The sequence below is a fragment of the Urocitellus parryii genome, chromosome Y (assembly GCF_045843805.1).
Source record: "Urocitellus parryii isolate mUroPar1 chromosome Y, mUroPar1.hap1, whole genome shotgun sequence".
Classification (NCBI taxonomy): domain Eukaryota; kingdom Metazoa; phylum Chordata; class Mammalia; order Rodentia; family Sciuridae; genus Urocitellus; species Urocitellus parryii.
In genome coordinates, this window is record NC_135548.1 from 30113386 (window position 1) to 30257564 (window position 144179).

The 144179-nt window shown below is 41.4% G+C and overlaps 2 protein-coding genes, 1 long non-coding RNA gene and 1 other non-coding gene across 4 annotated transcripts; 2 read left to right on the forward strand and 2 right to left on the reverse strand.

The window, feature by feature from the left end:
• The first annotated feature begins 12173 nt into the window (after positions 1 to 12173).
• LOC144251035 (uncharacterized) lies at positions 12174 to 105191 on the forward strand. The gene is made up of 5 exons (XM_077794161.1): positions 12174 to 12348; positions 66593 to 66697; positions 70317 to 70423; positions 72169 to 72244; positions 104886 to 105191. Exons 2-5 carry the CDS (start codon positions 66649 to 66651, stop codon positions 105101 to 105103), a joined length of 450 nt encoding a protein of 149 aa, XP_077650287.1. The 5' UTR covers positions 12174 to 12348; positions 66593 to 66648; the 3' UTR covers positions 105104 to 105191.
• On the reverse strand, positions 73586 to 89111 carry LOC144251034 (transport and Golgi organization protein 1 homolog). Its single transcript, XM_077794160.1, has 19 exons — positions 89030 to 89111; positions 88711 to 88788; positions 88514 to 88624; positions 87220 to 87291; positions 86937 to 87041; positions 86170 to 86292; positions 85966 to 86071; positions 84890 to 84945; positions 84711 to 84801; positions 84400 to 84538; positions 80107 to 80208; positions 79172 to 79232; positions 79021 to 79056; positions 78878 to 78945; positions 78658 to 78758; positions 78339 to 78476; positions 77285 to 77361; positions 75559 to 75709; positions 73586 to 74637 (listed from the first exon to the last, which is right to left on the reverse strand). The coding sequence occupies exons 1-19, from the start codon at positions 89090 to 89092 to the stop codon at positions 74318 to 74320; spliced, it is 1998 nt and encodes a 665-aa protein (XP_077650286.1). The 5' UTR covers positions 89093 to 89111; the 3' UTR covers positions 73586 to 74317.
• LOC144251036 (uncharacterized) lies at positions 90929 to 94847 on the reverse strand. Its single transcript, XR_013342612.1, has 3 exons — positions 94762 to 94847; positions 92285 to 92416; positions 90929 to 91055 (listed from the first exon to the last, which is right to left on the reverse strand). It is a non-coding gene; the product is annotated as an uncharacterized LOC144251036 (long non-coding RNA).
• LOC144251202 (U6 spliceosomal RNA) lies at positions 99187 to 99293 on the forward strand. The gene has a single exon (XR_013342636.1). It is a non-coding gene; the product is annotated as a U6 spliceosomal RNA (small nuclear RNA).
• Positions 105192 to 144179: the final 38988 nt, after the last annotated feature.

A 144179-nucleotide genomic window follows, 5' to 3' on the forward strand; every position in this document is an offset into this window, starting at 1 on the left:
TCACTCATCCAACAATCGTGACCCTGCGGCGAAGGCAAGAGAAGCACAGATCACGGCCACCGGCCCACCCTCCCTCACTGGTTCCCTCTCACAACAAACGGAAGTGGGAGATGGGCCGGGCAGCAGTGAGGGTGGTGCAGGGAGACGAACAGGAGAGGGGGACAGGGCAGTGGGTCGTTGGGGCACCCGGAGAAGGCTTCTCTGCATGGCAGCGCAAGCGGCGACCCGGAGGACTGGCAGAAGAGCTCGTGGGTATCTGGGAGCAAGTGCCCAGGCCTGGAGGCGGGAGGAGCTTGCCTGGGTGTCCCCAAAGGGGTGAGGAGGCCAGTGTGGCCAGAGCTCGGTGGGCAGTGGAAGGTCAAGAGTTATGGGTCAGATGCTGTTGGCCTGGGGGTGACAGTGATGAGCCCTGAGGATCCCTAATCTGATTTTAGCTTTCAAAAAAGTATCAGGGCTGAGGCTGTGGCCCAGTGGTAAGGCGCTTGCCTAGCACATGTGGGGCACTGGGTTTGGCCCTCAGCACCACGTAAAATAAATGAATAAAGTCAAGGTATTTTGTTCATCTAAAAAGATGTATCTTTAAAAAACACTGAGGACTGAGGACACGGCTGACTCCCCTCTCCCGCAGGCCAGGACAGGGTGGCGCCAAGGTCAGGATGAGGGTGGTGTCTTTCTTTATTTATAGCCTTCCACCTGGGTCTGGTTACACTGAGGTCTCAGCTAGGGCCCGGGGTTACGAGCCAGGGGTTCAGTGGGTGGTTGTGGCTGTGCTGAAAGGCTGGAGGAGGAGGGAGCCTGGGTGTGCCCTCTGAGTGGCAGACTGAGACCCAGACATGGGGCATGGTGAGGCTGTTAGCCTTGGATGTTTTTAGCTCCATGATGCAGCTTTTGGTTCTAGAAGTTTCTGAGCCCACTTAGAGCCCAGCTCATCTCTGTCAGAAAGGCCTTCAGGCTGGGGATGCAGTTCCGTGGTAGAGGCCCGGGTCCAATCCATAATCCTGCTGGCGTCATAGGTAGGCTCCTGGGGTGCCCTGGGGGTGAGAGGTGGGGGGGATGCTTCACGTGGCCCTCAGGCCGGGAGGGGAGGCTCTCTCCTGGGGACCGCTGTGGCTTTGGCAAGTTGGAAACAGTCACCTAGACCATGTTCATGGTGTTTGGAGGGGGCCTTTGGAAGGTAATCAGGACAGACCAGGACCTGCAGTCCTGTGGTGGCAGGGCGGCTTTGTAAGGAGAGGAAGAGGGACCGAGCTGGCTCACTTGTTCCATCTTGCCCAGGGACCCTGTGTCTGGCAGGGACCTTGCTGATGTGGCTCCCAGACCTTGAACTTTCCAGCGATCAGAGCCCTGAGCTGAATAAACCTTTATTCTTTATGAGCTACTCAGGCTGAGGAATTCAGTGACAGCCGCAGAAAACCCCGTAAGGCAGGGGTGCTGTAAAGGGGCTGCGTGCTGCCGGGCAGGGGGGGGCCGTGTCTTCCTGCTGCTCCTCCCCACCTCTTTGGGGAGCATGAGATAGAAGAGGTATAAAAATTCAAACTGTACTCAAAATAAATGAAAGGGAAAAATATATTTAAGAAGGAGATAACCATAGCAATCACTTTCACTCAAAGGTAATAAAAATAAGTATCACCAACATAAACTCAGAGACGGAGGCTGCGGTCCTCGCCAGCTCTCCCTGCCACGAGAGAACACATTCCGGGGAAGGCAGGACTTTCAAAGTCACTCTTGACATATCCCTCTGATTAAAAACTAGAGGAGGGAAAATATGGGAGGAAGATGGAAGGTTATGGGGAGAAATAACGACCACGACTATGACAAAAATTGAGAATACAAATTATACTCACAGATTTCTCCCCGGCTGACAGACGTCAGCCTGGGATGGATGCCTCTGGTAAGGTGGCTGGTATGAATAATTCACGGGGGCGGGCTCTGGCCTCGGCACGGAGTGTTCTGACGGGGTGGCACCGATGGGATGGCTCCTGAAGCTACCCAGCTGCGTTCAGCCCCTGCAGCCATCTACTGGACCTGCCGTGGTGACGAGCAACCCAGACAGGAACCAGCAGCGGCAGCTGGGCTGTCTGCAGAAGCCACCAGGCCTTCTTGCTGGGACATTAATTTCAGATGGATAAATGGAAATTTTTGTCCTCTTTACTTTTTTTTTTTCTTTCCTCGTTGCTTTCTGATATTTGCCTTCTGCAAGAGGAGAACCAGGAGCTAACGACTGCCAGACAAATGTCCCTAAGTCCTGCTTTTCGGTGTCATGTGATGGCTGCTTATTGCCCAGTGAACACCCGTGGCCGGCCGGGCTCTGTCCCCAGCCCTTTGTCCAGGACACATCTTTCTTTAGCTATGGTGGATGATGTGGCTCTGAGCACTGCTTGTGATTTCTGAACCTCTCCCGTGGGGGACCCTGCAAAACAGAAACAAGACATCATTGTTCGCTTACCAAATTTGCAAAAATCCCCATAATAGAACTAAGGAGGGAAAGCAAACCCTAGGCGCTGGGCTCTGAGAGGTGGGATGGTGGCAGACTCTCACACTGGTGTGTGTGCAAACTGGATGATTTCTTGTGGAAGTGTCTCAGGAACTTCAAGGTGTTCATGTCTTTGGAGCTGAGGGCATTGCTCAGGGGTAGACTGCTTGCCTAGCATGCATGAGGCCCTGGGTGCCATTCCCAGAAAAAAGTTTCTACCTCTTGGTTGTTATGGGTGGAACTGTGTCTCCTTACAATACACTCCAAGCTCGAACACCAGGCTGTGATGTCGGCTTCATGTGCAAACAGGGTCTTTGCAGACACAAGTAAGGTACAAGCCAAGATGATGGAGGGCGCCCCTGGACCCAACATGACCACTGTCTTTATAAGAAGAGGAGAGGCGCTGGGCCCGATAGTGCACTCCTGCGATCCTAGGTGCTCAGGAGGCGGAGGCAAGAGGATCTCAAATTCAAAGCCAGCCTCAGCAATTTAGTGAGGCCCTAAGCAACTCAGTGAGACCCTGTCTCAAAACAAAAATAAAAAGGGCTAGGGATGTGGCTCAGTGGTCAAGTGCCCCTGTGTTCAATCACCCCTGGTACTAAAAAAAAATAAGAGAGAGACACAGAGGGGGAGATGCTCAGGAGAAGCCATGTGACGACGAGGCAGAGGTGGCAGTGATTAGGATGCCTATAACAGCAAGGACCGCCAGAACCAAGGAGTCTAGATTGTCACCTGGAGCTGGAAGTGGCATGGTCCCGCTGACAGGCGGACCTCTGAATTCCCCCTCTACAACTATGAACTTAGAAGTTTGTTATTTTAAGACATTCACTTTGTGGGAATCTGTGGTGTGTGTGTGTGTGTGTGTGTGTGTGTGTGTGTGTGTGGTGCTGGGGATTGAATCCAGGGCTTTGTGCATGTGAGGCAAGCACTGTAACAACTGAGCAATATCCCCAGCCCCAAATTTGTGGGAATTTTATATAGCAGCTAATGAATATGCCCTGTTTGACCATTTAATTTCTAGAAAGAAATCTTGCAAATCTTGCAAATCTTATTTGAATTTCTCCATAGTTAGGCCATATTTCCCAGTATCCCTTGCAGCTAGCTGTGGCCATGTGACTGAGTTCTGGTCAATAGAATTCAGTCAGAAGTGGCATTAGCCACAGACCTGACCAACAGAAGCTCTGTGCTCCCTTCCAGGGGAGCTCCCTCTCGCTGGGTGCAGACTTCCAAGGGAAGAGAGATCCCCAGATGCCTTATTGAACTATGGTGTGGTGAGAAACGACGCTGTGGGTCAGTGTTCCAGCACTCAGCACACCTTGAAAAAACAGGGACATAATCAGAGACAGATCTGCTCTGATATTCATGGGCAAGGATGTTCTCCTAGCCCTTGTCATTCACTCTGATTATGGAAATCATCCAGTTTGCACTCTTCTTTTAGTATTCAGGTTAGCATGACCCTTTAAATCTCTGGGCATGTATGATTGAGCAAATGGTGTGACTCTACATGGTGTACAACCAGAGAAATGAAGAGTTTATGCTCCATTTGTGTACAACGGAATGAAATGCATTCTGCTGTCCTGTATAACTAATTACAACAACAACAACAACAAAAATCTCTGTGCAGCTCTTCTTTCTGGGGTGGCTTTAGGAATTTCTAAGGAAACCTGCAGTCTCCCCAGGTCTGCCCCACGGCTTGCTCCATCCAAAAGGTCACTTCTAGCTGTGGTGGCCCGAAAACGTCATCAGTGTGCCTTGTGCAGTCTGAGCTGTCCAGGCCATGCTGCTGATGTTTGTTCCCTGACCCTGAATCTGCCTCCAACAGTGACTCCTTGGGGTCCCCCTCGCCTGAGATGCTTAGCGATGCTGCGTGCTCATGCTGGGCCCTGTGTGCTGTGCAGAAGTGGTGAACAAGACACACGTGGTCCCTGACTTCCAAGAGCTTCCATCTAGCAGGTGGAAAGGAACATTGACACAAACACGTGTTTAATCAGACCAATGATGCGTGCAATGAGAAAAAAGTGGAGGGTCCCAGGAGAACGGGTAACAGCAGCATAACGAGTGGGTAGTCCAAACCAGGAGATTTTTGAGGATGTAATAAGGTACTTTTGATAGTCACATTAGAGCAGTGGGTGGACACCAGACTGTCTCAAGAAACCAGGACACAGAATCACCGAGAGAGAACCCAACTTCACCTCTGATGGGCCCTCTCTGACCAGCCCCTCTCAGTTGTTGGCACAGCCCTACCAACAGCTCCACATACACTGCACAGCCTGGAAAAGGCGACACAGCACCGCATCTCTCCGTGGCTTGAGTGACTCTTGTCCTTGCGGAAGCAGTCCTCCTGCCTCCTCCAGGGCCAGGTGGGCTGGAAACCAGCTCCCTGCACTGAGTAGCACAAGGACTTGGGTCCCACATAGAGAATCGCCTGGGAATTCCAGGGTGATATGCTGCAGCATGCTTGTGAGTATGGGTGCAACCTGGGCATCTGGAATGTTAAAAGCTCCCCAGGTGATTCTGATATACAGAATCGAGAATCTCTGCCATGAGCCAACCTGTTTTGAATCATGGCTCCACCACATATTAGCTGTATAATCTTGGGCATGTTACTTAATCTGCCAGTGCCTCAGTTTCCTCATCTGTAAAATGGGTACAATAATATGTGTTGTGGAGATATATATATATATATATATATATATATATATATATATATATATATATATAATTTCAAAAAGGTGGTATGGAGGAATTGAACAGCTGCAGTCTGGCTGGGCACAAATCACAAGCCACTGAAGCAGGAACAAACTTTATTTCCGAACTCCCGCGAACACCACGCACGTGCCCTTCTCCCGGGACACACCACTCCAACTGGCAATCCCTCCTCCGGAAATCTCTCCTCTGGCACTTCCCCAACCAATGGGATCTCCCCAGGAATCCCTGCTAGAAGCAGGCCAGGGCGGACAGCAGGGGTCTAATATACAATTGAATACACAGCTTAACATAACCATCATCATCTCAATGGCTTGCTGGCGTCACCTCTCAACCACTCCATTCTGGCAAAAATGCCATGCGTCATCCCGACTGGCTGTGGCCCTCAACATTGAACCAAAGGCCTCACTTATGCTAAGCTAGTGCCCCACCACCAAGCTACATCTCCAGCCTGTGCTGTGAGGATCAAGTTAAAAATTTTACTGTCAAGTTCCTTTCCCAGAGTCTAGGACAAGGAAACGCCAGAGTGAGAATCTGAACCTAGACTGTGTCTCCCAGTATGAGCAGGGGCTGGTGGGATCCCCAGCTGCCAACAGGCAGCCCCTGCCCCATGCTGGACCCTGTTCTGCCCACTGTGAGGGCTTGGGCCTAGCTAGTCCCAGACTGGTCTGACTGGAACCTTCGCCTTGCCCCCACAAGTCGAAGGGTCTCGAGAAAGCTATTTAATCTTCTATGCTTCAGCTTCCTTAATGATAAAGTGGATCTAAAATGGGAGTTTTGTTGTTTCTTGCTGCATGGGGATGGAACCCAGGGCTTGCACAGGCTAGGTAAGCACTCGGCCACCAAGCTGCAGCCAGCCTCTTAAAATGGGAGCTTTTACATGGGATTATAGGAAGGATTAAGTGAGTTAATTCTCACTAAAAGGACTTGGCTTCCCATCCACACTCACCAAGTATTAGGTTTTTAATGTCTCACAGGCTCGTTTCTCTAATCTTTGCATGAACGGCAGAGGCGACGTCTGGGTGAGCCTTGCCTCCTGGGATCTCGTGTTCAGCACAGTTCTTGAGAGTCACTGACCTGTAAACACTACGTAAAATAACAAACGAGGGGTTAAGAGGAGATGGCCATATCATTTGTATTTTCATAACGGCATACTCTTATTGTAGGTAACACTATTACAATAAAACATCATAAAAATTCAGTTTGCATTTCTTTATTAGATAATAAATTCTCTCAATATAGTCTCCATCATAAAATCCTTCTTTCCCCGCTTTTTTCTCTTGTCTGAACCCTGCCTGCAGTGAGCACAGACCCCTGTCTTTGTGATTCTACCTCAAGTGTCCTGGGGGAGGAAGGTTACCGCTGCTCATGGAGTCTACACCTGGGAAGGGCGACGACCTCCATTCTTCCTCCACAGAGTTCCTAAGGGTTGGGGACAGAGGTGTCTGATCCACAAAGTCTTGGGGATGGGACCCTTATAACTTGTCAGGGTACCTGGGCTGGAAGTTAGATTCAGTGAGGACTGGTCTTTGGGCACCTTCTCTTAGAGTTTCTTGCTCTTGTGTCTTGCTCCAATTTCTGAGCTCCCACAGAGGCACTTCACCACCTTCCACAAAAGAGCTCTCAGCGTGGGTGGGAAGGACGAAGCTGGGCCGAGCTGGCCTCTGCTCCCTTGCCTGGTGCACTTCCTTCTTGGCTTGGTCCTATTGTGGCTCTTTGAGGCTGGGACTATGCAACAGCCCTCAATTCATCCAACAAGAGGCACCATGCTGGTGAGGGTGACCACTTTCAAAAAATGGGAATAATGTTATTTCTGCTTGTCCAAACCTACGTGCTCATTGTAAAAATAAAATAGACAGGTACAATGTAGAGTGTGAAAATCACATACATAAACATCACCATATTTTTACCTGTAGGAAAAAGAGAAAGGGAGACAGACTTGCCGGCTCCGGCAGCCTGGGTTTCTGACTGGAGGTGACGCTGGGGCCCATCACCTCCACCCCCCATCTTCTCACTTTGTTGTCAACAAAACATCTGACCTGCCAAGGGGTGGTTTAAATTTTGCTAAAAACAGAGTAATGACACTCAGACAAAAGCAAAGTAGCTTCTGTCTATTTTGGTCTCTTTAACACTAAGCACAGATTTCTCTGGAAGGGGCTGGAGCTGGCTGGTCTCCCTGCACAGAGAGCCATAGCTCAGCGAGCACTGGGCTTCTGACTTTCCTGACCTCCAGTCTTGCTCCTCATTCTTGATGACAAAACACATTCAGTGCCCTTGATTGATCTAGCAGAGAACCTGCAGTATTGGAGGACTGATCTCTCCCAGCCTGCCGGGGCCTCGTCCTGAGAAGAGACCTCCCTGTCCTGGCTGAGCCTGGAGGCTGTGCACATCCAGAACCCCTCGGCCTCTGGGAAAGGCTGTTTACCTGGGCCATTGAGGCCTACTCTTTTCCTGCTGCCACTTGCCCAGATCCTATTGTATGTGACCAACACTCTCCGGTTCTTTTATTTGTTCTTTTATTTGTCTCTTGTCTTTTGTTGCTTCTGGTTGCCAAGCTGCTGGGTTTTGGGGCTGGAAGGGGTCATGGACCTACCTTCATATTGTAAGATGAGGTCCCTGCCCGTATCAGGCAGGTGGAGGGTTATTTTGCTAATCTGGATCAGAGCTGGGCCTGGAAGCCCCTTCTCCCTCCCAAGCCCAGGACCTGTACCTGTTGTCCACTGGTGGGATGGTTTCAGGAGCACTTGGCTTGCGAACATGCTTAGGAGCATGCATGTCTTGGGAAGTGAGTGTAAGAGACTCAAGGAGCAGGTTATCATTAATACCCTCCCCCATTTTCATGGCTTGAATCAGTTCGGGCTTTTTGCTTTTTCTGAGATTCATAACACTTGTTTTCAGGATTAAATTATCTCATTTAGAGGCCTAATGGAAGTGGATGTCCTTGCTTGTGAAGAATTGGAGACATGGAAATTGGACCGCAGGCCCAAGCAGCCAGCTGACAGCATGCACCATGGGGCAGGGATCACCCAGGCGAGAAATGTCAGCACTTAAATCTACAGCCTGTCACTGGTTGTAGAGGCTGGGGTGCTCCTCCAAGGACTTTTCTGGAGTCTAAATAGAAGCATACAAGACACACCGGAAGGGGGTTTCTTGAAAATCATGATGCCATAGGCTAAGCCCCCATTTGTTGAAATGGGGTCCTGTTTGCTGCCGAGGCAACTCCTGGATTCAAGTGATCCTCCACCTCAACCTCCTGAGTGGCGGGGATGACGGGAATGAGCCCAAACACCCAGCTGTCAAGCCCCTTCCTCAACCTTCAGGCTGGGGACTGAGCTCTCACCAGCCCCTTCCTGGGTTTTACCTAAATCACAGTTTGTACCAGAAATACCCTTAGAAATTAACCTTCTTCATGTTCCTCATGCTTTGGGTGGTTTACACTATCATGAGTATTACCTGAATAGAAAATCCAGACCCTGAATTCCTGTCTTCCTGCTCCCCCCTGTGAATGTCTAGTGCGTTCGGGTCCCTGGGTAAGGGTCGCGAAATCACCGGGACACAGGGGATGCAGAGCCAAGGCAGCAATTGCAACTGCATGCTGAGCTTTATTTGCATGTTTCTTTTATAATCTTTTCTAACAAAGCAAGCAATTCTTCAGTAACACTTCGTCCACATAGCCCAAATATCATGCCTCAGCGGGTACACAGAGCTAAATTCAAGTTGTTCCTGTTCTTTTGATAAGTACCCTCCCAAAGTTCTTTGTAGACATTATCTAATCCCCGAATGTACTGTTCCCAGGTCCAGTATGCAGGAAGCTTCTTCCTCTAGGCCAAACCATGCAGAAGCTTGTGTCTTGTGATAAGGGGAAAAGGACCTTTCCTTCTCCTAGCGAGGCATGCCTTCAGCTGACCTAAATCACAGCCACAGCTTCTTGCAAAGTGTCAGGCTGAGGGACCTAAACTCTGCACACTTAAACCCCAACACCCCCCCCATTCAGGGGTTCTGGGGTGAGTCTGGGCATGTTTATTTTTAAACAGTTTTCTGGGTGATCCTGACCATCTGCCATGTTTGGACTCTCACAGGTTCACTTACTACCTTCACCTAAACACCTAATGCAGTAGGTGGCTCTCCCAAAGTCACAGCATTTACAGGCAAGGAAACAGAGGAAATGGCTTTCCAGAGACAGGAAGGAAAAGCACCCTGACTCCGCGCCATTCTGAGGATGGAACCCAGGGTCTTGCATCTGAGATGAATCCCCAGTATATATATATATATATATACACACACATATATATATATAACAATTTTATATGTATATAAAACAATCTTCAGTTTCTTTTTTTTTTTGGTTGTTGTTGTCAATGGATCTTTTATTTATTTATATGTGATATGTGGTGCAGGGCCTCACACATGCCAGGCAAGTGCTCTACAACTGAGCCATGACTCCAGCCCTAAATCCCCAGCTTTTTTAAAAAAACTTTTGAAACAGGGTCTTGCTAAGTTGCTGAGGCTGGCCTTAAAAGTGTGATTCTCTTGCCTCAGCCTCCCGAGTCTCTAGGATTAGAGGCATGCACACCACACCTGGCAGGAATAGAGGAATTGCTTTGCTGTAGCTGTGGCTTCTTGCAAAAGTGGCTGGGGCAGAGCTACCTGCAGCCAAGGTTGAAGGGAGGGCCCTTGCCTGCACTGGTACCTGCTGCAGGGTTACAAGGTAGGGAGGGGCAGGATGAGAAGGCACTGACAGGAGTTATTTTCCTGCTTTTGGTGAGAATAGGGTCTTTCTTTTTTTTTAATATTTTATTTTTTTTAGTTATTGGCGGACACAACATCTTTGTTTGTATGTGGTGCTGAGGATCAAACCCGGGCCGCACGCATGCCAAGCGAGCGCGCTACCGCTGAGCCACATCTCCAGCCCAGAATAGGGTCTTTCTGGGACCCTGCAGCCCAGAAGCCTCTGCTCTGACTGTGCTGCTATTCCCTCTGCCAACAGAAAGCAGGGGAGGGAGGGTGAAGCCCCCTCTGGTGTTTTGATGCATTGCCCTGAGTTCAAATGGTAGAATCTGGCTCTGTGGGATGTATAACTAAATGAATATTTGAAATGGTAATTAATGCAGGAACTTTCATTAACCACTTGTTATAGGCTGGAACTGCAGCATTCACTCTCATGTGGAAAGGGGCACAGTAGGATTTTGACAGGGCCTGTCACATTCTGTGAACCAGAATGTGTCCAAACCAGGGAGACCACCCTGAGAAATGGTACCTGATAGAGACCTGCCTAAGGCTTTAGATGAGCCAGACTCATGGGGGTGCTTGCATGGTAGTCATAGAGCCCATCAGCGTAACACTGGCCTGGCACTCACTATACAGTAAGCACCTTCACCAGTTAATTTTACCCTTAATGATGGGTAAAATTCTGGAGTTTGAGAAACATTTCTGAGCTAGTTAAGGGTCATAGAGTTGGAAAACAATATAGCCAAACCTTCAATCCACCTGGCACCAAAGCCTGCAGAGAGGAGGCTCTATCCAGTGGCTCTATGTGCCTTTCCCTAGGCATCCTGGTTATTCAAGGCAGGACTGCTTGTTGCATGTGGCTTTATATTCCCGGCTGTACTAGCACAGTTCTAGCAAAGCTGACTGAATTGAAACAGAAAAATGAAGTCCCAAGGGACTTGTCTCCATGCACACAAATCTACAGCTTCCATCGTTCACATGCAAAGCTGTATCAAAATAAGAATAAACTGCTCAGAAAATAAAATGGATTAAACAAAAAAAAAATTGCATCCTATACAATTTCTTCACTTGGTTTTCTATGGAAAAATTAAAAAAAATATGATCGATACTGTGGGAAACCGTGTGCCAAAAATAAATTTTTATCATATTATCAATGGTTCTTTCAGAAGCTTTCGTTGCCTTTTCAAAACCTGGAAGAAGCGAGGTGGTCGATTCATTTAATTTAGAAGCGTGTACCTTCATCTGAATAATAAAAACCTTTTTAAAAGAAATAATTCAACGGACATAGTTTCACTCCTACGACTGACTTTCGCAGCCCATATCTGCAGTGAACCAACGAAAGTGGCACCGCTGTAACCAGGGTAACCGGAGGGGAACTCCGGATACTCGCCTGCGTTCTGGGAAGTGCGGCAAGAACGCTCCCAGAGGCTTGGCCCGCCGGCCACGCCGTAGACTGCGGTGCACGCCGGGCCTTGGCAACATGGCGTCCTCCTTGATGTGCTGATGAGAGGAGTTTCACTGTAGCTCCAAGCCAGAGGGCAAAACTCCTCTAGCGCAGCAAGCCCAGGTTGCCCGTTCTCTCCGCAGGTCGGTGTCGCCCGCTTCTAGGGACTCGTCCTCCGGCAGGAGAAAGCCACGGGGCCGAAGGCCAGCGCCAGTCAGGCCGCGGGGACCCGGGGCTGAGGAGCCGGCCGCAGGCGAGCACGATGGGCTGGTCCTGGCTCCTGCCGCAGCAGCTCCGGCGAGTGCGGGACCCGCAGGGCTGAGACTGCTCGCGCGAGACCCGAGGCGCGCCGAACCTGTTCCCCTCGGCCGGAGGCCTCCCCGGTTGGCGCAGTCGGCGAACCCGCACCAAGGGCGGGCTGCCTGCCCGTCCCTGTCCTTGGGTCTGCCGAGGTGTTGGAGGCCGAGAGCGGGGTCGTCGCGAGGCCTGGAGGCCCTCGGCCCTTGACAGCTGGGCTCGCAGCCCCTCCGGGAGCTGAGAGCCTCGGACAGCCGGCGCCGCCTGGGACCCCGGTGTGCGTGTGTCTGTGCGGAGCTCCTTGGGCTGCCCCACTTGCCACCGGCTCTTCCCTCCCCACTTCGACTTCCCACGCAGAGTTAAGAGAAAGGGTCCTGGACTTTTTGCTGAATAAGGATCTCCGCAAACTCTCCATCCATTTCTTTTCCGACCCCTCCTGTTTCTGTATCTTATTTCAGTGATCCTGGTACACACTAGTTTTTAAGGCTGGAGGTTCTCCAGCGCTTGCTGCCAAGGACTCCCCCCCCCCCCCCCCCCCATGGAGTCCGAGATGCTGCAGTCGCCCCTTCTGGGACTCGGGGAGGAAGACGAGGCCGATCTTACAGATTGGAACCTGCCTCTGGCTTTTATGAAAAAGAGGCACTGCGAGAAAATCGAAGGCTCCAAATCCTTAGCTCAGAGTTGGACGATGAAGGATCAGGTAAGTGGATTCTCACGGCACCCCTTGCACTTGGTAGTTTTTCCAGGGAAGAAAGTTCAGACTTAGAATGAGTGTCGCTGAGAAAGTGTCAGTATTATTCCCCCAGCCCCCCCCACTCGTGTTGCAAACCAACCAAAGAGCAAAAACTATTTGATTCCAGTTTTTGGTTGAAAATGGGAAAGGCTATTTTGATTAGCTGTTATTCACTGGATGAAAACGAAATTTTAATTCAGACAATAAAAATTAAGCAAATTAAAAAATACAGCTTTGCAAGTATTACATGTTCTTGGATATACTTATTGCTGTTAATACTTAGAAGAAAGATAACTTGGAAAAAAAATTTTCTCACCCATGTAGTGTTAAGTGGGGTGAAGTGCAGAAGTTTGTTACAGTTATGCCAGGAAACTGGGAGACTACTGGAAAAGGTTTAACTGGTAACAAATTAATGCAAACTTCTTTTAAAGTTGCAGTGAGCTTCATCCTAGTCTTCTAAACTTTACTCCCTATATGTGCTTTCTTGTTGCTATAACTTGGACACATTTTCTCCAGTGGAAATTAGGGAGTCTGGGGTGTGGTGGGTTAGCGTTTGGGTCTAGGTCTTAGGAGTTCTCATGGTGTTGGATTGTGGACAGTGATTACAAGTAGGTGGTAGGTAGGAAAGAAACAGTCAATTTTGTTGAATCTGCCTTTCACCAACCCTTACCTATTCCCTTGTCTCCAAAGCAAAAGAGTGCTAATATATCTCACCTATGTACACTTATAATATGTCTTTTTATGGTTTGTTTTCTTTTAAGTTGCTTTTATTTGTGTGAACATTTCAGTGGTATAAAAGGAAAAGCTAGTCTGACAGTGTGTGACTTGCTCTAGGCTTATGTATATTTTTATAGAGGATTTTTTTTTTTTTAGTATATGATGTTGAAAATTTTCAGGGGCACTTGACCACTGAGCCACAACCCCACCCTTATTTTATATTTTATTTAGAGACAGGGTTTCACCGAGTTGCTTAGCACCTTGCTTTTGCTGAGGCTGGTTTTGAACTCGCAATCCTCCTGCCTTCGCCTCCCGAGATGCTGGGATTACAGGTGTGCGCCACTGAGCCTGGCTCAGTCACTCACTGTTAACCAGTGCTTCATTTGTTGTTTTGGCTTACTTTTGAAAGGTTAGGAAAATTTGTTTCATCCAAAAGCAGTTTAAAGAGTAAAGTTGTCATTGTGAAAGGCTGTATAAGTCTATCTTATGGACATCTTTAGTACTAATTATATAGTTAAAAACATTTGTGGTTGCTATGCATAGATGGAAAGAAATTTATTTTAAAGCAACTCTTTAATTTTTTCCTGTTCTACTCAAAGAGCCTTCTTATGTCATTCTTTTGAAATGTTGTTCCTTTTGCTACATTAAACCTATGCTCAAAACTTTTTTCAAAACTGATTAATGGATATATTTTCGATCTTTTAGTTTAAACATTAATTTATAAATGGTCAACATCCCCTCAGAAGCTCTTATTAAGAAAAATAAGGATTCTGTGAATCTTAGTAACTACCAAGATTGCTATTTAGAAAAGAGCAGGTGAGAAGGTTTGCTGTTTGTGACCTTTGCAATGAAGCAGAAAATCAACAGCTAACATTTTTAGCTACGTGAGAGTTTGGTGTCTTAAAGAGTTCTTGTAGTCTCTTTCCTCAGGTAGACCATGAGAACTTTTCAGCATGCCCTGCTAGGACAAAGGTTGCAAATCCAAATGATACTAAGAGTTTGAAGGAAGGTAGCATGAATGAATGAAACAAGCCAGATTTAAGAATAATAGCACAGATTCAAAGGTAAATGGCTGCAGATGTCTGATGTGGTATATGATCATTTTTTGGAAGGTGGGAACATTGCAGCTCTGGAGCTTATGTGTCATAGCTAAAGGGGCAGCTGGGCCTTGGTTAGCCTTTTTTTTTTTAAATAATGTGAAGTTTTCCAGTTTTGAAATCTTAGCTACTAATTCAGATATTATAAAACAAAAGCAGTTGTACACTACAGGCAGAACAAACCCTATTTGTGGGGCAGTTTTTGTCCAGTGGGTTACCCATGTATGACTTCTGCTCTATCATTGCAATGATTAGCAGCTGGTCTAACTCTGGCCGTTGTGAGCAGCCCGCCTCTTGGCCAACCTGTGCTGGGGCTCCTTCAACTTGATGGAGCAGGGCCTTTGTAAAGCAGCACCTGTGGATCTGCTTGTGCTGTATGAGGAGCTGCAGGTACCACTTCCTGGTGACTGTTCACTGCCCTGTGTGCAAGCTCAGTTTCTGCTTCCTGAGACTGATGTGGATTCTATATAGTTTTTATATATGTGTTAGTGCTTAGATACTGTGTCCTGGTTAGTGTCCTTGTTACAGATTCCTAAATTTATAGCTTCACCAAAGTTGACTAATGACCCCAAGAGACTTTCCTGCCCCTCAGCATCTGCCATCCTTCCAGCTATGGCACATGTTCATTCTCAACTAGGATTGCTTGTCTTTGTTTTTAGTCAGTCTGGTTTTCAGATACTTCTATTATCACATTTTAATTGCTAAGTTACTATTAGTTTGATATTGTCATTGTCAAATTAGTTTGTTGTTTGGTTAATTCTGTGTATAGTGAATGATGCATACATGTATTAACAGTGTTTTGGCTTGTAATTTATAAATAACTAGACGTACATAAATTACAGTTCAAAATGAATCATTTATAAACTCGTGGCTAAACAGGTACATAAATATATGTATCTCCCCCATGTGTGTTTTGCTACAGTAATTTATAGTTATTACAGTTTGTTTACCTACTGGAAAGTGGGCATGGGGATAATTGGTTTCAGATGGATCTTGTGCCTGGAAGATGTGGGATGGAATCAGGGAGGCCTGAAAACTGTTGCTCTGAAATAAACCATTGACACACTCTGCATGTGTGTGGGACTGTTGATAAACATGCCCTTTACATGCATGTTGGGCCGTTCACAAATGTGTGTGCATGTGGGCAGGATCACAGGCCCACGTGTTCTGTCTGCATGTGTCTAGGCTCAGGGGTGCTGCTTTGTGGCCATCCTGTGAGCATAAACCTTGCTTGGAGGAGGCAGAGAGGACACATTCAAGAAACAGCAGATGGGCAGTCCCGAGGTAGACCCTCTTCTGAGTGGTATTGCATCTCCCTGCCTCTCTCCTTCGCCCTGCACCCTCCCCTCAGCTGCTCTGGGAGGCTCTGTCGTATGCCCCTGGGACTGCTCTTTATGTGGTCATTGTTTGTTGCTGAATCAAGGTCCCTTTTCTGTCTTTTTAATTTTTTAAAATTTTTTAAAAATATTTATTTTTTAGTTGTAGTTGGACACAATATCTTTATTTCATTTATTTATATGTGGTGCTGAGGATTGAACCCAGAGCCTCACACATGCTAGGTGAGCGCTCTACCACTGAGCCACAATCCCAGCCCCCTTCTCTGTCTTAACCTATGTGACCTCTCAGCAGCCTTCCACGCAGTTGACCACTCTGTCCCTCGTACAGTTCTTTACTCACTTGGCCTCAGTGTCTCCCTGAAACTCTGGATTCTTCCTCAGTTTCCTTTATTGTTTGACACCTAATTGGCTAGTTCTGATGAGTGGCAGCCTCATCAGGCCCGTGATTTCAATGCCATCTGCATGCCCATGATGCTCTGACTCCATCACCATCTCGGATCCCCTTCATAACATGCCACACTGCTATTCATTCAGTTATTCAAGCTGTAAATCTAGAGTTTATCATTGATGCTTTCTCCTCATCACCCTCCATTTTCATTTGTAGATCCTATCACCTTTACCCCCAAAACATATTCCTTCATTTTGTGTCCTTGCTGTGTTCCCAGCCTAAGCTCCACCATGTCTTGTCTGGATGACTGCAGGTACATTCTGATTCTTGCACTGCACATAGTGGTCTTCTAAAGGTTTAAATCAGATTCTTCCTGGTGTTTTCCTGGCTTCCTAAGAGTTTGAGGCAGAGAGCACACTCTTCTCCTGGCTCACAAAGTCTTCCGGTCTGGCGGCAGACTTTGTGTCTGGCGCCTACTTGCCTTTTCTGTTTCCTGGATAGTGACACCTGAGATGCTCTTCCCTCTGGATCTTTGCACACCTGACTCCTCCTCCCTGGTTGCCCCATCTGAAGCAGCTACCCAGACACTTATGGCCATTTGTGATCACTAAATTTCCCTGACATCCTCCATGCTCCTTACTCTGTTAGTCTACAGTACAGTGCTTGGTGCATAGTAGGGATGCAGCAAAAATATACTGAAGGGTCCAGACATGGTGGCCACCCTGTAATCCCAGTGACTCAGGAGATAGAGGCAAGGGTTGCAAGTTTGAGACCAGCCTGGCAACTTAATAAGTTCCTGACTCAAAATAAAAAAATAAAAAGGGATGTGGCTCAGTGATAGAGCCCTTGCCCTGATGTGCGAGGCCCTGGGTTCAATTTCCAGTACTACCAAAAAATAAAAAAGTACTGATGGAAAAGTGAACAGTGTACAAACGACTTCCACACAGATTACATCTCTTAAGGCTCAACATTATTATAGTTAGTTACTTAGGGATCCTGATCTCTGTTACTGATGAGGAAACTAAGGCTTTGATTTAAATGGCTTGCCTAAAGTCACTAGGTTATATGGCTGGCACTGAGAAGAAGCAGAACTTGAGAAACAAAGCCTAGTTGGAAAAAAGCAAAATACAAAATGGTCAAAATCTCTCTTTTTTTTTTAGTTGTAGATGGACACAATACCTTATTTATTTATTTTTATGTGGTACTGAGGATCTAAACCAGTGCCTCACATATGCGAGGCAAGTGCTCTGCCACTGAGCCACAATCTAACCCCCCAAATGGTTGTAATCTTCAACTAAAAGGCTGAGAGCTTATGGGCTCTCAAACAGGATATATTAGGAGAATAATTTAGGTGGTGATGGTTACCTGCAAGTAAATGGGAGACCAGTGTTAAGCAGACTGGGAATGATGCTGGAGTCCAAGCTTAGCCCAGTATACTTGCAGAGTGTTCCCTGTGCTCCCAGGGCTCCTGTGTCAGGACTGTCTCATGGTAACAGAAGACATTATTGGTCTTTACACCCTGCCCATTCTGGCACTGATGGTGCAAAAGTGACAGTGAATCAGACTGTGGTGTCTTAGCACGACTCCAGGCAGCAGTGCAAACTGTAGCCGTGGTTCCTGTCTTCTTTGCCATGCACTCACAGTGAAGAAAATTCTAGTTTCATGTGAGAATATCATTAATAAAGCAGTGAAAATAATTAGTTTTACTGAATCTCGACTCTGGAGCCCACAACCTTTCAATTCTTGGTATAATGACCTTTCTGCTACATGTGAGCCCAGTGGCTGTCTGGAGGAGGAGCCGAGGCTGCAGGCCAGCTCCTGCTTCCCTGGATACCAGGTGCCCCAAAGGAGTGCTGACAGGCCTGCTCTGGACATCAATGTTGGCAGTTGACAGGCACATGTTCAGATATGAGCAAGTGAACTGTCACTTTAAGAAAAACAACTGGCAATATTTGTTGCCAATGAGAAAATTTGAGCTTTCAAATGACAATTAGAGTTTTGGAAAACTTGTATCTCTTCCTGTGAGCCCCCCAACTCCCTGATACTTAAAGACTCTTATGATGACAACATGGTGATATTAATACATGTAACTTTTAAAATATCTTTATTTTCTTTGTTTTTATTTTATTTTTTATGTGGTGCTGAGGATCGAACCCAGTGCCTCACATGTGAGAGGCAAGCACTCTGCCACTGAGCCACAACCCCAGCCCATGCATGTGATTTTTTGACTGGTGTATAATGAATTATGTCTACATTTGAAAACATCTGCATGATTCAGCAAACCAGTATTTCAAAATGACCAATCCATGAAAATGCAAAATCATTCATAGGCAAGTAATCCATTCAAAGTTAGACCAGTGGATTTTACTATTCACTGATAGGCTTTCACATTGATAGATGTTGCAACAAAAGTCTAAGAAACTCTCACTCAGTGTTGATAAAAATCAAAGGAGAATGCTCTTAGTTGTTTGGACACTCTGATACTCTTGCCCTTTCTAACCATGTGTCTTTCTTTGTGAGGTCAGATTTTCTTCCTATACTTCAACCAAAATAGCATATCATAACAAAATGAATGTGGAAACAAATGTTAGAATTCAGTTGTATTTTCTTTCTTTCTTTTAAAATTTTTTTTTTTTTAGTTATTGACGGACCTTTATTTAATTTATTTATTTATATGTGGTACTGAGAATTGAACCCAGTGCCTCATACATGCAAGGCAAGTGCTCTACCACTGAGCTACAACCCCAGCCACCCCAGCTGTATTTTCTGAAGTTACATAGTAAAAAGATTTGGAAGAATGTAGCAGTGCCACTTATCTCACTAGCACCAAAAAAACCCCCAAAACAAAAAAACATTGGTGATTGAACCTATAGCCTTGTGTGTGCTAGTCAAGTGTTCTACTGCTGAGCCATGTCCCCAGCCCACACTAGCACTTTCTGAAGATATTTTTTGCATAGAAATATTGTTTGATACATAATGAGTTTATAGAGTTACTTTTAAGTGAATTAATTAATAATTTTTTTTGTTTTAACCTCTAACATGGAAAATGATGATAAATATTAACTCATGAAAAAAAGGTCTTCAGGGGTCTCCAGAAATTTTTTTTTTATGTTGATGGATCTTTATTTTATTCAATTATTTGTATGTGGTGCTGAGAATAGATCCTAGTGCCTTGCACATGCTAGGCAAGCACTCTACCACTGAGCCACAACCTCAGCCCCTCCAGGAATCTTTTTTTTTTTTTTTTTTTTAGAGAGAGAGAGAGAGAGAGAGAGAGAGAGAGAGAGAGAGAGAGAGAGAATTTTAATATTTTATTTCTTAGTTTTCGGCAGACACAACACCTTTGTTTGTATGTTGTGCTGAGGATCGAACCCAGGGCGCATGCATGCCAGACGGGCGTGCTACCGCTTAAGCCACATCCCCAGACCCCCTCCAGGAATCTTTAAGAGTGTAAAGGGGCCGCTGGCAAAAGTTTGAGAGTTGTAAGCATGGTTAAAAGAGTGGGCATCAGATGTAAACCAAGTGGTAGGGTTTGAGGAGATGAGGTGGTTGGCCAAAATGTCAGACAGTGACTGAAACTGACATTAGATTGGAGCCCAGAAGACCTAATAATTTGCACTCTTTCCATTCTCTCTTTGCCTGTGTAACTGTTGGGGGCTTCAGACTTGGAGCTGGGAGTGCTTTTCCGAAGAGTCAGTGTCTTGGAGAGGCATTGCCTGCCATGTAGCCTTACAGTGCAGGCAGGGCCTCCAGACTTCCACTGTGTCCAAATGGGGTATCACTGCTTGCTACCCAGTAGGATCTTTGAGTGGAGGAGAATCGACCCAATCTGGTGTGGAGGCAGACAGAAGTCTTTACTTCACTTGCAGCATGCTGTGCCCAGGAGGACAGAGACAAGCCAGCAGCTAATTATAGTACACTGATGCATGTGTTGGTTATGATGTCTGCAGGGAGAATGACGCTATTACCAGGAGCACCTTGGTTTTATGTTAAGTAGGAAATCATCTGAGTTGTACTTTTGTGAAACATAAGCTTTCATACTGACCAGTAGTAAACTCAGTAACCAATGACTTAATGTGCTTGTGGTTGGGGAGCTGCTTCTAGGTGTAAGCTGGGGAATGCCAAATATGATTTTTGTCCTCAGGGGCTATGGGTAGAGTGGAGGCTTTGGGGAGAGGTGATCCCAAGAGGAGAGGGAGCTGTGGTGTTCAAGGTGAGAGGTCACTGAACCCGAAAAGAGGCAATCACAGTAAGGCCGGAGGACAGGACATGGAGAAGGTAGAATCACTGGAGTCTGGTCAGAATGTGGGGCTTAAAGAGTGCACAGAGCTTGGGATCGGGACATTGACCATCTGGTGGTCTTGTCACTCTCTTCATTGTACTTGAAATGTGAACTTTTCTTAGTGTGTCTCGGGTGAGTCTCAGGAGTGAAAGAAAACCATCCACCTAGATTATAAAAAAACCCTGCTTTACGAAAATGTGCCATTTTCCATTTTGAGCAATGTGCTGTAGAAGAGTCCTGAAATGGATATGAATGCTTCCTCCTCATTATTGCCATGTAGGATGCTAAAGCTACAGTCTTAACAAGGTGGTGTGTGGATTATGTGTGGGTGGTGACTCCAGGTTGCTGACTCTCCACCTTTACTCCAAACACACCAGAAGGGTACAGGGGTCTCTCTGTTTCAGCGGAGTGAAGTTTGAACCTTTTTCTTTTAATTAAATACATAGAAAAATGCCATTCTTGGTAAATTATTGGATTATGCATTGATGTCATAACAAGTTGTTAAACCTTGAACTTGTCAGGCACTGGAAGGTGTGACTCTGCAGAGAATTTTTGTACCTTTAGAGGCAGAACAGGAAACAGCTGGTGAGAAGACAGTCATTGATAACAGGTTTTAATTTTACCCAGCCATCATACTTTGTTCAGATGATTTTTGTTCTTGACTAGTACCATTTTGTATTTTTAAATTTTGGTGTAATTTTTAAATTTTTTTTAACATTTATTTTTTAGTTATAGGTGTATACAATATATTTTATTTTTATGTGGTGCTGAGGATCGAACCCTGTGCCTCACGCATGCTAGGCACTTTACCTCTGAGCTACAACCTCAGCAAATTTTGGTGTAATTTTAAGTTTATAGAAAATTTATTGGGCCGGACGCCGTGGTACAGCCTGTAGTCCCAGGAAGCTGAGTCAGCAGGATAGTGAGTTCAAAGCCAGCCTCAGCTACTAAGTGAGGCACTAAGCAAGTCAGTGAGACCTTGTCTCTAAATAAAATACAAAATAGGGCTGTGGGTGTGGCTCAGTGGTTGAGTACCCTGAGTTCAATTTCCAGTACCCCCCAAAAAAAAACAAGTTTGTTGAATAGCATAATGAACTTCCTTATACTCTTTTTTTTTTTTAAGAGAGAGGGAGAGAGGGAGAGAGAGAGAGAGGAGAGAGATTTTTTTTTTTTGTAATATTTATTTTTCGGTTATCGGCGGACACAACATCTTTGTTTGTATGTGGTGCTGAGGATCGAACCCGGGCCGCACACATGCCAGGCGAGCACGCTACCACTTGAGCCACATCCCCAGCCCTCCTTATACTCTTAAGGCAGATTCACCAGTTGATTACCTCTTATCTTGCTTGATTTATGAGTCTCCATTTTCATATGTGAAAACATATTTTTTCCCTGAATCATTGAAGAGTTCGTTGGAGACATTGTCTCTTTTTACTCCTAAATATGGATGTCTCCTAGGAACATGTCATTCTCTTATGTAACCCCAGTGCAGTTATAAAAACCAAGACATTTGTCATTTTTTTAAATTAATATATTTTTTTTTAAGTTGAGATGGACACAATATCTTTATTTATTTTTAGGTGGTGCTAAGGATAGAACCCAGTGCCTCACACTTTCAAGGCAAGCACTCTCCACCACTGAGCTCCAGTTCCAGCCCTGTCATTGATATTTTTTAAAAAATAAAAAAATTTTAATTTGTTATATATGACAGCAGAATGCATTACAATTCATATTACACATATAAAGCACAATTTTTCATGTCTCTGGTTGTATATAAAGTATATTCACAGCATTTGTGTCTTTATACATGTTCTTAGGGTAATTATATCCATCTCCTTTCACCATCTTTTTTTACCCCATGCCCCCTACCATCTCTCCCTCCCCTTTGCCCTATCTAGAGTTCATCTGATCCTCCCAATCCCCGCTCCCCACCACAGTATGAATCAGCATCCTTAAATCAGAGAAAACATTTGGCATTTGTTTTTTTTGGGATTGGCTAACTTAACTTAGCATTATATTCTCTAACTCCATCCATGTTCCTGCAAATGCCATGATTTTATTCTCTTTTAATGCTGAATAATATTTCATTGTTTGTATATAACACATTTTCTTTATCGATTCATCTACTGAAGGGCATCTAGGTTGGTTCCACAATTTAGCTATTGTGAATTGTGCTTCTATAAACATTGATGTGGCTATGTCCCTATAGTATGCTGTTTTTAAGTCCTTTGGGTATAGACTGAGGAGAGGGATAGCTGGGTCAAATGGTGGTTCCATTCCCAGTTTTCCAAGGATTCTCCATATTGCTTTCCATATTGGCTGCACCAATTTTCAGTCCCACCAGCAATGTATGAGTGTGCCTTTTCCCCCACATCCTCGCCAGCACTTATTGTTGTTTGTACTCTTAATAGCTGCCCTTCTGACTGAAGTGAAATGAAATCTTAGAGTAGTTTTGATTTGCATTTCTCTAATTGTTAGAGATGAACATTTTTTCATATATTTGTTGGTTGATTGTATATCACCTTCTGAGAAGTATCTGTTCAGTTCCTTGACCCATTTATTGATTGGGTTATTTGTTTTTTTGAGTTCTATATATACACTAGAGATTAGTGCTCTATCTGATGTGCATGTGGTAAAAATTTGCTCCCAAAATGTAAGCTCTGTATTTACCTCACTGATTGTTTCTTTTGCTGAGAAGAAGCTTTTCAGTTTGAATCCATCCCATTTATTAATTCTTGATTTTAATTCTTGTACTATAGGAGTCTTATTAAGGAAGTTGGGGCCTGATCCAATATGATGGAGATTTAGGCCTATTTTTTCTTGTATTAGATGCAGGGTCTCTGGTTTAATTCCTAGGTCCTTGATTCACTTTGAGTTGAGTTTTGTGCATGGTGAGAGATAGGGGTTTAATTTCATTTTGTTGCATATGGATTTCCAGTTTTCCCAGCACCATTTGTTGAAGAGGCTATCTTTTCTCCAGTGTATGTTTTTGGTGCCTTTGTCTAATCAATATGCATTAATGTCATAACAAGTTGTTAAACCTTGAACTTGTCAGGCACTGGAAGGTGTGACTCTGCAGAGAATTTTTGTACCTTTAGAGGCAGAACAGGAAACAGCTGGTGAGGAGACAGTCATTGATAACAGGTTTTAATTTTACCCAGCCATCATACTGTGTCCTCTATTCTGTACCATCGGTCTACCAGTCTATTTTGGTGCCAATACCATGATGTTTTTGTTACTATTGCTCTGTGGTATGGTTTAAATATAGCGATGTTACCTGCTTCACTCTTCTTGCTAAGGATTGCTTTAGCTATTCTGGGTCTCTTATTTTTCCAGTTGAATTTCATGACTGCTTTTTCTATTTCTATGAGGAATGTCAATGGGATTTTGACTGGAATTGCATTAAATCTGTATAGTGCTTTTGGTAGAATGGTCATTTTGACAATATTAATTCTGCCTATCTAGAACAAGGTAGTTCTTTCCATCTTCTAAGGTTTTATTTAATTTCTTTCTTTAGTGTTCTGTAATTTTCGCTGTGGAGGCCTTTCACCTCCTTTGTTAAGTTGATTCCCAAGTATTTTATTTTTTATTTTTTTGAGGCCATTGTAAGTGGGGTAGTTTTCCTTGTTTCCCTTTCCTGTCATTGATATTTAATACTATTAGTAACTTGCAGTTCACGTTAAAATGTTGCTGTTTGACCAATAATGTCCTTTTATTACCAATTCTGTCCTCTTCCAGGCTTAGTCTTAGTATATAGAATCTTTTAAATTGAAATGTAACCTGTTTGAATCTACAGTTTCTTAAAAATTTTCTGACTTTGATTTTCCCTACTGTGGCAAGGGGTGCCATTTAGCTTTTTCTTGTGCAGTTCAGTGTCACTGGGTGCATTCAGGATGCTGTGTGTGGTGGGCCAGCTTTCTGTCCTGTAGTGAACACCTGAGATAATCCAGTCCACAGTCAGCTGGCTCCATGCTTTTACGACTGAGGCAAGGCAGCACACCATGGCTGCAGCCGTCAGAGGAGCAAAGCTGCTTCACCAGAACTGCTGGGCAGTGAAAAGAAGGAGCTGGGGCCCAGTGTCCCTGTTGAGGGCACCCCCCAGTTCAGTGTCACTGGGTGCATTTATGATGCTGGGTGTGGTGGGCCAGCTTTCTGTCCTGTAGTGAACACCTGAGATAATCCAGTCCATCCTTTGGATGTAGAGCATTGTATAGTTACTGTCTCTGGAACTTTCCACCTATAATAAATTCCAGCCCCTTATTCTGTCCTCTCCCATCCTCAGACCCACCGAGGTGCCCTGCTTTTCTTTTCCTCTTCCTTTCCAGATGTGATTTCGCTGTGCTGCCCAGGCTGGTCTCCGACTTTCGTGCTTTAGCAAACCTCCTGCCATTGCCTCTCAAGTAGCTCCCAAGTCTAGGTGTGTGCCAGGCACCTGACTTCACTGCTATACTTTCTGTCTTATGAATTTGTAGACTTTGATGCTTCTAAAGGGTTCATTTTGTAGAATGTCCCCAATTCCTCATCTTCAGATTGAGGTTCGCATTTTGGGTAGCAGTGTGTAGTAGTTTTCAGAGCATTGTACCAGAAAACATGTTGCTTGGTCTCAATAGTCTCACCTTTGGTCTTTTGATTCATTACTGTCATTACTGACTTTTCTTGCTTAGTGGGGACCTCCTTTGCCCTTATGTCATGCCAGTGTTGAACACGTACTTACTTCTGCGCAGCTGGAAGTTCCAGGCTCACCTTGTGCATTTTCTGCTCAGTCCTGGAATCTGCCTTTTCCCCAAGGAGGCCAGTTCCTGTTAGTGGAGAGTGGAATCTGGCAGCCGTGATCTGGGTGTTGGGTTTGTGCCTTGTTCCTGGCAGGGCGCATTGTTGGCAGAACCTCAGCAGAAGAGGTCTCATGGAGAGGTCTGCGTTTGTGGATGCTCACTCCATGCTGGGAACCTTGAGCACAGAGATAGCTTTAGTGCAGCCTTTCCCACAAGGCACGCTCTGCTCTTCCCCTTTTGTGCTTGCCTTGTCCTTCCTTGCCAGTGAGAAGCCACTCTAAGGTCCTCATCTACTCACTTGCTCAAGCTGGCGTGCACAGAAGTCTCTGAATCATAACCCATGCCTCTTGGGAAATGAAACCACTAAGGAGTTGATATTTATTTGTATTGATGTTTGAGGTAAATGTATGTACAGTGAAGTGCACACACCTGTACTATTAGAGGGTGAGGATTGGGGTTTGTCAGTGTTTTGTGGGAAGATCACTTTTTAAAAAATATACATATTTTTAGTTGAGGATGAACCTTTATTTAATAATATTTATTTACTTATATACAGCATTGAGAATTAAACCCAGTCCCTCACACATCGTAGGCAAGTGCTCTCCTACCACTGAGCCACCACCCCAGTCCTAAGATCACTGCTTTTGTGAACATCATAGGACCATTACATATAAAGTTTGGGACAGAACCTGGGGCGGTGTGGGACATAAAAGGATATAAGATATGGTTATGGCCTTGAGGAATTTTTATTAGAGAAAAATCATATCCTTATAAAAAGTCAAGTGGAAGCACAATGCAGCAATTATCCATAGGCTGTTTATTGACAAGGTGATGATTAAGGAGTTCTGCTTATTGGACTTCATTGGTATCTGTTGTGCACAGGGCACCTGCCTGAGCCCCCTGCTGGTGTAGTGGGTAGTGCATGGTGGGGGAGATGAAAATCTCTGTACTTAGGAGGAGTAACACAGGAAAAGGTCAGTTAATTTTCAAACAATTGACTTGTGGAATTTAGTTTAACTACTATTTATTGAGAACCTGCTGTGTGCCAAGCACCATGGTAGATACATTGGTGAATACTTACTGATTTGTGCGTGTGTGCTAGGATTTGTGTGGATGAGGCACATGCTATACCACTGAGCTGTACCCCCAACCAACAGCTCCTGCTCTTTAGGCAGTACCAGTTTCCTGGGGAAGATGTGGACACACATCAGGAGGCAGGGTGTTAGTGGCCCTGGCAGCTGAGTGTGAGGGTAGACAGAGCAGCTCTGAGGCAGTACGTGGAAGAGAGTAGAATGAACAGAGGCAGGGGGTGAGAGCCAGAGCCAGGCCTCACCTTCTCTCCCAAGGCCTCCTAGGAGATGCTGCTTCTGGCGCTTCTCTTCTCCCACAGCTCCTGTTACTGTGTGGCTTGACCTGGCTTTGTTTCTTATCATCAGCACTGCTACCACCCCAGCACTCAGTTATGTATTCCATATAACAAATGGATGTTGTTAGAGAACCAGGACTTTCCACTCCCCAAGATCAGGGTCATACTGTGTGGGCAATTTTGAATGTAGTTGGATCATGGGGGATTGATTCCAGGACCACCCCCTGCTGTGTGGGTACCAAACTCTAAGGAAGCTCAGTCTACATAGAATGGTGTAGTATTTGCAAATCACCCACACATATACTCCCGTGTACTTCGAATCACCTCTGTGTTACTTATGATGCTTAATACAATGTAAGGGCTATGTAAATAATTATTCAGCTGCATTGTTTAGGGTATAATGATTGGAGAAATGTCTGTACATGTTCAGTAGAGATGTTTCTTTTGAATATATTCTTTTTTCTTTTTTTTGTGGTGCTGGGGATTGAACCCAGGCCCTTGAGCGTGGAAGGCAAGCACTCTACCAACTGAGCTATATCCCCAGCCCTCTTTTGAATATTTTGATCCTGGAAGGTTGAGTCTATGGATGCAGAATTTTAGGATATGAAAAGTTGACTGTATATATTTTTAGTAGTTTCTTCTTTGTTTTTTGGGTACTGTGGATTGAATCAAGGGGTGTTTAACCACTGAGCCCATCCAGCCCTTTTTTATTTTTTATTTTGAGACAGGTTCTTCCTAAGTTGCTAGTCTGGCTTTGAACTTGTGATCCTCCTGCCTCAGCTTCCTGAATTGCCAGGATTATAGGTGTGTACCTCTGTGCCTGGCTTCCTTTTTCTTCTTTTGTGGTGCTAAGGATTAAATCCAGTGCCTTGGGTATATTAGGCAAATACTGCACACTAGGCAAATATTCTACCACTGAACTACATCCCTAGACCTTTTTCTTTTCTTTTTTTTGTGTGGGGTATGGGAGATTGAACTCAGGGGCACTCGACCACCGAGCCACATCCCCAGCCCTATTTTGTATTTTATTTAGTGACAGGGTCTCAGTGAGTTGCTTAGTGACTCTCTTTTGCTAAGGCTGGCTTTGATCCTCCTGCCTCAGCCTCCCCAGCTGCTAGGATTACAGGCGTGCGCCACCTCGCCTGGCTTCCGTTTTCTTTTGAGACAGAGTTTTATTGCTAAGTAGTTGAGTCTGGCCTGGACCTTGCCATCCTCTTGCCTCAGCCTCTGGAGTAGCTGGGATTACATGCATGGCCACTGCACCTGACCTCACCCCCAGCTCTTCTGACTATACCTTTTTGATATCCTTGCCCTCGTAAGAGCTGAGACATTACAATAAGATGTACGCTAGGAAGAGAACTGGATTGTCCCCCACACTAGCTAGCTCTTACCATCTTTCCTGCTTCTGGAGGGTCCTAGTAAGCTTGGTGTAGTTTGAGGTAGTACATCCTTGGTCAGGCATCGTTTAGGCTTTCCATACAACAGTCCCTTTAGCTGCTATAGCAGTCCTATCAGCTACTTTTACACTGAGGACACTGAGGCAAGGAGGTTAAATTATTTGCTAAGGGTCACCTACCTGGTGGAGGGTGGAGCACAGGTTTGGAGCCAGGCAGTCTCCTGGGTCCTGCATTCTTGCCTGTGGAAGAATGCAGGTGCCAGTAAATGCTAGGCCATTGCCGGCACTCCAACTGTTTTGTCGTGCAGCTGGGTATTGACCTCTTCTTGTTTTACTTATTGACTTCTTTGTAAGTGCCTCTGCTGTACCATTTCCTCTGAGGGAATGTGAAGGTATAGACCCAGTTCATAACCCTGAAAGGAATTATAAACTACGCTGCAGATCAGCCTAGTGAATCTGCCACAGGGTTCTGATCCTGAGACGCTTTCGGAGTTGTGTAGGGTTGTTACATCACTCAGCCCTGCAGGGCACAGCAGCAGCTGAACCAGGTTTCAGAAGAGGAATCCCTGCTCACAGGGCTTCCCTGAAGGAGGGAGAACCTGGCTGCACCCCGAGGGAGGAGGGGTTGGCTGGTTGGAGTGTAGAGGGGGCGCCGGGGTGCATGGGATCCTGGGTAAGACGGGAAGCGTTTGTGGGAGACGATGATCATATTCACTTCAATGAGATTTACTAAAACATGTAAACATTTTAAGGAAGGGGCTTATCTTCTGATTTTTCTTGAGATCCTAATATTTGTTAGACTTGGTTTTATGCTTTTTTTAAAGAGAGTCTACCTTAAGGGACCTGGGTTTGGCAAGAACACCTCCCGCATGGCAAGTGCTTTATGAATTGCTACAGAGGGAGCACACTGGGAACCAGCCGCCAGGCCGAGGCACAGCCTGCAGCCTCCTGGCTTTTCTGTGCCTTCCCCAGTCACCATCCATCCTGGGAAGCCACCCTCTTGGCCTAGATTGCCAGTCCGGTCCTTTCCCCTGAACCTCGTGACTCACTTGCTGCACTATGTAAGATGCTCACTCTCAGCTCAGTGTGCAGTCCACCGTCTACAGCTCCGGCTGGCTTCTCCTGTGCATCTAGCATGTATGCTGTTAGGACTGTACTGCAGTGACCCTTCTTCTATGCATCCTTTGGGAACCTGCACACTGATTTCTCCTAGGTAAAAGTGTAGGAGCAGAAGGCTGGGTGCTGGGACATGCACTCAGCCTCAGTGGACTCCACTGATCTGTTTCAAGGTAGTTGCACTCATCTGCATTTTTCCCATCGTGGCGTGGAGTTGGGTTCTGCAAGGCCAGCGCTGGAAGCAGCCGGGTAGAAAAAGCATGAAGGCTCTCTCCCAGGTGTGTAGCACTTCTGGGAAGTGTCTGCCGCATGGTAGACACTTTGTAACCATTTGTTGCATGACTTAACCACGTGCTTTTGGTGATTTTGCTACATATGTTTTTATGGAGTATGTAGTTTAGTAGAAGCTGATTGCTGGGAAATAACTAGTTGTTTAGGAGGCAAGGGGAGGGCAGCTTTGGCACAGCCCCCTCCCAACAGTGGTGAGTATCTGTGGAGGCAACAGTAAACAAATGCTTCCTTGTGAAGGAGCCAGCAGAGGGGAAAGATTAAAGACACAGGAAGGCAGGAGAAGCTGCGCTGAGGGTGGAGGTGGGCAAGGGGCTCAGTTCTCAGAGCCATCTCACTCTGCACTCTGTGTCCCTTTCATATCTGCAAACATTTCTCGGCATGGATCCATCTATCTAGTCCAGCACTAGCAGGGTTTTGTTAGAGTCGAGTAACCCGAGGTTATTTAGAGAGATCAGCCAACCTTAGGAATTCTTTTACTATTAAGTAACAGAGCCAGGAGTCCCAGCCTAGTGCCCTACAACTTGGACTCCTAGTGCCCACACTGCTCCCTGTTAATTCTCAGGGTGCAGCTTTTGTGGTTTCTAACGGCTCTCCTGATGTAGAGGTGGATTGTCTTGAACTTTTTCCGAGGATTGCAGAGTTTTTTAATCTAAGAGATGTACTTTGGCGTGTGGCTGACCTTGGTCCAGGCTGTCTCTGTGGCCCTCTAGCTGTCTGCTCTAGCCTTAGTGTTCACATGTGCAAACTGGGTCTTAGACTTCCTGCCTTATGGTGCAGTGTTGGGATTTAGTGGGGGTAATACTTGTGAAGGACCTGGGATTGCAGGGAAACAAGGGACCAGTAAATGACCTTCCTTATAGTTCTGAGGGCACTGGCTTGAGCCTCTTTGTATTTTTGTCCACATGCTCAATGTGGCAAAGCTAATAATCCACCCCATTCTATTTGTGTATGGTGGCTTAGATATTGTAAGTGATTGAATATTTGGAAGATAAAAGAGTAGAAACTGTAGCCTCTTGAGGCAGCTAGCCATACCTAGGATTTCTTTCAGTTGGTGGGGGGCAAAAGTTTCAACAAACACCATCCTAGTGGGTGTCCCAAGCTGGATGGCTTAGATTTCTCTCTCCATCTTTTCCCTTTTTTGGCCTAGGGCAGGAGCTCTCCTAAGATCCTTGTTCTATTTGCTCATGTTGAATGAAGGGAAAGTATTGCAGATTCATCAAAAACTATAGACTTTATGGGCTGGGGCTGTAGCTCAGTGGCGGATGCTTGCCTGGCATGTGTGAGGTACTGGGTTCAATCCTTAGCACCACATAAAAATAAAGGTATTGTCCATCAACAACTACAAAAAAAATTTAAAAAAAACTAGACTTTATGACATATTTCTTTAGGTTAGTGTTTGTGAATGCTCTACGGAAAATGAATCTGTTCTTATAAGCCATCACTCCAGATACTAGGTATCCAGTAATAGCTTTCACACTTTCTTTAGTGGTCAGATTAATTTCATTCAGAATGAGTATTCTTGTTCAAACAGTTCTGGGAATTTTCAGGATCTAACTGGGGTGGAATTTTCAGGATCTGATAGTTATTATTGTAGCCCTATTTCTAATGAAGGTGCTACCAACGTGAGCATTTTCATTGCTCTACTTCGTGGTCTGTGAGGTGAACTGCTTGAGTTTAACAGGGAATTTTTTGGACATGTCCTAAAAACCCTTATTTGCTGCTGTATGTGCCTCTCTGGTTCTTCTACTCTGCATTTGTCACTTCCCCATTTGAACATTGACATTCCCTTGACCCAGCACTGTTCCAGGTAAAGTGCGCTTCAGGTAGGAAATTCTTCCATTCTCACCTGTAGGCAGATGTGGGGCTGACCTTTGGAATTTGGAAGTGGGTCTGAAACCACACTTCCTGCCGCCTGGATTTGGGTCTTTTGTTTCCTCATCTTGTTTGCAGGGCTTCTTCTTTATTCTGTCCAGGGATTCCCTTCTCTGAAAGCAAAGCCTAGGAACTTGTTGCTAAGATCTAGAACTTGAATTTCACCTGTGAGTTTTGGTTTGATTCACATTCTTCTGTGTTTGTGTTTGGGGTACCTTCTTACCCTTGCCTGGGTTCTGTGATGAAAGGGATCAAGCGATAACCACAGAGTGGCCTGGGGCTTCACGTGCTGTGTCTGCTGCAGGTGCCCTCAAGGAGCTCAGGTGCCAAAAGTGTGTCCGAAGGTTACAGTAGTCTTGGAGCTGGCTTTGTTCCCTTGTCCTCAATCCCTGACACTCTTGGTCCTGCTGAGTAGGGCTGAGCCCTGGCCCTTGCTTATTTATTGCCTTAACATTGTGTTGATGATCAGATGTCCTGGTGCTGTGTCAGTGCTTTATATTGCTATTCTTAATTTTCGGCAGGAACTCCTAATTTGTAATCTATTTTATTACCATATTAGAGGTTTTTTTTTTTTTTTTTGTAGTTTTCACTTAACTATATGTATTTGAGAAGGAGTGGTCCGATTGTCCCTTATGCAAAAGAATTTTCTTCCAGAGGCATTTTATGCTAAGGAGATTCTATATATTATTTTTTCTTTCATTTGGTGACTTCCATAGAAATGCATTCTGAAAGTAGTGTGAATATTTTAAAAAATGAATGACTCTGCCTTTATCTTTACACAATTGTAAGCCTATTTTAAAATCTAGTTATAATAAATCCAAGCAAATATGAAAAACTGGCTTTTATCCTAATTTTCCATAGAATGTTTATTGCAGCACTCATCCACTTGCTTACTTAGTATTTATTGAATGCAAATAAACTGCAAATAACTCTGCCATCAGTAGAGAGGGGATCATGTAAATGTGGTACATCAGTCAATAGATTTCAGTGCTGCTGGTAAAGACAGCGGAGTTACACTCTATATGTGCTGGTATGGGAAGTTTCCAAGATATTTTATTAAATAAAAACAAATGAGACATAGAACAGACTATATGATATGTTCCTATTTATTTTTATTATTTTAAAATTATTATTATTATTATCTTAAGAAAATGGAAAAAGAAGTTTAATTGCTTTGCTAGCAAAGGAGAAGCACAGGGGACTCCTGTTCCAGAGTCTGTGAGTCTGCCCATCAGAGGGTTTTTAAAGAGGTGTTTGAAAGACCACATTCCAGGTGTCCTCTGACAGGGTTGTCATTCACTTGTTAATTTGGAAGATTTCTTAGTGATCCTGTTTTTTTTTTTGTTGTTTGTTTGTTTTTTTTTAGGCGCATATACTTATAAAATAATTGTTCATCTATGTAAAAATGTATGCAAAGATACAGACGGACAGGAGTGGGAGGTAGGATAGATAGACTTATACTTAAAAAAGTTTGCATTTTCCTATACTGTAATCCCCCCCCTCCCCTAGGCTGGAGTTCTTGTGCATGCTAGGCAAGCACTGAGCTACATTAGCTTCTGTGCTATAATACTTAAAACCTGCAAGATGATTTTAATGTTAGTTAAAAAAATTGCCCTATTATAAGTCCTCTGTTGTGTATTAGATGTGTTTCTCTTGTTTTAATATTTTGGTGGTTTATAGCAAATCAGATTTATAGCATTACATCCTTAACTTAAATGTTATCAGAGTTTGTCTGCTAAGATGTCACACCCCGTTCCATGTGACATGAGAACTCTGAGATGACAGACTTCTGCATCCTTCTTCTTCTTCTTCTTTTTTTTTAGAGAGAGAGAATTTTTGAATATTTTTTGGTTCTCGGCTGACACAACATCTTTGTTTGTATGTGGTGCTGAGGATCGAACCCGGGCCGCATGCATGCCAGGCGAGCGCGCTACCGCTTGAGCCACATCCCCAGCCCATCCTTCTTTTTTTAAAAAATATTTTTATTAGTTATAGATGGAGACAGTACCTTTATTTGTTTATTTTTTATGTGGTGCTTAGACTCACACCCAGTGCCTCACACATGGCTAGGCAAGCGCTCTACCACTGAGCCCCAGCCCTCTGTGTCTCTCTTTTTGGTATGGATATCTGATTTACTTGTATGTTATAAACCCCATGCTACAGTGTTATCTTTGTATAAAATAGTTATCTTTGAAAGAAATTACAAAATCAGAAAATGTATCACACTTCCCATGTTTCCATTTCCAGTCTGTACTCCTTTGTGAGTTTGGCGTCTTCTTCAGCCTGGAGGATGCCAACATTCTCATAGTCTTGGTCTACTGGCAGCATGTTCTCTCAGCTCTTGCCTTTCTGGGGATGTCTTCATGTCACCTTCATTTTTGAAGGGTATTTTCCCTGGATGTGGAATTTGTGGTTGGCAGCTCTCCTTCTAGCATGGCTCTTTTGTCCCTGGTTTGTACCATCCTGGGGAGGGTTCTCACTGGGGAGTTTTTTGTTTTTTTGGTACTGGGGATTGAATCCAGGGGAGCTTAACCACTTAACCACTTAACCAACATTTCCAGCCTCCGACTTTATTCATATATATATTATTCTGAGACAGGGTCTCACTGAGTTGCTTAGGGCTTTGCTAAGTTGCTGAAGCTAGCCTCAAATTTTTGATCTTCTTGCCTCAGCCTCCGAGTTGCTGGGATGATGTGTGTGTACCACCATACCTGGCCTCTCATTGTTGTTTTTTTTTCCCTCCAGAATGTAAAGAGTCTTTTTTTTCCTCAGTTACTTTTAGGAGTTTTCTCTTTATTATTGGAATTTGGTTGTTGGATTATGATGTGCCTATTCTGATTCTTAGATCTGTAGGAGTACAGTTTTTTACCAAGAGTTTGTAAAATGTACTGCCATTGTTTCTTCCATTTTTTCTATTCCTCTTCCTGCTCCTCTTCAGTTTCTGGTTATGCTTATTTTAGATGCTTGATGTTGTTCTGCTGAGGACCCCTTTCTTTGCTCAGTTTGGATTGTTTCTGTTGTGCTGTCTTCAAGCTTGCCTCTGTTCTCCTATGGCATCTGGTAGTTGTTCTTGTGAGGTCTTTTGGTCACAGTGATGCAAAGCTGACTAACAGCTATGGGCCACATTTTCCTGCTTTTGCTTACATCTAGTGATTTTGGTTGCATGATGGACCATAGTGATAGTCTAAAGAATGTTACGTTTTGAGGATCCACATTTTATTGTCTTTTTAAAATGGTAGCATTGAGTTTTATTCTGGCAGGAAGTTCATTTACTTGTGAATCAGTTTCATTCTTTCAAGGATCGTTTTCTTTCTTTTTAAAAACAGATCTAGGTTAGGGATTGGCACATTGTGGCCTGCAGACCAAATGTGGCCCCTGCTTAAGTCTTTGGGAACCCGGCCACATCATTCATGTGTTGTTTGCTGCTTTCATTCTGCAGTGGCCAAGGTGGATAGACTGTGTAGCCTCTGAAGTCTGGAATCTTGATTCTGGCACTTGCATAAAAAGTCTGAAGACCTCTGCCTGGAGGAGCCTTCACTCTGGGTCTAGGTTAGCCCTGTGCCCAGTGGCTTTGCTGTGTCTGCTGGTGTCCTCCCAGCTCTCTTCTTTCCGTATGTTGGAACCTGGTTTTCCTGGCCTTTTCTAGCCTCCTCTTCCCCAGTAGTTGTTCTTTGCTTGGTTTCCTGGAGTCTCACCAGGAGCGCACATAGCCTGTCATTCAGCCAGGAACTCCAAGTGACTCTGTGTGGGAATCTGGAGTCCAGTCCCTTCTCGGTGAGCATTCTTTTCTTGGGTACTTTGCCCCACCAATTCCAGGGTCTTGATAAGTTGCTGAGGCTGACCTTGAACGTGGAATTCCCCCTCAGCCTCCCAAGGCACTGGGATTACACATGTGTGCCACAGTGTAGTTGATTTCTTGATAGTTGATTTTTTGTAATTAATAAATTGTTCATTATTGGGTTCATTTTTTGTTGGACCTAATTTTCTCACAGTGGAGTATTCTTCTAACTTAAATATGCCATTAAAGTTTAAGATGACTTGGTGTATCCAAAAAATAGTGCAGATGAATGTCTGGAGGAGCGCCCCTGCCCCATCCAGGTGAGAAGCCTGCTAGTGCTCTGAGAGCCCCTCCCTGCTGGAAGGGAGAGAGGTATTTGCATCTCATTTGAGCTTTGGAAAGCTAGGAAGGTCAGAGGAGAAACTGAAATAGTTGTTAAACATGCAGCAGGATTTAAGCTCTGAGAATCAAATCCTCTCCTGGTTGGTGTTACAGATCTAAACTGGGCACTTTGTCACGCAGTCTCAGGGCTCTGGATTTGACTTGCTACCTTGAAGGCTTAGTTAATTATACAAAATCCTCTTTGGTGCTAACAGCCATTGGAGCCCTGCAAGGAATAGTCCAACAGCTCTTTTCATTTACCTGGTTTATTTAAGAAGATCCATCCTATTCCTACTTGATTTTCTTTCCTTTTTAAGATAATGAAACATCTATTTACAGTTCAATCAATATTTTAAAAAATCATTTGTGAACTTCTGGTCAGGAAAGGGAACATTTCAGCACCCTGAAAGCCCTTGATGTGCCCTTTTATCTTCACTACTTTCTCACTCTAAGCGGCAAATCTTGCTCTTACTTTTTTTTTTTTTTTTTTTGGATATCTTTTTAGTTGTAGTTGAACACAACACCTTTATTTTATTTTTATGTGGTGTTGAGAATCGAACCCAGTGCCTCGCACCCCTGAGCCACAACCCCAGCCCCTGCTCTTACTTTTTTAATGGTTCTTAATGGTTTCCTATCCATGCATGCATTTCTAGAAACTGCACTTCAGTTTTACCTACATTGAGATTTATCTAAGTGATAGGCTGCATTTATTTATTTTTTTTGTGTTGCTCATTTCCTCAGTGGATTCTCCCAGGTGTTGAGTATGTGGTGTGTGTGCTTAACTCACCTTTGCCCTCTGTGAGGCTGCGATACGTGAGCACAACCCAGCTGGCTTACCCTTCCTGCTACCAAATCACAATGGAGTGAATTTTCTTGCTTGTCCTTGTGCCTGCAAGCACGTGTAGGGCACAAGGAAATTGCATGGTTTCTTTAAAAAAAATGCCTATTTGGGTATTTTGTCTATTTTCTGTTGAGTTATCTTTTTATTATCGATTCTAGGAGCTTTTATATATTTTGTACTATGAATACATTTCCACTGTGAAGCTTGTTTGTTCATGATCTTTGTAGGGTCTTTTGACACTCTCAGATTTAATGTCAGATTTTGCAGTCTTTCCCTTTAGAGTTAGTGCTTCTTTATATTTTGTTTATAAGTTTTTCTTTCCTGAGTGTGAAGGTAATTTCTGTGTTCTCTGCAGCAGCTCTGTGTCTTGCCTTCCCTCTTGGGGGCAATTCAGGGCTCCAGTCTCTCTTTTCCCGGGTGGATCCAGAGTTCTTAGTTACTTAACACTGCTGAGGAGCATGTCCTTTCCCTTCTTGCACTGCTCTGTCATGTACAAAGCTGCAGTGTACTTGAGGTCTGCCTGAGGCTGTGTGCTTGTTCTGCTGGTCTCTCTTAATTGCTGGGGCTTTATAGAAAATCGTGTGAAGGCAGATCTCACACTAGTTTTCTTTGAGAATGTCTTAGCCATCTTGTTCTTTTGTGCTTCATATAAGTTTAAGTAGCAGCTTGCAAAGCTCAACTATACATTATCTGTTGGATGTTTGATTGAGACTGCATTGAGCCTGAACATCAATTTGGGGAGAATTGACATCTTTACAACATTGAGGCTTCCAGCCATGAGCATGGCATATCTCTTATATTTAGATATGTAGGTCCCCTGAGTGAAATCATACTTTTCCCTATAGAGAGCTTGCCTGTCTTCTGTGGAAATTCTTTTAGGCATTCAATATTATCTTGATGCTTAAAAAAAAAAGGAACAAAAAGCATTTTTAGCTGTTTGTTTTTGTTGGCAGGTGAGAATACGATTTATTTTTGCATCTTGTTTTATTTTTTTTTTTTTTTTTTTTTTTTTTTTTTTTAATTTTTTTTTATTTTTTTTTATTGGTCGTTCATAACACTACATGGTTCTTAATACATCATATTACACGGTTTGATTCAAGTGGATTATGAACTCCCGCTTTTACCCCATATACAGATTGCTGTATCACACCAGTTTCCCTTCCATTAATTTACATATTGCCTTTCTAGTGTCTGATGTATTCTGCTGTCTGTCCTATTCTCTACTGTCCCCCCTCCCCTCCCCTCCCCTCCCCTCCCCTCCCCTTTTCTCTCTCTACCCCTTCTACTGTACATCCTTTCTTCCATTTGTATTCTCTTGACTTACCCCTCCTTTCCTCTTATATGACATTTTGTATAACCCTGAGGATCGCCTTCCATTTCCATGCAATTTCCCTTCTCACTCCCTTTCCCTCCCACCTCTTATCCCTGTTTAATGTAAATCTTCTTCTCAAGCTCTTCGTCCCTACCCTGTCCTTGTTTACTCCCCTTATATCAAAGGAGTCATTTGGTATTTGTTTTTTAAAGATTGACTAGCTTCACTTAGCATAATCTGCTCTAATGCCATCCATTTCCCTCCAAACTCTATGATTTTGTCATTTTTTAATGCAGAATAATACTCCATAGTATATAAATGCCACATTTTTTTTATCCATTCATCTATTGAAGGGCATCTAGGCTGGTTCCACAGTCTTGCTATCGTGAATTGAGCTGCTATGAACATCGATGTAGCAGTGTCCCTGTAGCATGCTCTTGTTAGGGCTTTAGGGAATAGACCGAGAAGGGGAATAGCTGGGTCGAATGGCGGTTCCATTCCCAGCTTTCCGAGAAATCTCGCATCTTGTTTTAGATGCAGCATTCATAGTGTCCCCATCTCATGGAGACCCCCAGCAGCAGTGCATGCAGCTTCTCTCCCTCTCCCCGCTGCACCGACCTGCAGTACCCCCAGGGATGCCAGGCAGTGTATAAGTGTGTGCAGTGGGCACTGAAGAATTCTGCCTTCCTGTCTTCCATTCTAGAACCACAGAGCCGGGTGGATCAAGGGCTCCTGGCACCAGCTTCTCCAGCTGTCTTAGGGGCATTTCCAGGAAGTCAGGGCCATGAGAAGTCAGCCCTAGGTCATCTTCTCCTTGGCTGGGGAGGGTTCCACTTCATGATAGCTCTTGAGCTCAATGGGTTGGTGCTCAGGATTGGAATGATCAGGTCTGTGAATGCTCAGGAGAACTGCCAATGAAACCATTGAATCCTAAAGTGGTCTGTGCAAAAAAAAATTTAAAGTTCAGATTTAGGTTTTTATTAGCTTTCTGCATTTGTTTTTCTTTTTAAGTTAGTTTTGGTAAGTTACATTTTTAGAGGAGTTTGTCTATTTCATCTAGGTTTTAAGTTTATGGGAATAAAGTTGTTCATGATATTCTGTCTCCATGATTATAATAATGTTCCTTTTTCAGTTGTGACATTCTGTATTTGCACATCCGCCCTTTTAATCTCCATTATTGCCAGAGGATTGTCTATTTTATTAACCTTTCAAGTAATTAGCATTCTTGACTCTCTGTGTTTGTTATATTTTATTACTTTACTTTTTAATATATTATTTCTTTCCTCTACCCTCCATGGCTTCATTTTATCCCCCTCAATTTTTTTTCTTTTTTAAAAAAATATTTATTTTTTAGTTTTCGGTGGACACAACATCTTTATTTTATTTTTATGTGGTGCTGAGGATCAACCCAGCGCCCCGTACATGCCAGGCAAGCTCGTTACCACTTGAGCCACATCCCCAGCCCTCCTCCTCAATTTTTTGAGGGGGACATCTATGATACTTATCAGTCTTGAGCCATCTGCCTGTCCTAAGATATATGTATTTAGTTCTGGGAATTAAATGCTATGCTGCATTCAACAAGTTTTGAAGTATTTGTGTTAATATTCACTTTGAATTATTTTGTTTTTCATTTGACTTCATTAATTTGCTGCTTAAAAGTGTTTTGGAATTTTGAAACATAGTTTTCCAGGATGTACTTTTGGCTTTGTTGCATCTGATGAGAGTGTCTCTGATTTCAGCAGGGTAGCCTGTGTGCATGCCTGGCTAGGGGGAGCCATTGACATTATTGTCACATGCGGATGGCGCCCCCTAGTGTTGTGGATCATACAACTTGCACAATTCTTATGCGTTTACGTTTTGAAATTTGTTGAGATTTACTCTGTGGACCTGCATATGGCCAATTTTTGTAGTGTCCACTATGTACTGGAAATAATGGGTATCCACAGTTGGTGCCACCTTCTTTATGTGTCCATTAAGTCAGATACTGTGGATCTGTCTTTACTGATTTTGACTACTTCTGTCAATAACTGGGGGAGCTGTGTTAAAACTTCACCCTAGGGATGGGGAGGTAGTTCAGTGGTAGAGTGTTTGTCTAGAATGCACAAGGCCCTGGGTTCCATCCCAGGACCTTCAAAAAGAAAAAAGAAACAACAACAACAGCCCCACCCTGTGATAGTACGCATTGCTGCTAACTTTGCCCTGTGATTGCCCTGTGATCTTGCATGTCTGCTCTGGGCAGTGCAGTGATGGTCTGCATTTGCTGCTCTGTGCAGTCCTGGGCCCTGGTGTTGTGCTTCGCATTTGAGGCTCTGTTCCTCATTTGAAGTTATGCTCTTGCATTGCGTCAGCTCAGAATGCCTAGGTATTCTTGGAGTCTGAGCCTGCTGTTGGAGGGGCCCTCTCCCGAATGGTGCTTTTGCTCTGTGTCTCTTTGGTATCAGGAATGTACTTACACCAGTTTTCTCCTGGTGGCTGTTTAAACCTGTTTACACTGTTTACTTTTCCCTCTCTTTAGGTTGGCTCCTGTGTTTCTTATGTCTCTTGTAAACAGCTTACAGTTGGATTAAAAATATGCAGACTGGTGTTTTTTCTATTTTAATTGGACCATTTAGTCTATTTACTCTTATTTGGACCAAAACCTGCCATCTTATTTTGTGTTTTTTGTCCTGCCTGTACTTTTTGTTTGTTTGGAGTATTGGGAATTGAACCAGGGGTGCTCTACCAGTTACAACCCTAGTCCTTTTTATTTTGAGGCAGGGTCTTGATAAGTTGCCCAGGATGACCTGGAACTCCCGTCTACCTGCCTCAGTCTCCCAAGTAGCTGAGATTACAGGTGTTTGTCACCACACCCGGCTTTCCTTTTTTTTTTATGGATTGAAAATATTTATCTAGTTTCTTCCCCTTTACTATGATTTTTGGAAATCATGCACTGTTTCTCTTTCTCATAACAGTTCCCTAGAAATTGTGGTAGGAATGCTAAAAAAAAAAATCAAGTAGATCAAGACCTTTGGTCCTTTTCCTGGACAATTCAAAATTTTGGAAATCACTAACTGCTTTGATTCTCATATGATAGTATTGTTGGTATTTCTATTTTTAGCACCACAAGGCTGGGTCTCTCTTACTTTATCTAGTCAGTGTCTTTTCAGGTCAACATAAAATTTATGCCTCTCTTTGCTCTTCACCTTTTTTGGACCTCAGGAAATCACTTATTTTGATATTTTAGAATTTCCTCTCCTGAGGGCCTGCTGATGCCCAGTTCTCTTTGTTAGTCTGAAAATGTCTTCCTTCAGTTCTCATTCTCCTGGGTGTGGGCTGTTGTCTGGTATTTCCTTGCAGCCCTGGAAGCTGCCAGCCACCTGCCCAGTGCTTCAGCTGTCTTGGTGTGCCTGCTCTCCACATTGGCTCCTCTCCTCAGCTTTGATTTTTGCTCATTTTCTCTTTAAATTTGTTGGGTTTCTTGAGTCTGAATTAGAGCCTTTCATCAGGTAAAATTCACAGCTGTTGTCACTTTGGATGTTGCCTATTTCATTCTACACTGTTTTTGAAACTAATTAGATGTATGTTCTCTCTCTTTTATGTTTTTCTTCATATTTTTGGCCTTTTTGGCTTTCTGTGCTTCATTGTGGACATTTTCTTCTGTTTTTCATTATTGAGTTCACAGATTCTCTCTTGATCAGGTTTAAGCTGCTGTTAGAAGGCTCTGGGTCCCCCCATCCCATTCTATATTCTGTTTAGTTCTCTCAATCTACTGAGTTTAATAATATATATATATATATATATATATAGTTGAATTCTAATAGGGTACTTAAAAGAATTTTTCAAATGGAGTTACTTTTTGCATTGCATTTTTTTTTTTTTTTACTCTAGGCTTTCTACTTATTCTGACATATTCACGTCCCTATGTGAAAAAAGGTTACTGTAGTGTGCCTGCTTCCCAGCTGCAGCAAATTTTCAATTTGCCATTTTTACTTCACTTGAATAAATAGATATAGCATTGTATTATTTGGTAATTCCAATTTTGAATTTTTGGATCTTCTGTTTGTTGCTTAGTTATTCATTACCCCCTGCAGTGTGTTTGTTTATATGCTGTTATTTCTTACTATTCACTGTTTTCATCCTTGGAAAATTATTTGTTGGAATTAGGTGAATAATCATAAGGGATGAAGGTATCTCTGACCAGAGCGGATTCTTGTTGGCTTTTGTCAGGTGTTTGGTTCCAGTCTTTTGTTGGCTTTTGTCAGTTGTTTGGTTCCAGTCTGGGATCACTTTAAACAAGTTCGTGGCTCAGAGTTGCTTGGGCTATCTGAACATGGGAACCCAACTTGCAAAAGTGCATGAAGCTGACAGGAAATCACCTAGTGTGATTCCCGGTGATGTGTCGGGATGACTCTTGGGGTGTGTGTGGAGTGAAGAATGGTTTCAGAAAAAGCTTGACAGCTTCTTTTTGGATGATGAAAATGTTCTAATATTAGATCGTGTGGTTAGATTTAGCAAAACTCTAAATATTCTAAAATCAGTGTACAGTTGTATACTTATTACAGGTGACTTTTATGATATATAAAGTATAACTCTGTGCGGCGCCATAGTGCATGACTGCACTCTTCCCGTCCTGATGCCTCAGATTCTGACCAACCACTGCATTTGCTCTGGTTAGGGCAGAGTCTAGCTCCGATAGTAAGATGGTCTTCTTGTGGGATGTGTCCCCAGGGTTGAGTTACAGTCACCTGTCCGTGGTAACCCTGCTCCTTCTGACCTTTTTTGGATGGTAAAAGCCCACTTCCGAATGTGCTCGCTCTCGTCAGCCTCTCGGGACTTTCTCTTGCTCTCCCTCTGGGGGGGCCTGAGGCCGAGAATAGAGAAGGCGCCCTGAAGCTTGTGTAAAGGTAAAGTGTGTCTCTTTTATTTGGTGTCCCTGCAAATTCACAGAGGGACCTTAAGTTCAGCTGCCCGCACAGGTTGGGGGCGGCATAACTCAATAAACTGTTAAAAATGCATGAGGCTGCTTGTGATTCTGTGTCCTCAGGGCCATGATTTTGTGTCTTTTCTCTAATGCTCTTGTCACTGCCAGGTTCCCTGGGGTGTGGGTATGGAGGTGGCGCTTGGTCTGTGAGGATGGCCTTGTGCCTGGATTCTGGGACTCTCATCCTGGTTCCTGCTTTCGGCTGCTTTCTCCTTGAATCTTCCCCTCATCAGAAGATTCTCTAGGTCTGCGGAGGCCCACTCTTCTCCTTGGATTTTGACCTTCTAGTTTCATAGTCTCTGGACAGCTCCTCTGTGTTTTTATTGAGATTATAAATCAAAGAAAGGAAAACATTTGGTATTTGGTCTAGTTTACTCCTCCTCTGCACTGTCCCCACCTCCCCATGTGGAAAGGCAGGCCCCAGCAGCTGGCCCTCATCCCTGGATCTTGAGGTCTTTTCCTTTGCTCCCTCATTTCCTACAGTCTCTCGTGAATCGTCACACACTTTCTGTGGAGTGGGGCTACTTTCTCTATTATATGTTAATGTCATCTCTAATCATACAGGTGACATTAAACAAGCGGTCTGGTGAATGGGGTGAGGCTGGGACTGGGTAGAAACAGCCTGTCTGATCCTATACTTCAAGGAAGTCTGCATCTTGGTTTTACCAGAATAGTTTTAGAAATGGAGCTAATTTTAGCTAGGTGTGGTGGCCCACGCCTATAATCCTAACCTCTTGGGAGGCTGAGGCAAGAGGATTGAGAGTTTGAAGCCAGCCTCAGCAATAGAGAGGCACTAAAAAAAAAAGTAAAAAGAAACTGGTTTGATTTTTATGTGTAAGGTGTAAGTGGTGTTTGAAATAAAATAGTTGCATTGGTATGTTAGAATTTTTAATAAGGAAAATATTTTTTTGCAGTAATTATTACTATAGAAACATAGTTTTTATTCTTTTTGTTTCCTAGTGTTTCTGCTTAAGTATATTAAGCATTGGTTTTTGTGAATCACCCTTAGCTGTTTGCCTTTCTTAGTAAGGACAGAAAAGGAAAGGATGTGGCTTAGGAAAGACACCAGATGTACACAAAGAGAGGAGGGGTGAGATCTCAGTATAGGCACCAGCAATAAAATGCATGAAACAGCACTTTTGCTACATTAAAAATAAAAAAAGCCACATTTACTGAGCTAACAGCAAATGAAAATGAGGTTAATAATATATTTCTAAGTTCAAAATTTATAGTGTATTTACTTGCATAGAAAGAGCCACACGTTTTTCAAATGGAGTTACTTTTTGCATTGCATTTTTTTTTACTCTAGGCTTTCCACTTATTCTGACATATTCACGTCCCTATGTGAAAAAAGGTTACTGTAGTGTGCCTGCTTCCCAGCCGCAGCAAACTGTGACACCTGTGTGGTTTATTTCAGATCCAGCCTCTTCCTGCTTCCTGTCCTAACCTCCTGTTTTAAGCCCCATAGCATTTTGTACTGCTTTGTACCCTGGAACACAAGTAACCTTTGTTTTATAGTTTTCCACTTGCAAGAAAGCAATATCATAGATTTGAAAAACCAAAGCATATAGTATTAAAATAGTGATAATGAAATAATGCTAGGAACCACTTAAATGAGCTTTGGCATTGCTTTTCCTGCCATTTCCCCAGTGCATTACCTTGCTCTCAGGGAGCCACAAACTCTATGTCGCACTTTTTTTTGTTTGCTTATGCAATTCTTCCATGTTACTCAATGTTATTTTTGCCAATTTTTAAACATCTTCTTGTTATTCTACACTTCCACACTTGCTTCTTGTTGGATATTCAGGCTTCTTCCTGTATAGCCCCTGTCCCTCCTGTGCTTGGACTGTCTCATTATCTTAGAGTCCGGGGAGTCAGCTGATAGGGTGAGAGGATGATGGAACCCCTGTGGGAGGTGGGAGTGAAGCTGGAGGACCAGCCTGGAGCCTCTACCTGCCTGGAGCGCTTGTTGCCTTTCTCTCTTTCTTCACTTCCCACAGCTGTTCCCCCTGGTATACTTTAAAATGTTTTTGCAGTGCTGGGATGGAACCTCAGTGGACTCCCACGGCCCTCCAACTTCCTACCTCCAGAGTGGACGGTGGTAGGGGGTCACTTCCATCATCTGAGTTCTGGGTGCAGACTGCTGGCTAAAAGTGGCCTGAGTCTGTTCCCTTGCCTGGGGGCTTGTCCTGCTGCTGTGCTTTCTTAGAAATTCCTTGAGCCTCCTTTTATACATGCTCAGCCACTGCTTCCCATTCTCTGCTTTGTGGTTGGTTTCTGCTGGTGCAGAACCTGAGATTTTGTCTTAGGTTTCATTTGGCCTTTGCCAGATCTTTCTGGATTCCTGATTACTTCCTGGAGCTTATTTGCAATCTTCTCTGCTTAAGTCATTCAAGAATCAGGTAAGTGTACTTGCTGTGCCCTCCATTTTCAGGTAATTCATAAAGGTGCAACAGGGTGGTCAGGGTGCAGTGATTGGAGACTAGCATTCATCTGTAGAATACGTTCTCCTGTGTCCTGCTTCAGCAACATGCCTGTCTCCATCACTATTTTCTCAGAAGGGCTTTGAATCTACAGCCTTCCTGGAGGGAGAGGGTGAATTGCTAAGAAGCAGAAAGGGTTTCCTTCGTTATTTGAGGATTTACATATAATGAAGACATGGTAGGCTCAGACACCTTCATGTCAGTGAAAACACATTTAGGTGTTTCAGTTGGTTGAAGGCAAAATGTGGCCCAGCACTGTGAAATGCTGCCAGAATAGATGGATCAGATCCTGGTTATCAACTTCTGGCTGTGCTAACAGGTTCCAGCATCCAGATAAGGAGGAGAGAGCTTTCCAGCTTATGAACTGTTTTTTTTAAAACATCATTATTTTTAAAAAGAGTGTATATGAAATTAGAATTCTTCAGGGTGCATGGCTCAGGAAGTGAGGGGTTCAAAACCCTGTCTTCCAAGGAGATTCGGCCAAGCAGTTGGATTGGTTCAACTTAGAACACAGAGTATTCTTGGGCAAGTGAGACGGGTGAATGGCTTCCTAGATGTCAACAGTCACGAGGAGTTGGCTCTGCTCTTACACATACTTAACAAGAGAAAATTGAAGGTTTTAGAGGTGAAGTAATTTGAACTCGGAACTGGCTGTCTGCAAGGTGGCAGGGTGGGCTGGGGAACGAGGGGAGACATTCTCTGGTGGGAGTTTCTGATCAGCACAATCTGACTGGTGTCCCAGCATTGTCAAGCAACAGGGCAGACATTATTGCTCTAAGTGCTCTGAACAGCTTTAGATCATGTGTGTATTTTTTTCTCTTTTTTTTTGACAGCATGGGAGATTGAACTCAGGGGCACTCTATCACTGAGCTACATTTCCAGACTTTTAAATTTTTTTTGGTCTTAAGACAGAATCTTGCCAAGTCACCTAGCTGGCCTCAAACTTGCAGATCCTCCTTTCTTCAACCTCCTGAGTCTGGGTTACAGATGTGCACCAACATGCTCAATTGTGTCTTTTCCCTTTGAGTTGAAGCATAAGGAAATATCCCAGTCAGGATCTGGTAAAGGAGATAGGAAACCTTCTGGGTACTTCAGTAGAGGGCATTAGTTAGTGAATTGATTTCATGGGAGTTGGAGGCTAGAAAGACAGACAAGAAAGCTTAAGATGGCAGAATGTAGCTAGAGGAGGCAGCTCGCACCTCTAGGACCAGGAGACAAAGTGAAGCAATAGAGAAGACCTGGGGAACTAGAGCTGGGACTGCAGAGGTTGGGAAATAGCCAGGTGGTGCTGTGTATGTGCCTGGGTGTGAGGTGGGTCCTGGGGGCACCAAGGAGCTGGGAGTGCAGGGGGCACGGTTCTTTTGTCGGCAGTCTTCCTCTGGTGTTCTTGATGGCAGAATCCAATAGAAGATTCTCTGGAATAGAGGTAGGAGTTGCACTCTCCTTGTGTCTGCATCTCCAGCAGAGGTTAGGAGGGCATCTGGAGAGTGGGCTCCTTGATCCCCATTGCAGGCTGCTCCTTGGGACAAGTAGCATCAGTTTGTCCGTTCTGTGTATTCTTTTTTTTTTTTTATTCTTTTGGTTGTAGTTGGACACAATGCCTTTATTTTATTTATTTTTATGTGGTGCTGAGGATCGAACACAGCACCTCGCACATGCTAGGCGAATGCTGTACGGCTCAGCTACAACACCCCCCCACCTGTTCTGTGTATTCTTGAACCTTTCATGCAGCAGTGGTGGTTCTACTTGCTGTGCCTCTGTAACCATCTGATACACAGAGCCTCCACCGAGGGAGGGTGAATAGCTGAGACACACAGTGAGTTTCTGCTGGCTTGTCCACCTAATGAGCCTCTTTGCTTGCCCACAAGGGCCTCATGGACTCTGTGGACTCCTTTATGGCCAGAGGTTTTTGTAATGAAGCATGTCTTGGTTCATGCCTAGGGAAGCACATACATGGTCATCATGGACCACATGTGGATCTCACATTTCTCCCTCCAAGAGGCAGGGGTCAGAGCCCCACTTAATTCTCTTCAGTGATGACTACACATCTGGGCCTGCTGGCAGTGCACTAGAATTTTTTAAAAAATCAAGAATGAATTTCATTCAGAATTCAGAAACATTCAAGAATGTTTCAGAGATGTCCATGATCCATGTGGTTGAGAAATGTGCAACCTTCTTAGGAACCATACTCTTCACAAAAATCTGTATGTGGAGTAGTGAAGTTCCATTTGTAGAATCAAGAAGGTTCCAGTTCAGTTTCTTCTTAGCTTCTTTGATGAGCGTTTGTTCTCTTCGTAATAGATTATGACTGTGAGATTATTCTTGATGTAGTGCTGTGCAGGAAGAGAAGCCACAGCATCGAATCTGTGATGCTTTGCTTCTGTATTCAGAAGGAGAACCAGAATATTAGAATAGTTGCTTATTGCTCTTCAAAACAGCCAGGGCTGCCCTCCATATGCAAGCCTGCTTCTCTGTGGTCGGGCTGCTTCCCGACTGTAGTTTCTCTGGAATTACATATTTACTGTTGGGATATACCTGTAATTTATATAACAATTTTTCTACTGTTAGATATTTAGTCTGCTTCTGATGTTTCAGTATTATAAATAATGATATATATATATTAAACCTTTGGTCCAGATTTCTGGCTATTTTCTTACTGTGGTTTTTAGAAGTGATGTAAAAAACTGGAGATGAAGCTTGTAAGGGGTGTTGCTGTGATTTTCAAAATTGCTTTTCAGGAAGGCTGGGCTACTTTCCATGCCCACTAATGGGATCAGAGAGTTTCCTTCTTTGTACCATGGGCAGTGTCATTTAAAAAAGTCTTTGCAGTTATGTAGATTTGATCATTTAATTGTTTTAATTATTAGTGTTACCATAAGTGCACTGAACTCTTTTGCATATGTTTATGAGTCACTATGATTGCTTCTTTTATTATTCTTTCATCTCTTTTGCTTATTTCCAAACACAGAAGTTGAAGGTGAGCTGCACCATATTAATACTCTGGGATTCTGCAGCCGCCTGGTTCTGAGAATTATTTTGTAACTCTTAGGACCTAGAGGGAGGCCCCTTGGGAAGTGCGGACTGGGGCTCAGGTCCCAACCCTTTCTGATCAGTGTGTGTCAGTGCCTTGGGTAAAGATTTGGTGTGCTTACCAAGTTTTCTAAGCCCAGGTAGTACCGTGGATGAGAAAATCACCATGATCATGCTGTTGAAGGACAGACTGCTGGAGGTGCTCAGATACTAAAGGGAGGTGTAGGAAGTCTTACCTGTAGTGTTCTCCCCGCTTCCTCCCCTTCTGCACTCTCCCTCTCTTCCTTCTTTACCACCATTCCCTCTTTCCTTCCTCCCCTTATTTCCTGCCAATTGCCTAAGTGCTGATGGACACTCAGAGTCCCTGTGACCACCCTGGGGAGTACAGAGCTGAGTGTGCAGCCCCTGATGGGTCTCCACCTGGGCTCAGACTCCTCTGTGCTCTGTGCAGCTGAGGCTGCAGGTGAAATATCTTATTTTGTTCTGGATCTTCTTTTTTGAGCGGTATTCGCAGAACTGACCTGATAGGGGGTGGTCCTGAGAGGTCTCTAAGTGACCCTGTGCCCCTCTGTGAGTTGCAGAGAGTGGGGGATATTGAGTAAGGGAGATAGGCTCTGGAAGAATGGATGACCCTCACCCAGGCTGAAAAGGGTGACCATTGGTCACTTGGGGACTGACTTGTACTTGCTGATAGTCATTGCACATAAACTCCTCCACAGGACAGACCTCACAGTTACTGGAGACCTGTCAGGAGGAATTGGAGGCCACTCCTAGGTGATTGAGGATTACTGTGTTGCTAGAAGGGTGCTTGCTGTCATGGAAGGAAGGATACCAGGTAGACCTGATTCAGGGAATAAGGGAATAGTTCAGCTCATTCCTAGACTTGTGGCCTTAGTGATTTTTTTTTTGGGTGCTGGGGATTGAACCCAGGGTGCTCTACGACTGAGCCACATTTCTAGCCCTTTTTCTTTTTTTTATTTTGAAACATGGCCTTGTTAAGTTGCTGAGTCTGGACTCAAACATGTGATCCTTGTGCCTCAGCCTCGTGAGTCACTGAGATTGCAGGTGTGTGCCATGGTACCTGGCTCCTGACTTAGTGGTTCTGAAATCACTTAGAACATTAATTTCCTGCAAAACAGGTATTGATGTGTGCTTCCCACAATTGATGTGTGTATCTAAAGATGTGATGTTGCTGGAGCCACCTGTTTCCCTTTCCTTAAAGGTTGCCTGTGTAGACCTGGTCTTGCAGCTGACTCTGGGACTCTCTTCATGCCTTTGGGTGAAGGTGACAGAAGGCTGATGGGTTGGTTTTTAAAGCATATCAGAATTTTTAGCCTCAGATAAACATTCAGTACTTGTAGAGCAACTGCCCACCAAGTTGCAAATTAGCAGATGGTGCCTGTCATCCATGTTCAGGGCATCTTTCTGCCCTGCATGCCATGCTGTAAGCCCAGAGGCTTGGGGTAGCATCTGAGGCCATTGCTCATGCTGTTTCAGCTCCTCTGTCCCTCGTTCTTACTACATAAGATGGGAATGATGGTATTGGTCTCCTGATCCTGGTGGTGAGATGGAGGGGTAACTAGGCACTCTGAAACAGTTACATGTTCTCTCATGATTGGCTCACCATGTGGCACAGGTGACTTGGACCTTCCAGCCTGTCATTGGCCGTGGGCAAACAGGGGATTTCGATTTTTCTTTTTTGGACTCTGTTGAGCAGAGAGTAAGACCCTTGCTTAGGAATCTGTGTTACTGAAAGGAAAGACTGGGGGGTGGGGTCTCCCTAATTCACTCTATCTCCTCTTCCAGTCCAGGGCCTGCTCTGCAGCTGGGGTTGATGGGAGAATGAGCCAGGCAGTGTCAGGCTAGGCCAGGCCCAAGGGGATCCTATCTTTAGTTTTTTGTTGTTGTTGCTGCTGCTGCTGTTCTGAATTCTTGGTTCCTTGAGTTCTTTCTCTGTCGGGAAGGGAACCAATTAGCATCCTGAATTGCACTTTGATGAAGTTTACTTTTGTTCATTGAGATTCTACTGAGAACTACAGAAAAACTATTCATCTGGGGGTTTCAGAGGAGGGTTGTGTCATGCAAAGTTTTTCTTTGAACTTATAAGGTTAGAACTCAGGGGAGCTAAAAAAAATTTAAACTTTATAGTGTGGCTCATAAATAACTTACTGCCTTTCAAGATGAGTGAATTCATTTGGGGGAAAGCCCTGTGGAGGTTTTCCTGCCCACATAGAAGAAAGAGGCCACTAGGATGAAGACTTCTGCAGTCCGGTCTGTGGGTGGATCGGATCCTGTGGGAGCCTGCCGTCCGGGGAGTGCGACTCTGCTCTGATGACAGAGGAGGTCTTTTTCCAGGTGTGCTCTTTCTTCCTGACCCTTTCTATTTCACCACCATTTGCCCTTTACCGACGGTGGTGCACTGTGTAACCAGTCATATCCCTTTTCTGTCATTTGGAAAATGGATGCCATCAGTGTGTTACTGCTTTGATCTATTATTTATTTAGAAAAATTTTGTATCATGAGAAAATGGGAATTGTGTTTTGAACTTTGAATTCAATCAAGGCTTTGGTAGCTGGTGAGTCATGAAACTTTATTAAAACAAATGATCTCAGACATGTTAGATGTTTACTGACACTGTGTTACCAGAGTTGAGACATTTAAAGTGAGCCACACATTATTTATATGAACTCATAAAATACAGAGAGAGCATGAGCTGGTTGGGGCTGGATTCTGCATCCTTCTCCAATTCTGCCTCACTTCAAAAGACTGAGTATGTGCTTTTATGTGAACAGGTGTAGAAAGCTGGAGAAGGGTGTCAGCTGGAAATGGAATTAAGCCTGAGTTATGGAAGAATGTTCTTAGTTTTACAGCCTCCTATTACTGTTCTGTTGCTCCAGTTTATTTTTTCCCTTAGCATTCTGAAGCACATGGGGCTGCTCTGTCCGCCAGGGGCAGTTGGGGCACTGTGTGCATAGTCTGCAGCAGGGTGGTCCTGAGTGTGCACACTGCCCTGGGCGTGCCTTAAAACATTGCATAGTTTAGGGGCAATTGTCTTTGTGAAGGTGAATTGTACTTGCAATCATTTGCATATGGCTCAGAAGTAAGACACTTATTTTATAATGTATAATATAATTTTTGGTTTAGGTTTTAAAGAATTGGAATGCTTGTGAAACAAATAAATTCCATAGTGATGAAAAGTTCAAAATTTGCAGTATTTCTGAAAAATATTCATCCTGAATCTACTTCCCTTTATAGTCCAGGTATATGTGCAGTTTGCTCAAAATTCCTCACATAGGGCCTTCAGCATTGCTTTGAGGCTGCTGAGCTGGTCCGTGGTGGTGGCGGCTGTGAGCTACGTTTCCAGCATAGATCATAATGCTTTTTGCAGTTTGTCAGAAGGCGCTCTGTGCTCAGGCAGATGGAGGGGCTGAGGCAGGATGTTGAGAATCTGTGAGGACATCAATCCTCCATTTCTGGCACAGATTTAATTGTTTGGTTCGCCTGGGAAGCCATACGTTAACTTCTGCTTCAACCCTGCCCGATCTCGCCACAGATGCTAGCTTTACACAGGTCTATTTTTCTCTGAAATTGAACCTGAGAGACAAAAATCCACACTGGAGTTGTCATAGATTTTGCTAGATTGAGACTCATTGAGCTGATTGGATGCTTTCTATCTGCCCAGGTGATCCCTTATGTAGCAGTCAAATCGTCATCCCGGGGAACATGTCAGGAGAGCTGCCTTCTAAGATGGGAGTTTCTGTTTTTCATTTCCCCTAATATATGACCAAAATCCAGCACTTAACTCCCTGCCTCTCTTAGGTACTGGGGATTGAACCCAGAGGTGCTCTGTCATTGACTCCTTTTTTTATTTTGAGACAGGGCCTTACTAAGTTGCTGAGGCTGGCTTTGAACTTGAAACCCTCCTGCCTCAGCCTCTGGAGTTGCTGGGATTAAAGGTGTGCACCACAGTGCCAGGCCTAAATTTTCTTCCTGAGAAAGTAATGATGAATTCACTTTGCTCTGGTCTAATGGAATCTGTGTTGGGTCAGCTCTCTCCTTTGGCCTCAGGGCCTGTGGTTTCCATCCCCAGAGGGGAGCCAGAGAGCAGCCTTCAGGTGACTCTTTACTTGTCCCACCTGGTCCCTTCTACTGCAAGGTCATTCCTGAGTAGGAGTATTCAGATGCTTCCAGCTCCTTGGGGTCTGGCCCAGGAGCTGAAGATTCTGCTGGGTTGGGTTTATGTCTCTGTGGTCTTCCTCACTTGCTCTGTGTGCCCTGGTTGTCCTTGTTCTGCGGACCAGATTTCAACAATCTCAAGGGTGAGAATGTCCTCGGAAATCATCTGTGGAATGAAAACATGAGCCTATTGTGGACCACTTCTTCTGTTTTTGTAACCTTTGTCAGTATTTCTAAATGTGCCATAAGGGCACAAAGATACATAACACAAATACATGTTGAAATGAGTCCCTGGAAGGCAGTGTTGGCGGCTGCAGGCAGGCCCTAGGCCACAGCTTCCCTCCCAATGCTGTACTTACCAGCCTTGCCCCCTGGCTTTCCTTTCTCAGTCTTACCTGAATATCTGTAAACTGCACGTGTTCCCGTGTGCCTCCCACACCTGCAGAAGATCTGTCTGGTGCAGCTGGGGTCTTTTACAGTCACTGTTGTGCACCACCTGCCAGTATATGCATTTGTTGAATATTTGGGTTGCCCTTGCATATTGTAAATAATGCTGCTTTAGGCATTTTTATATAGGATTTCTGCTTCACAAGTGGAATTTTGGGGTGGTTGCTTAAGGATAGAATTGCAGGGTGACAGGGCTCAGTTTTAGAAGATAACTGCCAGTGACTTTTCAGAAGGTTGTGAGCTCCCACCGGCAGCACACAGGCCTGCCATTGTGCTCTCTGCCAGCACACTGGTCTTTATTTCAGTCGTTTCATGGGTATGGTATTTTGGTTTTAATTTTCCTTAAATTTAAATTTTTTTCTTTTTCGAAATTGTTATTTACTAATGGGGTGAATGTGATAATGTTTTGGTATATCTACACATTGTGCAATGATTAAATCTAGCAAATTAGCATATCCATCACAGGATGAGAACATTTAAAATGTACTTTTTGGGGAACTGGGGTTACACTCAGTGAGTAGAAGAGCACTTGTCTTGCATGTGTGAAGCCCTGGGTTCCATCCCCAGCACTACTAAACAAAACCAAAAACAACAAAAAGAACCCACAACTGTTTTTTTTTAATATTTTAGTTGGACATAATATCTTTACTTATTTTATTTTATTTTGTGGTGCTGGGGATTGAACCCAGGGTCTTGTGTATGAAAGGCAAGCACTCTACCAACTGAGATATATCCCCAGCCCTATTTGTTTATTTTTATGTGGTGCTGAGGATTGAACCCAGCGCCTTGCACGTGCTAGGTGAGTGCTCTACTGCTGAGCCACAACCCCAGTCCCCCTCCCCCAACTATGTTTTTAGCAAACATCTTTTTAGGCTTTCTTTTGGTAAATAGGAACAGGTGAGATTTGCTACTGCAGTGCATGTGTGTGCATATCTTCCCTGAGGCTTGTGCTTGTGTTGAAATCTTCTCACCTTAAGGTCAAGATTTGTCCCAGAATGTGTCCTAAAGCTTTACAGTTTGGTGCGATTTGCTTAGGTCTGGTAACTAGGGTTCTATAACTCCTGGTATGGCCTGGAAGTTCTGTGTCATGCCTGCTCTCTTGGCATAATTATTCGTATCATCCTTTTTCATTCAACAGTGCCCCACGTGGATGGCAAGTTGCACCGACTACTACTTACTGGTATTGGGCTTTGCATATGGAGTGAAGGAGGAGTCCAGTTTCACTTTGTTCCATATAACTATTCATTTGTCCGATACCTTTTATTTCCATGGACTGAGGTTATTCCTCTACAGTGGTCTCTGGCATTGGCTTGGGCGTGCCACTGGCCCTGCCTCTGGCACTCTGTGCTGCCCTGGGTGTGTCTTTCTGTGTCAGCACCACACTCTTAATCTCTGTGGCTTCATATGATCTGAAAAGCAAGCTGTGGCATCTGGTGTTCAGGAGGACCTCTCTGCTTCTTCCCTTTGCCTTGCATACACATCTTGGGATCAGCAGCTCTGATTTCCCTGCTGAAGCTCTGACGGAGTCCGCATAGATGATTCAGCCAGAGACTTGATCTCAATAATAAGTTTTCTAATTTTCTGTGTGGAGGTCTTTCACATCTTTTATTAGAATTATTCCTAGTTATTTAAAGTTTTAAATGCTATTTTGATGATGTCTTAGAAATGTTTTCTCATTTGCTCTGGTGCACACAGGAACATAGTTGGTTTTTATGAACTGATTTGCATGCAGCAGCCTTGCCGAATGTTATAATTTGGATATTTATCCTCATATTTGTTTGGATCTAAAAACACAGCCATCGTCTTTTGCAAATGGTGCCAGTTTCTCTCTTCCATCTTTACATTTTCTCTTTTTAAAACTATGTCACACCATCTAGGATTAGTGTTGAATAGAAGGGGATATCCTTGACTTTCTTCTTACCTCATAGGGAAAGGTTTTAGCCTTTTACTACTAAATGACAATTTTTGCAGAGTTTTTATAGATAGGCTTGATCAGAATAAGGGAGTTCCCTTTCCTTGCTGTGAGAGTTGTTTTGATAAGGAGTGTGTGGTTGGTTAAGAGCCTTTCCTGCCTGGGTGGGTTGGTCAGCAGCCTTCCCTGCTTGGATTTGTTGCAGTGGAGGAGCATGCTCTCAGGTGCAGAGCTGCTCTGCAGGTTGAGCCTGGCTGTATCCACTTTGGGACACAGGTCTTGAGCTCTTTCTGTATAACGAAGTTATTTAAGATTTTTGCCCATTGTTATTGATGAGAATGACTCACTGATTTTGTTTAGTTTTGTCTTTTTGGTACAGTTTTTATACCAACATTATTCTAGTCCAGAATTATGATTTTGGGAGTGATTTCTTATTTTTCCTATTCTCTGCCTTTTAGCAGGATTTGTAGAACTTGTTGTCCAGATCTTGATTTTTTTTTTTTTTTTGGTTACTGGGATTGAACTGAAGGGTGCTTTATCATAGCTACATCCCCAGCCCTTTATATTTTGAGACAGGGTCTTGAGATCATGGCTGGCCTCAAACTTGGGATCCTCTTGCCTTAGCCTCCCAAGTAGCTGGGATTATACAAGGTACACAAGCAGACGCATAGCCTGTTCTGTTGTGAACACCTCACAGGTGAGATGCTGGGGGTGGTCCTGAGTTGAGGTTGAGGGAAGAGTGGATCTGGGGTTCTGTTGTGGTAGAGGTGATGAACATTAGTATAAGTTGAGTACAGTTGTTGGACAGCCTGTCCACTGACTGTTGTCTTTTGTTGTTTAGCAGTTCACAGTAAACCGGAGCTTTATAATTTTTCACTTACTTCCATGATCATTCAGTCTTACAGAACAGGAGGTTTAGTTAGGCAAACAGGTCCTAGGAACATTAACTTTGAGTATTCCTGAGATGCTTATCAGAAACATAGAAAGCCCGGTTCAAGGGGTTTCAGGTCATACAAACTCAGTGTAGTCCAGTGCTCAAGGTCTGCTGGCCGTCCTCAGGGGTTCTTTAGGACGCTTTCAGGGTTTGTGAGGGGGGTTTGCATTTCCCCTGTCGGTGTTTCTGCTGGGTGCAAAAGCATGATGGGCAAAGATGTTGGTGTCTCAGTGGCTCCAATGGCACCATCCATGCATTCTTGCTAGCCTGTTACCAGCACCCCAGGCCAGAGGTACTGCTGGGGTCCCCACCGGCTGGATTCAGTTGCCTGACTGCATCAGAAATGAGAGAAAGGGCTGGGGATGTGGCTCAAGCGGTGGCACGCTCGCCTGGCATGTGTGTGGCCCAGGTTCGATCCTCAGCACCACATACCAACAAAGATGTTGTGTCCACCGAAAAATAAAAAATAAATATTGAAAAAAATTCTCTCTCTCTCTCAAAAAAAAAAGAAAAAAGAAAACAGCACAAACATAAGAATTTAATCACAGTTTGGACCAAACTGGGGTGACAGCTAATCTGCCTCTGTCCATCCTGCAGGAACATTGCAATTCATAGGTACAAAAGCCAGGAGTTATGTGGATTTAGCAAGCTGTGGTCCAGTTTTTCAGCCTTGCTGTCAACTCCCAGTCTTTGGAGTCAGTTCCTCTGTTCCCATTCTCAGCGTGGGAAAGTTTAGTTGCAGAAAAACAATGGATCAGGAAATTTGGGAGGTGGGGGCTCTGTTACAGCCTTGCACTTGCGATAACAAGTTTTATTTTGTTAAATCTTGCGCTTTTGTTACATGTGTTTTTAATATGTTCAAGCACTTCTGCCACACGTGGAGGAATCTGGGTGTCTGAAGGGCTTCCCTTGGGTGCTTGGTACTGCAGTGGGCTTGTGTTTTCTTCCCCACGGAGCACTGCTTTTCCTGAAAGAATGACTGACATAATGTTTTCAAAAAATGGGTGAAGTGAGGGCTGTGGCTGTGGCTCAGTGGTGGAGCGCTTTCCTAGCATGTGTGAGGCACTGGGTTCGATTCTCAGAGCCACAAGAAAATAAATAAGTAAATAAAATAAGATATTGTGCCCCATCTATAACTTAAAAAACAAAAAACAAACAAAAAGAAATCCACCCAAAACCTAAAAAACCATGTCTTCTGGTTTGAGTATAAGGTGTCCTCCTGAAAAGCTCATGTGGCCATGCAGGAATGTTTAATGATGAGATTATGAAAGATGTGACCTCATTAGTGGATTAATCCATTTGATGGATTCATAATTTGATTGAATTACTGGGTGGCAACTAGGTTAAGCTGGAGGAAGCAGGTCACTGGGTGGGCCCTTAGGGATTATGTTTTGTCCCAGGTCCCTTGCCTGCTTCCTCTCTGTATCCTGGCTGCCATGAGCAGAGCTGATCTCCTCCAGCAGCACTTCTGCCATGATGTTCTGCCTCATCGTAGGCCCAGAGCAGTGGAGCTTGCTGACTGTGGACTGAACCTTTGAAACTGAACCAAAATAAACTTGTCCTTCTTAGAGTTGTTCTTGTCAGATATTTTAGTCACAGTGATGAAAAGCAACCAACACACCATGCCATGTGTGGGTCAAAGAATCACTTAAAGTATGAGGTAGAATAATAGATTTTAATGTAACAGTGTGAAAAAGTTATTGAAATGGTTTCAGATTCTGTACTGTAGATGACCTTTAAGAAGCTACCCCTAGGGGCTGGGGATGTGGCTCAAGTGGTTGCACGCTTGCCTGGTATGCATGAGGCACTGGGTTCGATTCTCAGCACCACATAAAAATGAAATAAAGATATTGTGTCCACCTAAAACTGAAAAATATATATTAAAAAAAAAAGAAGCTACCCCTACTTGAGGTTTGGCGCAGTAGCAGAGTATTGGGGTTAGGGATTTAGCTCACTGGTGGAGTGCTTGTCTATATGTGCAACGGACCCTGAGTTTGGTCCTCAGTCCTGAAAAGAAAAGTATTGACAGTTATTTGAAAAGACTGCATTTAGTATGTAAGGCTGGATTTTCTTTGTCTTCAGCTGAAGCAACACATTGTGCAGATTGCATTTTTTCTTATTTTTTGGTTCTGGGGATTGAACCCATGGGTGCTCTGCACTAAGTTACGTCCTTAGCCGCCTTATTCTTTATTTTCAGACAGGGTCTTGTGAAGTTCCCAGACTGGCCTTGAATTTATGCACTTTCTGCCTCAGTTTCCCGTAGCTAGAATTACAGGTGTGCATCACTGTGTCCAGCTCACTAAAATGTTTTGTTTGGGAAAATAATCTTTTTTTTCTCCCCCTGTGGTGCTGGGGATCAAACCCAGGGCCTAGTGCATGCAAGGCAAGCACTCAACCAACTGAGCTATATTCCCAGCCTGAAAATAGTCATTTTTAAAAAAAATATTAAAATGCCAAGTTGGGTGTGGTGGGCACACCTACAATCCCAGTGATACTGGAGGCCAAGGCAGGTAGATGGCAAGTTTGAGGCCAGCCTGGGCAATCTAGCAAGATCCTATCTCAAAATTTTATAAAATTAAAAATAAAAATATCATTTATGTTAACATGTAACTTTTTTGGGGGGGGGTACTGGGGATTGAACCAAGGGGTGCTTAACTACAAAGCACATCCTCAGCCCTTTTTATTTTTTATTTTGAGATAGGGTATTGCTAAGTTGCTTAGGGTCTCACTAAGTTGTTGAGGATGTCCTTGAACTTATGATCTCCTATCTTAGCTTTCCCAGATACTGGGATTATAGGCATGCCTGGCTGTGATTAATTTTTTATTGTTAATTTAAAATAAATCAATAAAAATGAAAAAACCCTCATTTTAATTTTCAAAATGATAAAAGCTGATAATTATAGCTGGCAAAAGCTTTTACAGATCTTCCATAATTGTTAGGAGTATAAAAGTGTCTGGAAAATGAAAGTTTGAGAATGGCTGGTTTGTAGAAAAGAAAATACTTAGTGATCTTGTAGTTCTTGGGATGCGGGAGGTGAGGCCGGGCGTTTCAGGTTGATACTAGCCCCTCCTGCCAGCAGAGGCGGATGTCTCTGTCAGTGCTCCGCAGCAGGCTGTGAGGGAATGTGAACACGACCACCCCCTTGGCCTCCGGGTCTCTCTGAGCAGTGAGTGCAGCGCAGTATATTTCTTCTCTTCATCAACCTCGCACGCCCCTCTGTGGGAGGAGAGCTTGTTGGAGGACTGTGGGGCCTGCAGAAGAGCAAAGCCCTAAGCACCACACAGGGAAGCAGCCGGTGCTGAAAAGTGAGTGTTTTAATTAAAAATATCCATCACCCAGTGGCTCTTCTTTTTCCTTTATTTCTCAAGTGTGGCAAACGCTAATAAACAGTGGTTGCACTCTGGTTCTGTCGTAATTGTTGGTTGGCGAGTAGGGCTTTTTCCTCTTAGTGCTTTCAGATAAAACCCTGCAACGTCTGTCCTCATGACAACTCTCCCTTTTTATTTTTATTTTTTTGTTACCTAATAGCAGTTTTTAAAATCATCATTATCATTATTATTTGTTCTTTCTATATACATGGCAGTAGAGTATATTTGACATATCATGCAGACATGGAGTATGACTTCCCATTCTTGTGGTTGAACACGATGTGGCGTGTGAACATAGGAAATTTATGTCCGATTCATTCTACTTTCTTTCCTATTCCCGTCCCTCCCTTTTAAATTTTGGCTTATGTGTATTTCAGAAGTTAGAGATAAAAGGTTATAAGAACCTTCAGGAAATGCCTGCACTGTTGTGTGTGACTGAGAGCCAGAGATGGGGAGAGTTGGGGTGGGGAGAAAACAGCGCCTGCATCATGGGCACCCTTCCCCACTCAACCGTGCTTTGCTCCTGGGCTGATTGTTGGGTGGATTGACCACTGAATTGATCTGGAGGGAGAGGAATCCCAGAGTTGCCTGGAGACAGGGTTCCATTGTGTAATCTCGGGAAATCTCCATCAAGAGCATGTCAACTTTCTCTGCCAACACTGTTTTACTGAAATAGGCAAAAGTATTCCAGGTAATGAATGATCCCTTGTTCTTCCTTGTGTATATGCCCTTTTTGCCTTTGAAGTGGTGGTAGTGAAAAAGTTATTCAGATCAGGGGAAGGGTGTTGGAATTTATGAACATTTTTGTGTTTATTGAGTGGGTTGATTTTGGGGGGGTGCCTACTGCAATGTAGTAGAGGGGATGTATATTGGTTTTTTGATCTTGTGGAAATTGACCTTTATATCAGTCCCCAAGTTTTATTTTAAAACATCTTGTTTTATTAGGTAGAAGAAAAGTCAAAGCACAAGAAATAGAAGTCCAATCTTTTAGTATAACCCCAGGGCTCCCCACTGAGAGCACAGACTGCTGCTTCTGAGGTGGTGGGTGGTGCGTTGGGCAGCAGCAGCTGGGCAGGGGTATTCCGAAGTGTGAGTACACCCTTTGTTGCTAAGAGGTGTTGGGTTTGGTTTGGTTTTACCCTTCTCACCAGTGTTGCCAAGCTCTTTTGATTTGTCATACATGAGTTCTGGCCATTGTAGGGCAAAGAAGGATCCCCTCTATTCCCCTTGGTTTTTATGTGGGCTCTTTGGCTGAATATAGGAACCAGATTAATACAAGAGGTGATTAACAAGAGAAAAGCGTAGAAATTTTATTTATTTTATATGTACCTGGGGATCTTCACAGGATTGAAGTTGGAAGAAATGACCAAAGCATGATGCTTATATACTTTTACACCCAGAACAGTAAATGTGTGAAGGATTGACTGGTAGGCAGATGGCTACCTAGACTGGGGTGGTAAACTCTGGGAATGTCACTGTATGAGGGAGGTAGAAGCTTGTGGAAATGAGCATTGCTTCAGAGTTTAATTTAGATTTGCTACAGCCCAGTGGCTAGTCTCTGGTGATCTCTTTTCCAGTGTTGGTATGGGAGGGACATTGCTTCTGAAAGGGTCTTCATGGCTTGCTGCATGGAGGGAAAGGCATACCCAGGGTCCTTCCTGCAGTTACATGTCCTGATGAGCTGGTTTAGCTTAACATAATCAATACTGCATGGGTCTGCTTTGCCTTCATGCCTTCACCATCAGACAGCTGCCCTGTGTTCAGGGTACAGGGTTTTGGGGAGATCTTGCTGGGGACTTTGTAAAATTTGATGGAATTTATCCCTACCTTTTGGACCCATGCAAGTTGAGTCTTGTTAGCTTTTCCATTGCTATAGTTTTCATCTTACCAGGTGGAACTAGGGTGGTTAGTTTCCTGCAAGTACTACTTAGGTGGAAATGTTGGGCAGACATGCACACTGGAGTGTGCTGGGAGCAGGTCATCTGGGGCAGGTATGGTGTTCGCATTTTTTCTCATTAGTATTTCCATTTTATTTTAAGGAAACCAGTTTATTCCTGCTGTGTTCTCATGCTCAAAATTTCCTATTGAAATTGGAATCAATAAGTAGGGGATTGACCTATCAGCATCTTTGAATGTTAAAAACTTAAGAAAAGTCTGCTTGTTTTCTTAGTTAAATCTATTATAGTATTCTGTTCTTGAGTTTCCCTTCTCTGCTCTTCAGAGGTGCCTCAGAAGTTGGCAGGTGCCCTGAGGCTCCATTTCCCCTGGTTCTTCAGGCAGGCATCATAGAGCTCCAACTTCTTGTTGTTTCAGATGTCTTAGTAGCTATTTATCCAGGATTGTGGGCGTGGGTGAGCACGTTATGTATGCATGAGGTCATGGCTGATGCTAGGGCCATTTGAGCAATTGTCTGTTGTGATGAGAAGGATGTCCATCTGACATTTTAAAATTTCTAAAGTTGTGTAACTGTTTCCTTTTATTATTTTATCCTTTAGGATGGTGTTATGGTGTCTGTATTTGGGATCTCTGGCTGAGTGAGGAAGCATTTTGGAGGAAAGCCCCATGCTATTTTAATCCTAATGGTGCTGATTCTGTTATGTAATTTACAAGAACTCAGAGGTTGGCCTGAGAGTTATGGAGTACAACAGAGATCTGGCCCATGTCACAGGTTTACCAAAGCAAAGGGAAGTTTACTTTTTTTTTTTTTTAACTTGAAAATGTTGTGGTTGTTTCTTGGGTTGTCCATCCAGCAACTATGCCAGGCTTATGCTTTGCACCTGCTCCTTTCCCCACTTGTATGGGTTTCCCTGATGTGCAGTGAAAAGTAGGAACCACTGTGGAGGTTGGATTTGTGGTCTGCCTCCCTCATCACGCTGTTTTTGTGATGAAAATACTTCATTCAACAAGAATAATTTCACTTTTATTTACACAATATGACCTATGAACTTTCTTGAGTAAAATTGAAAATAATTTAAAATCTAATTTTTCTTAGAATCTATAAGGGATGGCAAAAGAGCTAGAGCTCAGGACAAGGAGCATTCGGCATAGATAGTTGTTAGCCTGAGAGCATCAGCTCTAGTGGAAGGCTCAGCCTGTAATCAAGTACTAACAGGCACTGAGTGTTGGGACTGGTGGAAAGGTATGTTTTTGACCCAGTGCTGTCTGTCAGGCAGCCTGTAATTGGTGGTGGCTGGTGCATCCCCTGGGTTAAAAAGGGAGAAAGTTGGTTACCATCTGGCTGTGCAGATGTGGAGCTGTGTTGAATCCCTCAGGCTCCCCCTGCTTTGATGATTCAGCAGAGGCTGCGCTAGACTCACCATGGGTACTCATGGCTGAGGTGTACTGCAGTGAAAGAACACGGAAGCAAACAAGTCAAGGGAACAGGGGTGTGGGCTGAGGTCTGTAGGATGCCAGGCACAAAGTTCCAAGTGCCCTCTCCTATGGAGTTCCACCAGACAGGCTTAATTCCTCTGGAACAAGTTAGGGCAGCATATATGACGTGTTGCCAACCAAGTGGTTCTTTAGAGAATTAGTCCCCAGTGTTTCTGTTGGGTGTTGGTCTTGGGGGCACTCTCTATCTGGCAGATACCAAAACACTAGGCTCCCAGAAGGCATGATCATATTATTTGTACAGATGGTTGAGGCCCAGTGAGCCACTCTTATCACCAGGTGGTCGGAGCTCCCAGAAGTCCAGGCTGCCAGCACCCAGCCCCCAGCCGAGGGTCCACTCTGCATGCAGTCTTTTCCTGGGGACAGTTTAGGTGTGCTGTGTTAGGTCCTCTCTGGGCAGGCACCCAGTTACCTTTTTCTTTTGGATTGACATCTCTTTCTAAAATACAGAGAATGGGAAAACTAAAGGGTAAAAGACAAAAGAGCAAATACTGACACATATATCACTGCTTGAAGTTTCCAACTGACCTGTGACACGTGATGTAGGTGTAGTCACCAAGGGTGAGTGGAAGGTAAGTGGGGAGATGAAAAGACTTACTTCTTTAGAATTGTATGGTAAATATGGGTAGAAACTGAACTTTCCTGAGCTTTGCTGTATACATACTAAATGCTGGTAGAGTTGCTTTTGTGAGAACATCCTTGAAGTACCTATAAAATGTATTTGTATTGCAAAAGTGGTTAAAGTAGTTTTCTTAGTCTTCATAAATTTGGATAATATTATTAAGCAAAATAATAGGCTAGTCTTTAGATGGAAGAGACAAAGAAGGAGAAATTTGTCTCTGGAGCAGAGTAGCTAATGACACTGTTCCCTGTTATTCTGGAAGGTAAACTCCTGTGGTGTTGGCTGCATTCCTCATGGCCATCTGTGTAGCGCATGGTCCATTGCAAACAGGAACATCTGCACGACTAGGTGAATGCAGGTGGTGGGTGACGTCATCGAGAGCTCCTTAGGTGTCAATTATCCCTAGGTCCAGCTGGGCTTCAGTCAGCTTCTGAAGGCAGATGGGCCCATTCCTAGGGTGGGGCAAAGAGAAACATGAATTTAGTGGACTTTTAAAAAAATGAACTTGAGTACAACATTGTAAGTAATAGTTAATCCATGTGTTGTGGTCCGTATTTCATCCAGGCTCTCAGATACCTGGAGCTAAGGATTTAAGGGTAGGTTTTCAGTTAGGCAAGACTGAGTACTCTTCTGTTTTAAATGAACTGTTTAAGATGATTGCAGATTTTACAGTATGCAAAATGATGGAGACCCCATATACCTTTACCCCGTTTCCTCTAGTGCTGATATCTTGAAAAACTCTGCTGTAGCATCACAGCTCAGATTTTGGCATCCATGCAGAATGTTCTACCAACACAGATCCCTCCTTGCCCTCTGATAGATGCCGCTCCCAGCCCCCCAAATCACTAGAAGTCCTCTGTTGCTATAGCTTTGTCATATCAAGAGTGTCTTATAAATGGAATCATATCATACATATGGGACTGGCTCTGTTCCCACTCAGCATGATTCTCTGGATAGCCGTCTAAATTGTGAGTGGAAGTTACTTGTCCCATTTTGTTGCTGGGTGCCCAGAAGTAGATCTGCACAGACATGTTCAGTTGACTCTCAAGGAATGTGTGAATACAGTGCCGTTCAATGAAGTTTTCAGCAAGCAGTGCTATGTCCCAAGAAAGGGCTTCGCTCAACACTTCACCCCTGCACACCAGCTACACAAAGTGAACACCCCAACTGCAAGACTCCTGACCTTAGAACCTCTAGAAGGAACAAGAGAACCTTCCTGACTTTGCATTAAGATACAGGAGGCATAAGCCACATGATCTAGTGGCACATTGAACTGCATCAAAATCAAACACTAGCTTTGAAACATACCATTGAGAAAAGGAAAGACAGGCAATGACTGAAAACTGCCAAGCATACGTCTGACACAGACTTGCATGTGGTATGCATAAGAACTCTCAGAATCCCACAACTGGGAAAATGCAGCCCAGTTAAAGAATGGTGGCGAAAGACTTGCATGGTCCTTGCCCAGGTGAGACACACAAGTGGCAGATGATCACACGGAGGACCACCGCAGAACCGACCTGCACTCAAGGCAAGATTGGACTAGCCAGGGATGGGAAGCCACTGGCGTGCCCCTTCTTGGCTAACACGGGTGTGTAGGCACTTGGGGGACATTTGGCTGCTTCTCATAAACTTAGGAGCACACCCCAGCAACCCACAGAGGAACCTAAGAAGTTCATGCAGAAACCTATACATCCCACCACCAGCCTCTGCCCCCTGGCCTTCCTGGGAGACGCAGTGGGCGGCAGCTCACTGCCTGGCTATGATGGCCCAGGGCTGCATGCCCCCTTCCTTTGCAAGTTAGGCTTCTCTGGAAGGGTGCCCATCAGGTAGCGGTGGCCGTGGATCTCACACTGGAGATTTTCTTGGTTTTTATTTTGGCCTGAAACATCATCATCCTACTCTTACTGTAGAGCAGTAGTTCTCCAAGCTAGTCACCCTAGGCTGGTGCCATTTCTTTTTTTTTTAATATTTATTTTATAGGTATAGTTGGACACATGCCTTTATTTTATTTATTATTGTTATGTGCTGCTGGGGATCAACCCAGGGCCTCACACGTGCTAGGCAAACACTCCACTGCTGAGCCACAACCCCAGTCCCCTGGGGTTTGGCACTTTAAATTTGACTCCATGGGGGCTAGCGTTAGAGCTCAGTGGTAGAATGCTTACCTAGCACGTCTGAGGCACTGGGTTTGATCCCCAGCACCACAAAAATACATAAATAAGTAAAATGAAAGTATTGTGTCCATCTACAACTAAAAAAAAAAAAAAAGAAAAGAAAAATTTGACTCCGTGATGCCTTCTTGCTAACGAGAAGCCAAGGTCAAGCTGTGTGGGTAGGAAGGTGTCAGTAGCGGAGGGAGGAGACAGGCATCTAGGCTCACCCACCCTGGGCTGCTCCGCCCTGTCTTGTCCTGGTCCCGGACCTGAGCATCTGAGCTCCCGAGGCTGCTGCTTGTCAGTGACATCTCTTTTGAAGTGTTTATGGGTTCCCTGTGACTGACCTGACCATGAGGAAATGTCCCTTAGCAGCTGCTCCTCCAAGAAGAGCCATCTCAGCCTGGTAGAAGGAAGCCCATGTCCTGTAGGCGTCAGCACCGTGGGCAGGGCCCAGCAAGGCCCAGCAGAGGTGCTGCACAATTCAGACATGAGCATCTCTTATCACCAAAGGCAAGAAGGCTGGAGGGCTCCTTAAGAGTGGACCCCTGTGGGGAGTCACAGAGCAGGGCACTCACTGCAAGGTGGCCTTGAGAGCCAGGCACACAGGTGGAGGAGGCCAACCTTCAGTACTGAGGCCAAAGAGTGGGTCCTGGGGAGGGAGGCTCACCACACACAGCTGACCCCCTGCCTGTCTGCTGGAGGATGCTGAGGGCACCTGCAAGGCAGAGTGTTGAGAGCCACAGCCAAAGGGGCCCCAGAAAACTTCCAGCTGCCAGCAAACTCCCAGCTGCCGGCTGATGATTGGCTCACAGTGGCCCCAGCAACATCTAGCTGATTGGCTCCTCTGTGGTGATGTTCATTGGGCTGTTTCCCTGCCCTTCAGACTGCCAGCTGATGATTGGCTCACAGCGGCCCCAGCAACATCTAGCTGATTGGCTCCTCTGCGGTCATGTTCATTGGGCTGTTTCCCTGCCCTTCAGACTACGGAACTGCTCATTGGGGGACTTCTTTGGCTCCGCCCACGCGACCTAGCCAATCGGCCTCAAGAGCAGGAGGATTGTGGGAGGTGGTTGTTGGTGTGTGGAGAGGCTTCTGGAAGCCGGTGGTGGCAGTTGGGCTCTGAGGGTTTTTCCTGAGGAGCTGTTTTGTTTGGCGTTTATAGTTTTAAAAATAAAGTTTGTTTCTTTTGACAAGTGGCTCCTGAATTGTGCCCAGCCAGACTGCGGCATTTGGGCAGAGGGCCTTCTGTGTCTGTGTGAGAGCCCCTTGGGCCACCCTCCCTTCCAACTTCAGGCTGGTGTGTGCGCAGAGCACCGAGGCAGGTGGGGACAAGGTGCAGGCCTAAAGGTTTTGGAGAGAATGGGTCTGAACAAGATGAGCAACTGAAGTACTCAAGGGGAAGAACAGAGAAGGTGAGGCCCGACCCATCTCCCAGCTTCCACCAAGTCCTCCTTCCCACCCCGGGGACAAGCTGGAGGCCACAGAGCTCCCCTGCAGGGATCCCAAGCCGGCTCCAGAGAAGCTCTGTGGCTTCCAGATGCCCAGAGACCACAGGTCCCATTGCCCTGCTGCCAGCTTCCCCAGTTGCCCGACAGGAAGTGAGCACGGAGTCCCACACTGCAAGAGCATGGGGACAGGTGTCCAGAGCGCCTGGCTGCCCTGTGCAGGGCCCACTGTTGGGCATGGTGGAGCATGATGTCCAGGACAGGGATCTGACCCCCATGTGGGGTGCAGGCGAGGCCAGCACAGGGCAGAGGATCATGTCCCCCTCTCTCCTTCTCAGATGATGGCGCCATCAGGGTGTGGAAGAACTTTGCTGACTTGGAGAAGAACCCAGAGATGGTGACTTCATGGCAGGGGCTCTCAGACATGCTGCCCACCACACGAGGTGGGTCTGGGCTCTTTGGGGAGGAAGTCCAGAGCTGCAGGGGTCACTGTTCCAAGGCCTCTGGACCAGCTCCCTACCAGCCACCCATTCACATCAGAGTCCCCAGTTCATTAGTAGGTGGCCTCTCCTGATAGCCATGAGGCTTACAGGCCCAGGGTTCTGAGTGCCTTTGAGTCTTGGGTATGGCCCTGAGCTCTGGTCACACCTGTCCTGGTGTGAAGCTGAATGTGGCTTGGAAACACACTGTGGTTAACTGGCCCTGAGCAGCAAATGTCACATGTTCTTGAGTACCAGTGTGGTGGGCTGCCCAGGCTGGTGAGATCGGCAGCCACCAAAGCAGCTCTGGGCGTGGCTTTGCACCATCCAGCAGTTTGGGAGGACCACCAGGTCAGCCTTTCCAGGCCTGAGTTTCCAGAGCCCTCTGTGCATCTTGGAATGGCCACCTGTGAGCACAGCCCTCTGACCCTGGTGACACCAGGTGAGGTTACTGTGGCCCACCACTGGCTGCTCCTCCTCCTGCCTGTGATTTCCACAGCCCCATCCGAGTCCTCTTCCCAGCCCCTGTCTGTGTGGGGCCTCTCCTGGTTCTCTCAGTTCTGTCCCTGCCCTTCTCTCCTGCAGAGAACATCAAAATGAGCCCCTTCTCTCTGGACCTTGCTATTGAGACAAATTATAAGCAAGTAGAACCTCACTCCTCCCATAGCCAGTGTGTTTCTGGGTCGTCAGCTGCAGAATCTAGGTTCACAGGGAGACCTGCCTTCCAGAGCTCTCTGTCCTTGCCCATCTTTAATGTGGAGTCACAGCTGCCTGTCCTCGGGCCACAGGGCCTACAGGGTGTTGGAGGGATGTGCCAGGGAACCTTCTGGACTCACATCTTAGTGTTTTGTAAGAATTCTTACATTAAAAGTTCAAGATAAAGGGAAGATGAGTGAGAAAACTCAAGATGGTTGAGAAAACTCAACCTTGACCTCTGTAAAAGTTTTATATGGAGACTCAGTGTCCGATCTCCCCAGAGAAAACTAAACTAGACCACAGGGCTGGGGCAGGTGTCAGGGAAAGAGCAACACAACTACCGTCTCTGAAACCCTAAAGAAAGACCAGAGGCCCTCCTCTGTGTGGGGCCGGGGGTGTCCTCGCTACATTGTCCCAGTGGTTGGTTACACCCTCCCACGTACGTGAGAAGCTGTGCCACAGGACAGCAGTGGTCTCTGAGAAGACACAGGCAGAACCAGACCATCCTCCACACCCTGTCAGTCAGGGAGGGCCCCGGTCCGTTCCCAGGGTGGAGCGTGAGGCTGCCAGGGCGAGACTGTCCCACCACCTTGGCCCCGAGAGCAGTGTGATGGTCCAGCCTCGGCCTGTGAACGTTGACCTGAGCCTTTGGTCAGTGGTTACTATTCATTAACTGGAGCAACCAAGGAGGTATACAGAGCAGCAGCCCCAAGGCTGGGGCAGGTGGCCATGCAGAGGCACAAGCCAGAGGCAGAGCTCCCCAAGTCGCAGAGGTCAGTTCTGGGCTGGCCACAAAGCTGGGCGCCTAGCCACTGGCTGGCAGGCACCAAATCTACAGCTGTGCTCCAGGGCAGCGCAGGGCGAGGCTTGGCTCTCCACTACCAGGCCTGGGATGCGGGTGGCTGGTCTGACTTCCACGCTCTCTGCTCTGTCCTGCCTTGTCTCCCTGTTTTAAGGAAAGAATTAGCTCTTTGGTCAGGCTGTGTATCAGGACACACATCCAAGGCCTGTGTCCAGGATTCGTCAAGCAGGGATCGGACCTCTGCCTTCTGGGGAGTGCAGTGTCTCCCAGTCCAGTACTCAGGGTGAGCAGGGCACAAGCACACTTTGAACTGGCGCATGGTGCCCCCATGGCTCCTGCTAAGTGAGCTACACACACCTGGGCACAGCAGCCTCCCCTCCAGAATCCCTTCCTCTGCTCCACCAAGACCTCCACGCTGCAGGCTTGGCTGCCCAGGACCTAGGGCTTGCTTCCCTCTGTAGGGCAGATGGACAGACATCAGCACTGTCCTAGAGGACTTCCACATCTCTACTCAGCTGGGTCTCTCAAGTTGCAAACTGGCTGTCCAGGTGTACCTAGACGTGGGGCTCTGGCCTTGCACAAGGTGCCATCAAGCCCACCTGCCCCCACCCCATGCTATGTGGTTGGTACCTTGTCACATGACTTCCACGTGGGGACAGGTATGCCCTCCCTCCAGGGACATCCAGGTCCCAGCAATGTTGTGGCTCTCCTACCTGTGTTCTCCTTTTCCACAGAGGCTATTTGAAGAAAAGAGGACAGTGGCCAGAGGGTGGGGCCCAGGCTGCACGAGGCTATGGTGCCTTGGTTGGAAGCAGGCGGTAGGAGCAGCTGGAAGGCCCAGGGCACAGGAGGATGAGGTGGTGGCACCACAGGACAGCCGGGACCCAGGCTGAGCTGCGTCCTGGGAGAAGTCTCTGGTCCAAAGAGGGTGACTCATGTGCTCTGCGTTCCTTGCTTCTCTCAGCATTCACCAGGTGCCAGTCCCCACAGACCCTCATCCTGGACCTTAGCCTGCCTGGTGCCCAGGCAGCCGACCACACCGGCCAGATTGCATGGACACTTCCTCTTCAGTTTCCCTCCCTTTTGTTATAAGGCGACCACAGCTGGAGAAAGTATGTGGTGCAGAGCACGTGGCCCCACAGCTCCCCTCCGGGGCTGCTTACTGCGCGAGAGGACACACTTAGATGTGGCCTGAGATGTGGTTTCCACCAGGGAATAGCTAATATGACTGTCGGTGGAGTGCCTCACAGACGTCTGAATGGCAGCTGCCTCTCTGGACCGGGTCGGAAGACCCTCAGAGGGAAGAGCAAGTGGGGGAGGTCAGACTCCCATGCAGCGCTGTGCTCCTCCGTGTGGAGGAGGCAGGTTTTGCAGCCCAGGGGCACGCGCACATGTGGCCGCAGTGCAACTCCTGGGGCAGGCGCGCAGCTGGGCAGTCGGGTGCCACACACACGAGGCCCTGGGCCCCCCCAGCCCCACCCCCCCAAAAACAAACTGCTGGGGACTTTCAGATCTGGGTGGCGGGTTATAAGGGTTTATTTCCACCGTGTTCCTTCGTGTATGCTCAAAACCTTTATAATTACACAGTTAAAGCCGTGTGGGGCTGGGGACGTCGGTCAGCAGTGGGGCACTCACCTGGCATGTGGAAGGCCCTGGATTCCATGCCCGGCACCACACACACAAAATATTTTTGTATTAAGTAGAAACTATGATGCGAGTGTATAACTCCCTGTCCAGTTCCAGACAGAAAAGGACACCCTCATTTCTTTCCTTCCTATTTTTAACCGGGGCTCCTCTGCGTTGCCCAGGCCAGTCTTGAACTTGGTGCTCCCACCTCAGCCTCCCAAGTGGCTGGGCCCCAGTACTCTTCCCTCTCGCAGATGCCTCAGTGTGGAGGGTTCCAGGGCAGGCTGCCACCACCGCAGCAGCCTGAGCTCGTTGCCCTGGGAGCCCCAGCCTGGGTTCAGGAGGAGGTGGGGACCTGCCCAATGGTGGGAGGGTTGGCAGTGCTCCTTGGAGCCGCTGACTGAGTGGCTGCCTGGAGTAGCCCCAGGGACTGACCCCGTGTCCCGCTTGCCTCCCCAGGAGCTGGGATGGTGGTGGACTGGGAGCAAGAAACTGGCCTCCTCATGAGCTCAGGGGATGTGCGGATTGTCCGGATCTGGGACACCAACCGTGAAACGAAGGTGCAGGTAACCATGGTGGGCCCCACAAGCACCTCTGGTCCCTGTGCAGCCCCTTCCCCCAGGCTCTTCGCTCCCCCTGCACAGAACAGACCCCTTGCTCAAATAACCCAGACCCAGATCTCCAGAGCAAGCTCGGTCTGTGCCCGTCTCAGCCTTCCAGGGAAGCAGATGGGCAAGATGGCGCCTGCTGCTGGCGAGAACAGACTCCCAGCCTCGGAGCTGATCACCACCTTGGCTGCACATTAATCATGCACCTGACCCTGCGCTGCAGCATAATTAAGTCTAAGCTAATCCTGATCATTTTTAAATATTGTCTTATCTGGCAGATTACGGAGTATCAGAAATCAGCGGGGTGAAATATTTTAAATTAGAAGATTAACTATTCGTGTGCTTTTCAAAGCTTTTTTTTTTTTTTTTTTTTTTTGGAGAGTGAACCCAGGGCTTCTCAAGTGCTGAGCATGCGCTCTGCCACCAAGCCACAGCCCCACCGCTTAAAGCATCTTTTCTTTTTAGTTTTAATAAAGAAAGGGATCTGCACTGGTTTTGCCTAAGACACCTGTGAGAGGGCCATACAGGCCGCCTGCTAAAATCCAGCTGTGCCCACCGCTTTAGGAGCAGAGGCAAGACCACAGCTACCTCAGGGATGCACCTGAGGGCTCTAGCCCAGGACACCCTTCTCTAGAGTCCCTGGAGAGGCACAGGGCAGAGACCTCCCCACCCTCTCCTGTCCTCCCTACCGATGGAGAGACATTGGCTCCTTGGTGGCAAGAAGGCTGCTTGCTCCACATTGCTACAGAACTGAGCCAGGAAGGAGGAGTGACAGGAGCTGGACATGAGGCTGGACCTCACCACTGTTAGGCACTGTGGTGACGCCCGGGAGAGCTGCAGCCTGAGGTCACCTCCTCTCACAATTACTGGGCTCGGAGATCCCATGATGGCACCAAACAACTTTCATTGTGCTCCTGCTGGGGAGCTTGACAGGTGCCCACTCCTCAAGGGCAAAGCATGGAGACCCTAATGCTCAGATCCGTCTCCCTGTGGAGTGTAAGGGCCTCCAGAGCCAGAGTGTCCCTGGCCACCCACCTCCTCCCCCACTCTCAGCTGCCTTCGCCCAGAGCTGTGGTCCTGGTGCCTTCCTATGTATTTTGTTGCCTCAAGGTGCAGGGAGAAGTGGGGGGGCTCTTGCAAAGGCCTGCCCCTCACACAGAGTCCACATGTGCAGATTTCCCGCAGCGTCCCCACTGGGGTTGGAAAGCACGCGTCCCTCCCTGCCCCCACAGGCCCATCTGCTGCCTGCAGCTCCCCCTGCTGGCGTTCACCAGTCCTCCTGCTGTGTGCAGCCACCAGGGGAAGCAGGGTCCACGCTTCCGCTCTTCCCTCGACTGATCAGGAGTCCTCAGGGGTAGCTAATAGGAGTTCTCCTTGCCAAAGTGTACTTTGTCTCTCTTCAGGAAAGAGGGAGATGGTGTTGGGAAGTTTAATTGGCCAATAGCCAGGTGGCCCTGGGTGCCTCCAGGATGCTGCCGGAGCTCGGCCTGCCCTGGCCAGTGCGCAGGTGCAGGGCAGGTGTTCAGGCAGATCTGGCTGCACCGAGTCCCATGTGCCCCTGCCCTTCCCTCCCATCTGAGCTCCTCAGCCTGCGATGGCCTCTGGCAGGTGGAGGCAAAGGCCGCAGTCCCCAGGGAGGGAGGTGAGGCCCATGTGGGCTTGGGGTAGCGGTGCCCCATCTCAGCCCTCTCTGTCTGGGCCAGGACATCCCCACGGGCGCCGACAGCTGCGTGACTGTTCCATCCGTGTCTACGACAGGAGGATGGCGCTCAGCGAGTGGTAACTCACCCCCACCCCCGTTTTTGCGGCCCCTGCCCCTCCACACAGCAGCAGTCACCTCACTGCCCACCGAGGAGTCCCAGCTGCTCAGTGGGACATGATGCTTTCCCCAGGAGCCCACAGCAGGTTTCCAGCCAGGCATGTTCCACGCAGGCCAGTCCCCGTGGCCGTGGAAGTGGGTGGACGGCCTTGGGCATGCTGGAGGTTGTTCCTGGAGAGAACGGCAGTGGGGGGGTCCTGGAAAGGCCCCACCATCTCAGCCTCCATCTCACATGGGTTGTGGGCCGGGCGTCCCCGTGGTCCTGTTCCTGGTGTCTCTTGTACACCCACTGCTTTCTGGGAAGTAGGCTTGGTGCCAACAGGACAGTCCAGGAGTCACAGCAGTGGCCACCAGAGATGAAATATCCTCATGGCCAGGACAGTGGGACAGGATTGAGATGGGTGTTGACTCAGGCACCCAGGAGACACCAGCTCCTGGGGACAGGGGGAAGCCAGGGCACCACAGGCTCTCATGTTCCCTGGTGGGAGGTCCCTGCCAGAACGGGCAACCTGTCCCCAGAGGCACCACTGTAGGCAGCTGGTAGACTGCTCCCAGGGGTGCAGGTCAACAGCAGGAGTCCACTGGAGCCAGCTGAATCTTGCACTTCAGAGTGGATCTCATGGGACATCCATTGTCTCCAGACCTTTAGTTAAGCCATCTTTGTCCCCTCAAAAACACCCATCTGGGCAGGCAGGCATTGAACTTGGGAGTTGGCTCCACAGAGGGCCAGAGGATCCCAGGAAGCCCCCAGCCCCAGGCAGGGTCCCCCTCAGTACTCACCCAGCAAAAGGCAGCCTTGCTCCCATCAGGCCTGGTGATTGGGAGAGAAGTCAGCGCCTGTCTTCACCTCCCCCAATTCCCCGGGCATTGGCTGTGTCAGGCAGCTTCTGTGCCGACCTCGCCCTCAGAATACACCTAAGCTGGGTTCGTGGTGGTCCCTCCTCGCCCCAAGCCCAGCACCCTCTGCCCCTCAGCTGGGAGTGGGGACACAGGCTCTGGCCCTCCAGGTGTTGGCCCTACCAGTTCTGCCCTACCCAGTCCCCCAGCACCCTCCCTCCTCTCTCCCTTCCCCGCACCCGCCTCACAGCAGTGTCCCTTCCTGGCCTTACCCTGCAGCCCCTCCCGCCAGGCCCCTCGGCCCTCCCCAGGTATTTGAGAATGTTGCTATTTACATCTTGCATGGGATCAGTCTCCCCCCAAGATGGGCAGTGGCTCCCAGGTGTAAGGATGGCTCAGAGAGCTCTCTAGACTGTGGCAGGAGGCAGCAGGAGAGCAGAGGTGTGCTACCACTTCCCAAGCTGCAGGGCAGCAGTGGGCAGCCCACAGGCCCTAGCCGCTGGTCCCCAAGCTCCAGCAGGCAGGGACACAGGGGTCTTGGAAAGCTGGGCTGAGTGGAGAACCCCAAGCAGGCCTGACCCTGCTGCTTCTGAGGCCTAGGGGTGGATTCTGAGAGTGAGTTGACATGCTTCCCCAATGGCACAAAGTCTCATGACGATCCAATGAATCAACAGACACTTGGGAAATATTAATAAACATTTTTTATGAACTATTACAACAAAGAACTTCAGCAAGAAGGAAAATGAAGTTTATGATCTTTGAGTAAACATTTTTAGCGTAACAGTCTCTGCGACCAGATATTGAAAGAGAAAAAAATCAAGCTTATAAAACACCATTTCTCTGTTATCAACTGGAATACACTAAAAATAGGATAATGGAAATACATGTTCTTAAAGCATTTCCACAGGAAATGTCCATAATTATGACATTCTAAATCATTTAGCAATTGTATATGCTACATTAACTAAAACAAAGGTATTCCTTATTGCACATTTTAAAATTGGAAGCATACTCTAGCTTAAGTGGGGGATATTTAGGGGGAAAATATTTTGGCTCAAAATGTATACTGCACCAAGGCAGCTTCATTCTAAAAACATAAACCATTTAAAATAAACTTTTATATTTTGAAGCCAATAATCCTTTAACTTGATGAATAGTTTATAGTCCATTTTCTGACTAAGTGTCAGAGGTTAACATTATGGGCCCTGTTTTAAGGCCTGTGAACAGCCCTCACTAATCTGAGAATTAAGTGTATGTGGAGGTTCATCTTTAAAGCCTGAAGGCATTAAGTCTTTTGCAGCAGGTGGTGGCCCATAGTCTTGGGGACCATGAGTTGGAAGTGGTAATGGGGCACCAGGAATGAAGTACTCTCTTGGGCCAAATGAGCCTAAAGGTCTAAATGGTGCTGGTGCGGGTCCTGGAAAAAAATCACGAGGGTCAAAAGGCAAATCCCATTTTCCAGGTGGAACACATGGTGCATATTCTCTGAAGCCTATTGGTGGACGCATACCAGGACCTGGAAAATAAAAAGGAAGTCTGGTGAACATCCTGACTTGCCAGATGAGGCAAACTGAGATGGAACAAGTTTAGTTATAGCCTTTGACCAACCAGCCATGAAGCAACATATTAAGGATTTAAACATGGCTCTACCTAGCTCCAGGCTTGTCTTTTTTCTTTCCCTACTATATAATTGCAGAATTATTTCTATCTCACAAGAGCTCCATTTATATTTGGAAGTACTATATTACCATGACAAGATGATAGATTATGAAATAAGAACTTTACTACATCAAAGAAATTTTGATAAAAGGAAATTCCACTATTTCTTACTGTATCCATTAAAAATTCATGAAGTATTTCAGCATGGACTTTACACATGCCATCAGAATCAAGGTGCATGCCCTCCTGGAAAAGGCCTTCCACAGCCACCTAATTAAATCAGCAATATTTATTAGGTCACTGTTAAATCCTCCTCTTTAACACTTCCCTCTGACTTTTCTCAAGATAAGGAGGGTTTGACTTTTCTATATTCTATAACCTACTGCTTATGCTTCCATTATGGGCGATTACAAACTTTATGTTATAGAATTTTCATATCTGTGACAAAATTTTAAGTTATGGCATGTGTCTCATCCACCTTTCCATCTATTGCAGTGCATATCAACAGAGTTTCAACAAACATCTGCAGAAGTAATATTTCTGGCTTTTCTGTATATAGCCCCTTATCCTTGTCTATGAGAGATAGCTATTGCCTATCTCAGTATAAGATTATGTAGTGTTCCATATGTCCCAGAAAACTGGAGGAAAAGTTAAAATGTACTCAGCTTTATCCTTTCATTGTAAAGACCTGAGATAGCAACCAACTGTTTTAGCAAGCAATAGAAATGAAAGATAAATGTGATTTATAAGTCAATCACTACTGTTCAGATCATCATACCAAATGGTGGAGGAATTGGCCGAGGCCCAAAAGGCCCACCGAGCTGAAGTGGTGGTCCATACCGAATGGGAGGTGGTGGAGGCCGTCCCATCAGGGGTCCCATGAAGGGTACCCCTGAGAAAGGAGGGGGCCCTTTCATAGCCATATGAACCTGCAATTTAAGATTTGAAAGCAGTTAAAAGTTTTAAAATTCCTATGTATTAAGACAAAGTATCAACACCGATAAAAGCTAAAACCCAAAACAGGCACCTGTCCAGAGAACACCATCAGTGCAACAAAACTACCCACCCCTCCTGTGTATTCCCACCGACAGCTTACAGAAGTTGGAAGGATGCCACAAGAGGGAGCAGTTTGTTACTGATTATATCTGCACAGGAAAGGGAAAGGCAAGAGGACTGGCAGAGGTTATTAACAGAGGTGATTTCTGACAAGTATGTCATGCTGTATTCACTACAATCTATTTCAAAGGGAGTCCCCCCTCCCCATCACTTCCCTTTCACCACAATATTACTTCCATATTAAGAATGAACAGAATAAAATGAAAAATCCATTCTCAACCCATGTAATAATAGCTACTATTCAGAGTATCTTCAGTCAGTCTTTCATATATTATTCAACCTCTGAGATCTTTAAGTAGACTGTCTTATTTTAAATAAGAGGGAACAAAAGCAAATGGAATATCATAATTTGTTGAAGGCCACACTGCATATTAAAGGAACTCAATCCCAGGTTTGCCTCCAAGCCATGCTTTTCCCACCTCTACTCCTCTCTAACAATGGGTCTTTGCTCTCTTTTAAATCTTCTACTACAAAGGGGTTTGGGGTCTTATCTAAGGTGCCCTTAGATTTCTCTAGAGATGTATATTCCTGGAATATATATACACTGGAACTTGAGAAGTATTTTCCATCACAGTGCTATATACTGTACACCATTTGAGATATTGATTTATCATTTCCTATGAGTAGTGGGTTTGAAACTAAACAATTAAAAATTTATTTTATTATAGAGCTGCAGAAGACCTACCGGATATAATAGCAACACAGTTACAAGAGAATACACTTATGTGAACAAATGAGACCATTTCTTGGGACTGGCTCAAGAGGTCATTTCAGATGATCATTGTTTCACTGAAACAGTATTTCACTTTCAGAAAATCTGATACCAATCTAATTCAAATCACTCAAAATAGGGTTTGCACAAATGAAGGAATTCTTAAATAACATTCTTCCAAACAAAAATAAAAATGATGAATTATATAATTTATAATGAATTTACTTTGCCTTTACTTTTACTTTATATGTGTTGAATGTTCAACACAAAACACCATATAAAGTTAGAGTGATAACTTTTCACATTCTATAGTTCATTATAGTTGTACACACTTAAGCAACATTCCCAAGTTAATGAGAAAAGTAAGCTCAATATTGCATGCAGTTTAAAGCAAACAAGATCAGTGTCATGCTCTGAATATCCTTCCCAGAAATGCACAGAATAAAACCCAATTCAGTTCTCAACCTCTAAGTACTTACTCCAACTGGATGCTCAGTCAAAGAAGTAATTGTGGAGACTGAGGGGGTCTCAGGTTCTTGTGGAACAGTTTGCTTTTTAAGAAACAAATGGGATAGTACAAATAGAACACAAAGAAGGATAAAGCAAAGAGCAAGTACTGTAGGAAAGCTACATGTTCCTGCATGACCACATGATTCACAGTAACTACAGAACTTACCTCACCCTCATTCGTCACCTTAGCTGGAGAAGAACTTCTGGAACTGCTATTCATGTGAGCTGGACCACATCCTGGGTCTGTTAGAGATCAAAGAATGGATTCAGACTTAATTCTAACATGAAAAGAATAAAAATCATCCATCCACAATTACAGATTCTTTGAAGTTACTTGGTCCTTTACCAGAGGCAACGGGTTTCCCAGATGCCTCAGAAGACCAGTACGAGGTAAAGGTCCATCCATTGACCCTTGGGAAAGAAAGACCAGAGCCCTTGTATGTATTTTTCAGAAGAAATAAATCACTGGTGGACAGGTCAGGTCAGGATTCAACAATAACTAGAAAGCAACATGAAAAATGGGTTTCCCAGGGGTTGGGTTCATAGCTCAGTTGTAGAGTGTTTGCCTAGCATGTGTGAGGCACTGGGTTTGATTCTCAGCACACATTTAAAAAATAAATAAAGATATCATGTCCATCTACAATTAAAAATATTTTTTTAAAAAAATGGGTTGCCCAATATGTAAATCACAATTTATGAAGAGACTTAAGTAAAATAAAGAACTGCCTTGGGTTGATAGAACAGCAGATTAATAAGTACTGGTCCTAAACTTTAAGCTATAGACTTGAAGTATGTGTAGGCTGGCTTTTCTTTAGTCTGTATAACCTGACTTCCAATCTTACCAAGACTACAGTCCTATTTAGAATTGGAAATAAGACTCAGTATTTCATGTTGGAAATATGTATGCTACATAAAGTTTAAGGCTACTTTTATAATATTTGGGAAAGGAACACCATAGAGATTTAATTTAAAGATAAAGGTTTACACTTCACAGTGTAAAATTTAAAAGAAAAAAACAATACAGGGACCTCCAGGAAAAAAAAAAATGTTTTCTATTCTAGAACAGATTTTACAGAAAACATTCACTAAGATAAAGTAAGAAATTATCTTCTATATATTGTACAGGCCCAAATTCTATGTTTTCATTAGAATATTCAAAAGGGAAAAAAAAAACCAAAACCTTGAAGTAGTTTACTATAAAGCAACATGTGAATGCTCACCAAATCCGTTTCTAGGCATAGCTTTTTGATTAAGAGTAGCAGAAGGAGGTCTCTCAGCTGGCTCTGCTGTCAGTGGAGGGGAACATTCTCCACCACTCATGGGGAATGGACCAAAAGAGCCATTATGGCTCAGTGGACCTAAAGACAACAATGCCATGTTACTACTTTAAGGCAGCCTTCTCGCTGACACCAACCCTCACCTCCCGCTTTAGCAAATCATTCAGATTATTTCATAACCATTACACACAGAAGTAAAAAGTAATTTACATACATTCTGCACCAAGAAATAAAATAGCTCCTTTTACAAAGTGCCCCCTACCTCTCCGAGGAGGATTTTGTAAATTTGGTCTTCCCGGCATAGGTTTTACAATCACGGGTTCATCTTGCCACACTGCCATCTTTTGGGTCATTTCCAATAGACTTGAATATTGAGAAAGAATGGGCTGAATTATGAAACTGCAATCTATTCCTTCATAGATAATATCTAGCATAACCTTAAAACACTATAAAACATATAGTAAGATATCAAAATCACATACTTCTGTCTCAAATTAGCAGCTTCCCTTTTCTCTTCAGCTACAGCTCTTTCTGCAGAACGAGCTTTGAGCTATTAAAGAGAAAATATTCAAATTCAGTTGCGGTAGGCTATTCACAAAATAAAGAAAAGGGGGAAAAATCTTACCCAATTATCATGAGCTTTCTTCTCATGCATAGCAATCTGAAAAAGACAACATATTAAAAAATATGTTTTTAGGGACTCATTATAATAGCCTATAATTGTCTGTATTAGATATCAAAGAATTCTGCAACTACAGGACTGTATTAATTACTACCTGGTTTTTAAATGAGCGCTCCGCTTTCTGTAATTCTTCTTCCATCTCTTCAATTCTCCGCCTAAGAATTACAACAATTGAATAACATTTGAAACATTCTGACCATTTTCCCTTTATTCCATCAGCTATACTTTTAAAGACTTTATCATACATAAGAAAAACATTTCTATAGTTATATGAATCCAGTGTGATCAAAACTAATACTACAGGCAAGGTGCAATGCCACATGCCAGTAATCCCAATGATTGGGAAGCTGAGGCAGGAGGATCATAAGTTCGAGGTCAGTCTCAGCAATTAAGTGGGAACCTATGCAACTGAGACCCTGTCTCAAAGTTAAAAAAAAAGGTCTAAGGATGTAGCTTAGTAGTAAAGCATCAAAAATAAATAAATAAATAAATAAATAAATAAATAAATAAATAAATAAATGGATAGATAAAATAAGAACCTAATACTAATAACTTCTTTATCATTTAATTGCTAGAGATTCTGAATGATAACTTACAATTTCCTTAACTGTTCATCAGTGTGTTCTCAAGTAATTCTGTTAGAAATATCTTAAAACTTTTTTTCAAATTATATCCATAGAAGATTTCCAAGGTCTATCAAATGCCACACTTTTGTGGGTCTTGATAAATCACACAGCAAACTGATTTCTTAAAGAATTACTACAACATACAAACCCCCCAGAACTGTTTGCATTGACCAAGTTCCCTATGGTCTTGCTCATTAGGTATAAGTAAATTTTTGTTAACATTTTTCATTTGTTAAGTTGAAATTTATTTTTTTCTCCTGTGTGAATTGAATTTATTCATATCCTCTCGTTATTTATACTTACATGCTATTTTCTTCTATCTACATAATGTAAAAAAAGATTAAAAAGAAAGCTAACACTAGTTCATTAGACATTGACACCCTCCTTTAGAAACTGAACTCACTTGTAATTTTTAACTTCCTGTACAGAGGAAACCACCTTTTCATCTGCAGCTGACAGCCGCTGCTCTTTTTCTAGTTTCTCATATTCTTCTTGGCTTAGTTTCCTAAAATAAAGCCAGTTATCAAATCAAAAGTTTCTCTTTGTGAATATCACTTCCCACAATTCTATAAAACGCTTAGGCACATAAAATAGAAATTCAAACCTGCAATTTCGTAAATCAAACTCTGGCAAATCACTTACATTTTCTAACTTCTCCTCTTAATTCTCTACTTACCAGTAAATAAAATAAATGTGAAAACAACATGTGCCCCAAGGGCAAGTCTCCTGTGTGTAAGATAATAAAAACTCACTTTACTTCAATTTGGAAGATCAGGACTGATCAACCTAACATAAAATCTTCTAGAATATGTCTTTTAGCTATGCAATTAACCACAGAACATTTTTAACACTTTAGATATGTATTTCAAAAGAATTGTAATTAAGCAAAAAGACCAATCTGAGTTTTGATAATGTCTGTCAACCAGAAAAAGAAGCCAAACTGACCCACAATCAGAGTATTATCTACTGACAAGTTTTAACTCTGATCATGAAACTCAAGATGTTCATCTACTGAGACAAAGGTAGACACATTTAATGATTTAAAAAATACTATTTTCTGCTATCCTTGTACTACCCTCTTTAGCCATAGTTCCAATTCAAAAGATAATTAACTTGAAACTTAATTTTCCATAAATCAGAAGAACTATAGTAAAAAAGGATTATTGATACCAAATAGAAAAAGGGGATTATATATTCTTATATAGCTTCTCATTTAATTCTTCAGCAAGTATTTTATGAGTGGCTATAATATACTAGTTACCTTGTAAGATGCTAAAGAATAAAAGAGTTCACTGTTTCAGGTATAAATGATGCCTAAAGGAATATAATAATTTTCCCCACTGGCTTAAGAAGGAATATGGAGAAAACTAAATCTTGAAGGACAGAGAGAATTTTGTTTCCAATTATCAAAGAGTTAGTCTGAGGAGCACTAAGAACAATCAAAACATCTTTATAAGAATATAAAATTGTGTTTGAAGGGATCCAAGCTAAAAAGGCAGTGGAGATATATGGATGTGGCCAAGATCCATTAGAAAAAGGAATCTCAGAATTACAAGTAAGGCTGGCACTTTAAGGTACTTTTCTCCTAGGTTTACCCACATATTGAAGATAACACAAAGATATAATGAGTCTGAACTAAGCCTTCATCCAATTCTTGGGCTTAGAGGAAAAAACAAGTGTTTGGGGCTACAAATAAAGGGACCCTTAATAAAAGCCCTAGCCTTTGAGTTTGGATTAGAAAATACTGCACACTTAAGTGATGAACAGGCAAAAAATCCAAAAGGAATAATACTGAAACATTGAAAAGACAAGTCATTTTTGAATTATCTTAATTGCTGACTAAGTTTAAAGTGACAATCTTACTCAAGTAACCTCAACACTTTTCTATAAGAAGATAACTTCATCTTAGTCCTCAAATTTCATCTATAATTATCACAACAATGTTAGCCAATCAAAACTGACCAGGCACTCCATAAGACAAAATTCTGTGAGAAAAAATACCACAGAAAAGGAAACCACCTAATGGGGTTATCTGCACATGTTTTAAAATCACTGTGCTTTATACAGTCAAAAAAGTAAAGTCAAGATTATGAATTTCAGGGCTGGGAATATAGCTTAGTAGGTAGAGTGCTGCCTTGCATGCACAAGGCTCTGAGTTCAAACCCCACCACCACAAAAGAGGAAAAAAAAAGATTATGAATTTTGTCAAAGGATTAGAAACTATAAAACCAAGAAAAGGTTGGGTGTGGTGACCTACCTACAGTAGAAGATACTCAAGAGGCAGAGGCAGATGATGAGATTAAAGATAGCTTGGAAAGCAGTAAGACACTAGTCCCTTATGAGAAAGAGCAAGGAGTCTGTGGAGGTAGCTCAATAGTAGAGCACATGGCTCAATGTCCTGGGTTTGAGCTGTAGTACTGAAATAGGACTGGGGTTGTGGCTCAGTGGTGAAGCATGTGCCCCACATGTGTGGGGCACTGGGATCAGTCCTCAACACCACATAAAATACATAAAATATTGTGTTGGGCTGGGGATGTGGCTCAAGCGGTAGCGTGCTCGCCTGGCATGCGTGCGGACCCGGGTTCAATCCTCAGTACCACATACAAACAAAGATGTTGTGTCCGCCAAAAACTAAAAAATAAATATTAAAATTCTCTCTTTCTCTCTTAAAAAAATCCTATAAAAATAAAATAAAATATTATGTCCCTCTACAACTAAAATAATATTTTAAACCCTGAACTTTTTAAAATCCTAAACTCAATGAATGATTTTAGCAGCAGATTTGGGAAGTAAAATAAATCCTAGCGCTTTTAAGATAGGTCAGAAGAAAATATCCAGAAGAAGTAAATCCAGAATGTAGGAGGCAGGGGAAATCAAATTCTAATATGCATTATTATAATCAGAAGAGAGAATGAGGTAAAATCAACATTTAGAAAAAGACTCGAAAATTCAAGAAATGTTTAATGGTCCCAAGCAACATAACTGCAAGAGGAAAAGTGGGTGGGGTGGGGAAAACTACACCTAGGCACTTCCCAATACAACTGTTAAAAAAACAGAGAAATGACTACAGGAACTAGGGGAGGGATAAGACCAAACAACAATGATAATGGATTCCTTAAAGAAAAAATTTAAAACAGATGGTAATTAATTGGATATTTTTAAATTGCTAAAACTAAGTAACAGTCAAAATTCAGTAGCCAAAAGAAAGATCCTTTAAAAATGGAAACTGGTTTTAACACTAATCATGAAGTTCATGTCAACCTAATACAGATTATAAAGGTAGCGATATTTAGTGGATAAAATACTATTCTCTATTTATCCTTGTACTACTTTGATACAATAATCAAATCTATCATTAAAGGACAATGTTCAAATAGAATGAAAATAATTTCAAATAAGAAACCAACAGTGTAGAATGCAGAACTACAGAAACTTTAAATATGTGTATAAATTGAATGAATGTCTTGTGGAGTTCACAGTATATGAAGTACTAACATACAATGCCACAACAGTTATCAGATTCAGGAGCTACTTAAAGCCCATAAAAAAAATAATAAACCTATTAATCTATGTCAGGTTTTTATTAAATCCAGAATATATACCATGGCCTTTAAATTATGAGAAGATGAATAAAATTATAATTATAATTATATAATTATAATTCCATTATAATTTAGGATTACATCAAGCTTATACAGGGGATGAGGAAAATAATTAAAAATATTTAAACTATTAGAAAGATACAAGGAAGAAAAAAAAGAACAGGTCATCAAATAGAAAGCAAATTCTTCATAAACCACAGGCACATATTGACATGGACAGACTTATATTTTAGAAAGTCCACTCAAGTGGCTATAGAGAAAATTAATAAGAATATATTATATAAAAGAATATATATATATATATATAATACATTATATATATTATATATTATATATATTATATAAAAGAATATATATATAAATGCTAAAGAGTAAAATCAGGTGCAAATAAATAAAATCTGACACAAAAAAACTATTTTTAGAGAATTCAAGTATTTTTGTGGATTAAAAACTTCAAATGAACTTTCAAAAAATAACTAGCTCCACACTGAGAAGATTAATATATAAATATATACTACAAACAAGTACTTCTGTAATCATAACTCCTAAGGTCCTTGCCACAGTTCAATTTTTAGTGTGAACATCTGAGATATTCAAGTCCAAAACTTGTACCATCAATAAGTAAATATTATTCCTTTTTGAAGTTTTTATTCTGCTAAAACATGTCATTCCAAATCACTCAGTATTTTTAAAGGTCCAGAGTTAGAGATACAAGTTCAAAACATTAGAATTACATAACTGATCACAATGAAAGGTAATTAAAATAAATAGTGGGATCATAGAAAGGGTCTAGATCTTTGAGAGGTATTTCCACATCAGTGACTGTTAATACCAGTTTACCACTTCCTGCCTTCATATGAATTTGACAATTGATTACGATGTCCTCACAGCCTTAGTTTATGGTTCCAACTACCTCAGGACTCTTAAGACTGACGATGGAAAGAAAAATGCAACTTATAGGAAACAAAACACAAAGGAAAAAAGACAAATCTCTACTTATTACAACTAGAAGAAATTGTAACTAATCTTAAGAAAAGATAAAATTATCTGTTAGTTCACACAGTGATAACAATAACAAACAATGAAAATCTTACTTTTGTAATGCCACCTCATTTTGCTGGTAGAGTTCATTTAAAATCTCCACTTTCTGCCTAAGAGTTTTGCATTCCTCTTCCAGTCCAACTTTAGAAGACCGTAGTGAATTGCAGTCACTTTCTAATTTCTTTATTTGGTCTGTAAAGGATAAAACAGCTTATCTCTATATGTGTACAAGGACTTAAGAACTTGTTTGAGGGAGTAGTGCCAAGAAAAGTAAGAAGCATGAAAGCAAGAAGCCATTCTTTATCTTTCTAATAAAATTTTTAAGTCTTTCCAACATGGTAATTTCTTCTCAAGAAGAACCCACCTTCTAGATTACATTTTGTGGACTTCGAGGCTCTTAGCTCAAGTTGTAAAAGTTTTAGATCCTCTTCAACTACTGATATTGTAGTTTGTGTCTAAAAATTGCAGAAAAGAGAGGTATTCTTAAAAGTGAGGCACAGGAAGAATTCACAGGCACTATGGGACTCTTACAAAGAACTATACCCGAGAGACATCCATCATCTGCTTAATTTGATCTTTGATCTTCTCGTTCCGATCACCTAAAAAACAAAAGACTTTAGCTTTTTCTTTCCTTACTTTTAACTCTATATTCTCCTAACTTCCCCAAACTAAAGAATGATCGTGTTCAAACACCGGAAGAAAAAAAAAATCAATTAAATAATTAAACTGATTAGACTAATGACTTTTAAGAGAATTGCAAGCTTAGATTTAAAAAAAAAGAGAGGTGAATTTCAGGTTGGGGTTGTGGCTCAGTGGTAGAGTGCTCACCTAGCATGTATGAGGCACTGAGTTTGATCTTCAGCATAAAAATAAATAGAAGTACTATGTCTGTCTTAAAAACAAAAAAAGGTGAATTTCTAGATTGCACAACTAAAATGTTATCTCTGCTATTCTTGTAAGATAAAAGCTTTTCTTCTCTCTCAGATCTATCTTCACCTGGGCAAGTAAGTAAGTGTCTTGTTTAGAAAGATTCAATCCTACATTTTCTCCCTGAATCTACTACCAGGTGTGGTTTGAAATACTTGCTATGTAAGCAATATCCAACTTGGGAGAAAACATCTGGAAATATTTTCCTCATCAGTAAACACTGTTACACTCCCTCTCTAGCTTTCTGATAGTCTCTAGCCTCTGTTCTCACAGCCTTAGTTTATGGTTCCAACTGCCTCTGGACACTTAAGACTGACTGTGGACCTTAAAACCACAGAGCCATAGAGATGATGAGTATCAAAATCAAGTATCATCTGCATAAGTTAAGAAATAAATTTCTCTTACTGTACAATGTTCAATACTTAGAGGTATAGGATGTGACTATTGTAGCTGCAGTGTACTTACTAGTTTTCAATGGGATAGAAAAAGTCAGTGTTCTTCACATGCCTATTGGTACATTATACCCCAGCAACCCACCTCTGCCAATGCAACAGACATATCTATAGATCCAGTGATGTGTCTACAACCTTGAAGCTTAAGAAGAAATTCAGCCAGCTGAAAAGTGGCATCTGTATACTTAATTAAAGACAGGAAAGCAAAAAAGGATTCAACTTCCCAGAGACTGATCTCACCTGCTACCTCTCCATTGGTTAATTCATCTGACTCATCTGTACTTTGATCCTCAGATTCAGATTCACATTGTAACCGATTCAACTGTGTGATGTAATTAGTCAAAGCCTAGAAAAGAAGCAAAAGGTTGGAAGACTCTCGATTTTAATTCAGAAGATTTAAGGAGAATTCATGAGATGAAACATGTATTTGGAGTATAAACTTACTTTATTAGTATCATCTTTGTAATTAAGAGCTACTTGTAAATCTTTCTGGGACTTCTCAAATGATTTGATTTGTTCACTGAGCTCAGCATGTGATGTACTCCAGTCTTTGACTTCCTGCTGCAACTGAAAAGTCAAAACACATGAATTCATATGGGTTAGGTAGGGGTTTCTGCACTGGATACATTAGGACTACAAGACTTAGACAAAGAAATAGAGAGCCATACTCCTCGGTGGACTCCGTCAATCGAGGGGTTTGAGACCTTGGTTAAGGAAGAGGGCAGAGTGGCCCCAACTCTCACAGCTGCAGTAAGAACATCAGAGCTATCAGGAAGTTGACCATGTTTTATTGCATTCCCCAGAAAATTGCTGTCAATTCAAATAATTTACCTCCAGCAGGAATGGCTGGGCACATATGACTGTCTCCTAAATTTAGATTCCTTATCATGTAATCTTCCCTTGGCCGGTGAATCAGTAACTACTCAAAACAGGATCATAAAATACTTAATTTTCTGGTTTAAAAAGTTTCTTTGAGGCTATGCAAGTTAATAACTGATTGATATTTGATAAGAAAAGCAATAATCCAAAAATCCAAAACAGATGGAGAACATATATATGCACTCAATTTGGGGAGCATTGTTTAAACTTTGCATATCTAGAAAAGGTCCTACATGAATATTCCTTACCTCAGAAACAGATCCAAGAAAGATACAAGATAATGATATTCACTTCTCTAGTTTACATTATGTATGACATCAAATTTTCTTTACCTGCTCTTTCTCCTTCTTAAGCATGGTATTTTCTTTCTGAAGCTTCCTGCATTCCAACTTCACCTTCGCTTCATGAAGCTTAGTTTCAGTAAGGATAATTTGAAGCTAATGCAAAACACTACAGTTAGTGAATTAATTCCAAAGAAAAAACAAAGTTATACTTTCCCAAACCAGACATCATATAGTTCTCATTTTTTGCACATTTTAGCACACCTCAAATTTTTGGTCCGCAACAAATTAAGATGTAGTATTAATATCCGATAGCAAGAGTTGGCAGCTTTACCTCTGAAAGTTCAGAATTATTCACTGAAATGACATCTTTAAGCTTCTCTATAGATTTCTTATTTTCCATTATCTGCCAGGGGAAAACAGAACACAAAATATGCATTAGGATTTCAGTAGAAATACTGATATATATATATGTGTGTGTGTGTGTGTGTACACACATATATATACTAAAAAAGATAAACACAACAAAATTTTTGTCAAGCCATCCCATTACATTTCAGGTAAATGCAGGGGGATCCAGATTTGGACTAAGCAAAAAATCAAGAACTGAAAGAGATGAGGGAAAATGAAGTCATAAATATTTCATGGCATCCACAACCTTACTGTTTGTGAGATAACCAGAAAAAAAGGTCAAAGTATAGAAAATCATAATGCAATAAGTAAATAAAATGTTTTAAAGCATAGGAAATTAACTATAATTAATTACTGTTTCAAGTAAACCAGTTCAAATTAGTATTTTTTTTTCTAGTGATAGAGAAAAAAATTTCCCAAGATCATTTTTAAAATTTTCTTATCTGAAGTAAAAAATGATAAAATTTAAGGAAGAATAGACTAATCTCACATACAGAAGAATTCCAAAAAATTTATAAAGATACTTGCTCCTTAAGGAAGTGGACATAACTCTGCAATCTTTGTTTGCAATGCCTGGGATTGAATCCTGGGCCTCATGCATGCTAGGCAAGTGCTCTACCATGAGCTGCATGCTGGGCTTGTAACTCTTCATACTTTAACTGTGGGCTGTGCATGGTAACTTCCAAAGAATACAACATGACAAGGATTGGAAAGAATTTTTACAGTGGAGAAATCTGATAAATACTACCTCAGCTGGGTGATCAAGCTTACTTGGGGGTAGGATATTTCAGAACACACTCTCTACTATCTTTTGCAACTTTTATGTAATTACAGAAACTTATAGAAATTGAAAATGAAGTATGTAAGTAAACTTTTTTTAAGTACAGAAAATTGATTAATTCATTACTCTTTCAAGTAAAAAGTAAACAAATACTGTTCAACTGGACAATAGTTTTTTACTTGTTCTGCATGTTTCCAAGGGCAGAGCAAAGCAATATGAAAATTATCCAAGGTTGAGAATAAAAATATTTCCTAGGCCCATAAAAATAATTTGTTGTATCAGTACTTAAAAGTTCCACAAAATGGGCAGAAGTGGGTTCGACTTCCTTGACTCCTAATCTTACTTTAGTTAACAGCTGGACTAAGTTCAACTTAACCAATTTAACAAAATATTTCAAAAGTCAAATTGCAGTAACACTTAGCAGCGAAACTCGTACCAAGTCCTGATTCTTAGCCTTCTGTTCTCTCTCAGATGCTAACGTAACAAGAAGACTTTTAGCTTTCTCATCCAGAAGTTCTTTATCTTTTTCAAGAAGCTTCACTTTATCCTGGAAAAAAAGGTGTCAATATTACTCACTCATTACATTTACTTTTGAGTTTAGAATGTAATTCCCCCCAAAGAAGGGATTTTTACCTTATATTTAGTTGCTTCATCAGAAAGAATCATATTTTTTTTCATGGTCTCTTGGACCTGTTTCTTTGATTCCTTCATCTATGTAAATAAAGCATTCAGAATTAAGATACACAAATTATAGTGCTACTATACAAGTTACTTCCAGACAAGTGACCCTTTCCAGAAGAAAGCAGTACTTAATACATATGACTGTTTAGAATTTGGATGATTTGTAGGAAATAATGAAACAAAAATTTTAAAATACGATTTTAAAATTAAAACAGGTAGAAATGATTCATGCTAGAACCAAGGGAGAAAGAAACAAAAAAAAATATTATACCTTCTGTTCATAATTTGACAATTTCTGCATTAGTTCTTCATTTTCTTTCATGAAATTGTTCATCTTTTTGGAAATTTGCTGTTCAATGACTAAAAGGGGGAAATACACAAGATTATTACAATCACTAAATGAAATTCAATTACTCAATCTACTAAAAGCAAATACATGTTATATTTGTACTATGAGGAAATACTTCTTAGCATAACTATTATGCTTTTAAAAAGCAATCTATGCTTATTAGCAATAAGAGTATAAAAATTATTAAAATTTAAGAAAAATATAAGAACAATGATATTTTGCTGGGTGCAGTGGTACACACCTGTAATCCCAGTGGCTCAGGAGGCTGAGCTAGAAGGATCCCAAGTTCAAAGCCAGCCTCAGCAAGAGCGAGACACTAAGCAACTACGTGAGACTTGGTCTCTAAATATAGGGGGTTGGGGATGTGGCTCAGTAGAGTGCCCCAGAGTTCAATCACAGGTACCCCTCCCATCCAAAATGATATTTCAATTTAAGCTTATTTCACAGATGGGAAATACAGTAAAGTGTTGTAGCTTGATATTCCTCCCTTCTCAAAACACTTTCTTTTCAGAAAATGGAATCATTTCATTCTTTGCAAAGAAAAACAGAAATGAAAACATACTGATTCACATTACCATTCTTTAAATTATCTACTCAATTACTTAATGCATGATTAAATAATTAGCATAGAAATACTCTTCAAATGTAATACATCTGCATTACATCAATATTCAAAGTTAATCTGCCCCAAATTAAAACTTATCATCATCTCCCTATCCACAATTTGTTCCTCCTCTTTATCTCCTATCTCAGAGTTGGAACCATCATCATCTACTCTATTATCCATGCTAGCAACCTAGGAATAGTAAAATTTTCAGGAGGTAAAAAAGATAATAGACATTAAAAGTCACTGTATCTATTTCTAACATACATAAAACACACAACAAACACCAATACAAAGGGTTATTACAAGTTTAAGAAACCTAAAAATTTACCTTGATATTCTCTATATTTTACCTAGAAGAGAGAAAAAAGATTAAATTTGATGTCAAACATATGCTCAATAGAAACAGCATTCCTAAAACAACAGTCAGAATCATAACCAAGTGAGAATTTAATAACATTCTGGTTCAGGATAATAATTTATAGGATTAAAAATAAGTAAAGTTAACAAGTTAACAAGCCTTTTAAATTTAATTGGTAGTGAGATTTCATAAATAGCCTCTGACATAAAAACACTAAGATATGTACCTTATTTCACAGTAAAGATGTGTGTGTGTATATGTGTGTGTGTGTGTGTGTGTGTGTGTCTTCAAAATCATTTACTTGACAATTCTAAATAATCAGGATAAAGTCTAGAAACAATGACTATTCAAAAGGAATCTGAGGAAACAATATTAAAGGCATAATCTTTGTACTAAGATATGCCACTTTCACTCACCAGAAAACATCTTAGAACTCCAATTTAAATTTGGCTATTGGCTGAATTTAGAAACTAAGAGGCTACATCATCTTATTTCTGCAAACCACTAAATATATAGCAAGAAATCTGAAAGGGAAGACTGCTAGAAGAAAATGCACAAGCAACAAGAGAAATGACAATTAACATATTCTGGAAAGGACAAAAACAATCATTTCCAAAAGACAGCAATAAACTGCCTGATAATAAAACCTAAGCAGAATTTTTTTAAAACATCACTAAATTTCTTTGTAACTTAGCATATTACTTGTCCTTTCAAACTTATGTTATTAATGGTGATGGGATACTCAGATGTGTCCATGGATCATCCATAGGATCTTCGTAATAGGAAATTGCATTCAGAAAACTCCAACACAGAAATAAATGAACATTTCTTTAATGTCATAGCCTTGCTAACCTTTTACTCAAAATGACAACAGAGGAAAATGGGAAGTAGCATAAAAGCAGTCATCTAAGGTAGGGACTAAAGTTCCAAAGTCAAATGCTGAAACTGAGGAGCAACAAGTTAGGAACCAGATCCCACATAACCTAGTGAAAAGAGAAACAGGTACCGCAGTTCTTGAAATGAAAGAAACAAGAGAGAGAAATATAAAATGGTTTCATGTTTTTCCCTTCTCTTTATCCTTCTATTTCCTTTTTCCTTTTAGCTGAGACAAAGTTCAATGAGATTAGAAAATTCCTCACAGGAATCCAGGCAAACGATTCTTCTATTTAAGAAGGGAATACTTTTTAAGAGATTTTACTCTCAATTGTACAACGATATGTCTGAAATAATTAAGAAATCAGAAAAAGAACACTCAGATTTGAAGAGATTTGTATCCAATGCTTTTGGCCTCTTTAAATGTTAGGATTTTCATATGCAAAGTCCATTTACCTAAAATAATTTTCTTCCAATTATGTTAAATAACTATGAAACAGAATAACCTACAGTACAAACATAAGTATGTATAAGCCTATACACACACACACACACACTTATACATATATGTACACACATACACAGACAGACTAATTCTGCTCAGGAAAAAAAAACTTAATGAACAAAACATTTAATGGATTTTTGGACAACACATAATCTATACTTCCAAATAAAAAGGTATTTTCTGAACATATGATCAAATCATAAAATCTGGGAAAATTTATATAAAAGACTGGAAAAATTATCTCATCTCCTTTTTCTCATTTTACTGTATTTCTTTGCAGCATTTCCCCCTGTTTATATGTGTTTATATTAACATACAGTTCATCAACATTTAAATCTTAGTTTCTGCTTTTTTCACCACTTCACATTTAATTGTGAGCATTTTCTGTACCTCAAAGCTTTGAAATAAATAAATCTGCCTACTATTCCATTAATCAAACATACAATAACCCCTAAATAAATTATGTTGTGCTAAGTCTTCAATCTAATACACTGTTCCATTGAAAAGCATTACCAAAATCTTCAAAGCATAGTTATTTCTTTAAGATAGACTACTAGACATATATGCTACATAAAAGGATATTTATCTAACCTATCCCATCTTTTATCCCACTTTTAAGACTTCTGATACATATGAAACTACTGGTTAGGATGGCTGTAAGAATTACCAGTTCTACCAACTGCACCCACACTAAATTATTTTATAAGGTTAGTTTGACTTAAACCACTAATTTGTGTTTTAGCAACTGAAAAAGAAAAAAAAGGGGGGGGCAGTGACTATATAAAATAATCCTTGTGCTTATGTGCTAAGGAATAAGTAAGTCAATTTACTCACAACAACAACAGTTCTCCAAAAGAAAATGAGAAAGGATACAATCCCAAAGAAAACAGTGAAAACTACAGGCTTCCATGGTAGTCCATAAAAATCAGGCCCAGGTTGAGTATCATCAGGCAATGTAGTAAACAGCTGAAACAGACAAATTAGAAAAAATGGGAAACCTTAAATTTATAACAAAACAGTCACAAAGAATCATGGCAATTCTAAACCAACCTCCTCATCAGAAAACCACCTCCTCAATATTTTCCAATAGCTTCTTCAAGAGAGAGGATACTGGCAGTCTCATATTTTTTGTTCTCTTGCAGTGTTTTCAAGTATAATGAATCTAAATACTTTTAAAAAAATATTTATTTATGTATCTTTAGTTTTAGGGTGGACACATTGTTTTGTTTTTATATGGTGCTGAGGATCGAACCCAGTGCCTCATGTATGCTAGGCAAGCGCTCTACCACTGAACCACAACCCCAGCCCGAATCTAAATACTTTAAATTGAGCATACATTTCCAGTTTGTAACAGGCCCTATATCATCACATTGTCTAACACCTGGCTAGAATCCCTCTGGATCATTCTTTTCTCTGATAACCTGGTTTTTAGAATTTAAAAAATTCATTTAAGACAAAAACTTAACTATATGAAAGAACTAATTAATTTTATGGCAACAAATAAAAACAATGATGATATATGTATAAGATTTTAAATCTTACTTCCATTCCACTCTTATATAAACAGACAAGTGACATGTAATTTCAGACAACTCTTGAAAACTGGTTAGATAAACTTCTCTGAATTTAACATCCTTCTATAAAATTCAAAGCCTAATTTTAAATGGTTGCTCAAAGGCAGTGTAGTAAACACCTGCCTACTCTTCCGTTTTCACCGCCCTCTACAGGTAATACCAGATAACTGTCATTTGGGCCCAATTCCCCAGCAGTCTCCCTAGGGAAAAAACCTGTAGTAACGTTAGCTGTTTGGATTGTTGGCTGCATTTCGGAACATACCATGAGGTTGTCACCTCTATTCCGTCAAAAAAAAAAAAAAGTGCAAGTGGGGAAAGCTCAAGTCCACTCTTACTGGCCTCGCTTAACAATACAGTCACGTCCTGCCTGCCTTGGGCCTGACACACTCCATTTCTCCATCGCAGCGACAGTCAGTGCACCCACTCCGCCAGAACTCAGCCACCCGCCTCCTGCAAGAGCTGGGGTCCCTCCCTGGGAATGGGACCATCACCTCCAGTAGCTTGGCTATGAGGGCTGCGTAGAGCATCAACAGGGGTCCCAGGAGCTCCGGGTCCCCCGGGGAAGCACAGTGGCAGGTACTGTGAGTCCATGGTGTAGGGACAGCTGAGCGGAAGTGATGCTTCCCTGCAGAACAGCACAGGACCCTGTCTTTCACTGTTTCCTACTTTGGGAGGACCCAGCACAGGGGGCGCGTACTGGGAGTGAACTTTGCCTTCCTCCACCGCAGGCGCTTTTTGCCCAAAGCATGTAAAACGCGTCATCAGAGGAAGCCACTGGGCGGACTGCAGTGAGCAGATGGAGGATGCTGAGGGGTGGGGCTGGGAGCGGAAAGAACCAACTGCGGAGCCCAGCGGGGGACAGCACAAGGAGAGCCAAGCGGAAGAGTCCAAATGAAAGGACTCCAGAAGGAAAGACGCTCACCTGTCCCCGGATTACTGCTGTACATAGGTGTAATCTTAATATAATCTTCTATTTGTTCCTTCTGTTCTTTGTTCTTTTTCTTTTCTTTCTTTCTGTCTTCTTTTGCAGAAATACCACTATCGGTATGTTTTAGTGATTTCTCTATTGGCTTATTATTCCTCTATTGGCTATAACTCTGTTTTCTAATCTTAGTGCTTCAGAGTTTAGAATATACATCTTTAATTTGTCACAATCTACCTTCAGATGATACTATATTACTTCACATATTCAATAAGAACGTTAAAATAATTACTACCCTTCTGAGATTTATAATGTTGTCATGTATTTTACTTTACATGTTTTCTAAGTCCCATACTACACTGATATTTGTCTTTAAACAGTCAATGACTTTTTAAAATGTTCAAATAAGAAAAATTATTTTAAACATTTATGCACACAGTAACCATTTTCTTTACTCCTTTATTCCATTATTTCCATCTGCTGTCTTTCAGCTTGTATGTCAGTACAAGTCTTCATTTTAGAAAGATATTTCACTGGGCACGATATTATCGGCCAACATTATTGCTCTTCAAATATATTAAAGGTATCACTCCACTATATTCTGTGTTTCATTCGGGGTACTTCTCTTGCTTTGTCTTCAAGTTCACTAACAATTTCATTGCAATGCTTATTCTGGCATTAATCTCATCCACTGTATTTATCATATATTTTCAACTCTAGAAGTCTGATTTTCTTAAAATATATCTTCTATAACTCTTTTTACCTTTTTAACACACGAAATATAATAGTCATAACTTTTAAAAAAATGCCATTACCTCATTCTAACATCTCCGCCAGTTCTCAGTTGGCTTTGATTGGATGATTCTTCTCCTCATCATTGTGGATTGTATTTTTCTTGCTTCTTTGCATGCCTGGTAAGCTTTGATTCGATGCCATACATTACGAATTACTTTTCTTAATATTTTGTATACAGTTAAATTACTGGAAACAATTTGAGTCTCTTGGGTCTGAATATTTGTTAGGTATGACATAAATTATAACAGTCAGTCCGAGGTAACACCCTGATGATTATTCTACCCAACTTCCTTAGATAGTTTTTTTCAGGTGCTATTCTGGTCCCTGTGTTAGGACCTGTTCCTTCTAATCACTTAAGATTGTTTCTCTGACTTGCTAAGCAGTTTCATCACACTTATGTGCTGATCAATACCCTGCTGAACACTCAGGGAGCCTTTCACAAATTTCCAGAATTGTCTCTCAATGTAGCAACTTTCTTTTGTTACTCCACCCTGTGAATTCTAGTCACTTTGGTTTTCCTGGAATCTCAGCACCATCTCTCAATTCATGGTATCCTCTGGTTCTGCCTGACTTCCCCTTCTTTGTCATGGCTTGGGAATCTCTTAGCATAGTAAAAGCTGGGGCAACTAAAGAGCTCACAGCATTTGTTCCTTATGTTTCCAGAATCATTCTTGTTGCTTGATCTTCAATGTTACTGGATCTTCAAATTTTATCTGTTTGTGGGTTTTTTTTTCATATTTATTTAGTTGTTTCAGTTGGGAAGGTGAAGCCAGTACCTATATAAAGCTATCATAGCTAGATGTAAAAATCATTTGCTTTTCTTTTTATGGTGCTGGGGATTGAACACATGGCCTCATGTATGGTAGGCAAGTGCTCTACCACTGAGCTACATATCCCTTTTTCTCATTTGCTTATTTTTTAATAGCAGAATACATAATGAAATAAATTTTAAAAGTTAACTATAAAAGAGAGTAACATCAGGGTAGACAGAACTGGGACAAAAGCTAGAGTTCTTTCAAAATCAGGCAGGAGAATCACAAGTTCAAAGCTAGCCTCAGCAACTTAGCAAGTCCCTACGCAACTTAGTGAGAACTATCTCTAAATAAAAAATAAAGAGGCAAGGTATGTGGCTCAGTGGATAGGAGCCCTGGGTTCAATCACCAGTACCAGAAAACAGAAACAACTTATTTTTACAAATTAACTTTAGCTCTTCTAAATATTTAAATAAGTGTAAAATAAACAAAAAAAAATCTTTAAAAAGTAACACCTAAATATTGAAAGCAAAAATGAAACAACCTGTGATATCATGTTGGTGACAAACCACAGAAATGAATTATTTCAAATATACCTTAGTGGGATATACCTTAAAGACAAGAGAATTTCATTTCATTTCAGTAATACATTCCTGAAAGTATTTTAAATAACATAAATATAGTCGTGTGTTGCTTAATGATGGGAATAAATTCTGAGAAACACATCTTAGGCAATTTCAGTGTGTAAACATCATTAGGTATACTTATACAAACCTAGAAAATATAGCCATTTCCACACGTAGAAAATATAGCCATTTCCACACGTAGGTATTCATATATGGTATATCATCGCTTTGGGGATAAAAACCTATAAGATATTATACTGAATTATGTAGACAATTGTAACATTCGAAATGTTTATATATCTAAACATATCAAAACACAAAAAAGATATTAAAAATACTAGGTGACAAGAATTTTTTAGCTCCATTATTATGCACTAATGACCAAAATGTCATTAAGTGGCACAAGACTGTAAACAATTATATTGATGTCATTGAAAACTGGAACTCCAACATCAGAGAAAGAAAACACAAATCTAAGATAGATGAAGTGAAGTAAAATCTCTCTAGCATCCTGAATTTTCATGGGAATTATCTAAATGACATGATGAAAAATCCCCACATATTTCTGAGCTTTGTTCACTAAAAAGGCCTACAAATGACAGTCAATTTGAGCAATAAGCAATCCTAGTACTTGGAATGTAGCCTCTAAATATCATTTCCTATTGAAAGGAACCAAAGTTCTTTTAGAGAAATAGTTCCTTCAAGGTCTGGACAGGGAATGTTTAAGATGAACTTGGAACATCTCATAGTTCAAAAGCAAGGGAAATAGGTAACAATGACCACTAGGTGGTGGCAAAGGGTCCCAGGAGCCAAGATAAGGAGGCTTCTACAAGGCAAAAGGGGAAGAAATTGAGCATCAGGTAAGAACAATTACTATTCCTAACTGGATTAAACACACCAAATATTTTTAAATGTATGACATCATATTGACTCTTAAATAAAAATTAAAAAGATTTCAAAAGCCCCTTTGGGTATCATTTGATAATGCTAGAATAATACCTTACTATTCTGAAAAGTGTTTAAATGAAGAAAAGGAGTCAAATGTTTATCTCCTGCCTTAACTATACAAACCGAATATCTGTGTAAAGAATAATCAATCGTAGACAGGCGCCGTGGCACAAACTTGTAATCCCAGTAGATGGGGAGGCTGAGGAGGGAAGATAGCAAGTTCAAAGTCAGCCTCAGCAAAAGCAAATTGCTAAGCAACTCAGTGAGACCCTGTATATAAATAAAATACAAAATAGGGCTGGGGATATGGCTCACTAGCCTAGTGCCCCTGAGTTTAATCCCCAGTACCAAAAAAAAAAAGAAAGAATAATCAATCATAAATTTTTATTTGTATAGGCATCCCAGCCTTTAAATGAAGAAAGAAAAATCCCAGCAACTCAGACCATTGCTATTTTGCAACCTGTAATATATTAGCAAATCTCACCAAGGTCACTGTTGACTAGTAGTCAACATCAAAGGAGAAGACATGCAGATGTCAATGCAATATTTCCTATTAAGTTTTCATAAGAAACAGAATTTCCAAGAAATATAAAGCAACAGAGAGAGGCTGAGGTTGTTAGCTCAGCACTTGCCTAGAATGCATGGAGCCCGAGGTTCAATCCCCAGCACCACAAAAAAAAAAAAAAAAGCAATAGAGAAAACAGGTTAAATTGTTGTACCAGGGGGATGTCATTTATTCACCCAAACTACAATATATCCTAGAAGTCCCACAAACATATTTTTTTCAATTACTGCAAAAAGTTACAACAAAAGGAGAAATCAATAGACAGTAACTTATATGAAATTTGTTCTCCCACTGAAAGCAACCAGAAAGTCGGAATACATACATATATATATATATATATTTTTGGGTACCAGGGATTGAACTCAGGAGCACTTGATCACTGAGCCACATCCCCAGTCTCAGCCCCATTTTGTATTTTATTTAGAGACAGGGTCTCACTGAATTACTTAGCACCTCACTTTTGGCTTTGAACTCGTGATCCTCCTGTCTCAGCCTCCCGAGCCACTAGGATTAAGGCATATGCCATCATGCCCAGTCAAAATATATTTTTAAAGAGCTATTTTCAGATAGAAAGCCACAAGGGACATGCAACTGTCACCCCTAAGAGCAGGAGAACAAAGGTGAGCATTCTACCTGGAGGCACCCTCTAGACCTCAGTTTGGGAAGGGGAACCCAAATGGGGCACAACAGTCTCACTGAGGAGAGAGAGACCATAGTTCCAGGAGATTAAGCAGCCAAAAATATGTAGAGAAAACTACCAGAAAGATGGGAGCCACAAAGAAAAAGAGTTCCAGAAATCTGCATGGAGGTGGTCTTCAGTTTGGGGCTACATTCTAAGCAGTACCTGTGAGGGCCAAGAACAACTATAAGCTAACCAATCCCACAGGTGGCACTGAGCTGGGAGAAGTCTTGATTCCAGCTAGCCAGAGAGAGTTGACATACAAAAACAGTATGGTCAACAAGCTCATGAAGAAGTATTTGATCCAGGCAGCATGGCATATGTCTGTAATCCCAGCAACTCAGAAGGTTGAGGCAGGAGGATCCCAAGTTTGAGGCTGGCAACTTATCAAAGGCCTAAGCAAGTTAGTGAGACCCTATCTCAAAAGAAAAAAAAAGTTCACTCAATATCATTAATTATCAGGAAATAAACTCACAAAGACATACCCACTAGAATGGCCCAAGTGCTAGTGAAGATGAAGTCAAGTGGAAGTCTCCTAAATTGCTGGTGGAAGTATAAAATGATTGTGGTCATTTTTCAGCATGGCTTGACAGTATCACATAAGATAAAAACATACATTAAACATACATTAAACGTAGGAGGCAATTGCACTCCTAGGTATGAGTCCACTTATAGTGGCATATATATGAAAGAGTACTGTAGGAAAAATGAATCTATAGTTTAAAAAAAAAGTTATCAGTGGTTGCCTGGAACAGGTGGTGAAGGAACTCACTGGGAAGGATCCCAAGGAAACCCCTTTTCTAGTGAAAAAACTGTTCTATATCTTGATTATGGTAGTTTTTACATGGGTATCTACATTTGTTAAAACTCAGAGTGTGCTTACTTTGGCAGCACATATACTAAAATTGGAACAATACAAAAAAAATTAGCATGGTCCCTGAGCAAGGATGACACTCACATTTGTGAAGCATTCCATAGTTTTGTGGAACCAACCCTTCAGCAGATGAATGGATAAAGAAACTGTGGTACATATATGAAATGGAATATTACTTATAGCATTAAAAGAGAAAAAATTATGGCATCTGCGGGTGAATGGGAATATCAGGTTAAGGGAAGTAAGCCAATCCCAAAAACCAAAAGCTGTATGTTCTCTCTGAAAGTGGATGCTGACCCATAATGGGGGTGAGGTGTGTGGTAAGGGGCATGGAAAGAATGGAGGAACTTTGGGCAAAGGGGAGGCAGGACAGGTGAGGGGGCATAGGGATAGGAAAGATGGTGGAATGAGATGAACCTCATTACCCGAGGTACATGTAGGACTACACCTGTGTTGTGTACAACTAGGAAAAGTTTTGTTCCATTTATATACAATGAATCGAAATGCATTCTGCTATCATGTATAACCAATTAGAACAAATTAAAAAAACTCACTGATGTTGGCTATCAAGGAATTACTGTTAAGTTGGGTGATGGCCCGTGGGTTCATTATACTATTCTCTATGCTTTTCTTTAAAGCTTTTCTAATTAAATTTATTTTTTTAACTAGTACATAGAAAGAAATATTATAATTATTGAAGTAGGTAACATGACATTTTGATGCATGTATACACTATGTAACATGTAAATCAGTTAAATATATCTACCTCCTCAAACATCATTTCTCTATGGTAAAACTTTTACCATCTTTTCTTCTAGTATTCTAAAATATACAGTATGTTATGGTTACCTATAGTCCCCTACTATTCTCTCTGCTCTTATTTGAAAATTTCCATGATAAAAATACTAAAAATAATTTTTAAATTAAGATATAACTTCAAATATTTAAAGGATTTCTATGTAGAAAAGAATTCAATTTTATAGAGGAAATCCTGTGGAGGAAAATTTGGAGTCAATACAAGGATGAACTAGACAACAGAAGAACATATAGCCTTGTAAGAGAGTGACTCATGCTAGGAAATACTGGTGTACAGCCTCATAACTACTCGTCAGGGCCACAGTAAAGAAAATTACAGCAATGAGTGAGAAACTAGACTAGCAGCCTTCCAAGGTTTCTTATAATACTAAGATTCCGTTGATCAATGAATCTGATTGGTGCACATCTCCCAAACACATCAGAGCTTATTACTCTCCAGTCCTATCAGATATCATACTACTTGTTTAAGATTTTACATTGACTTGTTCATAATTTTTGCATATATTTGTTAAGTCCTTTTCTTAAGGCTTTCAAAAATCACAATCATGCCTTACACCTGTTAAGACTCTTTTAGTCCTCGCACAATGTCCTGTACATACTGGGCCATCAAAATGCCTTTTTGAAATCTCCTTTCAAATCAGTCTCCTAACATTGTGCCTCTTCTTTGCCACTCACGTCTATGTCTTACCTATCACCGTACAATCACTGACCATACCTGTACCACATTCATGTCCCCTGACCTAGACCTAGAGGAGGGCTCTGTGCATACCTAAAAATATGAATAAAGAAATCCTTCCCATATCGTGAGGCTGTTAACTTTCCAAGTGATGCTGATTCATTCTGATAATCAAATTATGACTGTGGAAGACTGCTTTAATCACTGGAAATATCATTATTCTAACTGCCTGGCTTGTACATACCCCTTACCCAGGTGGCTGCCACCATCATGAACAAACATGGAGCCAACTGAAAAATGATTTGTTTCTCCTCACCACATCTTTTCCACCCTGGTGGTCTTTCCTCCCCAGATATTCATTGTCTTTATACCACCTTCTGACTGCCTACATGAGAATTAGGGGGTGTGTGGGGGTAAAACCCTTCAAAGTGCCAGACACCTCACCAGACATTTTACCTTGTCAAATCATTTAATTCTTATGATTGGAGTAAGCATTATCTACATTTTTCAGATGAGGAGAACTTTTTTCAAAAGTTTAGTTATTTGCCCAAACTTCTAAATGATAACCTTGGGATTTGAAATCAGATCTACCTGGCTTCAAAATCTATACATTTTACAAGGAAAACAACAACATCATATTTATTACACAAGCCTTGAAATAACACAACCTACAGGAAACAACTTCAGTTGAGGAGGATTACTGTCACAATGGCCCTCCAACCTCTAAAAGCTTTCTCATTCCTATAATTCCTATAATTAAATTCTCCAACCTCTAAAAGCTTTCTCATTCCTATAATTCCTATAATTAAATTCTCCAACCTCTAAAAGCTTTCTCATTCCTATAATTAAATTCTAAAAGTCCAATATCAACAAATACCAATGGGGGGGAGGTAAGTCCTAAAATGCTTAGATAAGCTTCTAGACAGATTAAATGTCTTGTTTGGATCATGATTTTCTTTAGAAAGATCAGCCTTAAGTGACTCTTTCTAAGAAACAGATCTAACCTAATTCCTTTCATTCTTAAAACTTTCTAAGGATCCCCACTATTAATGGTCTAATGCTACTTTGGCTCATGACTTCCTTTAAGATTTGCTGGCCTCTCCAACAGGCCCATCCCCCTCCAACTTCACACTTTACAACACCAACTATTCACATTCTCCTGCCCTCCGAGAATATCCTTTTCTTCATGTTTCCATTTCTCTGAACACATTTCTTCTGACTGCCAGCTTCCCCCACCGTCCTCCACCCCAGCCTGTCTAATCAACAACAAACCACATGTCAGACTCCTGTTTGCCCTTTGCCTGTGCTTCAAACACATCTCAATTACTTTCTGACCTTATTGATCACCCTTCCAACCATAATAAATGCATTTATGGACAATGATGTTCTACCATCAAATAAATACCTCTCTTTCTGCCATTATCTTACTGTGTTTCAAGTGAATGCTGTTATCTCCCTGCCAGAATGAAAGGTTCTGAGGGGAAGAACCAAGTTTTTACAGGTGTGCAAATGTCCAGCCTTGGTAGACAGCAAATCTTCCTCATGTGCTAAACCAAGTAGCCATTAAAGCCACACCCCTATGGCTTTTGTTCCAGGAGCTATCTACTCAAAGGGTCAGGAGTCATTTTCATAAAGACATTTTAAGTTCTTCACTTCATGACCAGAAGCCACTTAAAAACTAATAAATAATCAACATTCTAATTGAAGAAACTATGTCAAACTTACCATCTTAGACAAATAAAGCAAGAATGAATGTAACAAGAAAAGTATGCTGTCCAAAAGGGTGGCATCTTCTGGCTCTTCCACATTTATCTCTAGTTGGTTTTCTGTATCAGCAGCATCAACAGGAGTACCTTCTGTTATAAGTAGCTCTAAAATTGAAAGGGGAAATGGCTATTTTATTTTATGCTATAGAATAAGAATTGTCTCTCTTCAGTTTCAATATTCATTGAGTATTTCACTAAATATATGAGTCACAGTGCCTGGAATATGTGGCTCTCCTAAAGACAATTAACACAGAGAAGAAAACTTCAAAATCCTAATTAGAGCTGTCAGACCCTTCAATTATAAAATGAACAATCTCCAGTCTACTCTCCACTACTTCCATGGCCATACAACTGCTACCAGAACAATATTTACTCAAGGAAAATTTTTAAACCAGAGATATATAGACAGGGTCACATTCAAAAAACATGGATTTAGTGCTGGTGAAACTTGTGTTTAAAATTTTAGGAAAGCTGAAAGAGAGGGAATCTTGGTTTGCAGATTTGCAGGTGGAATGAGCCAAGGCTTAACACAGTATCTGGCACCTGGCAGAGATACTCAACAGTTATTTATTGAATGGACAGATGACATCTATTTAAAAAGAACACAGTAATACCAAGAGAGACTAAAGGGAATTGGGTACAGACCTGCATTGAGGCTCTGTGAATGAGGTAGAATTCCAGTTAGACCTGAGAGCTTGTAGGGGTGGAATTTCAGTATGAGTTACATGAGCCTGGGGTATGTTTGATAAAACAGCAGGAGTCCAACATGCAGTTATTAAGAAGTTGGACCAGTTGCCTCTAAGGTCTTTCTCAACCCTGAGATTCTATTCACTACTATATTTTTAAGCTTTTGCCTAATTTTTATTTAGTTTTTGATGGACCTTTATTTTATTTATTTGTATGCAGTGCTGAGAATCAAACCCAGTGCCTCATATGTTAGACAAGCGCTCTACCACTGAGCTACAACCCCAGACCCTCCATTCACTATTGGTCTATGAATTTGACTGCTGGTGAAGTCTGCCCCATTGGCTCAGCATCTCAGCAGCTGAGACACATTAAATGACATTTGGGAAGATTTTACCTATTAAAGGTCATTGACATCATTTTGTGGTGGAACCTAAAAGGCCAGGGAAATAATTCATTCTTAATTTTGTAAGCCAAGTTATCCCTAATCTTGAAAGTTTTGGAGCATGAAAATAACAAATCTTAATGGTGCGTGATTCATTTTCAGAACCTTATGGAGTTAAAGACAGTTCAGAAGTCAGTAGTGTTCATATATGGATGCAATGTCTTCTGGAAAATGGGAGAACTGATATGTTATTCCTTCTCACATTAACTGAATCCCCCCCCTACTATGAGTTCTCCTACACTCTGTGTGTGCAAATGGTGGGGGGGTTCAGATCAGTGCTGCCAAGCCCTGCACTGGTGCAGGATAATGCTTATAGCTATGCTTACAGACCAGAACCTTTAAAAACACAAAATACAGTAATTACGGCTTCATAGCACCATACTGGATGGATAAAATAAAACAATTAGTCATCATCTAATTTACTGATAAAATGAGAGTGAGCAACACAAAAGTAGAATTCTGTTGATGCCATTATTGGGGATTTTTTTTGAAAAATTGTTTCTCATCTCCCACTGGATACTGTGCACTATGATGAAGTATTCATAAGTGTAAATCTAAAATGGATTGCAGTTCTTTATTGTTTCCTGTAAGTATATAGTATAAAGATCTGGACCATTGACTGCATTTGAAAAAGTTTAATTACCATGTCCAGGAAGCAAGTCAAAACAGGACTTGAGCTATATTATATTCCATTTAGAAGAAAAGAGAAAAAACACAGAATTTATGAGACTATGAACAGTGATTATTCAAGCTAACTTGTACCAGGCCAGACTTTCCTGGAAGGCCTGCTAAACACAGATTGTGGGTCCCACCCCCAGAGTTTCTGGTGCTGTTGGTCTGGTTGAAAACTACAGTTTTAGAGCATAAGGCCTTTGAAGAATAATATTTTAGTTGTAAATGGTTTACACAAGCTAGTCATAGCTAAACATTTGCTTTTAGGTGAGTTACAGTCTCTGGCCTATTTTTGATTTCTGTTCATCTTTATTCTTGCTTTTCTCTCACTTAAGAGATTTTTTTTTTGAACTCACATGTACCTATATCACGCTCTGCTCTATTTCGTACCTTTGGCAACAAATGTCCTTGAAAGCCTTCATTATGATAATGCCTCTGCTTTGTAGATAAAAATTGGCAAGCTTTACCTGGGTCTACTTTCTCAGTATTTGGGATCTTAGACACTTCTGAAACACCCATGTCCTCAGTCACAGGTTGACTCAAGTGGCTGGGCTCTTCAGGATGGTTCATATTAAAATGATGACTCAGGAGGGGAGGCTCTTCATGAAGATTTCTATTAAGACGATTTGTGTTCTCTTTAGGAAAATCATCTTCATGGGGTGTCTGCATCTCTACAAGGGAGAAGAATGCATTGAGCCAGATGGATGACACTATCTACCCCCACTTAAGCCCAATGATCAGCACTCCCCCTCAGCACACAGCTCCAGATACCTCAACACTGCCCTCCATGTCCTGGCATGCGCCCACGAGAACAACTGGGCAAGGGTACGGGAGGGTTAATTGTTTTCATCCCATTTAAAGGATGACTGAACTATACAGTCAAATTTATAAAGAAGCCTTTAATCCAAAGTATTTCATAAACAAATACATTTATGATAGAGGCTTCAATAACTTACCTTCCCTTGGCAAACCAACATACACCCACATGAATAAATGTGGAGAAGAGAATTCTGGTCCAGAACAAAAGTGTGAAATGTCTATTCTGCTCAGAAATAACAGGAACTCTTTCATCTACAAGTGTGCTGGTCTCAACGAACCAGTATAGAGAAGGGAATTCCATAAGTCTAGCTTGCTTAATGTGCCTTTCAAATATGTTCAAAGTGACCTAGGAGCCAAATGGTGAACCTATCTCCTTCCTGAGCTCAGGACATAGACCAATAGGATCCAGAGCAAAGATTATCTCTTTACAGCTTCATATTCTACCCTGAACATTCACTTGCACTTTGCATTCTTATCCAAAATATATCTGCTTTGATTAAATGTACAACTGTTTTCTTCCCCCAATTATCAGGTAAAATTAGCACTCTTGGGAAGTAAATTTTCCAATGGCTTTATGTCCTTCTGGAATTCTTATCATATACTCTCAGTTGAAATATTTCATTTTGAAAAACAATGGATAGAGATGATCAAATATGAAACCAGGAAACAAAGCTTTTATCAGGATATTGGCTCATTGTCAGTTTGACAAATATTTAATTGAAAGGCTTCTATGTGTCAAGCACTACATTACAAGGCTTGTCATCCTGGTTCCATCCTTGATTAATATGAATGTAAGGACCTTAGAACCCAGTGGAGTAAAACCAGAATAAGTGACCTCTCCCCCAAGAGACTGGAAATAGCATGGTATCCACGAAAGATAAATGCTGGGGAGGGGAATTCAGGCAAGCTATCCATTAAAAGTTATTCTAGGGCTAGGGTTGAGTGGTAGAGCACTTGCCTAGTACATGTAAGGCACTGGGTTCGATCCTCAGCACCACATAAAAAGAGATTAAATACTAAAAAAAAAAGGTTATGCTAGTCACTCCACACGCACATGATCTAGTACAGGTATTTTATGATTAAGAAATTATGTTTAATAAAGCCCTTTTATAATTTTAACATAAAATGTGTACTGTTAACAGGTCTACTTTTGTGCATTAGTTTCTCATTTAATCTTTCTGAGAAATGTTGCTGGTTTTGTTTTTTTCACTTTCTGGCACTTTCAATTTATCTGGTAGTATTTCTTCAAAAAGCTCAAATGAGGTTTGTTCACCCTGAGCATTATCTGTTTGACTATCTGCATGAGGATGGTTCTTCGGAGCCAAAAATTGTTCCTCCAGATCCAAAGTGTTTTCTGAGAATGCACTTTCAATTTGTTGTGAGTTCGCTTCTACTGGTTTAGGTTCAGGTTCAACATCCTGGGAGACTTCAGGAAATTGTTCCACTTTTTCTATAGCTTTCTCAGAATCTTCATTTGCAGAATCATACAATTCCAAAAATCCTAGAAGTTCTTTTACGTTATAATTATCAAAATCATCTATTCCAACATCAAAACACACAAAATCTGTCTCCTGTAAGGAAAAGAAAACCATTAGTGTGTCAATAACAAAGTGTCACAAAAGCAAACTCATCCACGCTCCCAAATTCAGGATTGGTTCTAAAGAATCTTTGGGGTCAACCAGATTACCTTTCTCCAACCCCCATTGGCTAACTCCATCTATGGCTGAGTAAATCTGTCTTTTTCTAGACTACAGTGTTAGAAAGTCTAGTCTTTCTTTCTTTCTTTCTTTTTTTAACATGGGTCATATTCTTTAAAAAGCATAATGAGTAAAAATGGTGACAACTTGGTCTCCAACTGCCTGACTCTTGGGTCTCTCTCAATTTGCTCTGAACGTAAGTAGGGAAAGGCAAGGGATCACTTATAGGATCCTCCAGCTCTTAATATCTACACCTATGTTTCAGAAATTTAACTCTTAATCATTTGCTCAGGAGAAACTGGAAGATCCTGCAGCATTGAGAAAGATGAATCAGTTTTAAAGTATCTTACTGAGATACAAGTACATTTGATGGAATGAAGAATGATATTAAGGAGGCTCCTCACATTATTATTACCACAAGAACAAACTGAAAACAAGATTCAACAAGGTATACACCTTTCTCTTCATCAGGGTTTCACAGTCACTAAGATCTCTCTCAGGACTATCTATATATTTATCTAGTCTTCCTTCTTGCCACTAGTAAGCAAATTGATATAAAAGGAGCCATAGTATGAATGGATTTTTTTTTTAAATTTCCATCTCCTAATTAAATCTTCATAATATTCTGCAGGGGTTCCGGGGGTGGGGGAGGCAGTTCAATGTAGTAGGGATGAGTGATTTCCTCTCCTCATCACATGCATTTCTAAGCCATGAGGGATGCATGTAATGGGAAATATAATGAGAAGGCAGAGTTCAAAACAAATGAGTTCTCTGTAATCAGTGAACTGCTGTCACAGCTTACATCCCAAGAACTCTCTTTACCAACAATGAAGTCCAACAAGCAACAGAAGTGATTTTATGACCCCTGAGATTATGAAGAAATTTTAGGAACAGCAACAACAAACAGGATGACTTTATCCATTCAGCCCATCTAATCTAAGAACTGTCCTAGCCTAGCAGCTTGCATATTCTACAAAGAGCTGTCCAAAGATGTTTCAATGTTGGTGGGCATCAATTACTATACAATTTAAAACTCTAGAAAATAATCAGCTGAAGTGAGAATTCTAGAACAGGAAATCCTTTCAGTCACAAAATCAATTTAAGTCAGAGCACCATACAGGAATGTTGTATAAAGGAAGCAGTTGGGGCCTTAAAAGATCTGAGACTGAACATCACCTGAAACGCTCAGGTCCCCTTTTCCACATCTATAACATGACTATGAACCCATATATGACTAAGAATAAGAAAACCTTTGTAAGTACATATTTCTAGCCTAGTATAAAAGTTAGAGTTTATTAATTTAACCTAAATATACTTAAAATGTCTAATAACTGTCCAATGAGTTTTGCCTGTAAAATGAAATTATTTACCCCTTAAATTTAATAGCCAAGGGCAAATATATTAAATCATTTATTTTTCACATATAAAACAGAAGAGAAAAGCCCTATAGTTGAGTAAACAGCCTTCTACAAGAATATCTGTTTCAATATATTAGACAACTCTCAGATTATAATATAATCACCCTTGAATGCCTTTCAAACTTTTTTTTTTACAGGTAGTCTGATTTCAAATGAAAATCTGATACACAAATGTTAGATTGCCCCCCAAGCACATTATAAAACTTTCAGAAGCAGTTAACTGAATATAACTGATGGATTTATAAGCCAGTTTACAATTGAGAACAAAAAAGAAATCCATAACTTACATCTGTTGGAATTTGTAGCTCTTCTTTAGTATATTCACGAACTACCTTGATGAAATCTTTTGGAAAGAATCCAAAAATACGGCCAACCTATAGTGCAAAAGAGACAAATATCAAATAAATTCTGTACAAGGAATATAAATAAGAGATTTATCAGAAGTGGCAGGAAATATACACATAAGAGATAGGTATATGGCATAACCAAGAAAGAAAGTTGCTATAAAAATTACACTGAGATTATTATTCCAAATAAAAATGAAGTACGGAACAGTTAAAACATTTCCAACCACTGAAGTTTTCTTATTTACATTTAGCTTAATTCTCAACACAGAGCATATAAAGTTAAGACTTCTGAAGTAAATAAAAGATCTGCATAGGAGATTATTGTATATTATAAATGTAAATCAAAGCTGGTTATAAATGCAATTCCAAATACCCTCTAGCAAGAATTTACCTGTACATTTTGTAGCATTGCTCATAAACCAATATTTATGTCTTTCTTAACCAATACACAACAGTCATAAAAATTAATAAGTAAAAACAATACAAAATCTCTAAAATGTATTACCACTATAGCAAATGTATTGATAGTATATGCTTTCCTAGCTTTTTCCAAATCTACTTTTACAAGTACTTGGGGAGAAAATAAAATTACAATATAATGCATATGAAACCACATATCAAGCTTCAGTTTCACCCAAAATAAATCCTCTGCAGAAAAGAACCCCATTTATTTTCAGCACCAACAGCTAAATTATATGAAGTTACATAAAGTGTATAAAAGGTATATAAAGTTCCCCTTGAGGAAGACACTCTTATTACTAACTACTGACTAAAAGGAACAGAAAATTCTTGCCAATAATTAAAGGAAACTGATAGGCAAATCAAATGCCCAAAAAAGAAAATTAAAAAAGACATCTTATCACTACCTCTAAAATATCCCCATTCATGAATGTTCTTGTTACATCTAGAAACCATCTGAGAGCCAGAATTAGTGGTAGAATACTGCCATGAAGATTAGATAAGACGGAGCAATTAAAAGCTTCATCACTGCAGATAAAGTCTGAGACTCTAGAAAACCAACAACATTGCAGAATGAAAACTAAAAACTCGAAAGGAGAATCATTTTGAAAACTAAAGAGTTTTTAATTTCTTAAGTATAACACTCATGACATGAGAGGAGAGTCTGAGGGGTCTGAGAGTCTGAGAGTCTGTGATGAAAATTCTATTAAGGTTAAATTTGGAAAAGGGAAAGAAACCAGAGATGTATGGAGAAAGGAAACACATTTATCTCTTCTTAATCTGTGTCAGTTGAGACCATAGATTATATAAAGCTCCATAATTACACACTGGGTGGTATCCCATTTCTTGTGATATGAAAAAAAAATGATGCAGAATCATGGAGGCTCATGACTGGAAATAATTTTTGTATCTAATTTTGCTTCCATACATCATCCCTGCCAAGGTGCTGTTGATTTGATTTGTGGGTGGGGAGCAAAGAACTGCCACAAGAGAACAAATTCTGCATAAGCTACTATCAGAACAAATGCACTTAAGTGCCACTGCCCTGAAAGGAAATATTCAAAAGGAAGATGGATTAGACAGGGGTCCTTTCCTAACTGAGTTTTTCACTTTATAGGGAGCTAAGATAAAACACAACCTGACTGAAGGCAAAGAAGACAAATGAATGCCACAGGAGTAATGCAAACAAAGTGCCACCCAAACACTCATCAGTCGGCAAAGATCCTTTCTGGTCAGGTGCTGAAAGCAGGGCTCCTCAGGAAGACAGGATGAGTGCTGCCACCCAGAATGACAAGAGTCCTAGGGATGAATATAGTTAACAGGCTACAATGTGACAGGAGAAAATGTAAATCAAGCCCATTTATCCAAAAGCTCAAAGAAGGGGAGAAAGGCGACTACTATATGAAAAATGCCACTTAGGTACATGGAAAAACAGTTCCAAGTTTAAAGGTTACCAATCCTATTTGGTATACTTGAAAGAAACAACAGATGGTTCTTTATATGGAGTACTGCAACTGGGACTCTATCTAAATATAAAGTTTGTACCTAGAGGCACCATGTTTCAAGATCATTCCCTAAGAATCAGAAATGGCAGCAAAATGAAACTAGTTTTCCCATAGGGATACTCTTATTATCTGCTGTGTGGTGTTTTATTTAGGGTGAGAACTTTCAAGGATGCAACCCGGAATGTCTCTAAACTGGAACATTCCTACAGTCATCAAAGACCCTTGCTACTATTTTAAGTAAACAATCCATATATCACATTTTTTAAACGAAAAGGACAATACTCATAAGCCTCTCAATGAGGTCACTCCTAGTGAATCTCCCCATTTAAAATATCAAAGCATGATATAAACAATGTCATGTCTTTCATCAGAAGATCCATACAACTGGCTGGAAGTAGAACCCCTGGGGGAACCTTCAGGCATAGAATATAGGAAAAGCAGGAAATGGATGATCCAGAAGTTGCAAAAAAGAAAAAAAAAAGGGGAAAAAAAGCACATAATGAACATAATATTCTGCTTTTTTAGAGTAAAAACAGCACAAATGATTAGGTAAAATACACAAAAAATCAACTTTAAATATGCATGCCTGAGTTACTATCTCAGACTTAATTTACAGGATTAACTCTAATGTCCATGAATCCTTCCCTTTCGAAGCAGCAAAGCTAAGAATTGTCAGGTTTTCACCATGACAACCTTTATGATGTGTAGAGCCTTCTGGAACTTGATGTGAGGGGTAGCAACCACAACCAGTTCAGTTCTGTTTCAGAAAGTCTCCTGACATTCTATGCTGTGCCAGGCCTAAGCCGTGTTAGGAGCACAGGGCCTGGCAAAGAGGTCAGGTTAACTCTACAAAGACCCCAAGAAATCAGTCATTTAAATCTACACTGCTAAAAAACCCATCAAAAGTAAGAATATAACACCTGTCAAACTTTTACTTACACTTCCGGCCCAAAGTTCTGGTGATACCTCTGCAAGTTTATAGTAGACATATACAGGGTCACCTTTTTTAAAATTCACAAAACGACAATCTGGTCCTATGAAATCTTCAAGAGCTTCACCTCGATACATTAACACTGTATATAAACATTGAAAAAAGAAAAACATTAGGATTTGATTTTTCACAGTCCATATTGACTAATCAGGAAATATGAATCCCAATATGAACAAAAATCAAGTTTTTCCAGTACTCTCTGGAATCATTTTTAATTCACCTGCTCAAAGTATCTAAAATCCTTATAAAATACAATATTCCCTGCAATTAGACAAGGGAAAAGGAAGCTTCTCTATTTTTCTCTGTGCTGAGAAATAAAAAGCAAAGTGGCTACCACCAACCATGGCTGGTTTCAGCGAAACTCCTGGTTCTTGCAGGCCTCAATTTTTTTCTGTTTCATAATCATAAAAAGCTTCATTTTGCAAATATCTAAATCCAAATGTAGACACGGACAGGCTTAAGTATGGCTTCATGCAGAGGTAATAGGGAAGAGGTTAGAATATCCAGGAACCCCCAAGGGGTTAATTAACTTGAACTAACTGCTAAAAGACATTACCTTTAAGTGGCTGCAAGTGCTACCATGCAGCCGTAAACACTGTCAGTTTCATTTGCAGCAGAGTTGCTGTCTCTGTGTTCAGGATCTGGGTAAATTACCAGGAAATGTATTTTCTCTGAGCAAATATTGTTGACTATATCCAACATTAAGATTGTTTCAAAACATCCTCATTCGTATTTTGTTTAATAAACAAAATCAAAAGTGGGTATCCTATCTGACAAGGAACAAGTTTAACCACGAGAAAAGGTCAGGCAATACCTTCATGCTTAAAATGCAGGACTAGAATCACAATTGATCTAGAAACTGGTAGAAGCAACATTTTTCTTTTGGTTGACCAAATACACAGTTTCTGATTTAAGACGAAATGGACAATAGATGTATGTAAAAAGCACAAAGAAATGGAAATAACACTTTTTCTAAAAGCCAATTAGCAATAAAATACACAAGAATGTGTGTTTTATAAAAATGTATGTCTGAGGAACAAACACAGATTTGGAGAGGGTAACTTGTTTTTTTAAAGCTAAAATAGGACTATTTTCAGAACTATCAGCATCCTAATTCATATATAATTAAGAGGCCTAGTTGAAGGTGAGAGACACTTTAAGGTGGGGAATTCTCATCACAAGTGGAAATGGCAATGTTTCTCTTGTTCCCCCTTAGGTCATAGAGGATTTACAAATCAGCAATATATTAGGTGACATCATAATGCATACTATGGAGCACCTATTTAGTTCTTTTTTTTTTGGAGCACTTACTTGGAAGGCACACAAGGACACCTGACATACACACCTCACTACTTCCTACAACACAACACAGACCCACCTGTTGTGTTTGGTCACATCTGTTTGGACACAGGCCATTTCTCAAGTTATGTTACCCCACTGAACCTTACCAACACCATGTCTTAGTACTGAGTAAGCATCAGTGATGAGATTGTCCAGGTAGCCCACGTAGGATAGCGCTCGATAGCAAAGAATAGCAAAACTGAAAGGAAATATCATGGCAGCTGCTTTGCTTCTCTGAGTGTTTATTTACTCCAGCCTTAGGGTTACCTCTAGGAACTGCTTAACATATATTGGAGACATCTTTTTTCTTTATTGGAGTGGAAGAAACAATTCAAATTATAAAATTTGTTTTTGGTAACACCAATTTAGGCATAAAGAGCTCAATGGTAAACTTCTTGGCCTTTTTAGCATGAATATTTTAAAATATGTACTGCTTACAATTTATGGACAACACGGTCATCAAGTTGCAAGGTTACTAGAAACCAAGCAGGAGGCCATAAGAAGTATTCTGGGCCAGTAAATATATAGAGGAAAGAGGTTCCAACAACACTAGCGACTGAGTCTAAAACTGAATTGGCTTATAAAATCTTGGAGTATTTATTATTGTTATTGCAACAAACCTCTTCATCTGAATCTGAATGGCTACATCCTCCCCACCACCCACCTCCAATCCAGGACTAGGAAGCAATTCTGTCAGCTTCCTGCACACAGAAGAGGCTGCAGTTCCCAGGTGGCCGGTGCAGATGCTTGGCCTCTTTCAAAAGCAAAAGATTATTGGCCCACCTGCTACCCTACCTCAAATATGAAGGGAGGCTTCTATGCACAGAAATGACAGGACTGAAGCAGAGTCGGGGCCGAGACCTTGGAACACATTGCATGCCTGGACTCAGTGCTCTTCCCAAGCCTAAAGTCTAGTCCCTGTTAAAAGGCAAAACCAGCCCAATCCCCAGTGCAGCAAAAGGACGAAGGGGCCAGTGAGCCTTTCCCAAGGAGCCCCACCATCAACCTGCCGCTGGGATTAGGGCCACCGAGCCCTGGAGAGCATCTGCCCTTATACCACACCAGCCCAGGTCCCTGTGGAGGGGGCAGAAAAGCGCTCTGCTACAGCGTGGGGAGCCCCGGGCGCGCAGCACACAACCAGATCACCCACTGAGATCCTAGGCGAATCCTGGAAGGGAAGAAACTGAGAGCTGTCCCTGGGGAATCCTGTTTTCCAACCCCCGCCTCAGTCAGTAGAGAAAAATAAAACGCTGGCAACTAGTGGGAGTGGAAGCCCCCCCCAACCTGAGTGGGCTGGCTGGGGCTCCGGCAGAGCTGGAGGGGACACACAGCAGGGTCCCGAGGCTCTATCACTCCTGTGCCCCACCCGTCATCCTGGGACCCCCTAGCTCAGCCCACGGGGCTGGGGACCAGGGGATCGGAGCCCCCGAGGAGACCCGGGTGGGCCCGACCGCCTGCGCACTCACTGCTGCATTCCTCATCTGCACAGAGTTTGTGCTTCGACAAGCGCTGGCCGGTGATCAGGTCCGGTTGGCCCGGCACTCGCCAGGCCGGCCACAGCACGAACAGACAGAAGAGCACCATGAACAGCCAGAAGAGCAGCAGTGGCGCCACAACCATGTTGTGGTCACCTCGGGGAGCCGGTGACACGGTGGAGTAGTTTGCAGCCGGAGGCGCCGGAGGCGGGGCTCAGGGGGCGGGAGGGTAGCAAAGCACGGAGGGGTGGTGCCCGGGAAGGCTTAAGCCTTTCCCGGGTGACCCGTCAGCAGGGATATCTGGGGGTCGATCCACAGACTCTACTGGAGAACTGCACGGAGCTGGAGCTCCGTCCTTCTCTAGTCGAGACCTTCTCCTCAACTGAAGACCTTCTCCTCTAGTCGCTGCCTTGGCAACTAGGACTCTCCTTCTCGTCCAATCACCTGCCTTTGCTTCTGTGCCCTCACAAGCGACCCTCCGCATGATTCTAGTCATCACCCACCCATCCCCCCCCCCTCCGCCAACTGGCCCTTTCTGGCTTTCCTCAACATCTCATTTCTGGTCCATCCTGAACTAGCCCACTCCACCATCACTCCCATCCCTCATTCCTGGTCTGGTACCTCCTTTTCTGAACTACCAAATCCCACCCCTGACTTGTCACAGCTAATCTATGGTTCCAGGCTCCCTCCCCTTCAAACTCCTAGAGGTTCCTTGAAGCCCCACCCCAAGATCCCTCTGATTAGGAAAGGGGAAGGTGAATGGAACTGTGAGTGAGGGTGTAAACTGGAGACAGTAGCCTGCTTTATTTTTTAAGGCAGGGACAGATGGGGGCAGAGAGATGGACATTAGTCTTTGGGCTAAGATCTTAAGATTCTTATCTTTATCCATAAGGGAAGAAATCATTTAATTCAACAGCATATTTTTAACTTTCATTTTGTGCTACCATTCATGCCAGACGCTGGACAAAGTCCTAGCATGGTGTGGGAGTGGATGAAAATCAAAAGACAAGATATCTGGTCCTGGTCCAAAAAAGTCCACAACGTAGTGGGAACCAACTGACAAAACTGATTGTCAGAGAAGAAAGCTAGTAGCTAACATTTCTTGAACGCTTTCTTTATGTCCAGTTGTTATTCTGAAGGTTTTATACATATCAATTAATTTAATCTTCATAACAATAGTACCTTACAGTAGTAGTAGGTCCTATTCCAATCCTTATTTTAGAGTAAATTGAGGCAGTCACACATCCAGTGAGTAATGGAGCTAAGTTTCAAGCCAAAGGAGTAGACTCCTTTTCATCACAACCTATCAACTAACAAGCAATTGTTGTACTTTCTGACAAGAGGAGCAAAATCTGATTTAAATCATAATATAGCTGAATTACTGATATGTACAGTTAACAGGGGGAAGGCACAAGCTAGCCAGCCCAAGGAAGAGTGTCTGTAATGCTCCCATCCTGGGTGGAGCCATTCTCGTTTGTCTGTGACCAAGGGCTTGTTACTATAGTCTCTGCTAAGGTTATTCATCAACCTCCAACAATGAACCCATCAGTTGTTTCCCCAAATTAACTGAATCTTTAAAATTTAGAGAAAAAAATCTAGTCCACCATGTTCATAATGTTAAATAAAGAAAACGATGGAAAAAAGGTGTGCACAAACATTTGTCTACAGGGGCCATGAGAGGTCCCCATTGGTCCAGTGTACTTCTGTGCTTTCTGGAGAACCAGTGGATCATAGAGAGAAACTGTCTATCTGAGTCATTCTTCATTTCTTTTCTACCATGTATTTATTATGTTATAAAATGTATCTAGTAGGCATCTCTAACAACATGTTGAAAACTGAACTCATTTTTCTCTCAAAATCTGCTCCTTTCAGTCTTCCCTATCTCAGAAATAAGAATGACAATTTATTCCCATTATCCAGGTGCTCAAAGCCCAAAACTTACAAACCATCTTTGATCTCTTTTCTCTCACATTCCAACTCCATTCCATTAGACAATATTATGTCTTTATTTTTACAATTTTATTGAGATATAGTTGACCTACAATAAATTGCACATTTAAGGTGTACAATTTGATAAGTTTTGACATGAATATACCTATGAGACTAACACCAAAATCAAAAGAGTATTTCATCCTTCTTTGTAATCCCTCCCCTCTCCTTTTCTGGGCTGTCTCCAAACATCTCCTGTTGTTATAGATTGTTTTGCATTTTCTAGAATTTGATATAAATTATATAGCATTTTATTTATTTATTTTTCTGACTTCCTTCTTTCCAAATAAGCATTTGAAACATGCCCAGAATCTGACCACTCCTCTGCAACTGCTAAGCCAATATACAGGCCAAACCCACATCATAAGTCACCTTAATGATTCCCATAGCCTTCTTCTGTCCTTGCTTCTGCCCTCATTTTCCCCAATATCTATTGTCCTGATGGCAACTAGAGTGATATTCTTAAATATAAATTTGATCGTGTCTCTCTGCTCAAAATCTTCCTATAGCTTCCCATTTCCAAATAAAAGGCAATGACTTTAGCCAGGCCTGGTCATACTCATCTGTAATCCCAGCAGCTCAGGAGGCTGTCAGGAGGATCCTGAGTTCAAAGCCAGCCTCAGAAATGTAGTGAGTCCCTAAGGAACTCAGTTAGACCCTATCTCTAAATAAAATATTTTAAAAAGGACTGTGGGTGTTGCTCATTGTTTAAGTGCCCCTGGGGGTTCAATCTCTGTTATCAGGAAAAAAAAAAAAGGAAAAAAAGCCATGACTTTATTATGGACTGCCCTGCCTTAGTATGGACTGTTCTTATTCAATGTGACTCCCCTCATCCTTTTCTCCCCATTTCCTAACATTCTTCTCTTGTCTGTTAGTTCCATTTAAATACACCAATCCCACCCCTGCTTCAGAGCATTTACACTTGCAACTTTGCCTCAACCTTAACTCCCCAAATCATCTGACTAGCTAACTACCCCCTCACTTTATCATGTCTCTCTAACAGTGGCATTTCATGTGATAAAGGCCTTCCCTGGCCACCCTACACAAAATAGAGCCTCTTGCCATGACTATCAAGCCCATTACCCTGCCTTTCTTTCTCTTCAGACTTGCCTTACCACTTTAGACTTCTCTTACCACTTGCCTTACATTTGTTTATCTACTTGACTGCTCTGACCCAACCTCAAACACAATTTCCAACAGGAGCAGGAAATTAGTTGTTTTGTTCACTACTGTTACATCGGTGACTAGGGAAATGCCTAGAATATATGAGAGAGTTAACAAATGATTTGTTGGATAAACTCATGGTTCCAATAATATTATAAATATACTACACTATTAAACACATATATTAACTATTAAGCCCCCATATATAAATAGTACTGAGAGGAAATAAGCTATGAGAACAAGGCATTTAAGGTCCACCTCTCAGCAGCATGCATCCTCAACTCCAGGAATGTACCCTGAATGTGTCTGTTGTTGAATAAAAACATACTTGTGTGGAGAGTAGTTGTTTGGTTACATGATACTGGAATATTTAAGTAGATCTTTTAAAACTAGTTTTACTTTTTTTCTTATTTTTCTTATTATAGAATATGGTATGTTGTAGAATTTTTCTTATTGTAGAATAGAAATTAATGATAATTCATTGGTGGAAAAATCAGAAGAGCAAAATTATCTAATTGCATATTATCTTCTTGATATTTACTTTGACTCATAATCAGATATACTTTTATATGCATAGTCAGTGCTTCCTGTTACTGAAGAACTAGCTGCTTAGTTTGTAGAGTTTTCAATATTTTGATTTATCAGTATTATTTTTTAAACTTATTGCCTTAAAGACATATTAACTAGTCTGGTGGATAATGAGAAGAAAATTTCTCAACTGGCCACAATAAGGTAGTGGTAGTTCTTTCTACCAGGATACATACAATTAGTGGATGAATCAGAATTCACTTTTACTCATAGCATTTAAATATGTGGCATTGATATTTAACATGATGTTTAATATACGGTTATATTAAAAACCTTCAGAAAAGGAACAGGATAGAATGTGGTGGTGATTACTGGCATGGAGATAAATAATCTCAAGTGCATTATTCTTTAATACCTCAAAGGGAATTCTTACGGGGTAAGGGTTGAGTAATTGTTAAAGGTAAATGTGACCAGTTTGGGTGGAGGGGACATAAAATTCTAAGATATGAAGGGTTCCTAATGTCAGAGTACAATCTAAATGAGACAAGAAAAACATATCTGAAACAAATAATTGGCAGCATAATAACATATACCATTGGAAATTTGTGAAGGCACTTGCCTAGGAGCATTCAGTAGGCCTAACGCTGCTGTTACCAGGAAGAACCTCATCTATTGTAAATGATGTGCCAGAGAATAGTGTTAAACATTTATGGAAGACACAACAGACAAAATTAGATAAAATCAGATAAAACAATGGCTAAGGTGAAAATTACACTGAATGAGATTAATAGCAGATTCGACATTGAAGAAGTCAATATCAGCAAACTGAATATGCAGTGATAAAGACATTGAAGAAGTCAATATCAGCAAACTGAATATGCAGTGATAAAGACTCCAAAATCAAACACGGAGAAAGAGACTGAAATTAACAAAGCATCAGTATGCACAGCTTCAACAAGTCCAATATATATGTTATGGTAGTTCCTAAAAGAGATGGGAAAAACACATTTGAAGAAATAATAAATAAAAATGTTCTATATCTGATGAACACTCAGATTCAAAAAGCTCAATGAATAAGAAAAATGATAAGGATGACACAAATATACACTAAATGCTTAAAACCAGTGCTAAGAAAAAAATTGAAAATCATCTACAGAAAACAGATACCATTATGTACAAAGGAGTGAAAGTAAAATGTCAAAATTCATTCAAGAACCATGCAAACCAGAAAATAGTACATCAACATTTTCAAGTTCTGAAAGAGAAAAAAAAAAAAAAACACTGACATCCTAGAATTGCATTCCAAATGAAAATATATTTCAAAATGATGTAGTCTTTAATGCAAAAGAATTAAGTTAAACCCTACCCCACATAAAAATTACCTCAAAATGGACCACAGACATAAATGTAAGAATTCAAAATGGACAACACATATATATGTAAGAACCAAAACTAAATGTAAGAAAGCATAGGTAAATCTTGGAGTAGACAATGACTTTGTAGTTAAGACACCAAATGCCCAAGTACCAAAAGAAAAAAATAATAAAGTAATGAACTTCATCAAATTTAAAACTTTTAAAGGCTACCATCGAAGAAAGTGAAAACACAATCATAGAAGAAAATGTTTACAATTCATGTAGTTAGAATATAACTACCTAGAATATACAAGCAATTCTTATTGTTCAATATGAAAAGACAAATGGCAAGAAATTAGAATAGGCATTTCTCCAAAGATAATATGCAAAAGCAAATAAGCAAATGAAAGGATACCCAGCACCATTAGGGAAATGTACAACCTCAGTGAGATACTACTTCACATCTATTAAGATGGTTATAATCAAAAAGATAATAATAAGTTGGCAAGGATGTGGATCAATGGGAGCCCTCACACACTCCTGGTAGGAATAGACTACAGACCTAAATGTAGCAGCTAAACCTATACAACTTCTGGAAGAAAATATAAAAAGCTGCTTGGCAGAGACTTTTAAAACTAACTAGCTCTTTCTGCCTCATGCTCTCTTTTTTTCTCTCTCTCCTCTCAGAAATAAATCAGACTTAAAAACTTTGTCTCATGCTGGGCGTGGTGGTGCATACCTGTAATACCAGTGGCTCAAGAGGCTGAGGCAGGGGGATTGCAAGTTCAAAGCCAGCCTCAGCAAAAGTGAGGCACTAAGCAACTCAGTGAGACCCTGTCTCTAAATAAAATACTAAATAGGACTGGGGATGTGGCTCAGTGGTGGTATGTCCCTGAGTTCAATCCCCAGTACCAACAACAACAACAACAAACTTTGTCTATTCTATATTCATTGTTATGGAAATGGAAAGGTAAGCTGACCGACTAGGACAAAGTATTGGCAAAACATATATCTCTCAAGAGAATGATATCTAGGATATACAAATGATTCTTACAACTTATTAATAAGAAAAATCACCCAATTTGAAAAGATGGGCAGAAGATTTTTTTTTCTTCACCAAAGTAGATACAAATATGGTGAATGTGCACATGAAAGGATATCCAACATAAGTTGAAATGTAAATCAAAACTGCAATGTTATTACACATACAGTAAGATAGACAAAATTTAAGACTGATCATAACAAATGTTGACAAAGATGAAGACTATGGTATCTCTCTTAGAACTACAGACTATAACATGTAGTATAAACAATGGCACAAACTGTTAGAAAACTGTTTGGCAGTTGCTTTAAAAATTAAATCACATCTGCCGAGATATTTACTCCAGAGAAATAAAAGCATACATCCACACTGGGACTTGTGCACAACTATTCATGGTGGTTTTATTTGTAATAGTCAAAAAATACCCAGTGTTGGACTGTGGGAACATGTCTGTCTTACATGCCTCAGAACCCTTATACTCATATTAACCATATAGTAGGCATTGGATTACTAACTATTACATGAATGTAGAGATTGATTTTTTTTACTGTTAATAGAGCTTCTCTTTTATTAAATATAACAGACAGGGGGCTGGGGATGTGGCTCAAGCGGTAGCGCGCTCGCCTGGCATGCATGCGGCCCGGGTTCGATCCTCAGCACCACATACCAACAAAGATGTTGTGTCCGCCGAGAACTAAAAAATAAATATTAAAAAAAAAAAAAAATTTCTCTCTCTCTCTCTCTCCTCTCTCACTCTCTCTTTTAAAAAAAAAAAATATAACAGACAAAAGAAAATCACGTATAGCACAATGAATTATCACAAAGTAAACATATCCACTGAACCCTAACCCAGGTCAAGAAATTGGACATCAAATGCACCTTCATGAGCCCTTTCTCATTGCTCCCCTAATTATTCCCTCTGCTCCCCCAGAGTTAGGCACTATTTTAACTTCTAATAACAAGGATTAGTTTTGCCTGTTTTGTTACTTTATATAGTGTAATCATACACATGTGTTCTTTGGTATGCGGCTTTTTTAGCTCCATATGTATTTTTATAAGATTTATCCAAGTTGTTGAATGTGAATGTACTTCTTATTTTCATTGCTTAATAATTTTCCACTGTATAAATATAACCTGGTTTACTTAAAAAAATCCCCAATGTATATCAATAGGAAAATAGATAATAAATTTTGGAAACATACTTAGCAAGAATAAAGAACTATTGATAATAGCAAAAACAGAGAGATTCTGAATGAAATAAACTAGACAAAAAGTAATATGCATTGAAAATTCTTTTTTTTTTTGTATTCCCTAGTACAAATATCCAGGGGTGCTCCACTGCTGAGCTACATCCCCAGCCCTTTTTATTTTATTTATTCATTTATTATTAATTTTTTTTTTTTTTTGCTATCAGAGATGGAACTCTTGGGAACTCAACCACTGAGCCACATCCCCAGCCCTCTTTTGTATTTTATTTAGAGATAGGTACCAATGAGTTACTCAGGGCCTCGTTAAGTTGCTAAGGTTGGCTTTGAAATCCCAATTCTCCTGTTTCACCATTCTGAGCTGCTGGGATTACAGGTGTGTGCCACCATGCCCAGATTAGTTTTTATTTTGAAACAGAGTCTGGCTCAGTTCCCCAAGTTTACCTCAAACTTTCGATCCTCCAGCCTCAGCCTCCTGAATATCTGGGATTACAGACTCTGCCACCACCTTCCAGCAGATTCAGTTATATTTAAATGAAAAAGTTATAAACCAGGTGAATCCTAGTAAAGGTCTTAGTAAAAAAATAATAAAAATAAAAGCACTATGCTTGGTCACAATATGGTAAGTCAGAAAATGACAACAAATATCCATTTTCTGTCATGTTGACCAGAACAGTATCATTTCTCAATGGATTTCAAAGGGTCTCCTTCCTTCTTTCCCTGCCCTCCCTCCTTCCCTCCCTCCCTTCCTTCCTTCCTTCCTTTCTGAGTTTTGGCGTGTATGTGTGTGTGTGTGTGTGTGTATGTGTGTGTGTGTGTGTGTGTGTGTGTGTGTGTGTGTGTGTACATCATCTTCTGTGCCAGTGTAAGAGGTTTAGGCAATGGATCAACCTTTACACCTGTGCCGAAGGACCCCAATCTTGGATCTATCTCCAAGGGTGGAGGTGACTCTAGATCCTCATTATAATCTCGAGAATGGGAACTCCTAAAAAATAAACAGGTCTTTCTTGGTAATACCAGTTTCCTCCTTGGTAAAAGTTAGTGTAGTGGGAGGGTGGCAAGGGCCCTACCCTGCCACAAAATAAATGCTAAAATGTATTTTGGTACAAATTGTAAACACTAAAGAGTTAAAAGTAAAAGATGAGTCTTGGGATTTGAGCTAGACCTGGATAAGTACATAGGATTCAGATTCTAAAAAGAGAATAAAAGGCAAGTGAATTAAACAGCATAAGAAAGACTCAGCAGAAAGAAGTATGTTTAAAGAAAGTAAGGACACCTCATTTTGCTAAGAGGAAAGGATTCTATAAAGGATGACATATTTGTGTGCTTAGGTCAGATTATGAAATTCCTTGAAAATCAAGCATAAAGATTTAGACTTAATACAATAAAAATGCATATAATATTAGACTTTAAGTAAAGGGATCATATAACTTAAGTGGAATTTAAACAAGTATCTTGTCCTTAAATCCAGGGAAGATGGAGGTTTAGGCTGGGCATGACCAGTAGGGCTGAGGCACTCCCCACAATTAAAAAGTCATGTTGAAGTGTACTGTACTAATGGAAGTGAGTCATATACAAGGCAAGGTCTTCTGCCAGCATCTACTGTTTGTCTAGCCCTGACAAATATTATTCCACTTTCAACTGTACAAAGAAAGAAACTCAAACATCTGAAATTGCCACTAATATATGGCATGTATATGAGTTCCTGTTTCTGGTTCTGCCTAATTTACCTTGGCATTCTTTTCACGGAGGTCAAATATTTGGTGTGTTGAAATAAATGCAGAACAGATATTGGGGACTTGTGGCCTGCACATCTCAATTTCCACAGTGCTCTGTTGAGCTTTATCCATTTAGTTTTCAGAAATATAAATTACTTCCTTACCAGAACAGCAGCAGAATTAAGGAATATAGCCAAAAAGATTGTAGTAAGAGTCAGAAGTCTAATTGTGTGACTATAGGGAAATCATTAACTTTTCTGAGTCTCAGATATTTCATCTATACAAATATGGGTCAAAGTTAAAATTTTATAATTCATTTTTTAAGAAGAAAATGAAATAATATATGAAAGATTGCCCATTTATGTGGTTTAAATAATTAAACAGCAAAACCCTGGCGGTTACAGCCAATATAGACAATTGACAAAGCAACAAAAGTCTTGGCAATAAATGCTTTCATCACTAAGGAGACATTTTTAGATAGTGCCTACTCTGGAAACTGTTCTCTTCTCACTGAAACAAAGTAAGGCTGATAACATCCTCCCAAAGTGTGCTTGGAAGATCACATGCACCTCTTGGAGGAGACAGGGAGAGTGGAGGAGAAAATATGTTCTTCGGGATAACATATAGTCTTCCAGAGCATACACTGAAGCAAAGCAAACCCTCCTGAATCTTCAGCATTTTAACTGATGCATGCAGTGTAAAATTAGAAACAGGACCATAAACACTATTATGAAGACTATACTCAGTGGGGGACACTGAACAAACATATATGGGAAAGTAAGTTCTCTGTGATTAGTATGAAAGCTCAGTCTTACCCAAATCCACATGAAATTTGAAATGGTTTGGAATACATAAGAGGATCAGTGAATGACATCAAATGCAAATGATGAAATAGAGAATCTGAACATGATCTTTCTCTTATTTCTCACTGATCCCTTAGAACCACCAATAGAAATATAATATTAACTCTACATGTAAATTAAATTTTCTAGAAGCCCTTAGAACCATCAATAGAAATATAAACTCTACATGTAAATTAAATTTTCTAGAAGTTATATTTTAAAAAATAGGACAGATGAGCTTCATTTAATAATACATTTTACATAATTCAATATATTCAAAATGTCATCCTTTTAACTTGTAATCAAAATAAAAACATAACTGTTATTTTACATTCTTCATAATAAGTCTTTGATATCTGACTTATGGCACATCTCAGTTCAAACTGGGCACATTTAAAGACAGTCGCAGCATAAGAAAGTAGGGATTGTAAATTAACACTAGGCCATATCATATACTTGCACTTATTTTAAAGAAAAGCCAACTTTAATAGTATGTTTTAGGTTTTAAAATATTTTTGGCCAACCTCTGTTGGTACTTACGCAGAAGTGAGAAAAGATGATTGAAGGTATCTCAACATCCCTCTTTTTTTTTTTTTTCACTCAGAGGTTAAGATTTCTGTTGCAATAGCTAGGGATTGCATTGTCATTTCAGATGAATCTCAAGTCTGTAATCAAAAAGTGTAAGTCATCATTAGGTTCCTACACTTGTCATTCTTTTATTATTTTTCGTTGTTATCTTAAATATATTTACTTCTTGACAAACATAAAGAAATAAAGAATTATATTTAAATGGATAATAAAACAATTTGACTGCATAAAATCCCTTTTCGTTTTAGGTAGACCTACTGGTACAAACAAGTCACCTGGGTGGTCTATTTTTCTTTGGTAACAGGGATTGAACTCAAGGGCTCTAGACCACTGAGTCACATCTCCAGCCCTATTTTGTATTTTATTTAGAGATAAGGTCTCACTGAATTGTTTAGGGCCTTACTTTTGCTGAGGCTGGCTTTGAACTCACGATCCTCCTGCCTCAGCCTCCAGAGCCACTGGGATTACAGGCATGCAGCACTGCACCCGGCACCTGCTCTGTTCTCTTACTTAACTGCAACTGTGTTTTCCTTGGTAGATTACTTCTTTGCACCAGGGTTTCTTGATAGAACTCTATTGGTACTTTGGTTTGGACTGTTCCTACTAGCTGAAGGTTATATACTATCTATGGGCCTGGCCAAAAAATGTTAGTAGTTTCCTCAGTCATGGTGAAACAACAACAAAATGCCCCCAGGAATTTCTAAACTTCTCTTGATAAGACTAGTATCACTCTCCCAGTTTGAGAGTCACTGGTTGAAACGTTAGTTAAACTCTGATCATTGAACAAAGCACCTTTAGTTGTAAGTATCCTATATTTTGTAGTTTGCAAGTATTCTGTATTTTGTAATTTCTCTTATCAGCTAAAAAGAAAGGATTATAAAATCAACATTTAAGGCCAGGCTTCATGATGCACACTGTGATCCCAGTGGCTCTGGAGGCTGAGGCAGGAGGATCTTGAGTTCAGAGTCACCCTCAGCAATTTAGCAAGGCCTTAAGTAATTTATGGATTTCCTATCTCAAAATAAAAAAAAATGTAAAAAAGGGCTGGTGATGTGGATCAGTGGTTAAGCACCTAGATTCAATCCCCTGTGCCCATCCTCCACAAATCAACATTTTAAAAACCACAATCACTAAAACATCAAAGAAACTCAAAGGCCCTTGTAAACACAACTGAATTTGCTTCAAAGGTTTTTTGCTTTTTGTTTTCCACTTCAAGTTAACACTACCTTTAAAAAAATCACATTTTTGAATTTATTTTTTCTGACCTCTAAGAGGGATCTTACATTTTTCTACTTCCCTTTCCAAGACTATTTCCTATTTTGCACTGTGTAATCTTGAATTTAAATCTGAATTAGTTGCATTGATTTTCCCTTGTCTTAATAGTCAAATTATGATACAATTTGAATTATTGAAATGCATATGGAGGGGTTTCTTTTCTTATTTTTAATGAAAACTCATGTTTTTAAAATTAGCACCTAGGGGACTATAGGTGGAGAATTAATATGTAGAGTCATCAGCATGATAATTGTAATTAAATAAACACAAATCAGTTCATCACATCTAGATGCATCGGAGTCAACTGTAAATAATCAATTAGGAGGAAAAAGGTTTTGAAGGCAATTAGAAAAAAGTGGTGTGTTATGCATTGGTAAAAATGACTAAAATGATAGCTGACTTCTTATCAGAAATGAGAGGTTAAAGTTAATGGAAAGGTTTAAGGTGCTAGAAGACAAAAACTGCTAATCCAGGATAAATACTCTTCAAAACCGAAAGCAGAATAGACATTTTCAAATAAATAAAAAGTAAGAAAATTCAATACCAATAGATTTTTACTATTAACAATGCTAAAAGAACCTCTTCAGGATAAAAGGAGATGATCCATCAGGTAGAAACAGATGCACTGTGTTTTAGTTCACTGTGTAATAAACTTAATGGTTTAAAATTAAAATTCTTTGTTATTTCTCCTTATTCTATGATTTGGCTTTACACAACCTGATGGGTCCTTTGCTCTAGGTATTTATTACTGCTTATGTGGTTTCCTTTAGCAGGGATTGTTTAACCAAAGGTAGAACTGACAAAATAGCTTTGTTTACATGTCTGCTACTTGAACCCCAGGGTACATTGTGGTGAGCCGTTTCTGTGAACTGTGGCCTCCATTACAAGATGGCGCTGGTTTCCCCTGTAGTCTGTGACAAACAACTCCTTATCAGAATGAGTTAGCACGCTGTGACTTGGCACCCTATGAGAAAAGTCCACGTGGCAGTTGTGCATTGGGGCTTTATCTGCTTTATTAAGGCTGGGGCACACGGGAGGAGTGTTCGAGAGAGAAACAAGCTAAAAGACATGTCTAAACAAAGGCCTGAATAAACTGCTGAAGGAAGAATCCTGTGTCGTGTTTCCTTTGCTGGTGAGGGGACGCGGCAGTACATTTCTTCTTATCCTTCAACATAGATTTGCCTGACGTGCTCCTAAACAATGAGTCCCATCTGCTTGTCCTAATTTTTCTTCACAGAATCTTAATCTTTCTCAACAAGGCTATTGAGGTGCACAATCCCAGAAGGTACTCAATAGCTCCTAGGTTCGAGGGTGTGTTGGTTACACAGGGTAGTGTCTAGTACTCACAAATGTTTAGTATAATACAAGTCTAGATTTCCCTACTGACTGATTTTTATTTTGTTTAGATCTTTTTAAAAAACATACCGTTCCCTTCTATAGAATAACCTAAAAATGATGTGTGGATGGTAGTATTTTTCACCATACACGTGTATTCCACATTTAAAATATCATAAACGATAAGATAGGAAGATAAAAAGAAATCAGAGACCTACATTTATCCTTCCTACCAGACTAGAATATAAAGGGACATACCAAAGCTATTAAGTTTCTGGATCCAGGTAGCTAATTTGGGTTCCACTTCTTTAAGCTCACTCAAAACATGAAGAAATACCCTTGTCTTTATTCTTTTCTTGAATCAAGTGACGAATGACATAGTCCACTGCTTCATTGAGGAAATTTCTGCTAGAAAAACACGTTGTATAGTCTTCTGTGCTCAGAACTTTCCAAGAGAGCAATTCTTTGAGAAGCTTGGAAGGGTTCAGTATACCCAATTTAATCTTGTCAGCATACTGCTTTATGCACTGCAGCATTCTGTCATCAATGAACTGACAATTCTGACTACTGTCTACAGTTTCTAGGAATAAATAACAAAGGTTAAAGTGATAAATTATACTAATTTGCAATGGCATAACTTATAAAGAAATAACGTAACATATTAAATCATAAGATACAATTAAGATTGATTGCTTTATTTTACATAGACAACTCAAGAAACTTTAAATTAGGAATATAAATATTTAACAATACTTCTATATTCTCTTCATTTCACACCATTCATGTAATAGCATCTAAAATTTTATTTCCTCTAAAATAGTTTTTTTCCCTCAACAATCCCAACCCAATCTCATCAACTCCAAAATATTTTTAGTTCTTAAACATGCAAAGTTAAAATACATTCACAAAGTTAAAATACATTTTTCAGTAGCAAAGATAATTATGATCAATCTGTAAAACAGTACTGGTATATTAGATAAAAAAAAGTCAGCAAGTGGTAACTATTTCATTTTGGAAATCCAGGCACAATGTAGAAAACTGAGAAAACTTACTTCAACTTAAAACTAAAAATAAATATACTGGTTAAGATGTATACAGGAATAGTAAAATCACCTATGAGACATCCCCATGTTATTAGAGAATGAAAATACAAGCTGGGCAAGGCAATCTCTATGATACCTTTTATGAACTGCCTCTTTATTTGAACTATTCCAGACAACTAGTAGTTAATTTACAGTTCAAAATTTTGGAACTTAAATTCACATAGCAGACTGTACAATGCACTGTCAAACATACAATATGCAGGTCAGATATTATGTTCCAATTCAGTTTGAAGAAGAGGAAACAGACACAGTTTGCCTAGAGTTAGCAGCAGGACAGCATGTGAATCACTGTGTACTGCTTCTAAAATGATATTCTTCACACCAATCCCTTCACTATCTAAGAATAATAGAAGACAAAGATGCTAACTTAATTCTATATTTTAGTGATAGTATGAAAATACTAACTGAAATCTATACTTCAATTAAATAATAATATGAGCCTTATAATTCTGTATTTGTACGGTTAAGCAAATGCATACTATTCTTATCATGTTTGGACTTCTGCATATCTTTCTGTTCTTCGTTTTTTGGGTGGATTACTTTCTCTTAAGTCCTCTTCCATTCTTTCTTGTGCTAATTTTTTTGCTTCTTGTTTTTGGATCTTTCTTTTCAATTTTTTGTCTTCTTTCAGTCTTAGCTTCACTAGGCTGATAAACATTTACAATTAGTGATAATTTACCTTTGTTAATTGCTCAATGAACTACTTTCTGTTGCCTACTATAGAAAACATTCTCCAAGCAATAGGCTGTGACTTTTAATTAAGAAAGCTATGTATAATTTGTATAGATGTTATTTCCATGTACATAATGTATATAAATTACTTCCATGTATATAACATATATAAATTATTTCCACATATATAATGTATATAAATTGCTGTGTAGGGTAAATAAGAATAGTGCACGTACTCTGCAAGCAAGATCCCATGATAAAATATTATTTTCACCCCAATAACAATATGAGAATTTGGTTGATTTGGTTACACTGATTCTTTTTCAACAAATAATTCTATACATCTTTTCTTTTGGTTTTCTTGGTCACAAATTATAAGAAAAAAAAATCACTTTTTAGGATGAAAAACAAGAAGCAGGACCAAAAAGAAAAAAGGATTGGAATTATTTGATCTGAACAGAAAGAAACAGAGGTGAATAATTTTGACAATACACTAAGTATTTCAAGGTAAGAAATAGTCATTGGTTCAAAACGTTTGGTGGAGAAACATAAAAAAGCAAAAATGCTTTTGAAATTAAAAGCCAAAAGCTAACTATATAATTTTTGTTAAATGCCAAATCTGTTGATAAGTAATTTCACAACATGAAATGTTATAATTTTACTTACAAGTTCAACCACTAAATAGTGACTTTTTCTAATTTTCAGTATTTAATCATTCTAAAGCTAGTTCTGTTTTAAATATCCATAAAAATAATTTTTAAAATACTTATTTATATATGTGTGCACAGCCAATTTTTAAAAATAGCACAATTTAGAAATCTGGATTTAACAGAGTTATAGACTAAGAGACAATATAAAAACTACTGATTGATTGTTAAAAATCTTACCTAGAACATTTCTGTTTCAGAATAGGTCTTGGAGGAACCTTTTCTTTTATGAAATTGTGTTCAAACTTTAAATAAAACAAAGACATCCAAAATTTGTCTCATACTCCCATGACATAAAGCACAAAACCACAAATAACAAATATTTCAGAAGCACACACAATGTTCAATTTGATAGAACAGTGATGATGTTTTGACCCAGACAAAAGCCCAGAAAGCTTTAGCAAAATAATTTACTGAAAAGAGGAACAAGAGAGTAGACACCGCTTTATGAAGAAACTTTAAATAATTAAGGGTAAGCAGAAGATCCAATAAATTATATATATTATAATTACCCACTCCTGACACATTCAGATGGTGAAGTTAAAGGTAATCCCTCAAGGCACTCTTCCCCTTCTCTAAAACCCACACCTCCACCACTACCCCTTTTGGGGTATTAATAAAATGGAAGTTATCAAAAAGAGTAAAACCAAAATATAAAAAGTGTGCTTTTCCTAGGAGGAAATAAAAGAATGTGAAAATGCTTCACTGCAATGCATGTCCTAATATTTATTTTCTTAAATGATATAACTTTTTTTTCTTACAAAAGACAAGATTCAAATCACACAACTTCCTCAACCTTAAAACATTTTAACAGGTGTAAACATTTTGGTTACAAACTTAATAAAATTTCTCCTTTATTAGATACTTACTTCACATTTAACTTGACCACCACTGCTGAAGATGATAATCTTAGAAATGATACCTTCACAGTCAGGGGTAAGACAAACTCCTTGTAGAAAATCCTATTTGATTTAAAAGAAGAAGAATGTTATGTGTAGGAGGGATAAATCTATGCATGTATACCATTTTTTAAACTTCGTTTTTAGCTGTAGATGGACACAATACCTTTATTTATTTATTTATTTATTTTTGTGTGGTGCTGAGGATCGAACCCAGTGTCTTACACATGCTAGGTGGGTACTCTACCACTGAGGCACAATCCCAGCCCCAACACATGTACTATTTTAACCACAAAGTACATTCAAAACATACTATGAAATTTCCTTTAGGGAGGCAATGAAAGTGCCTGATTGCTGCCATTTCAGAGCCTTCTTATAAGACTGTATCCACACGTATGAGGCAGACCTGTCCCTGTGACTTGCTTTGTGGTAAAGGAAGTCAAACTGCCATAGCATACACCAGGTCTAAATGAGCACTCTAGGAAACACAGTGTGAACTGGCTATTGTTCTTTTCCCTCTGTTACAGAAACATGTTCCAAAAAAGTACAACTTGGATTTGGAAATAAAGAACATGGCCACAGAGAATAGACCCAGCTGCAGCTCAACCCTGGCCAACAACTACAAAACTTCAGGACAAGTAATATAACCAAGAAAAGACCTTCTCATTGTTAGCCACAAAATATTTTGGTTGTATATTACTTCAGCATATCATAGTGAAAGCTGACTAATTAATAGAAGGTATTTAGAATTCTGAAAATGGTTAAGACAACTAATGGAGAGTACATAGCTTACAACACTCAATGTAAGTAAACAGACAGTAGAAGTGGCTCCAGGGTTACAGTTATATCTCTAGCTATCTATGTGAAAATTAGTTTCTACCAAACTTAAATAATTCCAACTGCTAAAAGACACCTAATATAATCACATTTTTTCCCCACTAGGGATAATGGTTTGCATAGGGCTATATAGTATTAAAAAAGGCTTTTTTTTTAAGTCCACAGATTATATAGATCAGAAATAAACATTGTAACAAGAAAGTAAGACTGTAAAATTGTGCCCTCTTCCAAAGTATTCTAACTAATGGATTAAAACTAATCATTATATTGATAATAAGAATAAACCCCTGAGAAATGGCAGTATAAAATTTAAGTTAATTTATTAGGACAAATTACCTTAACCAATTTTGGTAAAAAACTAAAATGTTGGAACCTTAATTCTACATCAACGCTTTCAATCAATGATGAGCTAAATTGTCAGTGCATAATTTAAGATTTGTATTTTAAAACAAGAAAAAATTAAATTTTTATTTCTGATTATAACATCACAATACAAAAGTTAAATAATTTTTTAAAGGCCTCTAAAGTTACTCCCTTCATACTTGTATAAAATTTAAAAACTCATTTTCCACTTTATTGTTAAAATCATAACTTAAAACTTTCTAATGAAGTCTAGAATCCTCAAGAAGGGATTTATATTCACTTGAAGACTTTTAAAATATGTATATTGAATGTTTTTTAAAACATTCAATATACATATTTTAAAAATCCAGACAATCTTTATTGCGGCTTACCTTGTCAATTTTATCATTAAAGGTGGTTGTTTTTAACTTCTTCCAGCAGTTCATGTGAAATTCTATTTTACAATACTGGCAACAGCTGATTTGTATAAAACCCTGGATTTCAAAACATTTTAATTCACATTTTAAAGATGTCTATGCACATACACTTACTCATTCCCTCATAGCACACATATTAAGATAAAAAGAACTGTTGCATTCACTTGGCAGATATAACTAGATAATCTATCTCCTTGAAGAGGGATAAAATACTCTGTACTACAAAATGCTGAGTTCTATAGATACAGAACTTGGCAAAAATCTTCATTTCCACAGCTGACATCTGCATTATCCTTTACAGAATATCAAATATCTTAACAAACATTTCATCTGATCTACTAATCTAAGAGTAGGACAGTTATCTTCTTGAATAAACCAAAAACTTAATCACTTAATTAAGCACAAGTTAGTTTTTTGGGTTTAATTCAGTGATTGCACTGGCCTTTATATTCTTGGACTCAATTTTTACAAGGCATTAGAAATCCAACAAATCATAGGTAACAATCTCACTTTGTTTCCTATGTTCCTAAGGAAGAGGCAGTTACATGAAATATGGCTAGAGGAGGAAATGAAATTAGCTAGCCTGTCATCTATGGTCACCACACCAGCCCTAAACATTTATTTCAGTGGCCCTGGCTTCCCATGTGAGATGACCTAAAAAAATCCAGGGTAAGGGGCAGGCAAGGTGACAACTTGGGTGCCTCCAATTACAGAATTTATTCTGGATTCATTTTTAAGGCATGACTTTGCAAGTTACTGTTCCATTTTACATTTCATTTTTTACCTTAATGTCTGGATCATATATGTATATCTGGATTTTGGAATATCCACAACACTTCTGATAGCAACAAATAGCATCTGGCACTGGAGGGAACCTGCATTCTTCAACAAATTTCTCTAACAGCATCTAAAGCAAAATAAGCAAATCTGATAGTATCACAAAACTGATTTGTCAATAAAAAATGCTTGTGATTCCTCTTGCCATCAAAACATTTTCAGCATAGAAATGAATGTTTTTACCCAGGACAAATTATATGTATACAACTTTTAAAGATTTTCCTTTTAAAAGGAAGCTGATACAAAGATATGTAAACAAAGAGAAATGAACAAAATTCTTGTTTTTAGAATTTCAGTCAGAATCAAAATCTTGTCCTCTGTTATCATCAAAACTGGTTTTGTAATTTATAGTTTTTAGAAATCTCCTTTAAGAATCAAGACGGAAGCTGGGTATAATGGCGCATGCCTGTAATCCCAGTGATTTAGGAGGTTGGGGCAGGAGAATCACAAGTTCAAGGCTAGTCTTATCATCTTAGGCCCTAAGCAACTTAGCAAGAACCTGTCTCAAGATAATACACAAAAAGGGCTGGGAATGGCTCAGTGGTAAAATATCTCTGGGTTCACTGCCCAGAAACCAGGAAAAAAAAAAAAGGAAAGAATTAAGAGAAATCAAACAATTAAGATAAAATAAGCCTTAGGGCAAGCCTGAAAATCCTATGATTCATCTCTTTCTCAATGTAACTTGACCTAAAATCCTAACACTCCCATTCATCTATCTCTGCCACATGTATTTGTTAATACTCTAGAGAATTAGAAGCCCCCAAGAGACTAACACCATGCTTTCAGTACTGGTTTTTTGTTGTCAATAACTTGTATATCTCCATCCCAATATGGTATAATGAGAGGAAAATCTAATAATCTCTGTGCTTTATTTTTCTGTATCAGCTTTGTTGATATAAATATAATAAAACTTACATAAGAGTACAGTTCAGTGGCTTTTAATATATCCAAAATGTTGTACAACCATCACCAATCTAAATTTAGCTCATTTTCATCATCCAACAAGGAACTCAATACCATTAGCAGTTCCTCATCTTTTTCCCCTAATGCCCAGACCTAGACAATCTATTTTCTGTCTTTGTATACAGATTTGCCTATTCTGGATATTTCATATATACAGAATCATACAGCATGTGACCTTTGTGTCTGGCTTCTTTTATTTCGTACAGTGTTCGCAAGATTCATGCATGTTGTATCATATATCAGTACTTATTGTTTATCTATTCATCAGTGGATATTTGGGTTGTTCCCCCTTTGGGGCTATTATGAATTGTGCTGCTATAAACATTCATGTACAAGTTTTGGGGAGAACATGTTTTCCTTTTTTTGTACAAATCTAGGAGTGGAAATGCTGTGTCACATGGTAACCCTATGTTTAACTATTTGAGGAATTGCCAGTCTTGTTGTCCCAAAGCAGCTGCACCATTTTACATTACAACCAGCAAAGTATGAATGTTATAATATTTCCATAACCTTGCCAACACTTAATATCAATGCATATCCTCAGAGTGTGAACCAGTATCTCACTGTGTTTTTATTTGCATTTCCTTAATGGTTAACAATATTGTACTAATGGGTTATCACTATATTTTCTTTGCAGATATGTCTATTATATACTTGTAAATTTGATTATTTGTCTTTTTACTATTAAGTTGTAAAAGTTGGCCCCTGTACTTTTAAAAGCTTCATACAAAAGCAAGTTCTGGTATATGGGACAAAATTTATTAGTTTTTCTAGAATTGGTAAAGCATCCATATGGCTCCAGAAATGACACTAAATTCATAATTCAATTCATAAACTCAGGTACCATCTCAATAATGATATTAATATAATAAAACAGTAATACTGTACCTTCCTCTAAGTACAACCAGTACAGCATCCTGCTTAATAACACATGCTATAATGTCAGAATGCCTGAACTCAAGTTCCAGCTCTACCACTTCCATGATGCTTAACCATGAGCTCATCACTTCACCTATCTAAATTGTAAAGTGGAAATGATCATACTACACAATTCTCAAGGCTGCTGTAAGGAAAATGTAATGATGAATGGAAGGTGTGTCACTAGTACCTAGGAAACGTGCATTGAAAGTCATTGTTTCTCTTTCAAGGGAGAATGCATGTCAGGGACTTTGAGGAGAGTACTACTGTCTGTCTTTCAACACCTGCATCACTTAATATAGCTATCAGGGAACATTCTCAAAAACAAACTGTTACCTTTATTTTCTCTGGCTGAGACTCTTCAATAATCACATTACTGGTGGGCCAAGTTAACACTCCTGGAAGACGACAAATCAAAGTTTTTGCTTTCTCAAAATGATTGAGAGCTTCTAGGAATCTAAAATCAGAATTAGGAAAAAAAAAGATACTGAAGATGTGATATGATATTTTCATTTACTACAAGAGTTCGAAAGACCTAGAGCTTCTTGGTAGGAGTACCTTCAATAAAACATCAGATGGAAGCATTCAATGAACACTAAATTTCCTTTAAATAAAACTAAAGTTTATTGCCGCTTGCTATTACAGTTAAATAAACTAAATATAACTGTGTCCTGGCCTTTGGCTTTATCATGGTAAGGTGTGTGCTAGTCCTTTTAAAATGCAACTTTGTTCCATTCAAAAAAAAGATACTGAAGTATTGGATTATGAAGTTAATGAGGGCTTTATTCTCTTTAGACTAAAAAAAGAGATTCCCTGCTTTCTCTAATCTTGAAACTATTTTCTAATTTAAAAACTTATTTTTGCCTATACATATGTAAAGATTCATATGTAGGGCTGGGGTTGTAGCTCAGTGGTAGTAGAGTGCTTGCCTTGCACACGTGAGGCACTAGGTTCGATCCTCAGCACCATATAAAAATAAACAAATAAAAATAAAGTTTTAAAAAAAGCCAATAACTCACTGACAAAAAATTGAAAAAAAATATTTATATGTAGAAAAGCTAGACTACCATCCACCATAAGACAATTATCAATAGCAGGATACAAATGGTACATTACAATGCCAAAAAACAGCTATTAGACTTTTACCCACATCATATTACTTAGGAATTAAAATGTAAATGCCTTTCAACATGGCAAAGACTTTTCAGTTTACCACATTTCCATGATTTTACACATTTATGTTTCTTTCCTGGACCTTGTGAATACCAGCATATCACCGTTGCATTAAACAAGTATGTCCTAACAATTTACACTACACTTTGAAATTAATTTCATTTGCTATTACTATAAAGGTGATTGCTAAATCCTATTTCCCTTGTAACTACTTGATCCTTACAGACCGATTCAAAAGTAACTTCATGAAGTAAAAGAATTTTCTTTAATCTTTAAAAATCTACAAAGAGGTTCCAGGCACACTCTAAGATTGGGTTCCCAAGAATCTCATAAAACTTTCCCTAAAATGTTAGAAGAAAATATGAGGAAAATTAAAAATTATAAGAGATATTTCAATCAGTGAACAATTATTTCTTTATAATGTAACCTATGTATATTGAATGCAAGTGGTTGGAAACACAGATTTCTTTTTTTAAAGCCCAAGACACAATACTGTTCCCTAAGGGTCATACAGACAATCTGGGGAGACAAGACTAAGAACAATGCAACATTTAGAGAAAAGTTGTATTTTGAACCTGGAATAAAGATTTCTACTATAATAGAAATTTAGAAAGGTTTTTATGCTTAACTTATGATGTATTTAACATCATGTTAACATGTACCTTTTATTAAAAACACTTTCATACAATTTTTTTGGAAATAGGTGCTTAACATCAAAATGTATAAACCATATTTTAAAGTACTAATTTATATCAATTCAGTCACCATTTATAGATGAAATGTACAAATGGATATTAAATTCTTCATGTTAAATATTACTCACTTTCTTATGAATTACAAAATTAAGAATCATCAAGAATTGCACTGATTGATCTTGCTTTAATACTTAATATTGATACTAAGATGTCAGCTCCTCAAAGTAAATCCAATCATAATAGTGTGCCACACATAAGGTAACAAAATAATTCCAGAAAAAGGATCATCATTACATTAAGACTATTTATCAGCCTGGAAATTAATGTCATTTCTACTAACCTGTTTTTTTTTTAAATATACTTTTCCAATTCCACAATAGGCCAAGCAATCAAGTCCCTCATTGGGGTAGTGTTCAATAATCCTTTTAAACTGGTTTTAAGCTTCAGATAATTCCTTTAATAAAGGTGAGAACAATAATCACTTATGCAAGAAGAAAAATGTTAAAACAGACTTCACCTCAAAGTTGATTCCTTTCGTGTAATATTAAAAAAACTGCATATTAAAAAATTCTTATGGAAAAATTACACTGTCTGCATTTCATTTTCTTAGAAGTTATACAAATTTCCTATAGCTAATCAGATGAACATATGGAAACCCAGGAATTCAACAAATCCAACCTTGCCAAAAATATAAGACAGCCAACTATATAAACGTTTCTTTGTACACACAAAGTGATGGCCTATGCTGGCTAATACTATAAGATGTAAATTCATGATAAAAAAAACACACAAATACAAATACACACATGCACACACATTGTAATCTACATCCTACTAAGTACTGCTCTCTTAGACAAAAGCTATCTTAAAAATAGCCCGCCCTCAAAAAAAAAGCCCTTTAGAGGCATTCCAAGAATGTCTGAAACAAGGGCTGGACTGTGGTCAACTCATGACTTCCTTAAGGGTCTATGCTAATGAAAATCTTTTAAATGCATAAATTCCACCATATTCATAGTTTTTTTTAAAAAAATTGACTATTTTACAGTAAATCATGAGTATAACAAACTATTTCTTCAATTCCAATAAGGGAAAGCATGAAATTTATTATTCTGTGAAGATAGAATTAAAATCATGAAGTCCTGTTTCCATTGATATATTATAAAACAGAATTAGACAGGCATTAATAGAAGGCATTCCATCTGTCACATCAAGAACAAGGAAAATGAACCTCAGGCACTGTAGATTCTCAGAAGTGAGTAAAACATGAACGTCAAGGTTGATCTTAACTAGGTAGCAATTTAGAGTTGAACTTTCATTTCATCAGGTAAGTTTAGCATCCAAGTTGGCAGAAAGGATATGTTATAATACTTGAAATCATTCTAGAGAACCTCAAACAAGGTTATAACACTGAATAGCACAGGTAAGTAAGCATCCCAGGAAAGTAAAAGAAGAGCATGAGTAATGGGGACCACTAGAGCTCACACCTACATGCAGACAATATGTTATTATCTGAATCCTCCACTTAAGAATTAACCAAACACCAAACTACTCATCACCCAGAACTAAGAGCTATTAAGCATGGTCATGTTCACTTCAGTTTTCTAATAAAACAGCATAACACAAAGTTGAGATCTCCTTTCTAACTTCCTCAGGCCCATTCTCTCTTTTATCAATAAATGTTGTCATCTTAAATATGATAAACGGGTAGTCCATGATATTTTTTTCTCAGTTTTACAAAATGCAGAGATATCCATAAACAATATTTAATATTGTTCTATATGAAATGATACACGAGTGTTATCACAATGTTTGTGTTCTCCAATCTGCTCTTTTCCTTCAAATTTATGTTTTTGCAATTTGCCTACCATGATATATTAGATTCTTTATTTTTTATGTAAGTAAGATGTAGAATCCCAGTATTGCAAGCATTATTTTTTCTAATAGGAATACAAAGTTTTCTTTAAAAAAAAAGAAAAAAAAAGCACAAACTATTTAAATTTAGCTATTTCAGCCTTTCAAGAAAGTACACAGAAGGAAATGAGCCAAAATGGAAAAAACAGTTTTTATATATCTTACAAAACCAATATCCTATTTTATTTGTTAGTTCTCTGTGTTACAATCTTACCTCAGGCTGTCCTATTCCAAGCAGAGAAATGGCAAATCCATATACTACTAATACATAGTTAATCATGGCCAGGTTCAATTGCTGTCAATAAAAAGGCTTTAGTTAAAAATCTAAACATAAATCTGCCAGTTTACATCACATTAACCTTCTAGCCACAACAGTGTAATAGCATCACTAAACAAGTGTAATAACATCATTCATCAGTATGATTGAATTAAAGATCAAATAGAATTAGAAAATATATTTTGCAAATACAAAACTGTTATATTCATATCAAGTATTTAAAACACAAAATCAGTGCTGGGGTTGTGGCTCAGCGGTAGAGTGCTCGCCTAGCATGAGCGAGGCCCTGGGTTCCATCCTCAGCACCGCATAAAATAAATAAATAATATAAAGGTATAGTGTCCAACTACAACTAAAAAAATAACCAGAAAATAACCAGAAAATCAGAATGCCCTCTACCATCATGCAGGTAACTGCAAGGCTGGTTTTGCCTTCAGTAATGCTAACATGGCTGCTTCCTCTTTGTTCTCAGAGGCATAACCCAAACTCCTTAACAGAAAATTGCAGCTTTTTTCTCACTTGCTACTGTAAAAGGTAAGTCATTTACACCTGATTTGAGAAAGTCCTCCACTACTACTCAACAAAAGGATATAAAATCTATTTTAAAACTCTTTTTACCAAAGAAATTCTCTTTTCAAGCTTTTATGCAAATGAGACAAAACGGAAGGAGGAAAAGCACTAGAATATTTTTTACAATGACTTCAATCCACTTTTACTGTGGTAAAAATTAGAAAGCTATTGCAAGAGCACATTAATAGTTTTGTCAATATTTTATCTGTTTAAAAAAAGTTTAAAATTTACAAATACCTTTACCAATGAAAAACTTCCAAGGACTATTTTAGCAATCTTACTTAACCATTTCTTTTCTCTGATCTTAGGTACAGCACGTAAATTTAAATTTCATACTCTTGGAGGAAAGAGGGCCTTGAGGTAAGGGGAAAAAGAGCATTTCTCTGATTTTCTTGAAATTTAAAATGTTTTCAAAAGTTGTTTAATGTTCTCTCCACAAGATTACAGCACATTGAGAAGAATTTTAAATTATTTCAAAGACTGCTGCTATTCAATATAATATTCTCAAGTTCATTAGTGTTTGATTAGTGGTGCAATGACTGTGAAAATGTATAGAAAAATAAGAACATGAATCAATATAAAATGCAATAATTGATCAGTTTTTATATTTCCTTTTTCTTTTAGTTGTGATCAATGAAAAACAACAAAACATCAACATTAGGTAATGCTATAGGTACACTTTATGTTTGATACAAGAGTTCTAATCAATACAACCACTATCACTGATGGAGTCCCATTGATGGATTTTTTTTGCCATCATAGAAAATAAAAGTCACCAGGAAACAAATAATCTTTCACTTATAACCAACAAAATGTTTTTTCCTGCTGTTGATTTTCACTACTATATCAAGAACATCCACGAGTTTTAAAGATGTGCAAAGTTTTAACAGCAAAGTGACACCTGAGATTGTTAATGGCTACTTTTCTGTTTTATTTGTTCTCACAAGAACAAGGAGGGATAACTATAACTACAAAAAAATTTATACCTATTATGCAGGATTTAAAGACTTGTTCGTAAAACTAAGCAAATTTAAAATCTGCTTTCAAAAAAAGCCAAGGCCTGACATTCAACTTTTTTTAGCAAATATAAACTTTTTTGATCATTTCCTTTCATGAAAAGTGACACATTTCCTTTTATGAAGTTGCCACCACAGATGCCTGGACTGACACCCACGTGGACATGTGCTGATTTCACTCAAGAGTATAACTCACAAAAGGAAACATCCCCAATGTATCATCCAATTCAGTTTCACAAATTTTCCTTGCCAACTCCTTAAACTGTCAGGATGAGAATTCAGTCTCTAGGACTCTTGCTGAAACTACCAAAGTACAGCATAATTTTAGTGAGGACGTTTTCATGCTCCCTAAAGGATGACAATTCATTCAAGTACAAATAAAACTGGTCATGAAGTATTTCTGGAGTATTGTTCTTGATGTAAAAATAAAAGCATCCAATTGCTTGAAAGACAACCTGACAATGTTACCTTTTAGCACTAGTGGATAACTTAGAAGTGGTTTTGCTAGAGAGTTTGGTGCTTTTCTTCTGCTGGGTGGCAGAAGGTTCTTTCTTCATGATCTTCAGGCTCTGGAGCAGCAGGGTCTTGCTGGTCTGAATCTGAACTGCCACTGCTGGTGCTGGGGCTGTCATCATTGGACATTTGCTTATCACTGGCCATTTGATGAAGTTATCACTTGGAAAACTTTTTTAAAGAGGAAAGAGAAGAGAGGAGAAATGTTAATCTAAGAAATCAATCAACAGCTTTTCCTTATCTTATATCATTCCCAAATTGTATCTCTATAAAAAGGCTTCAAAAGTGTTCACATTTATTGTATGAAAATGTTACTGAGGATAGGATGAATCTTACAATGCCAGCTCTCAGGGATTGTCCAAAATCACCCACTCACATTTTTTTCCATTCCTTGGATAATCTATGAATTGTCTACTTTCTCAGAAGGCATGAAAAAGATTTGCCGGGGAACTTAAGGCAAGGAGTATTAACAACATAACTGTAAATAACCGATTTTTATGAAAAATGTTAAAAAGTCACTACACGTCTAAATATTCACAGACTAACATGGGTCCGAGCTACCAAATTCCCTTTCCCAGAGGAAAATATTCCCTGTTAACCGCTCATATGCTTATTTAAGGTGAACATTCCTCTTCTATGCACGTAAAACCTTTAAACACAACACTGGGAAATTTAAAACTCAACTAACAAGCTTCCCTAGCCTTTTCCACAGCCAGAAGTGAGGATTCATCCAGCTGCCATCATGGGAAAAGCAGAATCCAAACTGCTCTTTCGGCAAAGCTCCCCACATCACCAAGGTTCCTTGCTCAATCTTTACATCACGGGGGACATTTTATCCAAAATTAACGAAAAGAAGGGTAAAAGCCCAAGGAAAAACAACACAGCCCCAAGAACTGCAACAAATGTCTGCGCCCTCATAGGTGAGGGACTGCCGCTGCTGCTGCCAGCGTCCACGCAGCTCCGGGGCCCTTTGTGGGGAAGGCCGCACAGGGACAGCTTGCCACCCCAGCCACCAAGTAATAGGAGCAGCCAAAAGGCCCCACAGCTCGGGGACACCGGTGCCGTGGACGCCTGGTGTGAACCTGGATGTCCCTGCAGCTGCCTAACTGCCCACTCCCCAGGACCCCAGCCCTGCCTTCCTACCTTGCCGCCTGAATGAAGCTGCGGCAGCCCATACTGCCCCCCACTGTGGACCCCAGCCCCGCGCCTTACCTCACAGTGGGAATGAAGCTTCTGGCCCTGCCCTGGCTGAAGACCACATGGACACCATCCCCGCTGCCCTAGTTCCCGGCAGGAACGAAGCTGCTGCCGCCGCTACCACAGCCGACGTCAGTTGCGGCGGGGCTAATGGTCGGCGGGAAGGAGGCTGCGGCGGCGGCGGGAACGAGGCTGCGGCGGCGGCGGGAACAAGGCTGCGGCAGCGGCGGCGGCGGCGGTAACGAGGCGGCAGCCCCGGCGGCGGCGGCGGCGGCGGGAACCAGGCGGCGGCCGAGGCGGCGGCGGCAGCAACCAGGCGGCGGCCGAGGCGGCGGCGGCTGCGGCGGCAACCAGGCGGCGGCCGCGGGGGCTGCGGGAACGAGGCGGCGGGAACCAGGCGGTGGCCGCTGCAGCGGCGGTGGCGGGAACCAGGCGGCGGCCGAGGCGGCGGCGGGAACGAGGCTGCGGCCGCGGCGGCGGCGGCGGGAACGAGGCGGCCGCCGTGGCGGCGGCGGCGGCGGCGGGAACCAGGCGGCGGCGGCGGCGGCGGAGGGAACCAGGCGACGGCCGCTGCGGGGGCGGGAACCAGGCGGCGGCCGCGGCGGCGGCCGCGGCGGCGGGAACCAGGCGGCGGCCGCGGCGGCGGGAACGAGGCGGCGGCGGCGGCGGCGGAGGGAACCAGGCGACGGCCGCTGCGGGGGCGGGAACCAGGCGACGGCCGCTGCGGGGGCGGGAACCAGGCGGCGGCCGCGGCGGCGGCGGGAACCAGGCGGCGGCCGCGGCGGCGGCGGGAACCAGGCGGCGGCCGCGGCGGCGGCGGGAACCAGGCGGCGGCGGCGGCGGCGGCGGCAACCAGGCGGCGGCCGCGGCGGGGGCGGGAACCAGGCGGCGGCCGCGGCGGCGGCGGGAACCAGGCGGCGGCCGCGGCGGCGGCGGGAACCAGGCGGCGGAGGCGGGAACCAGGCGGCGGAGGCGGGAACCAGGCGGCGGCGGCGGCGGGAACCAGGCGGCGGCGGCGGGAACCAGGCGGCGGCCGCGGGAACGCGAGGCCGCTGAAGTCGCCACCCGCCCCCCTGGCTGCCACCCGCCCCCCTGGCTGCCACCCGCCCCCCTGGCTGCCACCCGCCCCCCTGGCTGCCACCCGCCCCCCTGGCTGCCACCCGCCCCCCTGGCTGCCACCCGCCCCCCTGGCTGCCACTGCCCCTACTGCCCCCCACTGTGGACCCCAGCCCCGCGCCTTACCTCGCAGCGGGAATGAAGCTGCCGGCCCTGCCCTGGCTGAAGCCCACGTGGACACCATCCCGGCTGCCCTAGTTCCCGGCAGGAACGAAGCTGCTGCCGCCGCTACCACAGCCGACTGTCAGTTGCGGCGGGGCTAACGGTCGGCGGGAACGAGGCTGCGGCAGCGGGAACGAGGCTGCGGCGGCGGCGGCGGGAAGGAGGCTGCGGCGGCGGCGGCGGCGGCAACGAGGCGGCCACCGCGGCGGCGGCGGCGGCAACGAGGCGACGGCCGCGGCGGCGGGAACCAGGCGGCGGCCGCGGGGGCGGCGGCGGCGGGAACCAGGCGGCGGCCGCGGCGGCGGCGGCGGCGGCGGCGGGAACCAGGCGGCGGCGGCGGCGGCGGCGGCGGCGGGAACCAGGCGGCGGCCGCGGCGGGGGCGGGAACGAGGCGGCGGCCGCGGCGGGAACGAGGCGGCGGCGGCGGGAACCAGGCGGAGGCCGCGGGAACCAGGCGGCGGCCGCGGGAACCAAGCGGCGGCCGCGGGAACCAAGCG

Bases quoted from the DNA above. Each gene is read 5' to 3' on its own strand.
- LOC144251035 (XM_077794161.1), top strand. From the start codon at position 66,649: ATGGTGACTTCATGGCAGGGGCTCTCAGACATGCTGCCCACCACACGA. The intron at 70,424-72,168 runs GTAACCATGGTG...TGTCTGGGCCAG, and splicing joins ACCGTGAAACGAAGGTGCAG to GACATCCCCACGGGCGCCGA. The intron at 72,245-104,885 runs GTAACTCACCCC...TGTTCTCTTTAG, and splicing joins AGGATGGCGCTCAGCGAGTG to GAAAATCATCTTCATGGGGT.
- LOC144251034 (XM_077794160.1), bottom strand. From the start codon at position 89,092: ATGAACAATTTCATGAAAGAAAATGAAGAACTAATGCAGAAATTGTCA. The intron at 78,759-78,877 runs GTATGTGATTTT...TCAATATTCAAG, and splicing joins GCTGCTAATTTGAGACAGAA to TCTATTGGAAATGACCCAAA. The intron at 75,710-77,284 runs GTAAGTTCTGTA...CTTAAATTGCAG, and splicing joins AGGTGACGAATGAGGGTGAG to GTTCATATGGCTATGAAAGG.